Here is a 144,179-nt window from a genome sequence, read left to right as displayed (position 1 = left end):
TGGAGCCTCTGAAAATAATCTACCCAACCAGCCTGCTGAAAATCTGATATACCTCTGGGTGTAATTCTAATAAGGCTATCGAGCCGAGCTCATGTCGAATAGCAGGTCCTCCCATAGTTACCAACTTCAGTAAAATGCACAGTGACAAACCGAGTTACCGCACCCGAGACAGAGTAAATTTTGCAAATGAGATCATGGAATAATAAGACAGAGATGGGGTGATGAGACGTAATCGTGGGTAAAAAAACGATGGTGATTGGCATGTTGTGAAATGATGGCGTGATGATTTTGATATTCCCCCCAACTACGGCTGGAATAATGAGTTTTAAATGTACGGAGATCGTGGTAATAATATCATAATCTTCTCATTTGACTATAGTTTAATAATATTTACACATACAAATACATACCTCATGTTTACCTTTGATTGGTATTCGGAAAGTATAGTATATGTTGCTAAATAGATCATTAATGGTTATGGAAAAGGGTTTTTGAAATATGAGGGTAGTTGTATGAAAGGCCTGTATAATGATAGGAGAAGGCAGTGAAAGAACAAAGCTATAAGAATGATGCAATAGATGGTCCTCACAATGGAAAGTAATATATATTCATTCTTTGAGAAGAATTGTTGTTTCAGCCACGGGGAAAATGGGTAAAAGTTGGTGTTTCAGTAACGGGAAAATGGATGGAAATTGGTGTTTTAGCAACGGGGAAATAGATATAAATTGGTGTTTCAGCAACGGGGATAGTGAAGAAAAATGTTGCTGTAAATGGGAAAATAGGGAAGATGTTGCTGGAAAATACTTATGATAAAAATGGGAAAGATGTTGCTGAAAGATAATGGGGGACATAGAAAGGGAAAATGATCGAAATGGGGAATAAATTGTGAACTGGAGTGAGATGAGAATGCTTCACAAAATGAAGCTTAATTCTGCTTGCAGTAAGATTGTTCTTTTTGACCAGCCTTGTTATACCTGAGATCTGCAAAATAATCAATTGTAACATGCCAACCCTTGACAGGGATTATTAGTTAAGAAATATAATCTAATACTAAAAAGAATATAATGCAGAAATTAAATGCAATGAGGGGCAGCAGGCTCCCCCAAAAAGATATAATGTGAATCTGCCATGCAGGTGGCCTTAAAATCCTCTTTAGAAATGGGTTGCTGGTAGAGACGAAGCCGATACCCATTTACTAATAATGGTGTTCTAGAATCATCAATTGTTAGGAGCCTTACTATTCCATTGGGAAAAAAAATATCTATTTCGTAAGGTCCCAACCATCTTGTTCGTAATTTCCCTTGAAAATTTTCAAATCAAGAGTCATACAATAAAGCCCAATTACCTTTTTGGAACTGCTTATGCTTAATAGTTTTATCATGCCACCTAGTTCTTTGCTGTTGAATCATAGTTGTTTGGTGGATGGCATCTATCCTCTTTTCATCCAATTCCTAAAGCTGCTGCAACTTGGCTGTCTGTGCATCAGTCAAATCAAGGTTAATAGCTAAAGCAGTTCTTAAGGTTTTAATCTCAAATTCCACAGGAAAAACAACACTTTTACCATAAACCAATTCATAAGGAGAAAATCTTGTAGTGTTCCTCCAAGTAGTTCTGTAAGCCCATAATGCCTCAGGCAGCCTTTGAGACCAGTCCTTCCTATTTTCCTTCATTGTTTTTGTTAAAATGGCTTCTATGACTTTGTTTGTACTTTCCACCTGACCATTGGCTTGGGGGTGGTAAGGTGTAGTCATTTTATGATGAATATGATATTTTTGAAGCGTGGCTTTAAAACCATGAGAATTGAAAGGAGGTCCTCCATCTGTAACTAGCTCTCTAGGCACTCCAAATCTAACAAAGATTTCTTCAAATAGAAAGGTTAAAACAGATTCTTCATTAGCTCTAATAAGTGCCTTAGCTTCCACCCATTTAGTCATATAATCTGTACAAACCAATATGTAAACTCTTTGACTGGATGGAGGATTGATGGGTCCTATAAAGTCTAGAGCCCATCTTTCAAAGGGTTCAAGTATTACCTAGGGATTCAATGGCATTTCATCTCTATGATTAGGTTGACCCATTCTCTGACAGCTATCACAGGCCCTAACATATTTCTTCGCATCCTTGAAAAGTGAGGGCCAATAATAACCCATTCTGAGAATTTTATGTGTTGTTCTCTTATCAGCAAAATGCCCTCCACAAGGGCCATCATGACAAGCCTTCAGTATATCATAAACCTCATCTTCTCTAATGCATCTTCGAATTTCATGATCAAGTCCTGTATGGAAAAGACACCCACTTATCCAGCTATACCAAGCACTTTGTTGAATGATCTTTCTTTTCTCCTGATGTGATAGGTGTGATGGTAGCTTCCCTGCAACCAGATAATTGGCAATGTTTGCATACCAAGGTGAGTGAGCAGATACTGCAAATAAATACTCATTAGGAAAGGAATCATCTACTGGAGTATTATCATCATTTTTTATCCGAGAAAGGAAATCAGCAACTACATTTTCTTTACCTGGTCGATCTACAATTGTAATATCAAATTCTTGTAATAATAATAACCACCTGGTAACTCGAGCATTTGTGACAGATTTGTTCATTAAATACTTAATAGCTGAGTGGTCAGTATGAACAAAAGTAGGGTAACCAGTAATGTAATGTCGAAATTTATTAATAGCATAAATGACTGCTAAAAATTCTTTCTCAGTAACTGTGTAATTAAGCTCAGTAGGGGTCATATTCTTACTAATGAAATAGATAGCATAAGGAAGATGATTTTCCTCTTGTCCCAAGACAGCTCCAATTGCAGTATCCGAAGCATCAGAGGATATATGAAAGGGAAGTGCCCAATCAGGTCCCCTTAGAATAGGAGCTATAGACAACTGATGCTTAAGTTCATCAAATTCTTTCTGGCAAAGATCAGTCCACTTAAATTCAGCATTTTTCATAAGTAACACAAACAAAGGAGAAGCTATTTTAGAAAAAAAATTGATAAATCTTCTGTAATATCTAACATGTCCTAAAAAACTTCTTACATCAGTTTGTGTTTTAGGGATAGGAAGGGTCTGAATTACCTGTACTTTGGATGGATCTACCTGAATCCCTAGGAATGAAATGAAGTTCCCAAGTACAATTCCTTCATTCATCATCATATGACATTTTTCAGTACTCAAGGAAAGGTGAGCTTGTATACAACGTTTAAGTACTTTTTCAAGGTTTTGTAATGCATCTTCAAAAGTCACACCATAAGGAGTAAAGTCATCCATAAATATCTCCATAGAGTCATTAAGAATATCAGAAAAAATTCCTATCACTGCTCTTTGAAATGTTGTTGGAGCATTACATAGTCCAAATGGGAGAACTCTATAGGCAAAAGTTCCCCAAGGACTAGTAAAAGTGGTCTTGTCTTGGTCTTGGGGTGCAATTTTGATTTGGTTATATCCACTAAAACCATCTAAAAAGGAAAAGAATCTCTTCCTAGACAAACTGTCTAGCACCTGATCAATGAATGGCAAGGGGAAATGATCTTTTTGAGTGGCTTTGTTTAAGGCTCTATAATCTACACACACTCTCCATTTCCCGTTTTTCTTAGGTACTATCACCAATGGAGAAACCCATTCACTGTCAGATATGGGGTATATAAACCCTGCATTAAGCAATTTTTGAAGTTCTTCTTTAACAATTTCCCTCAAATTGGGATTCATTCGTCGCTGGGGTTGACAGACTGATCGGCATCCTTCCTTAATATAGATACAATGAGTACATAATTCAGGAGAGATCCCCTTCATATCTATGTAGTCCCATGCGAATGCTTCCTTATTTTCATGAAGTAACTTCATTAGTTGTTGTGTTTCAGCATCTGATAAGTTAGGGTTTATGTTCAATGTTTTGCCAGGTTCAATTTCTACTGTTATGCTTTTAGAGGAGATAGCAGTTGATGTTTGAGGTAGATTTTCAGATTTAATCTTTTCCTGGGTTTCAAGTTCCTAAATTGCAGTCAATTGGTTATATGTTTCAGAAGTGACCGAGGAGGGTTTGGAAATAAAATTACTAATTACTTCATCCTCCGTGGTATCTTTAAAAGTTAAGGCTTGTCCGATAGTCAAAATGGGTTGAGTAGCATTATCATCATAATCCAACCATACAGAATCATCATTATTAATCATAGGTGTGGCATGAGGATAAAGAGTAAGCTGCTTAGTTTCACATCCATTAGAAATTGTCATTGAACCTGATCTACAGCTGATAAAGGCATCTGCTGTAGCCAACCAGGGTCTCCCCAAAATTAGAGGATGTCCCCCCAACTTTGTTTTAGTCTGTAATATAACAAAATCAGCTGGGTAACTCCAGGATTCAACTGAAATGATCAGGTCTTCAATAACTCCTTCTAGTTTGTTTGTGGAACGGTCAGCTAACTCCAGGATGATTGGTGTTTCTCTGATTACATTCTTCAGCTGTAATAGTTGTGTGGTTTCTGTTAACACCCAAGTTGTTCCCTTTGACTCCTGAGGGAATACGGCCGGGGTAACCACTAACCAAGCTTTGGATTACAGGTTCTAGCCAATCTGTAATCAGAGAGGGCTCTCTCTTTTAACTTTTTAACTTTGTTCTTGAGGATTTTAGGCTAGCTATGAGGTGAAGTTTTAGTTTGAAATTTTTGGTTGAGTGATGTCTTTCAGTACCTAAGATGAGATATTCAGACAGTTTTAGTCCATTGGGCAATGGAGTCGGTGGTTATAGGTTGTTTGAAATGTTGAGTGGGATTATTTAAATTGCAGGGCCATTTAGATATTCCATGAAACAAACTTGAAATTGTGATGATGAAATATGATTAGCCAGTGGAAGGAAATTAAGAGTTTTCCACTAAACAGGTGGTGTGAGAAAGAGATATATTGCTCAGGAGCAGGCTTGAATTCCTGAACAACAATCACTGTGAAAAATTACAGTCTGAAGGTGCAGCAATTAAGAGTTACACTATCATAACTATAACTGAGGAAAACATTCATAACAGCATAGATTGAGTTCAGGGTATTCCATGAATAAATCCTTAAACTACTCTTTTTCTTTGCTATCAAACTGTGAAACATAGAACATGAGTGGATTATGAAAGAATGAAATACATAACGAAGAGGTTAAAGAAAATTATTGTTTCATGAAATATACAGGAATCCTGCAGCATTCAGCAAACACGCCACAACGCATCAAACAACACAGAACTTTCGAAATTCCATCCGCTCTTTGTATTAAACTCTGAACATTTACAGCATAGGATGTCTTGAAGAGAAAATCAACCACCCCTGCAAGCTTATGCAAGGGGGAATATATACAATCGGTTTTACGAAAATATCTGAACCGCTGAGTCATTTGATAAATAAATACGTTCACCAACTTTCAGAATAGCAAATAAGGAAGTTATTGCTGCTCTAAATACAAAATGAATACTCTTTAATTCTGTCAGAAGTCTTTTTGACCTTTGGAGGCCACTGAGTCGGTTAAGCGTTTTGCATTAATGCTGAATGATGTGTCTTTATGGCTCTGTCATGCTGTAGCATTCTTGGTCCTGTCACCTGTAGCTGTCAGTGTTGCTTTGGTGGCCGAATCTGCTTTGCTGAGTTGGCTCAACCCAGTCTTTTCCAGTCATACTGAATGCATCAAATTTTCTGAACATGATGACTTATATTTTGATGAAAAACTTTGATGAAAGCCTATTATTTACAGTAATAACTGTATCATGCTGGTCCACCATTCCTGTGTAGGCAATTGATGTCTCAAAATTGCATCTAAGGTTTCATCTGCCTCTGTATATTTGTAGAAGTTTGGAGGCACTTCAAAAAAATGCCTAATTTCATTCATAATAAAAAACAAATTTTCCACTTTTTCATAAAGGTTCTGCCCAGATGCAGGCCCTGTTTGCTCTGGGGTACTTGATCCTACAGTGATCTGATTGGTGGCAAATGCATTTACCCTTTTTTCATAGTTCTCATGTGATAGTAGCCTTCCTGCGCTGTTCAGTAAGCTAGGAAGGCCTCTGCTGTGTAATGCTGTGAATTTAACAGTGAATTTGTTTACTTCTGTCTGCATCTCCTGGCATCTTCTATCTAATGTCTGCACCAGATTTCTTAATGTGAGGACCCTCTTTATCAGCAAGATGGTTTCAGTTCTATTGGAGATTCCTATTGCTGCTAGCTGAGGACCTGTGCGGTTGTTGAGAACATTAATCATTCTGTTGGCTATCTCAGGCATATTACCTAGAGATGCCCTTGCTCTTTGGACTTCCTTGTGCGCCCTGCCTATGAGCTCCATGTGCTCATGAATAGTCTCTATATACTGCCATTGATCTGTTATTGATTGGCCAATGTTGGCCCATAAAACTTTCCTGACCTCAGCCACCACCTTGTCAAGGGTGAGCTCTTTCTCTAGCTCCTTTATCTTCTCCTTAACAGCCTTTATTTCTCTTCCTTTTTCAGCTACACTTTGCTTAGACTTGTCATATTTTTCATTCAGAGTAGCTAATTTCTCCTTGGCTTCATTCAGCTCTGCCATCTGGGCTTCTAGGACTTGAATCTCATTCATCAATTTCTGCATGTCAAGGCTTGGAGCCTGCTCTGATGTTGGTGCTGGTGCTGATGTTGATGGAGCTGTCTCAACTGTCTGCCCTGTGGGAGGAGTGACACTTTGAGGGGGTTCCTCAAGGTTGATTACTTGTTGAGGGGGCTGGGATGTCTGGCCTCCTTCTTTCTACTGTAGGGCTGCCTGTAATGCAGCCTCTGTCTCTACCAATTTTCCCTCTGTCTGTACCAGTTGCTTATGTAGTGTTAGCAGCATGGCTGCTACATCCTGGTCCTTTCTTTGCTGGGCAATGTCTTCTGTTTGAGGGTGAAGGGTTGCTGGGAGCTTCACCATCTTTCTTAAGGCTGCAATATCTGCATCTCTCTCCTTAATCAGCGCTTGTATAGCTTTGGGATCCTTTGGGTCATGCCCAAGCTCTATAATAATATCCTCCAAAGACCTGATTCTGTTGTCTTTGGCCTGAGAGGATGCCTTCTCCAACTCAAGTTGGGCAGTTGTATTGTTCAGGCTATTTTCCAACTTATGTGCCAAGAAGGTCTTGTCTGCAAGTGTCAAATAGACCATCTCACCTGTTTGCTTGTGCAGTTCTATCTGGTCCATAGGGTGGATGTCTTTTGCAAGAACCTCAAGGTTGGTTCTTATATAGTCTGCAGCTGACTGTGGCTGCAGCATGGTGGGCATGAAATGACTCATGGTCATTTTCCCCTCTGTTATGTCATAAGCTGACATAAGCCTCTATTGGTTTGTAGGGGCCATCTTAAGCAAGTGATTATAGAGCTAGATCCTGACCGGCTCATTTCTCTTCTTGATGTCAATGAATTGTTGCTTAATGCCTGATTCCGCTCTCTTTTGCTGACTTGAGGAGCTGACCTCTCCTCCAAGGGTTCTTTCTTGTTCCTGCTGAAAGGAACTGGCAGATGCCTCCATGCTTGGTGGGCCCATGCCCAAGGATTGCCCAATAGGCATTTCCTCTTCAGAAAGGGGATTTATCCTCTGCCTTTTCTCCCCTTGATCTGTGGATGTGGTGAGGGGAGTCTCCTGTTCTCTATCCCTCTTCCTGCTTTTTTCCTCATTTTGTGGAGTTTGGAGCACCGAGGCCTCCACTGTCGTTTCTTGCCTAGGACGCACAGTCTCTTGAGCCTGCTGCTCCTTGGATGTTGGGGCTTCAGCTGTTTCTTCTTGCTCTTTTCTCTATTCTGCTATAGGGGGTGGTTGTTCCTGCTCCATCTCCTTTTCTTTACCCCTGCTGGAAGCCTGATGAACAGTTCTAGCTGCTTGCTGGTGTACTGTAGAGGATGAGGCAGCTGCTCCAAGTTGCTTTTGATGAGAAGAGGAAACCTGTCCACAAGTTTCCAAGTCAGCATCTTTCTCAAGATTCTTAGCCTGTCTTTGTAGTATTTCCTCTCTAGTAATTGCCTCTTCTAGAGTGCCCTCTTTCCAACTTATCATATTGGCATATTGCTCAATATGAGGCAATCTGACGTGATCATAGCTAGCCATTTTATATCTGACCCTTCTAAGACTAATGAAATGATTAGGGTCATAGGGTGACCAGAGGAAACTGGTCTGCAACCGGAGGGCCTCCAGGATCCTATCTGCTTCCTTCCATCCCTCCTCCCTTTTGTTGTAAAGAAATGGGCCTAGCTGGTTTCTGATTTTTAGTTGCACCTTCTTGTTTTTGTTGTGGAAATGGACTTGGTCTGCATTTCCAAACTGCCTGAAATACTCTAAGGCAAAGAGTCTCATAGGGACATATCTTGGCAACCTATATGGGTTTAACTCACAGCCATAGATTCTGATTACTGTGTGGTGTTGGTAAAAGCACCAATCCCCAATGCTGTAGGCCTTTGAGAGCTGGGGTATCCTTTGCATCTCATATGTCAATCTTGGAGGAGGGGTACCCAATAACAAGGTCATAGCTGGATGGATGAAGAGATCTATGAACTCACAGTAGCTGTATGGTGAAAAAACTGTATGATGAAAGACTGAAGACCAAAATACCACAGACCTTGGGTTTCCCTGGGCATCTAACTTCTTGAGAGGAACAGAGAAGCCATCGGGTTGATAAAATAAGAACAAGTGATAGATGTATGAAGTGTATCTAAACACCTTTTCCCTTTCTAGATTCATCAATTGTTCATGAATCTTATTGGCAATGTATGCAGCATAATCATAGTGCACAACAGGAGGCATTCCAGGGGAGAATATGGACAGCATGGCCAGAATGGTTTCATCAACATCCTCATATGACCTGTAACCCAGGATATAACTGATCAAATCCACAAGCATTTTGCCCAACTCATTGAGATATTGATTTCCTATAGGAGGGGTTCTCACAGCTTCAGAGCTTGGTTGAACGAACAGCTGATTAATCTTGATGATCTGGGCACTGGATAGCTTGCCCCCTTTCTTTAGCAAGTCCATCATGGAGAGAAGAGTTAGTGGCTTTGCAGTGTGAAAGTGTAGCATCTCATTTATGGCCTCAGGGGTGATATGGAACAAAACTGAACCTGAGGGGCTGAGAACAGCTCTTTGACATGGATCATAGTTGGAACAGCATCGATGGATCAAGTCTGGGAGGACATTGACTTGAGGAAGATTGAAAATGGGCAAATTGGAGTCCCAAATCCCTAGAATGTCAGTTCCACTGAGGTGCTTGGCCTTCAGCTCATTGAGCATATGAATGTTAAATTTGGCATTCATTGAGAATGATTCTGTCATCTGGTAATCTTTATCACCCAGGGCCTTCCACTCTAGCTCTCTGTGTGGGGCATTCAAAGGTGGAATATTCAATTCTATAGGTGTTTCCATGGTTAAATAGTACTCTGAATTGTACTAGGACTTGTTTTACTGGACAGAGCAACACAGAAGGGTATTTTTGCAAGAGTAAGGCAAATTGCAGGGGAAAACGGGGTAAATTGTGGTGAGAACAATTGAAATGCTCCAAAGAGAGTTGAATGAGCAAATGCTGGGACTAGTAACGCTGTTTTCCCGGTGAATTAGTGCAGCTTAGGTTTTAAGTCCACGAATGCGCGAACTGACTGTAAGTTTATGAAAACTTGGCTAAATGTGGACTTTGCAGGTGAATTTCGACCCTACAACTGAAATGAATGCTGGTCACCGGGGATTTGCTGGTAAATACACTGTTTTTCACTCTTTTTAAGCTAGCTTTGGTGAATTATGCACGAAACCAGGTGCGGATGGGAAACTCGGATAAATACCTGGTAAAACTTTAGCAATGGTGACCAATGCAGGTGAATTTGCAGGCGCCCACGGTCTTTAAGTCAAATTTTGCAGGCTGGCGTCGAAATGGTCGTAATATGCATGCAGAGCGGAGCAATAGTCCTTTTGCCAAAAGTGACAAAAAACACGATTTTTGGCGAAAATATGGACTTTTTGGGTTATTGGCGCTTTTTTGGATGACGTCAGCATGACGTCATCAGGTGGGGTCGGGTACGGAAGGGTGACGTGGCGGCCTGTGAGTGGTCCACGGGGACTGGTGAGGTGGCGGACAGGTCGGAGCAGTGGCGGGCCGGGCGCTGACGCGGCGCTGAGTGGCATGACGTGGGCGTGACGTAGCGGTGACGTGGGCAGGCGGTATATGAAGGGTGGTAAGCGGTTCCATCGGACCGCTTATGGTACGGTGGTGGTATTGGCAGGCGGCCTCCCGATAAGATTTGGGAGCGACGCGTGGCAGAGGCCTGAAGTCACCCTCTGACACTTTTCGGGAGGTAACGTCTGGTCATCAGGGGCCGCCCGATATGGATGTGGGCCGTCGGATGGGAAAGCCCAGATCCGACGGTCGACGGGACGATAACATAGAAGGACGATACGGCAGCGGGACGCGAATATTTTATTGTTTTTCTGGAAATGTGCGCCCAAGCGGAACTTTTTAGACTTTGGCGGATTTGCGGGTTTTTTCAATGTTTTTTGTAAAAATGCGCATTGTAAATAAACTTTGGACAAAGTGGAAAAATGGGTTTTTAGTGCTTATTGCAAGTAGCGCGGGTTAGGGGCAATAGTGGGTTTTTACAAGGCTTTTTTGCAAGTAGAGTGGGTAAATGATTTCAAAGGGTTGTAAAGGGAAAAGGGGTAGAGCTTAGGTTATCAAACCAACGTGGGGTTAGTTTAATCCCTGATTTTTGCACAAAGCATCTTGATCCAGACTTGAATTCTGCATGATTTTCCAATATTTGGACATATGGCTATAATGCCAAGGGGGCGGGAATATACATATTGTTGGGGTTTTATACACCATGGTGTTATAGTAATAGGGAACGAACAACATAGGGAATTAAGTGTAGATAGAGTTAGTAGTTAGTATTGGAGGGGAATAGGAATGGGAAGTGATAGATACTAAGTTTTAAGGAAACAAACTTAGTTAGGAAGTAGATCAAAATGAAAAGAATTTTACACAAGAAATGTGGCTCTTAATGAAACAACAATCAACAAAAGACTTTGATTTCTTTCATGAACATAGGTGGTATTGCGATGTCAGCAAGGAATGAGATGGGGAATAATCAGGAAGTTAGACATGCTTCATTGTATTGCTGTAAAACTGCTGAATAAGAGATCTGCACTGGCACCATGTATTTCCTTTGCTTAGGCCAGGGATATGAAAGAAATCATGCTTCTGCAACCCCATCTACCTACCCACTCTATTGCCTAGCATTCTTTGTTACTTCAAAGAGGGTGCACTTAGACTTGCAAACCCTTATGTGCCTTTTCTTTTCCTTTGGCTTTTCTTTTGATTTTCTATCTAAGGCTAACCTTATTGCTTCCAAGGCCCTAGATTAAACAGTTGGGAACCTTCATTCTCTACCTAACTACTTTATCTGCCAAGATTGAACAGTTTGGACAGATTTCTTCTCTAATCTATAACAAAAAATTGATATATGGCATGACCTAGCTTGGACTGTTGGATCACCCATTCAGAAGTAGGACAACATCAACCAACTGTAAATATGTGTCTTCCACAAGAATATGAGATCTTTGCATCACCAAAGTAGATCATATTGGCACTTCCCCTGCCAATCATGAAAAATGAAACCTATTGGTATAGGTAGCTAACAGTGGCTCCACTTGGGGATGGTTTTTCTTCTTGAAAGACCAAGAACAGCAGGTCAGACTGCCTTGGCTTTTGACTTCTTCTCAAAACTTGAAAACTTCCTCTTTGGACTTCAAAACTGGAATCTGCCACCATTGTGGAACTTGCTGAAATAAAGGCCTTTTCCTGCTTATATACAACACTTCTTAAACTGAGCTATTTGCATGCCGAAAGGAAATAGTATATACAACTGATTATGTACAGGGGAGAAGCCATGCTATACATATGGAAAGTAATCAAAATAATGCTTTAGCATCCGACCATTCACAGGGCCCTCTTCAGCTTTAGTGCCATCCAAATTTTCCAAGAAATAAGTGTTATTTCCTTGTAGTGCTTGAATAACAAAAGGCCCTCTCCAAAGGGAGTCAAATTTGCCATGCTTACCCTTGTCTTCTCTTCTTGAATCCCATTTAAGCACTTTGTCCCCAATGAAGAAATCTTCAGCCTTGGTTCTTCTATCAAAGGCTTTCTTCAGCTTCTCTTGTAGGATTTGAACTCTGTCATACACTTGATCTCTGGTTTGCTGCAGACATATAATTTGGTTTACTCTTCTTTGCATGTCATTTGGTTCAGCTTGGCTTTCTTGAAGTAGCTTCATGACAGGGACCCCTAGGGATGAAGGGAATTTGGCTTCCATTCCATAAACCAATTCATATGGGCTGACCCCTATAGATCTCTTGGTTGTTAGCCTGTCTGCCCATAAGGCATTTACTAGCTTCTTGTGCCAATTTTTCTTATTCTCCTCTAGTACCTTCTTGATGATGTTGATAAGACTTTTGTTAGATGATTCAGCTAACCCATTGCCTTGAGGATAGTATGCAGTAGAATGGCCCAAAGTAATGTGGAATTTGTGGCAAAAGTTCACCATTTTCTTGGATCTAAAAGCAGCAGCATTGTCTGTTATAATCTTGTCCGGACAACCAAATCTAGAGAGGATATTGGTCTCAAGGAACTGAATAATGGTAGAGTCATTTGCTTGTCTACATGGAACAGCCTCAATCCATTTAGTAAAGTAATCTGTGGCTGTTAGTATCCATCTATGTTGGCCTGAGGATGAAGGATGAATTTCCCCAATGAAGTCCAAGCCCCATTGCTGAAAGGGTTTTTCTGTTGCAATAGGCTTTAAAGGAAGTGGTAGTAACTTTCTTTTTCCCTCAAACACTTGACATTTGTGACATGAAGTGGTAAATTTTTTAACATCAGAGAACAGAGTAGGCCAATAGTAACCAGCTCTTAATATCTTATCCACAGTGGACTTCCAGTACAAATGTCCACCACAATCACCTGCATGAAATTCCTTCATAACAGTGTCAGTTTCATCCATATTCAAACAGTTCAGCAGTATACCTTCATGATTTTTCCATAGTAAATTACCATTTATAACACAAAATCTTGAAGCTTTCATTTTTAGAAATCTAGATTTGGTTCTGGACAATCCTGGGGGAGCACACAGGTTTTGCAATATATAACAGATATCAGAATACCACGGGGATTGTTCAAAGGCTACACTGATCTTTGGAGTCGCCAGCTCCGGTTCATTGTCCAGTTGGTTAATGTCCAAGGCTTGAAAATTTGCTTCAGACATTAATTTAGCCAAACCTTGCCCTTTTATTAGCTTTGTAGGTCTTATCTCAATGTCAAATTCTAAAATGTTGGCAATCCATTTTCCTCTTCTGCCCTCTAAGTTTTCTTGAGTGAGTATATCTTTCACAATGGGACTTGGTACATAAGCTATAACATGGGAGTATAAGATGTAGATCCTAAAGTCTTTGATAGCTTTGACCAAAGCATAAGCTTGCTTCTCCATGATCTGATATTTCAGAGGTGCATCTCTAAGAGCTCTACTAAAGAAAGCAATAGGTTTTTCATTTCCTTGGTCATCTTTCTGTAATAAGACAGCAGCAATAGTATGCTGGGAGGCAAAAGAGAAAATGATAAATTCTCTGTCAAATTGAGGATTTGTTAAGACTGGGGTTTGGGTAAGGGCCAATTTTATACCTTCAAAATCTTGATTTGCTTCTACTGTCCATTTTACTTTTGAATCCTTCTTTAGCATGTTGTTTAATAATCTGATCAATTCTGCTAAGTTTGGGATAAACCTCCTTAAGAAGTTGATCTTTCCCAAGAAGGCTTGTAATTCTTTGATGTTTCTTGGATGGGGCATTTGCAAGATGGCCTGTATTCTGTCTGGGTCAATTCTAATGCCATCCTTTGAAATGATGTGACCTAACAACTTACCTACTTCCAAACCAAATAGAGACTTCTTAGGATTTAAGGAGATCCAATACTTCCTACATGTTATGAATATTTGTCTTAAGTGTTTCAGATGTTCTTGGTCAGATTTTGAGAAAGGTGTGAGGTCATCTAAGTAAATGACAAGAAAGTCATGAATCTCTTTAGCAAACGCAATATCCATTGCTCTTTGAAACGTAGCTCCTGCATTTTTCAACCCAAAAGGCATTTTGACATATTTGAAAGTTCCCCATGGGGTTGTGAATGCTGTTTTGTCTTGATCATCAGGGTGGACTAGGATCTGATTGAACCCTGAGAATCCATCAAGTAATGAGATTCTTGAAGCCCCTACCACTCTTTGGAGAATGTGATCCATTTTTGGTAAGGGATAGTTGTCTTTAAGGGATACTTGGTTCAAATTCCTTAGATCAACACAAAGCCTAATCTCACCAGTTTTCTTTCTTGTGGGCACCAAATTTGAAATCCAGTCTGAGAACCTGATTGGTGCTATGATACCAGCTTTAAACATTTTTTGTACCTCTTTCTCAATTGAAGGGAGAAGCATAGGATTGATCCTTCTCAATTTTTGCTTGAATGGCTTTTGATTAGGCTTGAGAGGGATGGTGTGTTGGATAACAGAGGTGTCATAGGATTTTAAATCCTCATAACTCCATGCAAAGATATCTTGGAACTCTTTAAAGAGGTCAATGTACTTAGGCTTCTGGTCAGGTGGTAAAGATGCAGACAATTTAATTATCTTGGGTTTTTCAATAGTTCCAATGTTGCATTCTTCAATGGCAGCATTAAGGGGTTGCATTTTTGGTTTTCTAGGAACATCATTTGAGTCAAAGATGTCCTCCAATGGAGTTAGGCCTGTTGGTAGTAAGTTGTCTTTTAGCTCTATAATTTCAGCCTCTGTACCAGTTACTTCGTCAGAATTCAATTGTTCGAGTTCTTGTATGCTTTCCTTGTCAAAGTTTGTCGGACAAAGTATTTGATTTGCTGTTTTGAGTGATACTGGTGTTAGGTCCTATTCACTTAGTGTTTGTGTGTCTTTTGCAGAATCAACATCAATGTTCAAACCTGAAAATTCATGCTGCAAGGTCAAGAAACTATTTATCTGTGTGTCATTCTCAAACACTTGCCAATCTTTGACATTGTTTGGGACAGATGGTCTGTGTTTTATCTCAGCTGTAAAGCAGTGGTTGGGTTCAAAAGGTAATTTGCATGTACTTGCAAATGTAGCTAAGCTATGAGCATGGAGGTTGTGGGTTCTGGGTATTTTGGTTATTTGAAATTCGGTGAAAGTTTTGAGTATTTCAATAGTGGCAGACCTGTATGATCTAAGCCTTTTATCATTGGTGACAAAATTGCCTTTCACTTGTTGGATAATAAGGTCTGAATCCCCCATGATTGAAACTTTTGTGGCCTGAAATGATTTCACCAGTTTGAGGCCTAGCAGAAGAGCCTCATATTCTGCCATATTATTAGTGCATCTGAAATTAAGCCTATAGGCTCTACCTTCTGCATGATTGCTTTGTTTGTTATGAATCCACACTCCAGCTCTTGCCCCTAATTTGTTTGCTGATCCATCAAACTCAAGAAACCATAGGATCTCTTGATTTAGGGGATTTTCAACATTTTCTCTATGCACACTTTCACTATGCCTTGGGATTATAAGTTGGAGTTCTTGTCTTTTACCTGGTTCGCCTTCTAGGACAGTTTCATCACTTGATTGCACAACCTTGATTTCCTGGGAACTTGATTGCTCACTCATGTGTAGATCTTGTTCAAGTATGATAGATTTGTTACCACTCATTGGACTTACATCATCATTGAACAGAATAAAGGAATCCATATCTGAATGGACTGCATAAATAGGAAAATTTTGAGGTTTTTCTTCACTGCTCACCATGTATTTCATAAGTGATTCCCTGTATAGCCTCTTTGGCTGCCCAAAAACAGAAATAGTGGCATATGACATATCCAATTGCAGGGAACCTTGGAGTTTAGCCCCCCATGATCTTGATAACAGCATTCCATACTTGGGTGGGATATCAGCAACTACAACGTCCATTAAGATTGTTTTATTTGGGTACTGGACTAGGGACACACATAGATCTTTTATCAAGCCTAAACACTTAACTTGGCTGGAGTCAAATGAAAATAGGTCCTTATATGGTCTTGTAATGTCTAGATTCAACCTCTCCATCACTGATTTAGGCATAAGGTTATGAGATGCGCCTGAGTCAAACATTGCATTGTGTAATATCTTATCATGAACATGCAAGCTGACATAGAAAGGGAGGATTCCAGTAACTGTTGTCTTTCCATCAACCTCTGGACCGAAAAGTAGTTCTGGGGTATCATCCAACAGATTGACATCATCTTTATTATGAGTAATTGAAGGGACTTCTTGATTTGTTGTTTATAAATGTCATGCTTGGCTAGCTCTGAAAGAGGAATGGCTATCTTTAATTTGCCAATTTCAGCTTCTAAGTCAAAAGGTTTTTCAGATTGGATCTTGGTATTGTGGTTAACAACCCTTTCTCTTTCAATTGAATTCTTAGAGCTTTCTTCCTGATTCTTATCTTGATCTTGAGGCTTGTCCTTTTTACTCATCTTTTGAGAAGTATTTCTTGGATTAGGCTGCAAGGGTGATGTAGCCATTGGCTGTTGATTTGAGGGAGATGGTTCAGTTATTTCTTCAACTGTTACTTCATTTGTAACTGAATCAGTTTTGTCAATTGGCTCTGTGACAATGGCCTTTTTGGGCTGCAGGCTATCCTTTGTTTTCTCAGGCTGTGTCACATTTACAGTTCTGCTCCTTAGCTTGTATTGCTTATGAACTTCATAAACAGTTGTGTCATAGCCTTGTTTAAAGTCAAATGACTCACCTGACTTGGTTTGGAACTGCTTAATGTCATCATCCTTATGATCTTCTTGACTCAGAAAAACTTGCTGCTCATCATTCAGGCCCATCAGGTTAATGTGGGTGTCATCTATCTGCTCATTTGAAGTGGATGCTTCAGTATAGTTTTCCTGGAACGGAGGTCTTATCTCTGGTTCAGAACTGGCCTTGCCAACGTTAGGGTTTTGATTTCTCCTAAAATTGGGATTCCTGATAGGGTTATTTTGTGGTGCTTCCCATGATGACTTCCTCTCAACTGATTCTACTCTGTCACCTAATCTCTGCATACCAGTGATTATTGCATCCAGTTTCTGATCCCAGCCTGAAGGCTCTTCTTTAAAGGTAGTCTTTCTTTCAGTTCTTGTCCTATTTCTTTTAGCTATCAGGTTGGCTTCCACACTCACTGCTATGTCTTGCATTTCAGCTAAAGTTCGGGGAGCCCTTTCTCTTAATTGGTATGCCATATCTGAATCAAATCCATCAGGAAAGGTATATAGGGCCAGATCCGGTGGGGGTCTAAGATTTTGGGGAATATCATTGTAGACATTGTTAAACCGAGCATAGTAGTCCAAGACAGTTTCTTGTGGACCTCTTTTGATTGTATTGTATTCGGATAAAATATGAACTGGGTCCTTTTTCTTCTCCCATCTGTTGATAAATGTTTGATACAGGGCTTCAGGGTCAGCTATAGAGTTTACTGGAAGTGACCTAAACCATGTTCTTACATCTCCTGTTAGAATTTGCACAAAAATTTTCATTCTAACCCCATCATCATCTATCTCGTAATTTTCAAAGTAGTCCTGCATTTTCTTAGTATGTTGAAGGGCTGGATAAGAGCCAGTACCATCAAAATATGAAATCTTGCTTTGGTACTCTTGAGGCATAGGAGCTGGATTGGCCAGTAACTGCAGTGGAGCATATCTATTAGCCATATTTGGAGGGACAATAGGGATAACAGGGATGAATGGGACAAGTGGGGAAAAGGGGATGACAGGGGTATGTGTAGTTGATGGAGGGGTTGGAAGAATGCCTTGTGAAGTGGATGAAGAACTAGTAGATTGTGGACCAGTGGTATGAGGATGTAGAGAAGCCTTAGCAGGAGTTGGAATGTCAGTTTGAAGACCTGCTTCTGAACTAGAATCTGATAAAGTCCCTTCTGATTTGTGTCTCTTAAGGATTCTTGAAATCAAGTTTGGGTTCTGAAACTCAGGTGATGGGTCAGGATCTGGGTTAGATCTTGTATAGTGAGTTTTCTTCTTAGGAGCCAGTTTTTGTGATTTCCTTGGGAGAAATCTCAAGGAAGCTAATGATATGTGATAAGGACTGATCAGCTAGAGCGCATTTGTATCGAACTTAAGACTGGACAAAGATTGACTGAGGTAGCTTTATGTATTTCTGCAAATGCCAAGCAAAGGTTTTTCTAAGGTTGAGTAGCTGTCATTCAAGCTTCATGCACAGTGTTAAGATCAGACAGGGGATTTTACAGTTTATTCAGGTCCCCAGTGGAGTCGCCTTTTATGTTAACACCCAGGTTGTTCCCTTTGACTCCTGAGGGAATACGGCCGGGGTAACCACTAACCAAGCTTTGGATTACAGGTTCTAGCCAATCTGTAATCAGAGAGGGCTCTCTCTTTTAACTTTTTAACTTTGTTCTTGAGGATTTTAGGCTAGCTATGAGGTGAAATTTTAGTTTGAAATTTTTGGTTGAGTGATGTCTTTCAGTACCTAAGATGAGATATTCAGACAGTTTTAGTCCATTGGGAAATGGAGTCGGTGGTTATAGGTTGTTTGAAATGTTGAGTGGGATTATTTAAACTGCAGGGCCATTTAGATATTCCATGAAACAAACTTGAAATTGTGATGATGAAATATGATTAGCCAGTGGAAGGCAATTAAGAGTTTTCCACTAAACAGGTGGTGTGAGAAAGAGATATATTGCTCAGGAGCAGGCTTGAATTCTTGAACAACAATCACTGTGAAAAATTACAGTCTGAAGGTGCAGCAATTAAGAGTTACACTATCATAACTATAACTGAGGAAAACATTCATAACAGCATAGATTGAGTTCAGGGTATTCCATGAATAAATCCTGAAACTACTCTTTTTCTTTGCTATCAAACTGTGAAACATAGAACATGAGTGGATTATGGAAGAATGAAATACATAACGAAGAGGTTAAAGAAACTTATTGTGTCTATGAAATATACAGGAATCCTGCAGCATTCAGCAAACACACCACAACGCATCAAACAACACAGAACTTTCGAAATTCCATCCGCTCTTTGTATTAAACTCTGAACATTTACAGCATAGGATGTCTTGAAGAGAAAATCAACAACCCCTGCAAGCTTATGCAAGGGGGAATATATACAATCAGTTTTACGAAAATATCTGAACTGCTGAGTCATTTGATAAATAAATACGTTCACCAACTTTCAGAATAGCAGATAAGGAAGTTATTGCTGCTCTAAATACAAAATGAATACTCTTTAATTCTGTCAGAAGTCTTTTTGACCTTTGGAGGCCACTGAGTCGGTTAAGCGTTCTGCATTAATGCTGAATGATGTGTCTTTATGGCTCTGTCATGCTGTAGCTGTCAGTGTTGCTTTGGTGGCCGAATCTTCTTTGCTGAGTTGGCTCAACCCAGTCTTTTCCAGTCATACTGAATGCATCAAATTTTCTGAACATGATGACTTATATTTTGATGAAAAACTTTGATGAAAGCCTGCTGTTTACAGTAATAACTGTATCATGCTGGTCCACCATTCCTGTGTAGGCAATTGATGTCTCAAAATTGCATCTAAGGTTTCATCTGCCTCTGTATATTTGTAGAAGTTTGGAGGCACTTCAAACAAATGCCTAATTTCATTCATAATAAAAAACAAATTTTCCACTTTTTCATAAAGGCTCTGGCCAGATGCAGGCCCTGTTTGCTCTGGGGTACTTGATCCTGCAGTGATCTGATTGGTGGCAAATGCATTTACCCTTTTTGCATAGTTCTCATGTGATAGTAGCCTTCCTGCGCTGTTCAGTAAGCTAGGAAGGCCTCTGCTGTGTAATGCTGTGAATTTAACAGTGAATTTGTTTACTTCTGTCTGCATCTCCTGGCATCTTCTATCTAATGTCTGCACCAGATTTCTTAATGTGAGGACCCTCTTTATCAGCAAGATGGTTTCAGTTCTATTGGGGATTCCTATTGCTGCTAGCTGAGGACCTGTGCGGTTGTTGAGAACATTAATCATTCTGTTGGCTATCTCAGGCATATTGCCTAGAGATGCCCTTGCTCTTTGGACTTCCTTGTGCGCCCTGCCTATGAACTCCATGTGCTCATGAATAGTCTCTATATACTGCCATTGATCTGTTATTGATTGGCCAATGTTGGCCCATAAAACTTTCTTGACCTCAGCCACCACCTTGTCAAGGGTGAGCTCTTTCTCTAGCTCCTTTATCTTCTCCTTAACAGCCTTTATTTCTCTTCCTTTTTCAGCTACACTTTGCTTAGATTTGTCATATTTTTCGTTCAGAGTAGCTAATTTCTCCTTGGCTTCATTCAGCTCTGCCATCTGGGCTTCTAGGACTTGAATCTCATTCATCAATTTCTGCATGTCAAGGCTTGGAGCCTGCTCTGATGTTGGTGCTGGTGCTGATGTTGATGGAGCTGTCTCAACTGTCTGCCCTGTGGGAGGAGTGACACTTTGAGGGGGTTCCTCAAGGTTGATTACTTGTTGAGGGGGCTGGGATGTCTGGCCTCCTTCTTTCTACTGTAGGGCTGCCTGTAATGCAGCCTCTGTCTCTACCAATTTTCCCTCTGTCTGTACCAGTTGCTTATGTAGTGTTAGCAGCATGGCTGCTACATCCTGGTCCTTTCTTTGCTGGGCAATGTCTTCTGTTTGAGGGTGAAGGGTTGCTGGGAGCTTCACCATCTTTCTTAAGGCTGCAATATCTGCATCTCTCTCCTTAATCAGCGCTTGTATAGCTTTGGGATCCTTTGGGTCATGCCCAAGCTCTATAATAATATCCTCCAAAGACCTGATTCTGTTGTCTTTGGCCTGAGAGGATGCCTTCTCCAACTCAAGTTGGGCAGTTGTATTGTTCAGGCTATTTTCCAACTTATGTGCCAAGAAGGTCTTGTCTGCAAGTGTCGAATAGACCATCTCACCTGTTTGCTTGTGCAGTTCTATCTGGTCCATAGGGTGGATGTCTTTTGCAAGAACCTCAAGGTTGGTTCTTATATAGTCTGCAGCTGACTGTGGCTGCAGCATGGTGCGCATGAAATGACTCATGGTCATTTTCCCCTCCGTTATGTCATAAGCTGACATAAGCCTCTGTTGGTTTGTAGGGGCCATCTTAAGCAAGTGATTATAGAGCTAGAGCCTGACCGGCTCATTTCTCTTCTTGATGTCAATGAATTGTTGCTTAATGCCTGATTCCGCTCTCTTTTGCTGACTTGAGGAGCTGACCTCTCCTCCAAGGGTTCTTTCTTGTTCCTGCTGAAAGGAACTGGCAGATGCCTCCATGCTTGGTGGGCCCATGCCCAAGGATTGCCCAATAGGCATTTCCTCTTCAGAAAGGGGATTTATTCTCTGCCTTTTCTCCCCTTGATCTGTGGATGTGGTGAGGGGAGTCTCCTGTTCTCTATCCCTCTTCCTGCTTTTTTCCTCATTTTGTGGAGTTTGGAGCACCGAGGCCTCCACTATCGTTTCTTGCCTAGGAGGCACAGTCTCTCGAGCCTGCTGCTCCTTGGATGTTGGGGCTTCAGCTGTTTCTTCTTGCTCTTTTTGCTATTCTGCTATAGGGGGTGGTTGTTCCTGCTCCATCTCCTTTTCTTTACCCCTGCTGGAAGCCTGATGAACAGTTCTAGCTGCTTGCTGGTGGACTGTAGAGGATGAGGCAGCTCCTCCAAGTTGCTTTTGATGAGAAGAGGAAACCTGTCCACAAGTTTCCAAGCCAGCATCTTTCTCAAGATTCTTAGCCTGTCTTTGTAGTATTTCCTCTCTAGTATTTGCCTCTTCTAGAGTGCCCTCTTTCCAACTTATCATATTAGCATATTGCTCAATATGAGGCAATCTGACGTGATCATAACTAGCCATTTTATATCTGACCCTTCTAAGACTAATGAAATGATTAGGGTCATAGGGTGACCAGAGGAAACTGGTCTGCAACCGGAGGGCCTCCAGGATCCTATCTGCTTCCTTCCATCCCTCCTCCCTTTTGTTGTAAAGAAATGGGCCTAGCTGGTTTCTGATTTTTAGTTGCACCTTCTTGTTTTTTCTGTGGAAATGGACTTGGTCTGCATTTCCAAACTGCCTGAAATACTCTAAGGCAAAGAGTCTCATAGGGACATATCTTGGCAGCCTATATGGGTTTAACTCACAGCCATAGATTCTGATTACTGTGTGGTGTTGGTAAAAGTACCAATCCCCAATGCTGTAGGCCTTTGAGAGCTGGAGTATCATTTGCATCTCATCTGTCAATCTTGGAGGAGGGGTACCCAATAACAAGGTCATAGCTGGATGGATGAAGAGATCTATGAACTCACAGTAGCTGTATGGTGAAAAAACTGTATGATGAAAGACTGAAGACCAAAATACCACAGACCTTGGGTTTCCCTGGGCATCTAACTTCTTGAGAGGAACAGGGAAGCCATCGGGTTGATAAAATAAGAACAAGTGATAGATGTATGAAGTGTATCTAAACACCTTTTCCCTTTCTAGATTCATCAATTGTTCATGAATCTTATTGGCAATGTATGCAGCATAATCATAGTGCACAGCAGGAGGCATTCCAGGGGAGAATATGGACAGCATGGCCAGAATGGTTTCATCAACATCCTCATATGACCTGTAACCCAGGATATAACTGATCAAATCCACAAGCATTTTGCCCAACTCATTGAGATATTGATTTCCTATAGGAGGGGTTCTCACAGCTTCAGAGCTTGGTTGAACGAACAACTGATTAATCTTGATGATCTGGGCACTGGACAGCTTGCCCCCTTTCTTTAGCAAGTCCATGATGGAGAGAGGAGTTAGTGGCTTTGCAGTGTGAAAGTGTAGCATCTCATTTATGGCCTCAGGGGTGATATGGAACAAAACTGAACCTGAGGGGCTGAGAACAGCTCTTTGACATGGATCATAGTTGGAACAACATCGATGGATCAAGTCTGGGAGGACATTGACTTGAGGAAGATTGAAAATGGGCAAATTGGAGTCCCAAATCCCTAGAATGTCAGTTCCACTGAGGTGCTTGGCCTTCATCTCATTGAGCATACGAATGTTAAATTTGGCATTCATTGAGAATGATTCTGTCATCTGGTAATCTTTATCACCCAGGGCCTTCCACTCTAGCTCTCTGTGTGGGGCATTCAAAGGTGGAATATTCAATGCTACAGGTGTTTCCATGGTTAAATAGTACTCTGAATTGTACTAGGACTTGTTTTACTGGACAAAGCAACACAGAAGGGTATTTTTGCAAGAGTAAGGCAAATTGCAGGGGAAAACAGGGTAAATTGTGGTGAGAACAATTGAAATGCTCCAAAGAGAGTTTGAATGAGCAAATGCTGGGACTAGTAACGTTGTTTTCCCGGTGAATTAGTGCAACTCAGGTTTTAAGTCCACGAATGCGCGAACTGACTATAAGTTTATGAAAACTTGGCTAAATGTGGACTTTGCAGGTGAATTTCGACCCTACAACTGAAATGAATGCTGGTCACCGGGGATTTGCTGGTAAATACACTGTTTTTCACTCTTTTTAAGCTAGCTTTGGTGAATTATGCATGAAACCAGGTGCGGATGGGAAACTCGGATAAATACCTGGTAAAACTTTGGCAATGGTGACCAATGCAGGTGAATTTGCAGGCGCCCACGGTCTTTAAGTCGAATTTTGCAGGCTGGCGGCGAAATGGTCGTAATATGCATGCAGAGAGGAGCAATAGTCCTTTTGCCAAAAGTGACAAAAAACGCGATTTTTGGCGAAAATATGGACTTTTTGGGTTATTGGCGCTTTTTTGGATGACGTCAGCATGACGTCATCAGGTGGGGTCGGGTACGGAAGGGTGACGTGGCGGCCTGTGAGTGGTCCACGAGGACTGGTGAGGTGGCGGACAGGTCGGAGCAGTGGCGGGCCGAGCGCTGACGCGGCGCTGAGTGGCATGACGTGGGCGTGCCGTAGCGGTGACGTGGGCAGGCGGTATATGAAGGGTGGTAAGCGGTTCCATCGAACCGCTTATCGTACGGCGGTGGTATTGGCAGGCGGCCTCCCAATAAGAATTGGGAGCGACGCGTGGCAGAGGCCTGACGTCACCCTCTAACACCTTTCGGGAGGTAACGTCCGGTCATCGGGGGCCGCCTGATATGGATGTGGGCCGTCGGATGGGAAAGCCCAGATCCGACGGTCGACGGGTCAATAACATAGAAGGACGATACGGTAGCGGGGCGCCAATATTTTATTGTTTTTCTGGAAATGTGCGCCCAGGCGGAACTTTTTAGACTTTGGCGGATTTGCGGGTTTTTTCAATGTTTTTTGTAAAAATGCGCATTGCAAATAAACTTTGGACAAAGTGGAAAAATGGGTTTTTAGTGCTTATTGCAAGTAGCGTGGGTTAGGGGCAATAGTGGGTTTTTACAAGGCTTTTTTGCAAGTAGAGTGGGTAAATGATTTCAAAGGGTTGTAAAGGGAAAAGGGGTAGAGCTTAGGTTATCAAACCAACGTGGGGTTAGTTTAATCCCTGATTTTTGCACAAAGCATCTTGATCCAGACTTGAATTCTGCATGATTTTCCAATATTTGGACATATGGCTATAATGCCAAGGGGGGGGGAATATACATATTGTTGGGGTTTTATACACCATGGTGTTATAGTAATAGGGAACGAACAACATAGGGAATTAAGTGTAGATAGAGTTAGTAGTTAGTATTGGAGGGGAATAGGAATGGGAAGTGATAGATACTAAGTTTTAAGGAAACAAACTTAGTTAGGAAGTAGATCAAAATGAAAAGAATTTTACACAAGAAATGTGGCTCTTAATGAAACAACAATCAACAAAAGACTTTGATTTCTTTCATGAACATAGGTGGTATTGGGATGTTAGCAAGGAATGAGATGGGGGATAATCAGGAAGTTAGACATGCTTCATTGTATTGCTGTAAAACTGCTGAATAAGAGATCTGCACTGGCACCATGTATTTCCTTTGCTTAGGCCAGGGATATGAAAGAAATCATGCTTCTGCAACCCCATCTACCTACCCACTCTATTGCCTAGCATTCTTTGTTACTTCAAAGAGGGTGCACTTAGACTTGCAAACCCTTATGTGCCTTTTCTTTTCCTTTGGCTTTTCTTTTGATTTTCTATCTAAGGCTAACCTTATTGCTTCCAAGGCCCCAGATTAAACAGTTGGGAACCTTCATTCTCTACCTAACTACTTTATCTGCCAAGATAGAACAGTTTGGACAGATTTCTTCTCTAATCTATAACAAAAAATTGATATATGGCATGACCCAGCTTGGACTGTTGGATCACCCATTCAGAAGTAGGACAACATCAACCAACTGTAAATATGTGTCTTCCACAAGAATATGAGATCTTTGCATCACCAAAGTAGATCATATTGGCACTTCCCCTGCCAATCATGAAAAATGAAACCTATTGGTATAGGTAGCTAACAGTGGCACCACTTGGGGATGGTTTTTCGTCTTGAAAGACCAAGAACAGCAGGTCAGACTGCCTTGGCTTTTGACTTCTTCTCAAAACTTGAAAACTTCCTCTTTGGACTTCAAAACTGGAATCTGCCACCATTGTGGAACTTGCTGAAATAAAGGCCTTTTCCTGCTTATATACAACATTTCTTAAACTGAGCTATTTGCATGTCGAAAGGAAATAGTATATACAACTGATTATGTACAGGGGAGAAGCCATGCTATACATATGGAAAGTAATCAAAATAATGCTTTAGCATCCGGCCATTCACAGGGCCCTCTTCAACTTTAGTGCCATCCAAATTTTCCAAGAAATAAGTGTTATTTCCTTGTAGTGCTTGAATAACAAAAGGCCCTCTCCAAAGGGAGTCAAATTTTCCATGCTTACCCTTGTCTTCTCTTCTTGAATCCCATTTAAGCACTTTGTCCCCAATGACGAAATCTTCAGCCTTGGTTCTTCTATCAAAGGCTTTCTTCAGCTTCTCTTGTAGGATTTGAGCTCTGTCATACACTTGATCTCTGGTTTGCTGCAGACATATAATTTGGTTTACTCTTCTTTGCATGTCATTTGGTTCAGCTTGGCTTTCTTGAAGTAGCTTCATGACAGGGACCCCTAGGGATAAAGGGAATTTGGTTTCCATTCCATAAACCAATTCATATGGGCTGACCCCTATAGATCTCTTGGTTGTTAGCCTGTCTGCCCATAAGGCATTTACTAGCTTCTTGTGCCAATTTTTCTTATTCTCCTCTAGTACCTTCTTGATGATGTTGATAAGACTTTTGTTAGATGATTCAGCTAACCCATTGCCTTGAGGATAGTATGCGGTAGAATGGCCCAAAGTAATGTGGAATTTGTGGCAAAAGTTCACCATTTTCTTGGATCTAAAAGCAGCAGCATTGTCTGTTATAATCTTGTCCGGACAACCAAATCTAGAGAGGATATTGGTCTCAAGGAACTGAATAATGATAGAGTCATTTGCTTGTCTACATGGAACAGCCTCAATCCATTTAGTAAAGTAATCTGTGGCTGTTAGTATCCATCTATGTTGGCCTGAGGATGAAGGATGAATTTCCCCAATGAAGTCCAAGCCCCATTGCTGAAAGGGTTTTTCTGTTGCAATAGGCTTTAAAGGAAGTGGTAGTAACTTTTTTTTTCCCTCAAACACTTGACATTTGTGACATGAAGTGGTAAATTTTTTAACATCAGAGAACAGAGTAGGCCAATAGTAACCAGCTCTTAATATCTTATCCACAGTGGACTTCCAGTACAAATGTCCACCACAATCACCTGCATGAAATTCCTTCATAACAGTGTCAGTTTCATCCATATTCAAACAGTTCAGCAGTATACCTTCATGATTTTTCCATAGTAAATTACCATTTATAACACAAAATCTTGAAGCTTTCATTTTTAGAAATCTAGATTTGGTTCTGGACAATCCTGGGGGAGCACACAGGTTTTGTAATATATAACAGATATCAGAATACCACGGGGATTGTTCAAAGGCTACACTGATCTTTGGAGTCGCCAGCTCCGGTTCATTGTCCAGTTGGTTAATGTCCAAGGCTTGAAAATTTGCTTCAGACATTAATTTAGCCAAACCTTGCCCTTTTATTAGCTTTGTAGGTCTTATCTCAATGTCAAATTCTAAAATGTTGGCAATCCATTTTCCTCTTCTGCCCTCTAAGTTTTCTTGAGTGAGTATATCTTTCACAATGGGACTTGGTACATAAGCTATAACATGGGAGTATAAGATGTAGATCCTAAAGTCTTTGATAGCTTTGACCAAAGCATAAGCTTGCTTCTCCATGATCTGATATTTCAGAGGTGCATCTCTAAGAGCTCTACTAAAGAAAGCAATAGGTTTTTCATTTCCTTGGTCATCTTTCTGTAATAAGACAGCAGCAATGGTATGCTGGGAGGCAAAAGAGAAAATGATAAATTCTCTGTCAAATTGAGGATTTGTTAAGACTGGGGTTTGGGTAAGGGCCAATTTTATACCTTCAAAAGCTTGATTTGCTTCTACTGTCCATTTTACTTTTGAATCCTTCTTTAGCATGTTGTTTAGTAATCTGATCAGTTCTGCTAAGTTTGGGATAAACCTCCTTAAGAAGTTGATCTTTCCCAAGAAGGCTTGTAATTCTTTGATGTTTCTTGGATGGGGCATTTGCAAGATGGCCTGTATTCTGTCTGGGTCAATTCTAATGCCATCCTTTGAAATGATGTGACCTAACAGCTTACCTTCTTCCAAACCAAATAGAGACTTCTTAGGATTTAAGGAGATCCCATACTTCCTACATGTTATGAATATTTGTCTTAAGTGTTTCAGATGTTCTTGGTCAGATTTTGAGAAAGGTGTGAGGTCATCTAAGTAAATGACAAGAAAGTCATGAATCTCTTTAGCAAACGCAATATCCATTGCTCTTTGAAACGTAGCTCCTGCATTTTTCAACCCAAAAGGCATTTTGACATATTTGAAAGTTCCCCATGGGGTTGTGAATGCTATTTTTTTATGAGCCCCAAAAATGGACAATTATTTGGGCTCATTCAACCTCCTAATTTGACTTAATCCACCATTCTCATTAGTTTGTTGCATGTTTTTGATTATTTTTATGTTAATAGAGTGAATTTGGCTAGTCATTATGCCAACAAGTCTAATGGGTGCTTTGTGTAGCCTTTTTGGTCCACTTGGAGACAAAATTGAAGGTCTTAATGAGCACTTGGCAGCCAAATTCGTGGGAGAACAAGCTAGAGGACTTGTAGGAAGGTGTCCCCCTCATTTATGGGCCCTTACCTCGAATTCTCCACCATCAGCTCGGAGTTCAAAGGCCACCAAATCAATGAGCACAAGGGCAGCCAAGCAAGTCAAGTTGGACTGTTGTTAACTACAAGTCTTGGGCAGCCAAGTCCCTAAATTTTAGGAGGATTGTTGGGTCCTCAAATTGTATAAATAAGAAGGCTTAGGGCCTCATTTTGGTTAGCTAGTGGTTAGTCATTTTGTATCTGGTAGTTAGTCATTTCATAGTCTTGTTGTAGTCATTTTGTAGTTCGATTTTTAGGCAATAGATTAGCTTTTCTTTCAGCTCATTCTCAAGCTCTCCTTGTGGACAGTTTTGATGTAACTCTTCATTTCTTGATCAATAAAGATGAATCCAGCTTTACACCAGCTCTAAATCTCTCTTAGGAGGCTGTAGCTCTTGGGGTTGGGCCCATCTCAAGCGCCCAGTACCTCCTTTGATTATCTTTATGTGTTTTTGCTGCATTCTTAGAATAAAATCTGCTATTTAGATCTAAATCTCGTTTTGTTATTTAGTTTGTTTTTTGATGAGTAAAATAGTTTTTCATGCTCAGATTTAGTTGATAAGTTGTTCACAGGAAAAGCTTCAAGAAAAGGGCCAACAAACATCTGTGGTTTCACCTCTCCCTTAGTGGGATCAGGAGCTGTGACTAGGATGACTTTGCTGCCCACAAAAACACTGATTTTGCTTTGCCATGCAATCACTAGTGTTTGATTTTCATGTGTAGAAGTTGGTTACAAGTTCAAACTTTCATTTGCTTATTTGCATGAGTTAAAATACATGGTTTCATTGCAGGTCACACTTCTGTTCATTCTCTTTACTAACAGCTAGCAAATTAGGTCAACGTAACTAGGTCTTTGAATTCATAAGTCTTTGTTGGTTCAGATTGGAAAAACGACTTGCAGAGCACCTGTACCACTCCTTCATCTGCTTATTCTCCATCAACACCATCCACTCCACCCTCTACTTAGAACCCTTGCTTCACGTTTGCCATTCGCTCCCAAAACCCTAATTTTTGTGCAACATTGCTTCACTCTCCCTTGAACAAATCTCACCATCTGCACCACTCCTCGACTCCATCCTCCAAGTCTTGAACTCCCATACACTCCTATTTCACCTCCATACTCGTTCCTCCACTTGTTTCCCTCCATCCATCCTCCAAAATCCTCGTTTCATAACTTCCTGTAGAAATCCCAGAACTTCCTGTAGAAACCCCTGCAGACTTCCTGTAGAAGCTCATAAACACGGTTGCATGGAATCCTGACTTTGTGAGACTCTTTGGAAGGGTGTTAGGGACCCCTTAGACCCTATCTGAACCTTCCCAACATTCCCCAAGCATTTCTCCTCCTCGATCCACCTCTGCACAGTCAAAAATAGTTAAAAGCACATGCATGATAATTCCAACAACTTAAGCAAAAATACAAAAAGATGTTTTCTTCAGATAGTGATAACTTAGACACATGCATTTTACCTTCCTAGAAGTAATGGCATCTCTTTCAGTAGTTTGCATGCTCTCCTTTGCGTTAGTAGGACTAGCTGGTAGAATTAGGGTTTGCTAGGGTTTGTGTTTCTTTTTGGCTTTCAGTTTCTTTTCGCAAGTAGATTAGCTTCCTTTGAGTTAGCTTTCGTCTATCAGTTAAAAAGCTTCTTCTAAGAGCTCATAGAAGTTGGCTTGAGCCCCTAGCGGACTTGTGCCAGCTGACCAAGTGACAGCTGCGGCAAGAGCTAGTACTTGTGCATACAGCACCGTCGCTTCCAAGTTTTTTACGAACTACCGGGTTGATAAAATTAAAGAAGGGAGTTCCAGGAGTTATAGCATTATTGCTACAATACTGGAGCCCACCATTTTTTCTTGATCATCAGGGTGGACTAGAATCTGATTGAACCCTGAGAATCCATCAAGTAATGAGATTCTTGAAGCCCCTACCACTCTTTGGGTTTTGGTAAGGGATAGTTGTCTTTAAGGGATACTTGGTTCAAATTCCTTAGATCAACACAAAGCCTAATCTCACCAGTTTTCTTTCTTGTGGGCACCAAATTTGAAATCCAGTCTGAGAACCTGATTGGTGCTATGATACCAGCTTTAAACATTTTTTGTACCTCTTTCTCAATTGAAGGGAGAAGCATAGGATTGATCCTTCTCAATTTTTGCTTGAATGGCTTTTGATTAGGCTTGAGAGGGATGGTGTGTTGGATAACAGAGGTGTCATAGGATTTTAAATCCTCATAAATCCATGCAAAGACATCTTGGAACTCTTTAAAGAGGTCAATGTACTTAGGCTTCTGGTCAGGTGGTAAAGATGCAGACAATTTAATTATCTTGGGTTTTTCAATAGTTCCAATGTTGCATTCTTCAATGGCAGCATTAAGGGGTTGCATTTTTGGTTTTCTAGGAACATCATTTGAGTCAAAGATGTCCTCCAATGGAGTTAGGCCTGTTGGTAGAAAGTTGTCTTTTAGCTCTATAATTTCAGCCTCTGTACCAGCTACTTCGTCAGAATGCAATTGTTCGAGTTCTTGTATGCTTTCCTTGTCAAAGTTTGTCGGACAAAGTATTTGATTTGCTGTTTTGAGTGATACTAGTGTTAGGTCCTATTCACTTAGTGTTTGTGTGTCTTTTGCAGAATCAACATCAATGTTCAAACCTGAAAATTCATGCTGCAAGGTCAAGAAACTATTTATCTGTGTGTCATTCTCAAACACTTGCCAATCTTTGACATTGTTTGGGACAGATGGTCTGTGTTTTATCTCAGCTGTAAAGCAGTGGTTGGGTTCAAAAGGTAATTTGCATGTACTTGCAAATGTAGCTAAGCTATGAGCATGGAGGTTGTGAGTCCTAGGTATTTTGGTTATTTGAAATTCGGTGAAAGTTTTGAGTATTTCAATAGTGGCAGACCTGTATGATCTAAGCCTTTTAACATTGGTGACAAAATTGCCTTTCACTTGTTGGATAATAAGGTATGAATCCCCCATGATTGAAACTTTTGTGGCCTTAAATGATTTCACCAGTTTGAGGCCTAGCAGAAGAGCCTCATATTCTGCCATATTATTAGTACATCTAAAATTAAGCCTATAGGCTCTACCTTCTGCATGATTGCTCTGTTTGTTGTGAATCCACACTCCAGCTCCTGCCCCTAATTTGTTTGCTGATCCATCAAACTCAAGAAACCATAGGATCTCTTGATTTAGGGGATTTTCAACATTTTCTCTATGCACACTTTCACTATGCCTTGGGATTATAAGTTGGAGTTCTTGTCTTTTACCTGGTTCGCCTTCTAGAACAGTTTCATCACTTGATTTCACGACCTTGATTTCCTGGGAACTTGATTGCTCACTCGTGTGTAGATCTTGTTCAAGTATGATAGATTTGTTACCATTCATTGGACTTACATCATCATTGAACAGAATAAAGGAATCCATATCTGAATGGACTGCATAAATAGGAAAATTTTTGGGTTTCTCTTCACTGCTCACCATGTATTTCATAAGTGATTCCCTGTATAGCCTCTTTGGCTGCCCAAAAACAGAAATAGTGGCATATGACATATCCAATTGCAGGGAACCTTGGAGTTTAGCCCCCCATGATCTTGATAACAGCGTTCCATACTTGGGTGGGATATCAGCAACTACAACGTCCATTAAGATTGTTTTATTTGGGTACTGGACTAGGGACACACATAGATCTTTTATTAAGCCTAAACACTTAACTTGGCTGGAGTCAAATGAAAATAGGTCCTTATATGGTCTTGTAATGTCTAGATTCAACCTCTCCATCACTGATTTAGGCATAAGGTTATGATATGCGCCTGAGTCAAACATTGCATTGTGTAATATCTTATCATGAACATGCAAGCTGACATAGAAAGGGAGGATTCCAGTAACTGCTGTCTTTCCATCAACCTCTGGACCGAAAAGTAGTTCTGGGGTATCATCCAACACATTGACATCATCTTTATTATGAGTAAGTTGAAGGGACTTCTTGATTTGTTGTTTATAAATGTCATGCTTGGCTAGCTCTGAAAGAGGAATGGCTATCTTTAATTTGCCAATTTCAGCTTCTAAGTCAAAAGGTTTTTCAGATTGGATCTTGGTATTGTGGTTAACAACCCTTTCTCTTTCAATTGAATTCTTAGAGCTTTCTTCCTAATTCTTATCTTGATCTTGAGGCTTGTCCTTTTTACTCATCTTTTGAGAAGTATTGCTTGGATTAGGCTGCAAGGGTGATGTAGCCATTGGCTGTTGATTTGAGGGAGATGGTTCAGTTATTTCTTCAACTGTTACTTCATTTGTAACTGAATCAGTTTTGTCAATTGGCTCTGTGACAATGGCCTTTTTGGGCTGCAGGCTATCCTTTGTTTTCTCAGGTTGTGTCACATTTACAGTTCTGCTCCTTAGCTTGTATTGCTTATGAACTTCATAAACAGCTGTGTCATAGCCTTGTTTAAAGTCAAATGACTCACCTAACTTGGTTTGGAACTGCTTAATGTCATCATCCTTATGATCTTCTTGACTCAGAAAAACTTGCTGCTCATCATTCAGGCCCATCAGGTTAATGTGGGTGTCATCTATCTGCTCATTTGAAGTGGATGCTTCAGTATAGTTTTCCTGGAACGGAGGTCTTATCTCTGGTTCAGAACTCGCCTTGCCAACGTTAGGGTTTTGATTTCTCCTAAAATTGGGATTCCTGATAGGGTTATTTTGTGGTGCTTCCCATGATGACTTCCTCTCAACTGACTCTACTCTGTCACCTAATCTCTGCATACCAGTGATTATTGCATCCAGTTTCTGATCCCAGCCTGAAGGTTCTTCTTTAAAGGTAGTCTTTCTTTCAGTTCTTGTCCTATTTCTTTTAGCTATCAGGTTGGCTTCCACACTCACTGCTATGTCTTGCATTTCAGCTAAAGTTAGGGGAGCCCTTTCTCTTAATTGGTATGCCATATCTGAATCAAATCCATCAGGAAAGGTATATAGGGCCAGATCCGGTGGGGGTCTAAGATTTTGGGGAATAGCATTGTAGACATTGTTAAACCGAGCACAGTAGTCCAAGACAGTTTCTTGTGGACCTCTTTTGATTGTATTGTATTCGGATAAAATATGAAGTGGGTCTTTTTTTTTCTCCCATCTGTTGATAAATGTTTGATACAGGGCTTCAGGGTCAGCTATAGAGTTTACTGGAAGTGACCTAAACCATGTTCTTACATCTCCTGTTAGACTTTGCACAGAAATTTTCATTCTAACCCCATCATCATCTATCCCGTAATTTTCAAAGTAGTCCTGCATTTTCTTAGTATGTTGAAGGGCTGGATAAGAGCCAGTACCATCAAAATATGAAATCTTGCTTTGGTACTCTTGAGGCATAGGAGCTGGATTGGCCGGTAACTGCAGTGGAGCATATCTATTAGCCATGTTTGGACGGACAATAGGGATAACAGGGATGAATGGGACAAGTGGGGGAAAGGGGATGACAGGGGTATGTGTAGTTGATGGAGGGGTTGGAAGAATGCCTTGTGAAGTGGATGAAGAACTAGTAGATTGTGGACCAGTGGTATGAGGATGTAGAGAAGCCTTAGCAGGAGTTGGAATGTCAGTTTGAAGACCTGCTTCTGAACTAGAATCTGATAAAGTCCCTTCTGATTTGTGTCTCTTAAGGATTCTTGAAATCAAGTTTGGGTTCTGAAACTCAGGTGATGGGTCAGGATCTAGGTTAGATCTTGTATAGTGAGTTTTCTTCTTAGGAGCCAATTTTTGTGATTTCCTTGGGAGAAATCTCAAGGAAGCTAATGATATGTGATAAGGACTGATCAGGTAGAGCGCATTTGTATCGAACTTAAGACTGGACAAAGATTGACTGAGGCAGCTTTATGTATTTCTGCAAATGCCAAGCAAAGGTTTTTCTAAGGTTGAGTAGCTGTCATTCAAGCTTCATGCACAGTGTTAAGATCAGACAGGGGATTTTACAGTTTATTCAGGTCCCCAGTGGAGTCGCCATTTATGTTAACACCCAGGTTGTTCCCTTTGACTCCTGAGGGAATACGGCCGGGGTAACCACTAACCAAGCTTTGGATTACAGGTTCTAGCCAATCTGTAATCAGAGAGGGCTCTCTCTTTTAACTTTTTAACTTTGTTCTTGAGGATTTTAGGCTAGCTATGAGGTGAAGTTTTAGTTTGAAATTTTTGGTTGAGTGATGTCTTTCAGTAGCTAAGATGAGATATTCAGACAGTTTTAGTCCATTGGGCAATGGAGTCGGTGGTTATAGGTTGTTTGAAATGTTGAGTGGGATTATTTAAACTGCAGGGCCATTTAGATATTCCATGAAACAAACTTGAAATTGTGATGATGAAATATGATTAGCCAGTGGAAGGCAATTAAGAGTTTTCCACTAAACAGGTGGTGTGAGAAAGAGATATATTGCTCAGGAGCAGGCTTGAATTCCTGAACAACAATCACTGTGAAAAATTACAGTCTGAAGGTGCAGCAATTAAGAGTTACACTATCATAACTATAACTGAGGAAAACATTCATAACAGCATAGATTGAGTTCAGGGTATTCCATGAATAAATCCTGAAACTACTCTTTTTCTTTGATATCAAACTGTGAAACATAGAACATGAGTGGATTATGAAAGAATGAAATACATAACGAAGAGGTTAAAGAAACTTATTGTGTCTATGAAATATACAGGAATCCTGCAGCATTCAGCAAACACACCACAACGCATCAAACAACACAGAACTTTCGAAATTCCATCCGCTCTTTGTATTAAACTCTGAACATTTACAACATAGGATGTCTTGAAGAGAAAATCAACAACCCCTGCAAGCTTATGCAAGGGGGAATATATACAATCGGTTTTACGAAAATATCTGAACCGCTGAGTCATTTGATTAATAAATACGTTCACCAACTTTCAAAATAGCAGATAAGGAAGTTATTGCTGCTCTAAATACAAAATGAATACTCTTTAATTCTGTCAGAAGTCTTTTTGACCTTTGGAGGCCACTGAGTCGGTTAAGCGTTCTGCATTAATGCTGAATGATGTGTCTTTATGGCTCTGTCATGCTGTAGCATTCTCGGTCCTGTCACCTGTAGCTGTCAGTGTTGCTTTGGTGGCCGAATCTGCTTTGCTGAGTTGGCTCAACCCAGTCTTTTCCAGTCATACTGAATGCATCAAATTTTCTGAACATGATGACTTATATTTTGATGAAAAACTTTGATGAAAGCCTGTTGTTTATAGTAATAACTGTATCATGCTGGTCCACCATTCCTGTGTAGGCAATTGATGTCTCAAAATTGCATCTAAGGTTTCATCTGCCTCTGTATATTTGTAGAAGTTTGGAGGCACTTCAAACAAATGCCTAATTTCATTAATAATAAAAAACAAATTTTCCACTTTTTCATAAAGGCTCTGCCCAGATGCAGGCCCTGTTTGCTCTGGGGTACTTGATCCTGCAGTGATCTGATTGGTGGCAAATGCATTTACCCTTTTTGCATAGTTCTCATGTGATAGTAGCCTTCCTGCGCTGTTCAGTAAGCTAGGAAGGCCTCTGCTGTGTAATGCTGTGAATTTAACAGTGAATTTGTTTACTTCTGTCTGCATCTCCTGGCATCTTCTATCTAATGTCTGCACCAGATTTCTTAATGTGAGGACCCTCTTTATCAGCAAGATGGTTTCAGTTCTATTGGGGATTCCTATTGCTGCTAGCTGAGGACCTGTGCGGTTGTTGAGAACATTAATCATTCTGTTGGCTATCTCAAGCATATTGCCTAGAGATGCCGTTGCTCTTTGGACTTCCTTGTGCGCCCTGCCTATGAGCTCCATGTGCTCGTGAATAGTCTCTATATACTGCCATTGATCTGTTATTGATTGGCCAATGTTGGCCCATAAAACTTTCTTGACCTCAGCCACCACCTTGTCAAGGGTGAGCTCTTTCTCTAGCTCCTTTATCTTCTCCTTAAGAGCCTTTATTTCTCTTCCTTTTTCAGCTACACTTTGCTTAGACTTGTCATATTTTTCATTCAGAGTAGCTAATTTCTCCTTGGCTTCATTCAGCTCTGCCATCTGGGCTTCTAGGACTTGAATCTCATTCATCAATTTCTGCATGTCAAGGCTTGGAGCCTGCTCTGATGTTGGTGCTGGTGCTGATGTTGATGGAGCTGTCTCAACTGTCTGCCCTGTGGGAGGAGTGACACTTTGAGGGGGTTCCTCAAGGTTGATTACTTGTTGAGGGGGGTGGGATGTCTGGCCTCCTTCTTTCTGCTGTAGGGCTACCTGTAATGCAGACTCTGTCTCTACCAATTTTCCCTCTGTCTGTACCAGTTGCTTATGTAGTGTTAGCAGCATGGCTGCTACATCCTGGTCCTTTCTTTGCTGGGCAATGTCTTCTGTTTGAGGGTGAAGGGTTGCTGGGAGCTTCACCATCTTTCTTAAGGCTGCAATATCTGCATCTCTTTCCTTTAGCAGCGCTTGTATAGCTTTGGGATCCTTTGGGTCATGCCCAAGCTCTATAATAATATCCTCCAAAGACCTGATTCTGTTGTCTTTGGCCTGAGAGGATGCCTTCTCCAACTCAAGTTGGGCAGTTGTATTGTTCAGGCTATTTTCCAACTTATGTGCCAAGAAGGTCTTGTCTGCAAGTGTCGAATAGACCATCTCACCTGTTTGCTTGTGCAGTTCTATCTGGTCCATAGGGTGGATGTCTTTTGCAAGAACCTCAAGGTTGGTTCTTATATAGTCTGCAGCTGACTGTGGCTGCAGCATGGTGGAAATGAAATGACTCATGGTCATTTTCCCCTCTGTTATGTCATAAGCTGACATAAGCCTCTGTTGGTTTGTAGGGGCCATCTTAAGCAAGTGATTATAGAGCTGGAGCCTGACCGGCTCATTTCTCTTCTTGATGTCAATGAATTGTTGCTTAATGCCTGATTCCGCTCTCTTTTGCTGACTTGAGGAGCTGACCTCTCCTCCAAGGGTTCTTTCTTGTTCCTGCTGAAAGGAACTGGCAGATGCCTCCATGCTTGGTGGGCCCATGCCCAAGGATTGCCCAATAGGCATTTCCTCTTCAGAAAGGGGATTTATTCTCTGCCTTTTCTCCCCTTGATCTGTGGATGTGGTGAGGGGAGTCTCCTGTTCTCTATCCCTCTTCCTGCTTTTTTCCTCATTTTGTGGAGTTTGGAGCACCGAGGCCTCCACTGTCATTTCTTGCCTAGGAGGCATAGTCTCTCGAGCCTGCTGCTCCTTGGATGTTGGGGCTTCAGCTGTTTCTTCTTGCTGCTTTGGCTGCTCTTTTTGCTGTTCTGCTATAGGGGGTGGTTGTTCCTGCTCCATCTCCTTTTCTTTACCCCTGCTGGAAGCCTGATGAACAGTTCTAGCTGCTTGCTGGTGGACTGTAGAGGATGAGGCAGCTGCTCCAAGTTGCTTTTGATGAGAAGAGGAAACCTGTCCACAAGTTTCCAAGTCAGCATCTTTCTCAAGATTCTTAGCCTGTCTTTGTAGTATTTCCTCTCTAGTATTTGCCTCTTCTAGAGTGCCCTCTTTCCAACTTATCATATTGGCATATTGCTCAATATGAGGCAATCTGACGTGATCATAGCTAGCCATTTTATATCTGACCCTTCTAAGACTAATGAAATGATTAGGGTCATAGGGTGACCAGAGGAAACTGGTCTGCAACCGGAGGGCCTCCAGGATCCTATCTTCTTCCTTCCATCCCTCCTCCCTTTTGTTGTAAAGAAATGGACCTAGCTGGTTTCTGATTTTTAGTTGCACCTTCTTGTTTTTGCTGTGGAAATGGACTTGGTCTGCATTTCCAAACTGCCTGAAATACTCTAAGGCAAAGAGTCTCATAGGGACATATCTTGGCAGCCTATATGGGTTTAACTCACAGCCATAGATTCTGATTACTGTGTGGTGTTGGTAAAAGTACCAATCCCCAATGCTGTAGGCCTTTGAGAGCTAGAGTATCCTTTGCATCTCATCTGTCAATCTTGGAGGAGGGGACCCAATAACAAGGTCATAGCTGGATGGATGAAGAGATCTATGAACTCACAGTAGCTGTATGGTGAAAAAACTGTATGATGAAAGACTGAAGACCAAAATACCACAGACCTTGGGTTTCCCTGGGCATCTAACTTCTTGAGAGGAACAGGGAAGCCATCGGGTTGATAAAATAAGAACAAGTGATAGATGTATGAAGTGTATCTAAACACCTTTTCCCTTTCTAGATTCATCAATTGTTCATGAATCTTATTAGCAATGTATGCAGCATAATCATAGTGCACAACAGGAGGCATTCCAGGGGAGAATATGGACAGCATGGCCAGAATGGTTTCATCAACATCCTCATATGACCTGTAACCCAGGATATAACTGATCAAATACACAAGCATTTTGCCCAACTCATTGAGATATTGATTTCCTATAGGAGGGGTTCTCACAGCTTCAGAGCTTGGTTGAACGAACAGCTGATTAATCTTGATGATCTGGGCACTGGACGGCTTGCCCCCTTTCTTTAGCAAGTCCATCATGGAGAGAGGAGTTAGTGGCTTTGCAGTGTGAAAGTGTAGCATCTCATTTATGGCCTCAGGGGTGATATGGAACAAAATTGAACCTAAGGGGCTGAGAACAGCTCTTTGACATGGATCATAGTTGGAACAGCATCGATGGATCAAGTCTGGGAGGACATTGACTTGAGGAAGATTGAAAATGGGCAAATTGGAGTCCCAAATCCCTAGAATGTCAGTTCCACTGAGGTGCTTGGCCTTCAGCTCATTGAGCATATGAATGTTAAATTTGGCATTCATTGAGAATGATTCTGTCATCTGGTAATCTTTATCACCCAGGGCCTTCCACTCTAGCTCTCTGTGTGGGGCATTCAAAGGTGGAATATTCAATGCTACAGGTGTTTCCATGGTTAAATAGTACTCTGAATTGTTCTAGGACTTGTTTTACTGGACAGAGCAACACAGAAGGGTATTTTTGCAAGAGTAAGGCAAATTACAAGGGAAAACAGGGTAAATTGTGGTGAGAACAATTGAAATGCTCCAAAGAGAGTTTGAATGAGCAAATGCTGGGACTAGTAACGTTGTTTTCCCGGTGAATTAGTGCAGCTCAGGTTTTAAGTCCACGAATGCGCGAACTGACTGTAAGTTTATGAAAACTTGGCTAAATGTGGACTTTGCAGGTGAATTTCGACCCTACAACTGAAATGAATGCTGGTCACCGGGGATTTGCTGGTAAATACACTGTTTTTCACTCTTTTTAAGCTAACTTTGGTGAATTATGCACGAAACCAGGTGCGGAGGGGAAACTCGGATAAATACCTGGTAAAACTTTGGCAATGGTGACCAATGCAGGTGAATTTGCAGGCGCCCACGGTCTTTAAGTCGAATTTTGCAGGCTGGCGGCGAAATGGTCGTAATATGCATGCAGAGCGGAGCAATAGTCCTTTTGCCAAAAGTGACAAAAAACGCGATTTTTGGCGAAAATATGGACTTTTTGGGTTATTGGCGCTTTTTTGGATGATGTCAGCATGACGTCATCAGGTGGGGTCGGGTACGGAAGGGTGACGTGGCGGCCTGTGAGTGGTCCACGGGGACTGGTGAGGTGGCGGACAGGTCGGAGCAGTGGCGGGCCGGGCGCTGATGCGGCGCTAAGTGGCATGACATGGGCGTGCCGTAGCGGTGACGTGGGCAGGCGGTATATGAAGGGTGGTAAGCGGTTCCATCGGACCGCTTATGGTACGGCGATGGTATTGGCAGGCGGCCTCCCGATAAGATTTGGGAGCGACGCGTGGCAGAGGCCTGACGTCACCCTCTGACACTTTTCGGGAGGTAACGTCCGGTCATCGGGGGCCGCCCGATATGGATGTGGGCCGTCGGATGGGAAAGCCCAGATCCGACGGTCGACGGGTCGATAACATAGAAGGACGATACGGCAGCGGGGCGCGAATATTTTATTGTTTTTCTGGAAATGTGCGCCCAGGCGGAACTTTTAGACTTTGGCGGATTTGCGGGTTTTTTCAATGTTTTTTGTAAAAATGCGCATTGCAAATAAACTTTGGACAAAGTGGAAAAATGGGTTTTTAGTGCTTATTGCAAGTAGCGCGGGTTACGGGCAATAGTGGGTTTTTACAAGGCTTTTTTGCAAGTAGAGTGGGTAAATGATTTCAAAGGGTTGTAAAGGGAAAAGGAGTAGAGCTTAGGTTATCAAACCAACGTGGGGTTAGTTTAATCCCTGATTTTTGCACAAAGCATCTTGATCCAGACTTGAATTCTGCATGATTTTCCAATATTTGGACATATGGCTATAATGCCAAGGGGGAGGGAATATAAATATTGTTGGGGTTTTATACACCATGGTGTTATAGTAATAGGGAACGGACAACATAGGGAATTAAGTGTAGATAGAGTTAGTAGTTAGTATTGGAGGGGAATAGGAATGGGAAGTGATAGATACTAAGTTTTAAGGAAACAAACTTAGTTAGGAAGTAGATCAAAATGAAAAGAATTTTACACAAGAAATGTGGCTCTTAATGAAACAACAATCAACAAAAGACTTTGATTTCTTTCATGAACATAGGTGGTATTGGGATGTTAGCAAGGAATGAGATGGGGAATAATCAGGAAGTTAGACATGCTTCATTGTATTGCTGTAAAACTGCTGAATAAGAGATCTGCACTGGCACCATGTATTTCCTTTGCTTAGGCCAGGGATATGAAAGAAATCATGCTTCTGCAACCCCATCTACCTACCCACTCTATTGCCTAGCATTCTTTGTTACTTCAAAGAGGGTGCACTTAGACTTGCAAACCCTTATGTGCCTTTTCTTTTCCTTTGGCTTTTCTTTTGATTTTCTATCTAAGGCTAACCTTATTGCTTCCAAGGCCCCAGATTAAACAGTTGGGAACCTTCATTCTCTACCTAACTACTTTATCTGCCAAGATTGAACAGTTTGGACAAATTTCTTCTCTAATCTATAACAAAAAATTGATATATGGCATGACCCAGCTTGGACTGTTGGATCACCCATTCAGAAGTAGGACAACATCAACCAACTGTAAATATGTGTCTTCCACAAGAATATGAGATCTTTGCATCACCAAAGTAGATCATATTGGCACTTCCCCTGCCAATCATGAAAAATGAAACCTATTGGTATAGGTAGCTAACAGTTTCAAGGGTCCTAATATGTATAGTAGCACCTAAGTCTACCAGAACTCGTGAAACAATAGTTTTTCCAATATGTACTGTAACCATAGGATGGCCGGGATCACCATATTTAACAGGAGGAATTTTTCCGGACATTAAAGTAGCTAGATCACCCATCACATGAACTGTAAGGGGATCTTTAGCTTTCCTACCAGGTTTCTTAATACAAATATCTCTGACAATTCTGGCATAAATTGGTACATCTCTGAGTGCTTGTAAGAGTGGAATTTTAACATAAAGATTCTGCAATTCTCCTAAAAGATTTAAAGCAGGCGACTCTGGTGTCTTAGTGAGAGCTAGGCGCTCAGGGAATGGTGGCTCTGTTGTTTCAACACTTTTATTAGAGGGTGGCTCCACTGTTTCAGCACCCTTATTAGGTAAATTATTCTTTTCTGTCTCTTTTTTGTCAGAGTCAGAAGAGGTAATATCATCAATAATAGGCTCAACTATTCTCCTACATCGTAAATGAATATCATTACATTGCGCAGGGAGAACAGGAGATATCGGCTGGTTCTGGATATCAATGACTTGCATAGCTTTATTATTAGGGTTGGGATTTGGTTGTACAGGCAGCTAGGGTCTTACTGTCTGATTATTTGGTGGAGCACCTGCTGGTAGAGAGAGTGGTTGCTGAAACTGAGGAAATTAGTTTGGGAGTGGGATTTGTTGAGCTCTCCAGTTTGGGTTCCATTGATTGAAATAAGATTGCTGTGGAGGCCAAGGAGTCCACATTGCAGGGTCTACCAAGGGAGGGTTTGTTTGTTGCATGGGTGGGAAATTGATTTGATTAAAGGGTGGGTATTGCATTTGATTGAAGGGCGGGTAGTTTGCTTGATTGAAAGAAGGATAATTATTCCAACGATTAAATGGCATATTAGAGTTCATACCTTGTCCTCGTGGTTGCCATTGCCTCCTCTGTGTCAGCAAATAAACTTCTTCAGCTTCCTCCTCAGTTGGTTGCAAGGCTACTTTTATCCCAGGTAAGGAAGGGCATTGTTGAGTTTCATGGTCCTTCTCACAAATGGTGCAAATTGGTACCTTGTCCAATGGGCATTCCCTTAGTGGATGTTTTTCTCTGCATTTAGGACATAAGATGGCCAAAGAAACTTCTGCCTCTGCTTGTTTCTTCTTAACCTGCAAGGTATCAATTTGTGAAGCAAAAGAACTTAACATTTCAGTTTTGAATTCCTCAAGTAGATTACCTATTTTAGCTCTTGTTGCTCCTCCACTGGCTGATTTTTGGACTCTTGAATATGTATTATCCCTGCTTTTTGATCTATTTGCAGCTCCTCTTGAACATCTCTTGTAGAGGTTGACAATTTCATCATACGATTCTTTAGATATGTCCCCTTTACCAAGCATATTTAGCATGTATAAACAATCATACCTTACCCTTTTAATAATATTGTTTTAAGAATTTCTTTACTTACATCGGGATGATTGGATCTCTGTAGATTATATTGTAGCCTTTCCACGAAGTCCTCCAAACTTTCGTCCTCTTGTACCATCTTAAATAGTTCCTCCCTTTTTTCTCTTGTCCGGCAGTGGTCTTGATATTTGGTCAAGAACTTCTCCTTCATTTGTTCCCATGTTGTGATTACATGACCTCCCAGACTCATAAACCATCTTAGTGCATTTCCTTTTAGTGTTACTGGAAATAGCTTCAATTTCTGAGCATTAGTAACATAGTCATAACTTCTACACAATATATCAAACTCAAAAAGAAACTCATCAGGATATTCAGAAGATAAACCATGGAAGTTGGGTAAGGCTGAGAGTGGGATATTCTTCATGGGAGTTGCTCCTCTAGGAAGATCCCCAATAGGAAATCCCAGAGTGGAGAGAGAATTCTCACCTCTTCCCTCTCCTCCTACCTGTCCTCCACCAAAGATTCCTTCGTTGTTTCCTTCCATTAGTTGTTCTCTTGTTGCACTTGCCTGGTCTTCAATGCTTTCTATTGATCCCTCAATGTCTTGAACTGGTTCCTCAACGTCTTCTATTGGTTCTTCAATGTCTTCTACTGGTTCCTCAGTATTTTCTACTATCTCTTCAACCCTTTCAGGGCCCACAACTTCCTCCGTTTCGTAGTTTGTTTGGAGAGAATGCTGAGTCTTTGGCTTCTGAGAGCTTAGCCTCTGAGAAGTTTCAGCTTTTGAGATAATCTCATCAATAAAGGTTTTTCTTCCTCCTCTTCCTTTTCCCTTGCCACCTGTAGGATTAGTTTTCTTGCGTCCTCTCATGCATTCTACACATCTAAAAGAAAATCATTAATGCTTTTAAAATCTATGATTGCCTTCCCCGGCAACGGCGCCAAAATGTTGGTCACTTTAATTGTTTATTAATTCAAACAACTAAGTGCTACATAAATTGTCAACCCAGGGAAGTCTGTTTATTTCAAATGCAACTACACACTGTATGTGCTCAATCTTAAAAGCAAAAATAAACTAATCACACCTGGCTCTAAGCAAACTGAAGCTCCACTCTGAGTTACAGCAAAAACAATCTATTGCAGAAAATTACCAAGGAATGCTTAATTTCATTAAAAGAGTAATCTAATGAAAAGGAATCAATCTGCAAAGGAAAGTACTAGCTATGCTATAACAGAGAACAAGACCCTATTCCCAAAGCAGGAATCTTCAGCACCTGTTTCTGATTACCATGCTTGCCATCTCACTCTATAAACTTAATTGCCAATGAAACACTCATGAATTAACTATAAATAAACTAAATAATGCAGCAATCAATTGAAAAAACAGAGTTTAGTAATAATGCATAAGCAACATCCAGTAAACAGAACTTTTAACAAGGTATGAATAAGAAACACACTTAACACACTGCAGAAATATAATGGGTGAATCTTGTGATGAAGGTGGGCCCTGTCCTTCTCACAAGATTCCCCAGGAAACGAGAACTAGAAAGAAATGTTCAGTACAGTATTTTATTCATCCATCAATATGTCATGTTACAAAAGGATTCCACTTCTTTTCCTTCAACTAGACCTTCCCGCAGTCTATTCGTTCCCTCCTAATGTAGATGTATCCTCTTTTTAAAGAGAAGACATCTATTACAATTGATTACATTGTAAGTCCTATCTTTAATCCAATATACCAAAATAGGGAAATTAGTTTTACCATTAACAAAATGTTGTTACAATGGTTATGGTAATGCTGACTTTAGAATGTGATCGTTACAGCCAATGTAGCAGTTCCTTCAATGATCTTCTTTTGTTGCTATCGAATTTAGAATGCAAATCACAGCTGTTTCAGCAACAGGATTTGCTCCTTGTTCTAACTGTTACAGCAACATAACCTGTAATGATAACCCTGCAATCTTCCAGGCAGTTTTAGCAACGTAGACTGCAATGATAACTGTTTCAGTAACTATCCGTTTCAATCAATAAATTATGAAGGTAACGTAATTATATGTAAAATAAATCAAACATATAGTAATGAGAAGAATTATTGTATACCTTTGGAAAAGTGGGTTAAAGCAATAACAAGGACTTTAAATATTGGTTGAAAAAGGATGACATAATAGCAAAATATATGGTCAAAAAGGGACAATGTGAGGTCCTAACATTTGTAATATGTGTTCCTCCTCAAGGGAGATCATTCTAGGAATTATTGATCCTAAAACTCATAGAGGGAAGATAGGTGGAGTTAAGAGGAATATTTTAGCTCTTTGTGCTAAATATATTATCATATATACAAAGACCAAAGTGGTTGAGAAGATCCTCCTATGAAATTGTGTAATCCCAATAACACCATATAGCAAAAGGTTTCAGAGAGGCCTTAGTTTTTTGTAAGAGATACTTGCATCAACATAAATTGAAGTTTGGACAATGGAATCATTTGTAGTGCAGAACATTTATAAATATTGAGTTTTCAAGGAAAACATAAGTTGGGAGGGTGATTAATTCATTACATGGTTCTATTTCATTGAGCACACACTTTGGTGGTCATTGATGCTTGGAGGAAATGTTGAATTTTTTTGCAAGCATCCTTTAGTTCTCACCACTCATCCAGTCAAAACGAGGATTAAGATAGTCAAGGATTTATATACTCCTTGCAAAAAAGAGAATAGGATAGAGGTGTCTTGGAAAGAACTTAAAGGCCAATTCAAGCAAGCAATGTGGATAAAATTATTTTGATGGAAGGATTAGAAGTGGAATCATTCCAATCCCTTCTAGAAATATAAGCTTGCTAATGCTTACCAATGGTTGATGGGCACTTTGTAGATTGATGTCAAGCTCACAAAGCCTATAGCCTTAAATCTATGCTCTTGACTTGGCACTACAAACTTAAGGTTTTCTAGATCCCCCCATTAAAATAAAATAAAAACTTGTTTACATGATCTTTAGTTTATTGGTTTGGACTTAGTTGTTTATCCCATATTTGTGTCCCCACACTTACTTAATTTATTTGTGGTTCCATGGAAGAAATTAAGCATATTATCTAGTATTATAAAATTCTAAAGCTAGCTTGATGTGAATCCAAATCTCTGTATGACCACTTATGTTGGACCAAAGTCACGAGGTTCATTTAAATTGAACCTTGAAGTTGAAAGTTGTTGAACCTCAAGAAAAAGTTCAAATTTGTCTAGGTTTGACCCTATTACCTACCATTTCATTGGGTATTATAAAGGGGTAATCATGGTATCCATGTTTAAGGATCTGATTATTATCAAGTTCGAGGTTCATCATTGGTATCCTCTATGAATTATGCATTCTTGCATTCATTGACTGCACATAATTGCAAGTATTTGTTATGAAAATACACCAAAAGCCATAGTGTGACTCCTTGGAAAAGGATATTATCTACACATTATTGACTGATAATGGAAGGCCTCATAATTTTTACTATATATGAATATTTTCATGGATGGAGGAGAAGTGTACTATTCTAAGATCCAATCATGGCATGGTTCGACACTACCTTATATCATTGTCATTGAAACAATTGATTCAATTTGTGTTGAATGCACAAATTCAACCAAAGACATGTGATAAACTTGGAGTAAACTTTTTTAAACCATCTCTTTTCTTAAAAACAATCTTGAAAACTTATGGTCATTTTTCATCCAACATGCCCTAATTACTGTAGTACTTTGGCCTATGGCATGCAACCTTCTTATTCATTTTCCATCCAGATAATGGAAGACACAATTATGCCATGCACCTGGTTCAATATCACACTTTCAACACGATTCAAATCAAAATCTGGCTCCACAAATAGCAACAAAATCATTGTCTTCAAGAAGTAGTTTTAGGACCACTCAAATTTACCGCTCAAGATTGTGGGTAACATTTTCCTCCAACTTGGAGACAAGTGTTCTTTTTGGGAGCGCTTGAGAATCTTAGAATTTCATCCTTACCACAATATTTCTAAAGTGAAATTTGTGATCCAGTGTACTCCCCTCATGCTCTCAAGGAAGAAGTATCATTTTCTTGTGTTAGATTATTATACGAAATAGGGAAATGTTAAAGTTTGCATGCTTGTAGGCTATAACATTGTTTTATATTGTCTTAAAAAGAAAATTGAAGCACCTTTTCACCAAAGTTATTTTCAAGTTTGTATTTACCTGAGCTGCGACATATCTTTTCTCTAACAAGCCTTACATACCCTTCTGATAGTAAGGATTTTGCATTATAGGTATACTTGTGGCTGCTTTCTTTTGATGAATCAAAGAAAAGAAGACCTACATCTTCACACAAAATATTGCATATTTTTCTAACTAAACAAGGATTATGTGTACAGTAGTATCTATCTTTCTTCATGTTTGGTTCATTTATATGAACACACATTGATGTATAGTATGTTCCTCTTTTCTTTGGAGTAGACTCACTAACCTTGATAGTTATTCTTGAGACTGTGCAAATAGGAACCCTGTTTACACTTCCCCCATTTTTATTGATGGCATGTTTTCTTAGGATGGTAGAAAATCCTTCAACAACTAGTTGTCCTAACAGTTGTGCTGCATAGGGCAAAAAAGAACATTAAAAAAAGTATTCTAACAGTCTACAACTTTTCAATGTCTTTAACAACTAAGGGGTTTGCTTTAGCCCTTGATGCTCATTCCCCTTGTCATTTCAATTTTGATTCTACTAGAGAATTATGAGTTGGGCATCACCACATAATTGAACAATGAAACATTTATCCTCTCAAAGAATTCAGAGACACATCTTTGTTGTGTACCTTCATCACCCTTGTGGCATGGGTTGCCTCATTTTCATTTCCTTTCTTCTTGAAAGGGTTGTCCCATTTTTATCTTTACATCATTTTGAATCTTAGGGGAAACAGAGAAGGCACATCTATTTGGATGTTTAAAAATGGTTCATATTCATATTCCAAGAAACCAGAGATGTTATTATCAAACCTGTCATTGATTTCAACATAACCATTTTACTTTTTGGTCTTGAAATAATCACCAAGATCTTTGGAATTGCAAGCATGTTCCTCATCCTTGTTGCTTTTTATTTCTGGGTGTTCTCCTGCCATAACAACCACTTTTGTTATTGATATATGTTGTTGAAATTACCAAGGCCAGTATCTATTTTCATTGTAGCAGTACTTTTATGCTCAAATTTCAAATAACAAACAACTATCTCTATATGTTTCTGATTATGAAAAAACATATTTCAAGCCACCAATATTTTTAACCTCTTGGTCAATGGACTGCTTACTTATGAAACAATCTCCGTGTGCATCTTATGTTTCATCTAGGATAAGGGATCACCATGACTCTCATCATCTATAGCATAACAAGGGTCTTCATCAATTTCTTTGTCAAATTTTCTTCAATTCTTAATTCACAGAATTTTCCCTCAATGGTATTAATTTTGAAGCCATTGGGGAAATCATCATTTGTCTATTTGTTTGTTGGTTGCTCCTCTCTCTCTGTGTCACCTTTCTTTCCCATTATACGGCATGGAGATATGTTATTGGAGCTCTTGTTTCCAATGGGAAGGGGGAGGATAGATTTGTTACCATGGAGCGAACAACATGGCTCAATCCAAATTCTTGGTAAAATTTTTCCTTCAAAGCAATAAATTCATTATTAGAACCTAAAGTATAAATTTGGAAAGTCTCATGTTTCTCTTCCTAACTTGAAGCATCAATGTTATAATTTGTGGGGCGAGCAACATTACCTTCTTTAAATTTTTTATCATCTTCATAGTGGAACTCTTGAACACCTACAATTCCATCATGCCCATTTTTTGTCCATAAAAAATTGGTAGAATATGGATTCCTTCTTTGTTAAGAATACTCTCGAGTTGCATCAAGCTAGTTCTACATCTGTCAATAATTTATTGCCGCTTATTGTCAGTCCCAGTATAACGATCATAGTGTGTAACATTAACCTCCAAAATTTCATCAGCTTCACTGAAAGAAATTCTATTTTCATTCATATGATGATCAACTTCAATATTAGTCTAACACAAATTTTGGATTTACTTCTCATCAAGGCCTCCTTTTACATCCATACAATGTATTTAACCTTCTATGCCTGTTAATTCATTATCCTTGGATCCTTAGCTTTCAGGTGCATCATTCTCCTTTATAGAAATTGTGTTTGTAATTTTAGGATTCTCTATTATTATTTCTCCTTTGTTACCTTCAATTAGACCAAGAATATTTCACTTCTATAGCACTACTAGTAGCTCATAATATGTGTCTTCAGAACATTTACTTGTAATTTGATCAATCTTGGGCTTAAAAATGAGTGATTCATTTCTATATTACTCTTCTTCTGCATTGCAATCCTCATTCCTTGCATTTTTCTCTTTGAAACACATGTCAACAACACTATCATCACCATATTCATCCTATCCTTCAGTGTCATACACTGGAGGGTATTCAAAATTCATAAAATAATGTCTATGCTTCTCCTATTCCAATGATAGACTAAGGGTTTCATCACTTGCAAATTTAAAGGAATACATTTTTCTTCCATCGATGCACAACAATTTCTCATTCAGGTCATTCTGATCTTTATCACAATGATGATCAAAATTCGAACTGTCACATTCATGAGCTCTAGTGAATGTGAATTCTATAATATGGTTGGAAACAAACATAGGTTACTACAGGATGGGAATACAGGTTGAAAAATGCTTTCACATAATTTCTTCCCCAACTTATCCTAACCTATTGACTTGTATAATCTCATAGTTTTCTCTTGGAAATGAATTATCAAATCTATCGCTATTTTCAAATAACCGCTCTTTACCCTTCTCTTGAAAAATGTGCATGTTATCAATATTTGGAATAGCCTTGATGCTTCATTACCCTCAATACCCTCTCTTTAAAACTTGAAGCTCCATTACCTTCAAGGAAGTAATTTAGAATGAAATTTTAAGAAATTCAGGCCCTAAATTATTTTGATGTAAGTGGGTGTTCTTTATTAATATATGATTTTTACAGAGGAATAAGATTCGACTTTGATGAAAAACATTTCTATTCCTAATGCATACAATCATTCCCTGTCTTTGGATGTGAGCTCATCTCCTTCCTCTCTAGTAGCTTAAACTTCACCAGCTTTACCTTGTGCATGTATGTATTGTACATTATTTATTAATTCTTGAATGAAACAACCAAGGCAATTTCTCCAAGTTAAACCCAAGATATTTTTGTTAAGGATTGGGTATGCAGCGAGTAGCCCATATCCATGAGCTAAAGATAACATTTAGTGAATTTTTTTTCATCTGGGTAACGAGAGTTCCATGGGAGCCATTGGACCCCAGAAATTTGCCAAAGTATGACTGTTTATAACAGGTTTTCATACATGCCCTGGCTCTCTTAGTAAAATTCTTGAATATAAGAAATCCCACAACTTGGAATAATTTGTAGAATAGGGGAACAAAATGGGTAGGCTATACACTCACATTTGTATGGGCCATAAATGAAGGCTTTACATTCAGGAGACATGGTCAAAAATGCGTTGACAAATGAACTCTTAATCGGTCATTTGAATTTCAAACATGTACACATTGGCCAGTAGATATTGTGTGTTATTGCATTCATCAGTGCTTTTTTAGGACTTTGGTACATTGGGAAATGAATATTGGGTTATCACTTTCATCACTGCTCTAGATCTTCAGTCTTAAGACCTAGATAGAATTGGGATGGGAGTTGCAGGTCTATCTATTATGCTTCTACAGATGTGGTAATTTCAAGATTCATAGTGGAGGTTTGTTGGGCTAGTTGTGTAATTCTACTTTCAGAATGGACAACAATGGGTCTGAATCTAGAAGGACAAGTAATCTTCTCATGGATGCAGACATTGAATGGAAATAGAGGATCATCACTAAGTACATGGAATCCTGAATCCTAGAGACCAAAATCCCCGTAAATGGAGTGGCATATCATGCTTTTCCCAAGATTTGTCTATTGGTATATTTATGGATTCCATAGAACTCTTAGGTAAAGTTCCTCCACAGTTTGCAACTCTTAAATATCTTCAATCACTTGTAATGTCTACAACCAATCTCACTGGTACACTTCCAAGAGAGATTGGAGATTACAACAACTCAGTGTTGTTATATCTCTATGGAAACAAACTAAAAGGAAGTATACCCTCTGAGATTAGTAAGCTCAAGAATCTCCAGACCCTTATTCTCAACCCCAATGAACTTGAAGGAACCCTCCCTCCAAATATTGGCAATTTCTCCATTCTGCTCGATTTACTTATATTTGATAACCGAGTGGCAAGATAATACCAAATCTTGGCAAGCTATCGAACTTGAAAGTTATTCATGGAGGTGGGAATCCAAACATTGAAGGTGAACTGCCTCCTGAACTTGGAAACTGTAAGAATCTTACTATTTTGTAGCTTGCAGAAACAAGGATTTCTAGAACAATTCTTCCATCATTTGGATCATTGAGAAAACTGCAATCACTTGCACTTTACACAACTTTGTTATCAGGATCAATCCCAGCTGGGCTGAGCAATTGTTCTGAACTTGTATATCTATATCTCTATGGAAATAGTCTATCGGGTTCTCTACCCAAGGAGCTTGGTAGGCTGCAAAAGTTGGAAAATATTCTTCTATGGAAAAAAATTTGGTAGGAAGTATACCATCAGAGCTTGGAAACTGCAAAAGCATGGAGGTGATAGACCTATCACTGAACACTTTTTCTAGAAGCATTCCTAACACAATAGGCTACTTGAATAATCTGGCTGAGCTTCAACTCAGTGTTAATAATGTTTCTGGTTCAATACCTTCTTCCCTTGTTAATAGTCTTTCTCACCTCCAACTTGATAGAAACCAGATATCTAGAGAAATATCTGATACAATAGGACAACTAAAGAATCTGATGTTTTTGTTTACTTAGAAGAATAGATTGAAAGGAATAATTCCTACCAAGATAGGTAACTGCAAAGAACTTTAGGCTTTAGATATTACTGACGATAGACTAATTGGAAGTGTTCCTTCAAGCATATTCCAATTGCAAAACATCACAAGGTTGATTGTTCTGTCAAATGATATCACTGGATATATTTCTCCAAATATTCATAGTTGCAAAGATTTGATTAGGCTTCGGCTGGGTGACAATAATCTTAGTGGGGAACCCCAAAGGAGGTTGGGATACTAGAAAAATCCTTGAAATTGCAGATAATTAGTTTACAGGAACCCTTTTTCTAGAGATAGGAAGATGCACTGCACTTTAGATGTTGGATCTCCATGGAAACATACTTACAGGTAATCTGCCAAGGATGCTTAGTTTTATGAAAAATATTCATGTATTGGATTTATGAGTGAATATGTTTGTGGGTTCCATACCCTCTAGATTGAGAAATATCATTTCACTGGAAACACTGGCAGTGAATGGAAATGATTTGTCTGGAGTGATACCAAGAGAGATTTTGTTGTGCATTAAATTATAGTTCTATATTTGAGCAACAACAAATTTACTGGTGGCATTCTTTTCTGAGATTGGAAGTTGTTGATGGTGTTAGACCTGCCAACATGTCAGGAGATCTCCCCGGTAAGAAGTCCAAATTAGACCTCAGATCATTTGGTGTAGGAGTCCTAGCAGTGGGTCGTATGGTAATGCCTTGACTGCGATTTCGCATAGAGGCAAGTAAGATAAATCTATTGGTAGCAAGGGTATGAAAGTTGTAGTGAACCAAGGAAGGTGCATGAGAGGTTCTAAAACATGGGGGTTGAGATGAGTGCGCCCCTTGGAAACTTGTAATAGTACTCAGCTTGGAAGGGAACACAAGAGCGAAGATGCATCACAAGCTGGAGAGAAAGTTAGCGAGAAATCCAAAGTGATGGTTAAACCAACAAAACATTTCAGAAAGATTCATACATACTTATACAGAATAGTCCATACATGCATACGTAAGCAAACAATACATATATCATTTAGAGTAAACTAGGGAGCATAGAATACAATACAATGTATGCATGAAACGTGTTGGCTCTCTTATATTAAGAAGTGTAAGTTCCAGGCATAAAATACCTAATTCCAATAGTGGAACGTTACAACCACAACCACCTGCTCCTCCAAAGAGATGTACTAGCTCTGCATAGTGGAGAAGCCAAGGCTCATTACAATACTTTCCAAGCTTTCTCTAAGATACTCCTATCGAAGCTTGACTGACCAAAAGCCTTTACAATGAGTTATGAGGTTCTATTTATAGCAAAGGGTGGGGTGACCCTTGACATCCCCCTTTGTGACAGTTCATCTACCCTCATGACTCTTCATCTACTCTATGACTGTTACATCCAACTATTGACACTTGAAATTCCACTTGACATGACATTACATTACAATGCACATGTGCTCATGTGATACAAAATGGCTTGAGCAAGCCATGCAAGACATCATCGAAACTTATTCCGTTATGGTGAGACCAACCCTTTGACATGCTTGTGATGGTGAAGGTGGTGAGATGATGCCAAGCTTGGTCGTCCGTGATGGTGTGCATGCACCCCATGGTGACATCTTGTTGAAACAAACTCTTGCCTCCATTGCATCCAGGTGCATTGGTGTGGCTCCTTCATCCAAATCGTCTGCTAGCATGCGCATGGTCTTCTTGGTGCAACTGAACCAGCAACACACTGATGCATAGTGTCTGTGTTGATCTTCCAGTGTGTGTTGGTGGTCATGTGCATCAACTGTCAACTACATGCTCAACTCCAGTCGGACTTGCTTCTTGTCTTCGCCTTGGTGAGTGTGCTGAATGGGTTGGATCGCATGCATGTGCACAATGACATGCATGTTGCTGAATCCATTGCATGCAATCAACAACATTGCTCACGATGTCTACTTTGTGCTAGCTGCTAGGATGGATCTATAACTTGTATGGGTGCAATTTCATCCATGAGTGTATGTTGTGCCCCCTGTTATTCATGTTCCTGCTGCAACTCATTCGCTTGTTTGTGCAGCTCATGTTCTTCCTTGAGTTGCTGCTTCAACACATGCAACTCCTTCTTTTTTCCATTCTCTGTCTTCACGCGATCATGCCGTCACCTCATAGCCTGAGTCTCCAAAGTTTCTTTCATAATGAGTGGATCTACTTGAGCTTGCAACTTTGTTCGGCCTCCGTGTTGTCAACAACCTTCCCCTTGCATTCATTGCATTCGGTATGCTGCCTTCAGCTGATGTTCATGATGCTGCTCATTTTGATGTTGTTGTCATCATATCTTGATGTCCTTGTCTATGAAGAACTTGATATCTTCGTGAGTAAGCAAGCTCATAGACAGTTGATCAACTGCATCCCCAAGTGTGCTCTGAACAGTGTCTTCGACTCTGCTCTCCTAGACACTATTTTACCTATGCTTCTGAGAGGCAGATGAACACCTGTGATACCTGGAGACATGGCAACACTCATGGAAATAAATCTGTCAGTCAAAAATCAAAATGAACTTGAGAACTGACTTGCAACATACCTGTGTGACTGATCATGAAGGTCGCGCAATTTCCGCCAGGAGGTCGAGAGATTGACTGCCAAGACTATGCAAGGCACAGTATGGGCTACCAGGAGGTTGACTAATTGTTGGAACTGTGCATTGCACAGTCCAGTCTGGTTGCTGACTATTGGTATTGCGCAATCTCAGCTGGAAATGGTTGCAGGCTCAGTGACTGCATTGCGCAATTTTCTGGGCCAGCAGTCACTGTCCCTCAGAATTGCACAATGCAAGACTGGAGGATAGTCACTGGGCAGAAATGTGCATTTCCTGAGAGGAAGACAGAGCCTTCCCTCTCAAGATTGCGCAATGTTTTCTTGATGAGGTGGAGTCCATGCCAAGGTTACCCAAACTCGCCCATGAGCAACTGAAAGTGAAAGTGAAAGCGGATGCATGGCGATGCTGAGTGTAAGCATAAGTGAATGATCGTGCATTAAAACGTTGAATGAAAGATTCAGAAAATAGAGTAACATGCATGTGAGTGAGGCGAGTCGCCGAATCAGCGACCGTTCGTGAAAAACAGTTTCATGCATGCGATAATAGTGAGATGTTAATGAAAACTAAAACAGTTCTTGTACAAGCTAGTATGTATTAAAACGACAGCAAGTGCTCACTAAAATCAAGCAGACATCGTTCATACAAAGCGAAACACAAAAAGCGCCAGAAATGCAACACAAGACATGGAAAGTAGGCTTACCCCAAAACAACTAAGTTGAATGTGCCGACAGCTCCTAGATGTGATGTGGGATGTCAGAGCTACAAGGTTGATGTGAGGAATGAGCTCTGCAGCGTCTGGTTGATGAGTTTTGATCAAATCGAGGTTGTGACACGCATGCTACAAATCTAGGGAAAGCGACACTTGGTGGGAGGTTTGTGAAATGATCCTTGCATGTAACCTCAAACTGCCGAAAATATATCCCTGAAACAAGGGATGCCTTTGCATGTTGCCTTGGGAGAAGTAGTCCATGCATGCAAGTTTGTTTTCCTCAGTCTCGGAGGGAACCAGTCAACTCAGTTGTACATGGAAGAGGCTGCTCAATTGCTGGGAGAAAATATGCATTTCTGGCTGGGAGCTAGGATGGCTTCTCAGAATATTTGTGCAATTTCTGGGTAGAGCAGTTAGATGCTACCCAAATTTGTGCAAATTCTGGGATGAGCAGCCCAGCTAGGAAGGATTGTGCAATTTTCTGGGTGAAGCTTTCTCAGCAAAATTTTGCAATTATGGGGCCCAATTGGCTGCCAGTCAGGATTGCGCAATTTTTGGAGGGAAGGTTGGTTTCCCTCCAGATTTGGGAAAATTCTTAAAGGAGATGCTCAGCCTGCTGATGGACCAGGTCTAGATGGACAACCTATGAGAGGAATGCATCAAGGTTTGATCGACATGTTATCTTTCTGCAAGAAAATCACTAGAGTTTGTGTACCTGACGAAGCAAGACATGCTGCTATGAAGGTTGGTAGGAAGGCTCCAAAACGAAGCTAAGGAAAAATTTTGGAGGGTGGTTGTAGCTGCTACAACAGAAGCATAGAAGGGTTAGACATTGCAATGAATCTCATTTGGAATTATCTGTTGGGGACCATTCCATTAAATTTTTCTAGACTCACAAAACAGGTAGCCTTGGATATATCTCATAATATGCTCGTTAGGAATTTGAGTATTCTTTTCCAACAACCAAAATCAAGTGTCTTTGAATGTTTCATACAATAATTTCTTCATCTATCAGAGAATTTCCTACAAGCAGTTTATATGGAAATGCAGGTCTTTGTACTTCGTGGACTGATAATTGTTTTGAATAACTAGGGGCTAAGTCCCCTAAAGGGCATTCTATATTTTTTAATGTTAAGATAATCATAAGCATTTTGTTTAGTGTTATAGGAATGATTTTGTTTCTGGAGATATGTGTGTTGATAAAAGCTAAGAAAATGCCTCAGCAAGAGTTTGAAGATTCAGAAATGGGTGGCCATGGCAGATGACACTGTTCCAGAAACTAAATTTCTCTTTAGAAGATGTTGTTGATTATCTGGTTGACAACAATATCATAGGAAAAGGTTGTTCAAGTGTTATTTATAGGGATGAAATTTCTAACAGAGATGTCTTTACAGTCAAGAAGCTTCAGCCTTCAAATAAGGAAGGACAACAGATCAAACACTCATTTGGTGCAGAAGTGAAGACACTAGGCTCTATCAGGCATAAAAACATTGTGAGACTTCTTGGTTTTTATTCCAACAACACAACCAAGATTCTCATGTATAATTACATGCCCAACGGAAGCTTGGGTTGTTTGTTGCACGAGATGAGAGGATCACTGGACTAGGAACACAGATACAACATCATTTTGGGAGAAGCACAAGGGATTGAGTATCTACATCACCACTTCGTCCCAGTGATCATTCACTATGACATCAAAGCTAACAATATATCGTTGGGTTGTCATTTCAAGCATGACCTTGCATATTTCAGCCTTTCCAATCTTGTCAATTCCTCTAACAATTACACCAAATCTTCAACAAATGTGGTTGGATCCTATGGGTATATTGCTCCAAATATGTATTGTTAAATCCTCTGTTGTGTTCATGTGCTATTAAGAATTGTTTATAGGATTTGTTTCAGTAAAGGATAGGGAACTTAAAGATATTTTTAGGCCAAAACAAAGCATGACATCTATATGCACATAATTTTCCAAGCATTTCATGTTGTAGCATATTGTACATTCATAATTCACCTTTAAGGTCTTTAATCAATAATCTCACGTAGTTATGTTTGTATGTAATTTACCGAGCATTTCATGTTGTAGCATCTTGTACATTCATAATCCGCCTTTTAATGTTTCATTTTTAATATTATATTTATACATGCTTCTTATAATTCTCCTATCATTTATTGACCTTTGAATTCTCCCAACATAAAACAAGCACTCCATGTATAATGGAGAGATAAAGCAGGGCATCGAGTGCTCCAATTTGTGAACCATTCTAAGAAAATAATTTTGGTTGTAAATCCCACAGATATAGTTTGTCTTAGATATTCATGTTGTATTTACACCTTAATGCCTACCAATTAGTGCCTTAACCGTGGTGGATTTCAACCCCACTAGTGAAATGAGGCCCCATTGCAGTCTGGTCTGGTTGACAAAGACCATCTACAGTCTAAAAAATCTCAGTTGTGGCATGCATATAGTTCTAGATTTGAAGGTAATTAGTTCTTCGGTGTTAGAAACAATTATACAAAGCAGAATATGCAGGAAGATTCCATTGTACCTGATACCACTTAGTGTTGTTTCTGAATGAGAACAACATTTCTTGCTCCTATATGGGATCTTAAACTCCCACTTGTATGTTTTTTTATGGAGCTATCAATGTTGAATAAAATGTGTGATATAAAACATGAAAAATGCATAAAGCACATTACCATCTAGTTTATCCTTTACCATGAAATCTTATATTGCAAATTAAGCTAGTTATAAAACCCTGCATTCTATTATATATCTGATACCAACTTTCTGATTGTTATGCTTTTGGGCTAGTATTCCAGAGTTGCATATTTTTTCTTATTATTTTTATATTAGCCTCTAATTGTGTGAATGTGATACCATGTCGAATGGTTGATTTTCAATGTTTAATATGGTTACTTAACCTTCTCATACAAATTTAAATTATATGCAGTAGGGTCTATATTCCTTTTACATATTCCTTTGTTTAGGAGCAACAATGACCTTCTGTCTATGCTCATGCTCTGGAGTCTAACCTAGTATAGATCTATTGTACGTAGTGTTTTGGAGAATTTAGCATCTACGGATAAATATTAATTCACTAGACAAGTAGTTGTGCCTAGAACAATAGTTTAAAGTGTTTTAGACTTTTCCTATAAACAATAGATAAGATGAGAAGATAGAAGGCCTACCTATAGTTCCGCTTTCCTCTCGTCTCCCTTGTATCGATTCCGTCGCTCCTTCCCGTACTTAATCCACTTGAGAAGTACCCTGTAAACACAACAGAAGACGAAAACCGATCAAAGCATACGATCCATTGAATATAAATGAAAGGAATCAGAAGCAATTCATACATATAAGCATTATGAAAGAACACATCATATGGAAAAAGGTTCAAACACTTTATTAGATAGAAGAAGGAATTACAACCATCTGTGTCTGATTCAAAGTCATTCCTTTAGCTTGGATCCCATCCACATCACATCAAAAGAAAGACAAGCTTGTGGCATCACATCATTTTCTCCAAAGTCAAGTCTCATAGCAGCATTATCTCCTTACAATTCAACATAATCCAACCAGCCAGCCAGCCCCTGATCACTTAGATGAGTGGTCAATTTATAGGAGGATGAAGGAGGTTTTGTCATTAATGGTGGCATTGAATGGCCTTCCATACTTAGAATTAGTTCCATGGAGGAAGGGATGAGAGGATAGGATGCACCTTAACTCATTCCTCATCCATTTTCGAGCTCATAGGAGTAGATAACTGAGGGAAGCTTCTAGATGACTCCAAGAGATAAGAATATTCCCCAAACCCCAATTGAATTTCACTCAAATTCGCCTAGCGCAGCCTAAAGAGGGCTTAGGTGCTCTGCACCCTAGCAGTGTATCTACCTGCACTGGTCCCTTTAGAGACCATTTCTGGATGTCTTAGGTCATGAAACTTTCTGGGAAGGAGGCATTCAAAGGGGTAACTTGTTTAGGGCATGAAACAACTGAATTTAGGGTTTGATGAGCCCTAAAACACTGATCTAAATGTTGGGATTTGATGTGCCCAAATGGATCTGTAACAGCTGCCCCCTAAAGCATGAAGTTGGAAAAATGCCAATGTCGAATGAAATGCTTTACGATGTGATGAGGAGGTATCGAAGTGGAAGGTGACCTGCATCAATTACAATACATATATCATGATATTTGATTTTACATGAATTGTTGAGGGAAGGCATACCCATGCTCAGCTTATAAACTTTCATTACATGTACATAAACAGTTGACTAAAGATATAGACCCATAATCGGAATGACTATCAATGTAAAGCCATTATACATATGATTTAGTACTCCTGAAATCGCAGCCCGGATGGATGAAACTAGATCTGGGGTCTTCAATTTCGTTCAACCATTTGCTCAAGTACGAGTCTAACCATGTGAATATGTGATCTGAAATCGAACATGGGAAGACACCATCTGATTACCAGCTGATGATGTAAGTTGTTAACAGATGCGAGAGAAATCACCGATAATAATAATGATCCTCAAAGTACTGCAGTACATTCTGCATAGTGTGAATGGATGATTTGATGTCGAACAACATACAAAGTCTTTTGGTCAAAGGCCATTGATGTATGCTTAATGCCGAAAGCAAGAAAACTAACATTGATGCATGCATGCCTCAAGGTACTGAATGGGTGTTTCTAAGTCAACTTCTTGGATAATGAGTTGATGTCAACAAGAAGCGACTTGCCGCAGGAGGTCCTTGATGTATCCCACATCAATGACACGAAATGAGTGTAGTGATTTTTGAGATGGAATTTGACTGACGACACAAGGTTCAGGAATGGCGGTCATGAAAATGAAGGTTTATGGTATTGCAAAAGATGGATTTTGATTGGATGACTTCTCTTGAACATGTCGGCGACACTAAAGTGAATTGGTAGCATTGACCCAAAACAAAGTGATGGATGGTATGATAGACCAACGGTGTGATAACCATCAAGCTAATAACCCAACCCAAATAGTCACGGTGATGGAGTGAAAGTGTCATGTTCAAGAGTGACCTGCTACCATAAAGTGGTTTTCCCTTTTTCCCATTTTCCCCAGTCATTGCTGACTAGTACCTCTTTATTTTTATCAAGCTTGAGGAGGATAAAATATGCTTGTTGTATAATTTCACCCTTCGGGTGAATCCATCACTATTTGATGTTTTAATGAGTCTAGCGAAGGTGAAACTCGGTCTTGTCTAGATGGACAAGTTTGTCGCTATTTGATGTTTTAATGAGTTTAATGACAAAGATAACTCGATCTTTTTCATGTTTAGAGAGTTTGAAAAGGGACAAAAAGAAAACTCCACAAATTCTTTTTCATAAATTAATCTCTCAAGTCCGAAAAAGTGTAAAATAATACAAGAGAGATATCAATTCCAATCCATTAATGAGTTGGAAAGAACAAGTGCTCGGCAATCTTTTCATGTTTAGAGAGTCTGAAAAGAGCTTAAAGAGAACTCCACTTTGAGGAATGAGTGGTGTCTAGGATAGAATTTGGTTCCGGTGATGTTGGAACTTCTCAAAACATGTTGATTTATGTGAATAGGCTGGCTAATAAGACCACTCATTGCAACTGTTCCTCAAAAAAGGGTAAAACAACTAAGTGAAAGTGTATGATCGACCCAAATGGATGGTGGCGATGGGATGAAAACAACCAAGGTTCATCTGATGAAAGAGGTTGATAGAATGGAAATCACGAGGGCTAAAAATGGAAATGGGTTCTTTTTTACACAAGCTTGAACCATAGAGAACTATGCTTGAATTCAGTTTCATGTTTACACAAGCTTGAAATGAAAAACTATGCTTGGATTCAGTTTCATTTTTACACAAGCTTAAAATGAAAAACTATGCTTGAGGTTGGTTTACGTGCCCCCAGCATGATGAAAGAGAGAGTCTCCTGAAACCAGATGGAAGTTGCTGCGATGAAGCAGGACAGTTATCCAACACCTTTTTGGCTTCGTCCAGATAGGGACAAAGGTGAATGGGGTGATTCCCTTCACATAACCTACAGGGAAACTTAACTTTACCACTAGGTGCATGCCCCCCAAGCTTCATTACATTCACCTAAGTGGACTACTCGGGGCTATTAGCTGGATGGAATGAAGGTTCCTTTATGAGATCAAGTGAAAGACTCGACTTGGATTTTATGAGATCTAATCAAAGACTCGAATTGGAACTTTTCTCCAAGGGACCTTGTTTCATTTTTTAACGACATTGACACAAGACAAGGAACTCTCCTCGTGGAATCTATTTCATTTTTTACTGAGGTTGACATAGTAAAAGAACTATCCTCATACCCTTTGTTTCATTTTTTAACGAGGTTGACATAAGACCAGGAACTATCCTCGTATCCTTAGTTTCATTTTCTAACGAGGTTGACACAAGACTAGGAACTATCCTCGTATCCTTGGTTTCATTTTTTAACGAGGTTGACACAAGACAAGGAAATATCCTCGTGGGCCTGTTTCATTTTTTAACGAGGTTGACAAAGTAAAAGAACTATCCTCATACTCCTTGGTTTCATTTTTTAACGAGGTTGACACAAGACAAGGAACTATCCTCATAGGATCTGTTTCGTTTTTTAATGAGTTTGACACAGTAAAAGAACTATCCTCATATCCTTTGTTTCATTTTTTAAGGAGATTGACACAAGACAAGGAACTATCCTCATGGACCTATCACAACTCATAAGAGGTTATGAAGGAAAGATCTAGTTCTAATGCCCCTAGTACATGATGTACAACATCACTGAATTGATCGTCAATTAATGTAGGTATGGAACGGGTTGCCACATAGTTGACCCGTGTCGGGAAAGATACCATCAGTACAAATGGACCACTTAGGGAAGATGGTTGACTGGAAGCCATATTTGGACCGGGAAATGAAATCTGGTCAATGGTGACAATTATGCCTTCATATGGGAAACACATCACTCGAAAGAGTGTGGAAACAATAGATCCCATATCATAAACATAGTCGCACCCTAGAAGTAAATTGTAATCTAAAGGGCCTAGGACTACCATCACATTCAAATAAACAAATTTTCCTCCTAATGTAATAGGCAACTGAGGAAGGATCCCTAATGGTTGACTGGTTCCTCTATTAAAAGACAACAGATTCTGGGTAACTGGCACAAGTGGCGGTGACCCAAGTGCTTGCCAAGCAGTTGAGGAAAGGATACTCACGAATGCACCTTCATCTATAATAGTGCCCGATACAGTCATATTACAAACTTGTACTATGATCTGGAAAGGCACGTAAGAAGGAAGTGTTACACAGTAATTTGTCACCATCCCTGTTACTCCTCTTGTCGTACCTTGGAGGACCCATCCCGGGAGTTATAAGAAGTGACAAAGTCTAAAAACACTTGCATTATGTTCCCCTGAGTATGTACTCCATGTTCCCTGAAGACATCTTCTGCAGATTATCCCTGAAAAGTGATCTTTTTCCATTGGCGCAAGTTCACAGTATTCTACCCGCGCCAATGGTGGAGATCCTCAAAAGAGGGCGCGACCATTGGCGCCCTGTCTTAGAGCAACAGACGCGCCAACCAAATTTAGTCGTGCTTTTTGCCTTAATGCACGTCCGACTGTTGTTTCCTTCATTACATGGAGCTTTTCTGAGGATGAAAAATCAATCTTTTGTCAAGCTTTATCCATCTTTATGGCTTTTGAGGATAATGCTAATCCGCAAAAGGTGTCCCGGTTCATCGTATCCTACTCCCTTCTTCATCTATATAAGCTTGTCATTATGCATTGGACAAGCTAGAGTGTTAGTACTAGTGATTTAGTGATTGAGTGATAGTAGTGATGATTATTGGTCATGGAGTGTTAGATGTTGAGTTTTTGAGTTCTTGGAGGAATGCTAGTGAGTGCTAGAGAGGTTATGCTGCCGGAGAGGAGATGCATTGCAAGACACATATAGTTACTCGCCCAGCCAGGAGAAGGGTCAACGTCAGAACAATGGTTGTAACTTTTCCTGTTTATTATTAATTGATGAGCGACTGCTATTATAGTTCCAATCTCATTATCTATCATGGTGATGTGTTGATTTATTTCCTTTCTGACTGAAATATAGTTGTGCCTTGGTAGTTTTTATGTTGGTATCTGTCTCCTCCTTTGCATGTGCAGGTGTTCGTTTATGATCTGTTGGAGCGAGGGAGTGGGGATATCAACTCTGCTTCAATCATAGCGTTGGACACCAGGTTGGTCTTCTTGATTCACCTTTGATGCACAACTAGGAACTTGCGTAGCAGCGTGGTTTGATTTTGGCTAGTTCTGTTATAGGCTAGTGGGATCGCCTCTGTCCGCAGAGGGGATTTACCTGACCAACAAATTGGCGACTCCGCTGGGGAGGAACTATTTGATTTCTGTCTTGCATGTTAATTTTCTTCTGCTTGCTTGAGTGAATGAGCTTCCTGAGTCAGTTTTGAGTTTATTCTTTACTGTTTGACCCATCTGAGCATTGTCAACCCGACCTGAGGTTGTGTCATTTATTTTTCTAGTTGGCAAGCTTAATTGGCGCGGTTATTTCTCTGACAGTCGTGCCAGTTGACGCAAGTTGCTCAGAAGCAACTCACGCCAATCCTGTGGTAGCGCAAGTTGCAGGCTGACAGTCGCGCCAGCTCTGTCAATTTTGCCTGTGTGTGTGTGGAAAGCTCTTTCAGTCTCTTTATATATCTCTCTCAGCCTCTGGAACTGTGTTGAACCTCTGCTTGACTGGTCTTAGCCTGTATCCCTCAGCTGTTTGCTCATTTCTATTGATTTTCGTCTCAGCCCTAGGATATCTAGTGACTTTGCATGTCTAGCCTTCTGTGGGAAGTTTCGATCTCTTGATTATCCAGTCAGCTTGTTGGTTGTGTTCTGCACCTATCCAGTGCTTTGTTAAAGCTTGATCTTCTATACTCTGAATACTTCACTTCTAGCCTCTTTGAAGTTCACTAGTCTTTGTGTTTTTCCTTGCTTGCATGGTTCATTTTAGTGTTTCAGAATTGGTTCTATTTCATTAACTGAACTTGGATTGTGCATATCTCTTAGAATTTGTTTACATGCATCATGCCATCTTAAAGGAAAGAAAAATGAAAAATCTCTTGCATCATAGTAGTTAGCATTTATTGTTATTTGTTGCTATTAAAAAGAAAAAGACAAAATTTCATTTCTTGTTATTAGCTGCATTAGGGTCTTTGTTGTTTGTTGAAGTGATCGTTTCGTTTGTGAAAAGATCTCAACCCTTCTGTAGATAGAATTCATCGAATCAAATGATTTAATTTTGGCATATAGTTTGCATGTAAAAAGTTTTTGAGATATCACATACGGTAGGACCAAAAAACTGAAACATAATCAAAGATAAACTTTAAAATGAACTCAATGAACATAACAACGCATTGGAACATAACGCAAACACTCTAGAGGTCTAGGTTAGAGACGTGTTCCGGCGTCTTTAAACCTGGTAGTTTATCGTCGAGTGGTTGGGTGATTCCTCCACGGTGAAACGATAGGTGCCAATACGGACTGTGCTCCCACGTACCGTCGAGTATATATTGGGAGACCCCTATAGGAATAAAGCCTTTATCCATAGGAAGCCGTGTCAGCCGCCCTACGATTCGCAATGCAGTGAACACAGCATTCACGAAGATCGACCACCCGTACCCTAAAAAGTATTCTGTGGTTTTGCGAAAAGTTTGGCACACCCTCTACCTAGAATTCCAGAGCAGTCACTTTTGATCCTTTTCGGACTCCCTAAACGAAAAGGTGCCTGTGAGCGTCTTGTCACTTCGTGCTCATTAAATATTCGAAGGAGACTAGAGTCATCTTTTATCCTTTTCTCGACTCTTAAAAAATGAAAAGGTCAAGTTCAGTGTCTTAAAATTTATTGACCACGATAACATTACCCAATTAGATTTTGTTTGCGCTAGCTTGAGTAGGGTTATTTCTCGTTCAATGGCAGCTTTTCCGGTGCCCACCGGCCAAGGTGTTCCTCCTGATGGGAACCCTCGCCCATTTCCTTCTATTGGAAATGTTGGTGTTCAGTATATCGCAACATTGTCTTTGCCTGGGTTGACCATTGGTTTACCCGTATGGTTGTTTTCAAACTTGGTGGTCTCAAGTGTGATGACTCCTGTCCCACCACCACCTCCTCCACCCGAACAACACCATGTTGATCCTAAGGTGGAACCCTTCCCTTCTTCGCCTATTGCTGCGTCCTCATCTTCTACTTCGCCTGGTGAAACCTTGGATTTCACTAACCAGGTGGCTAAGAAGAAGAAGAAGAAGACCAAAAAGAAGAAGTCTCCTAAGGGAAAGGTCGTATCTACCACGAAGCTATCAGAAGTGGAACCACCTTCTGCTCCTCCGCGGAAGCTTCGGTCTCCTTGTCGATTATGCAAAGGGGACCATTTTCTTTCTGATTGTCCTGGCATTCCCAGGATCCTAGATATATGGTCCCGTGACCCGACTCGCCCCTTACTGTCGCAAATTGACGATACCTTACTAGTTGGTAACAGAAAATGGAAGGTTCGTTTTCCTTATCGACTTTGTGAAGGTAATCATCTCCTTCGCCTTTGTCCACTTATGGATGAAGCTTCCCGTCTTTTGGCAAGTCTGTCGGCTCCCTTACCCCAACTACCCGCTGGCTATCAACGTCTTTTTACAACTGCAGAGCCTCTCTCCACTAACCAAGTGATCAAACATGATTCCTCTTTGGTCCAGCTTTCTCTTCCTGAACCTATCTGTGCTCCGCCTGCTCCAGACCAGTCCCTGGTCGGAACGAGTGATTTATATTCATCATCTACGCACCACTTGATCATCAAAGATGAACCACCTGAGTCCAAACCAAACGAAAGTCCACAGTTCCGGATTACAAGTGACCCGGTCTTTCGAAAGGTCCAGCTTACAAGTGACCCGGTTTTGCCTACAGAAGTTCCATCCTTAGATGCTCTTACACCTGAATCCAAACCAGACGAAAGTCAAAAGGTTCGGCTTACAAGTGACCCGGTTTTGCTTTCAGAATTTCCAACCCTAGATGATCCTACATCTGAATCCAAACCAGACAACAGTCAAACGGTCTGGATTACAAGTGACCCGGTTTCGCCTTCAGAAGTTACCTCCTTAGATGATGTTATCACTGCCACGAATGAAGAACCCACCGTCCAAATTCTATTCATTGACATAGACGTTAATGATCAAGTGAGCATCCCTCTCATTTCTTCACACCAGGAAGAAAGTCCATTAGAATCATACCCGACTGTCTATCCAGTCCCACCTCCAAGCAACCTAGTTGTTTCCTTTAATTGGGATCAACTAGTCAATCCTCGGTTACCAGCCTCCATACCATTTCGAATTATAGTCCAAGTCTATCGCATGGTTATGGCTGGTACACTTATTGATGAGGGATCTCCTGTGAGTATCCTTTCTTCAATAGCTTGGGAAGCACTTGGTTCCCCACTGCTTCTGCCTGAGATGAGAAACCTTATAGGTTTCCATCGAGAAATCACTCGACCCTTAGGAATTCTTCCCAATGTACCTATCACGTTAGAAGGGAAGACTATCCAAATGGGTCTTATGGTAGTCCAAGGTCCGTTAGATTACAATTTACTCCTTGGACGAGACTATATTTATCGCATACGTGCTATTGTGTCCTCACTCTTCAGAGTGATGTGTTTTCCGCATGAAGGAAGAACGATCAAAGTCGTAGACCAACTTTCATTCCCCGGTTCACACTTCACATATAGTCATCTGCCATTCCTAAATGGTCTTATTTCCACAGGAAATGCCCCAGCACCCACTCCGTCATTCTAATGACGGCAGCTCACCCGGGCGCGTGACTGAAGCCCAGGGGGCATGCATCCTCCTTCAAAATCGAGTCTTTCCAAGTAAACCTTCATTCCATCCACTCCGTGAATGCCATGAAGCTTGGGGGGCATGTACCTCGATTTGTATGATCATGCTGGGGGCATTATGCTGGATGATCATGCTGGGGGCATTATGCTGGGGGCATGCAACAAAAAAAAAAATTTAACAAGCAAAGTTCTCCATGGTTCAAGCTTGTGTAAAAATGAACCCATTTACATCCCGTGATTGCCTTTTATCTGCTAAATCCTGCTAGATGAGCCTTGGTTGTTTCATTCCATCGCCACCATCTTTTTGGCCGATCATATGCTTTCACTTGGTTGTTTCTCCTTTCCTGAGGAACCGCAGCGATGAGTGGTTTTATTAGCCAGCCTCTTAACCTTTACGTGTTTCAAGTGAGTTCCACCATTACCGGAACCAGTTGCTATCCCTTATACCACTCGTTCCTTCAGGACGAGTCGCCTTTACGCTCTTTTCTGACTCGTAAAATATGAAAAGATTGCCGAGTATTTTTCCCTTCTTGACTCGTTAAAGAAAATAAAAATGGAGGTCCGCTTTCAGCTCTTTTCTGACCATTTAAAGAAGAAAAGATTGCCGAGTCGCTCCTCTTGACTCGTTAAATGTTAATAAGGGGCGGTCGTTTTAAGTTCTTTTTGTCGACCGTTAAAACATAAAAAGATTACCGGGTTTTTGTCGTTTCAAACTCGTTAGTGGTTACGAAACGACGTGGTTTTGACCGCTTTTTTACTTTTTCAGGTCGAAGTCACTAATCATGAAAAGTACTCCTCGATCGTAATGATCGGGCGGTTCTTTCGGGTATTATTTTATACTTTTTCGGGCCCGAGAGACACAACTTTACGAAAAAGGACATCCCTGGAGTTTCCTTTTCTGCTGTCTTTTCAAACTCTCTAAACATGAAAAGACGCCGAGTTCTTCCTTTGTCAGACTCGTTAAAACTTAATGACATCGGATTTTGTCACAACACAAGCATATGCTATCCCCATCAAGCTTGTTAAAAATAACTGGGGTACTCGCCAGAAATGGCGGGGGGAAAAGAAATTTTTTTGAACCATAATTATTACCGTAACGGCAGTATGTCGCTCTTGAACATGGCACTTTTTGTTTTTGTGTCCGGGGTGGGGATATTTCATCTCATATCTTTCACTTGCTTCCATGGACTTGGGTACCCTATTTGACCTCTCATTCACTCATTGCCTCGTCATCATGACCTTTGATACATTGATGTCAAATACTACCAATTCCGTTAATGTGCCGCCGATATGTTCAAGAGAAGTTGACCTCTGAAAAAACAACCTCCCTCTGATAGTTCGCACAATCGTGATTCACAACTTCATCTCTCTGTCTCATGTCGATGATGTGGGAAACATTATGGCCCACCTTCGATCAAGGTCACTCCCTGTCGACTTCAACTCATTATCCAGGGAATTGATCTAGAGACTCCTTTCCGGTGCCTTGGAGCCTGCATGCCTCAATGGCAGGTTCTTCGTGTTCGACGTGAGGTTTTCATCATTGGCCTCCGATCGAATGATTCTATGGGTGTTCAACTTCAGACCATTGATTCACATGCCGTAGATTGTACCTATAGTACCTTGAGGGCCATTGTCATTATTGGTGGTACCTCTCGCGTCTGTTAACAGTTTCCACTATTGACTGGTAATCAGACGATGTTCATGCATGTTCGACTTCAGCTCATATATTCACATGCTTGGACTTGTACTCTTGTTCGGGTCGAGATGGAGCGCAAGACCCTGGATTGTGTCTGTTGTAATCCAGGCGTGATTCTTGATACTTGACTCATTCACTGGATGGCTGCGACCATACCTGAGTCAATTCATTGATCCTAACCAGATGGCTGCGTCCATACTATGGATCCAGATTATTTATGTACTCTCTTATGGATGGCTGCGACCATACCACATACATCATGTAATTGAACTATCAGTCATGTCTATTAATACAGCTCCTCGGTGACAGTAACTATATGTGCTCTTATGTGTTCTTATGTGTGTTCTTGTAAAGCATTTCACCCCTCTCCACCTCTCGGGCTTCATGCTTTAGGGGGCATCTGTTACACAGTAATTTGTCACCATCCCTGTTACTCCTCTTGTCGTACCTTGGAGGACCCATCCCGGGAGTTATAAGAAGTGACAAAGTCTAAAAACACTTGCATTATGTTCCCCTGAGTATGTACTCCATGTTCCCTGAAGACATCTTCTGCAGATTATCCCTGAAAAGTGATCTTTTTCCATTGGCGCAAGTTCACAGTATTCTACCCGCGCCAATGGTGGAGATCCTCAAAAGAGGGCGCGACCATTGGCGCCCTGTCTTAGAGCAACAGTCGCGCCAACCAAATTTAGTCGTGCTTTTTGCCTTAATGCACGTCCGACTGTTGTTTCCTTCATTACATGGAGCTTTTCTGAGGATAAAAAATCAGTCTTTTGTCGAGCTTTATCCATCTTTATGGCTTTTGAGGATAATGCTAATCCGCAAAAGGTGTCCCGGTTCATCGTATCCTCCTCCCTTCTTCATCTATATAAGCTTGTCATTATGCATTGGACAAGCTAGAGTGTTAGTACTAGTGATTTAGTGATTGAGTGATAGTAGTGATGATTATTGGTCATGGAGTGTTAGATGTTGAGTTTTTGAGTTCTTGGAGGAATGCTAGTGAGTGCTAGAGAGGTTATGCTGCCGGAGAGGAGATGCATTGCAAGACACATATAGTTACTCGCCCAGCCAGGAGAAGGGTCAACGTCAGAACAATGGTTGTAACTTTTCCTGTTTATTATTAATTGATGAGCGACTGCTATTATAGTTCCAATCTCATTATCTATCATGGTGATGTGTTGATTTATTTCCTTTCTGACTGAAATATAGTTGTGCCTTGGTAGTTTTTATGTTGGTATCTGTCTCCTCCTTTGCATGTGCAGGTGTTCGTTTATGATCTGTTGGAGCGAGGGAGCGGGGATATCAACTCTGCTTCAATCATAGCGTTGGAATCCAGGTTGGTCTTCTTGATTCACCTTTGATGCACAACTAGGAACTTGCGTAGCAGCGTGGTTTGATTGTGGCTAGTTATGTTATAGGCTAGTGGGATCGCCTCTGTCCGCAGAGGGGATTTACCTGACCAACAGGAAGACAGAAACCTGCCAGTCGATTCCAATCAAAGGAAGTGACCAGACTACTTGTAGGGGGTCCTGTAAAAATGGGAGAATTAACCCCTTGAGTTACAAGAGCGGGAGGATTTTCCTCCTGTCTTGATGGAACAGGAGGACTGCCCCCAAGCTCATTTGAATCTGAAGAAACAAAAAGAACCTGAGTGGTATCATATTCTCTCTCTTAGAGAAAGGTACGATTAGCTGAAGGTGAAATTGGGTCAACTGTTACCTCAACTTGTTGATTTGGGTCGGGTATAGACTCATAGGATTCACTTTCAGAGAGAGTGGGTTTGAATGACGGTTGATTTTTGTCAGTTAATTCATCAACTAGTGAAGGATTTAGGAAGAGTTTCCTGTAATGAGATGGAAGTCGTTGCAGTGAAGCAAGACAGTTATCCAACACTTTTCTAGCTTCGTCCAGATAGGGACAAAGGTGAATGGGGTGATTCCCTTCACATAACCTACAGGGAAACTTAACTTTACCCTTTTTTCCATGAACTTTATTACTGCTAGTTGATAGTGTGTCACCAGCATGATCTCCAAAAGTTGATGGCACAGGATGATGTGAACGGGAAGACCATTCTTCTAAGATCTAAGGAATATTAGGACAATTTCGAAGAGGATAGTCTCCTGCACAAAGTTTGCATGGATACTGAACTTTGTGAGGCTTGATAGACTATTTCTCATCAGATGTTGCATTCAAAGCAATGGTTGCCTGGTTGCCCCTCTGCTGAATTTGTTTCTTCTTCTTCTTCCCTTTCTTCTTCTTCTTAGCCACCCGGTTACTAGTACCAATACTTTTACCAGGTGAAGAGGAAGAAGGTGAGGAAGAAACAACTGAGGAAGAAGGCAAAGGGTCAACTTTAGGATCAACTAGAGGTTGATTTTGTCCAGTTGGAGGAGTACTCGATTGCGGAGAAATCATGACATTTTGAACCAAGGACATTGAAAACAACCATACTGGAAAGCCAATGGTAAATCCCGGAAGGGACAATGTAGCCATAGATGGAGCACCAATATTTCCAAAAGAAGGAAAAGGACTAGAATTCCCATCAAAAGGAATTCCTTGATCGGTGGACTCCAGATTTGTTGCCATATGTTTCAACCTAAGATCAACTAAGGAGTGAGCGTGGAGGATGTTATCCGTGGTCAATTAATTTTATTTTAATCAAAGTAACATAACAAAACAAAAGAGGGATAATCTAGGCAAAAGGTTTACCAAGCAACTGTGAACTGTAGAATACCTCCCGGTGAACCGAGAAGTATGGGCAGGCAATCTCCCTGAATGTTGTGTTCGTTGCATCACAGTGTACAAGGTGGCCAACTCGGTTACCTAAGGATGGATAGCAACCTAGTGTTTTCCTCCCATATATACCCGAAAGTACATGGAGGCCCAATCCGTATAAGCGTTGTCTAATGCAAAACCGCACAGTGAAAGCATTCCCATATACTTTACGTATTGTAACACTGCCCTATATACCCGAAGGTACGTGGACGAGCTACGATATACTCAAGCACATGGAATGAGGTATCATACTCGGGATGTATTGCAGACAAGTTAGCGACAGCTGATTTGTTTTACGACGCGGGAACACGTCTCTAGCCTAGACCTCTAAATGTTTTTCGTTAGGTGACAATGCTCCATTAGGTAAATTCAGATAAATGTTAAGTTGATCTTCTTTAGAATTTGCCTTTCAAGTTCACCACGTGATGTATATTTGCAATTCCTAAAATGCAAATAATATGATAAGCATTATTTTCATTCAATTGAACAATGAAAACCTTAGCTAGTAGGGAAAGAGCAATTAGATCTTTGACAAAGAGCAAAGAGCACAACTAAAGCAATATCCCTAGCTATTCCTTTCAAGCATTCACAAACTACAATATGAATGATGCAAGTTTTTCTTTTCGAATCCCTTAATGTTATGATGAACAAAAACAAAAAATGCACATACAATCAATCAATCTTTAATAAGAACAAAGACTTTAACGACAATTCTGTTTCGAAGGAAAAGAAGAATTTACGACACTTTCTTTAGAACAAAGATTAATAAACTATATTCTAACTTTGACTATATACTGATAATGACAAAGAAAACATTAAAGAAACATTAATCAATCAAATCAAAGTAGGGTTGGCAAAGGAGATAAAAATTTGTTCTCTAAGACATGACATTCATTGATCAATCAGCAAGCAAACAAACAGAGAAAAGTTGGCAAAAACACTTTCCAAAGGTGGGAATTTGACCTAAGGTTGATCAGTGCAGGTCAAAGAGGGCCTAACTACGCTACAGAGCACTGTCTCTCACTCAAGGGTGCTCTGCAGAGCACTGTCCCCTGACCAAGCCTGCGCTGATTTCTAAGAGGCCACTCAAGAGTCATCTAACCTCAATTTTTGACCAAAATTCAATGCAAAAAAGCTGAAATACAATCAATGAGCACAAGTAAGGTCGACAAGAATGTCTTAGGAGGTGAATAAGCTACTAGGAGAGGTGATAGTTTCCCCAGCGGAGTCACCAATTTGTTTTGGAGAATTTAGCATCTATGGATAAACACTAATTCACTAGACAAGTAGTTGTGCCTAGAAAAACAGTATAAAGTGTTTTAGACTTTTCCTATAAACAATAGATAAGATGAGAAGATAAAAGGCCTACCTATAGTTCCTCTTTCCTCTCATCTCCCTTGTATCGATTCCGTTGCTCCTTCCCGTACTTAATCTGCTTGAGAAGTACCCTGTAAACACAACAGAAGACGAAAACCTATCAAAGCATACGATCCATTGAATATAAATGAAAGGAATCAGAAGCAATTCATACATATAAGAATTATGAAGAACACATCATATGGGAAAAGGTTCAAACACTTTATTAGATAGAAGAAGGAATTACAGTCATCTGTGTCTGATTCAAAGTCATTCCTTCAGCTTGGATCCCATCCACATCACATCAAAAGCAAGACAAGCTTATGGCATAACATCTTTTGCTCCAAAGTCAAGTCTCATAGCAGCGTTATCTCCTTACAATTCAACATAATCCAGCCAGCCCCTGATCACTTAAATGAGTGGTCAATTTATAGGAGGATGAAGGAGGTTTTGTCATTAATGTGGCATTGAATGGCCTTCCATACTTAGAATTAGTTCCATGGAGGAAGGGATGAGAGGATAGGATGCGCCTTAACTCATTCCTCATCCATTTTCGAGCTCATAGCAGTAGATAAATGAGGGAAGCTTCCAGATGACTCCAGGCGATAAGAATATTCCCCAAACCCCAATTGAATTTCGCTCAAATTCGCCCAGCGCAGCCTAAAGATGGCATAGGTGCTCTGCAGAGCACCCTGACAGTGTATCTACCTGCGTTGTAGAGCACCCTGGCAGTGTATCTACCTGCGATGGTCCCTTTAGAGACCATTTATGGATGTCTTAGGTCATGAAACTTTCTGGGAAGGAGGCATTCAAAGGGGTGACTTGTTTAGGGAATGAAACAACTGAATTTAGGGTTTGATGAGCCCTAGAACACTGATCTGAATGTTGGGATTTGATGTGCCCAAATGGATCTGTAACACGTAGGCTCAAATTTTGTTGAGTATAGAGTTATAATTGAATGCGAGGAAAGTTGTTGAGCTTCTTAGAGTTGGTTTTGTTACCTAAAACTTGTGTGTAATTAGATTTCAGATTTTTGAATATTTAGAAAATTCTATAGACATGAGCGAAGTCAATGGTTTGGCTTCACTTATGTCCGTGAAATTTCCAAAATGTTTTAAAATCTACAACAAGATAAAAATGGTCCTTATCCAAAAAAAATCATTACACTTGCAAGTTTAAAATTCCTTTATACCAATATAACATATATCATGTAGAATACCTCATTCCTAAGGGCTAGAAGGTCATGCTACTTTTCATAAACATTCATCATAATCCATAATTCTTTCCAAATCCTCATACATTCAATCCTTCAATATTTGAGGTTAGTGAACGTGATGATTCCAGAATGTTTGGATTTTAAAGAGGATCAACAGTGTGTGTGTGTGTATATATATATATATATATATATATATAGATTCTAGGGTTTACAATGGACATTAATGATTTTTTATTTATTTTTAACTATCCAGGGTTTGCAATGGACATTAATGAAATTTTTTGATTTTCACTGTATTCTTTTCAAGGTCTATGGATATATATTATTTAATTCAAATGTATTAAGGTTACGTCTTTGTTACTACAGATACCTCCAAAAATGAACACATTTTTTCCCCTTGGCAGTGGATTCCATTCATGCCCTAGGAATGAACTCGCAAAGTAAGACATGCTTATCCTAATCCACAATCCCACAACCAAATATAGGTACCATTTCTACTAGTATCTGATTCTGTAAATCTATTGAAAAACATAAAAGCTATGAAATCAGACTTCTAGATCATTTCAATCATGAAGCTTTCAAGATGCAGAATAGATATGAGCTTTGGCTAACAAACATGCATAAAATTTCTAACTTTTTGTTGCACCCATACCCATCAGTTCACTACGCACATACCTCGCTACATCATGGATATAAAGGTGGCTAAAGTAGCATGGAATATGTTGACAATATTTTGGGCATTATATTTTGTAAATATTTGCCTAGATTTGGGAGGCCTTTCACAAATATAATGGAAATTTTCCTAGAAGTACAAGGTTATCAGTAGATGAATTTATATTGATGAAAATACTTGACTGTAAGGAGAAGTATATAAGAAAATATTGTCAGACGGAGCCATGGTGGTGGATTTCTTGTTTGTTTATCGTTAATGGTGATTTATAAGGACTTTGTTTTTTGACTTCATGCAGGTGGGACGTTGTGGGAACCAAGAGTAGAATTCAATATGGCCCCATCCCTGTTCCCAAACAAGGACTTCCAGTAAAAGTTAGGCCCAAGGCTGAAAAATCTCTAGGCACATGATCATCCTCACCACGTACTTAGTAGTTCCAATTGTAATGGTAGTAGTAGCAGGAGACACAAATATGTAAGATTTACGCGCTACTACATAGGGGGTTGTTCAAGAAAATTAATTAAGATGAAATTCATATTTTGTCTAAAGCATTTAATTAAATTAATTTTGATCTAAGATCATCTACGGGACTTTTCACTATTTTCATTTTTACGTCGTAAGGCGTTCTCCTTTGAGAACAACGCCCCCAAGTACCACTGTGTACGAGTCTGCACCATTGGATGAAATGTTAGACGATTGAATATTTTTAGACCGTCAGATTAATAGTTAATAGAAAACTAATATTTAGAGTACATAATGGGCACGTTCAATAAGTAATAAAATGACTACTTCTTGATGAAAAATTATGGTTTCTTGGTGGCTTAACATGAAGGTTTTGATTTGTTAAATTCTTCATTTTTCCAACCTCTTTAGGAAGTTTTTTCTTTAAATGCTTCACAAACGAAACTATGCACACTGAATGGTTGCAAACATATCCTCTCCTTTTGCATGGACAGGTATACAGTGTATACATGGAAGGGTTTTCTCCATGTATTTATCCTTCATAGCTATGCAGGGTACCATATCCCCTACCATAGGAAACCTAAATTCTTTACAGAGACTGAATTTGAGAAATATTGCATTGATATGGAAACCACCTTCACAGCTCTAAGGTCTTCGAAAACTAGAATATCTAGACTCAAGTAGCAATGATCTATATGGTGTGCTGCCCCTTGAGATTGCTAATCTTGTCAGCGTATTTTAAATTTTAATTCATTCTCTAGTAGCCTTCGTACCAAGCTTGGAAATCTTAAAATTTTGAAGTATCTTGATCTCAGTTCCAATATATTTTATGGTAGCATTCCCCCCCCATATGGGGAATTTGTCAAAATTGTTATATCTGGATGCCAGTGAAAATTCCTTCTCTGGAGTTTTCCCTATTGAATTCGGCCATCTTACTAATTTAGTCACTTTGGATCTCAGTTATAATGCACTATCCAAATTGTTGCCAAAGGAAAGTGGGGGCATGGCAAATTTGGTCTGTCTATGGATAGGATCAAACTCATTCAGTGATGAAATACCAGCTAAAATTGGAAAACTTATTAAGCTTAATATATTATATTTTAGGGGTTGTAAGTTCAGTGGGAACATTCCCTTAGAAATTGGAAACCTTAAATCTCTGACAAAACTTGACCTCTCAAAGGATAACCTTGAAGGATCATTACCAGACAGCATTGGCAGCTTGCACAACCTTCTGTATATAATGACTACGATTAATGGACTAATGGGTGGATTCCAAACACAATTTCAAATTGTAGGAATTGCAGATACTAGATTTGTCATTCAATGCGCTGAATGGGCTACACCCCGATGATTTCCCAAATCTGGAGTCAATTCAGATTTTTATTGTTCAGGAAAATCTTCTGACAGGACCCCTTCCACCCTGGCTTGGTGGATGGAGAAGAGCAACTTCTATAAGGTTATCCAAAAACCAGTTTGTAGGTCACTTACCTCAGGAACTGGGAAATTGTTCATTTCTCATAACATTTGGAATTGATGCTAACAAGCTTTATGGATCAATAAAATCATAGCTTTTCCATGCCAAGATCCTAGATTCTCTCTCTTTGTCACTAAATCAGTTTACAGGTAGCATAGAGGACACTTTCCGAGAGTGCATGAATTTGACAAACTTGTTATTGGATATGAACAATTTGTCTAGTGGAATCCCTAGCTATCTTTCAAGTCTCCCTTTGGTCACCTTAGACATGGCACACAATAACTTTTCTGGAAAATTACCATATGATCTTTGGAGTTCACATAATTTGCTTGGAATATCACTCAGCAATAACTTCCTTGTGGGTGGGTTTTCTCCATCCATGTCTACTGCCAGCAACCTCTAGAGGTTGCACCTTGATAATAATTATTTACAAGGATTTATTCTTGAAGAGGTTGGAAAAATGAAGAATTTAACAAATTTATCACTTCATGGAAACAAGCTCAAAGGAAAAAATCCTCCTCAACGTTTTGACTCTGTCAATCTTGTGGCTATTTATTTAGGAAGTAATGATTTGTCTGGCACAATTCCAATAAATATTGGGCAGCTAGAAATGTTGGATAACCTTGTCCTTTCTCATAACAATCTTTTTGGTTCCATTCCAGGTGAAATTTATGTGGGATACAAGGAAATATTCCCATTACCTGATTCTAAGTTTACATAGCACCATGGACTATTTGACCTTTCATGGAACTATTTGACTGGTAAAATTCCTGAGTAGATTGGGAATTGTAGTGTGATAGTTGAATTAAATTTACAGGGAAACCTACGTACTAGTCATGTTCCTTGACAACTTTCTTGGCTAGAAAATCTGAATTTTTTGGATTTGTCCTTCAATTTTGTTAGTGGGCCCATTTTACCTGATTTCGAGATACTCCAAAACCTTCAAGGTATGATTTTTTCGCATAACCGGTTTTCTGGTAGTATTCCTATGGGGTTAGGAATGATTTCAGGCCTTGTGAAGCTTAATTTAACAAGCAATAAACTGACGAGCACCCTTCCTGCAGCTCTTGGAAATCCAAAAAGGCTCACTCATTTAGATTTGTGCAACAACAATCTCACCGCCAGTATCTTACCATCATCTTTTCCAAATCTGGGAAATCCTTTATTGTTTTTGGATTTGAGCAATAACATATTTACAGGGACCATTCCAGATGTTATAGGAAATCTATCTTCACTAGTGTTTTTTGTCGTTCATAATAATAGTCTTACTGGAAGCATTCCTGCAGAGATGGCTAACCTAGCCTCACTGATCTACTTGGAGTCTTCGACCTGTCCTCCAATATTCTTGAAGGTATAATTCCTCCAAACTTGTGTAAAATATTTGGCCTTGAATTCATAAACTTCTCAGAAAATGCATTAGTGTGAGAGATTCCCGAGGGTTGTGAGAATTTTAATTTGTCATTCCTTGCCAAACCGGGACTATGTGGGTGACCAACTGGTATTATGTGTTTCTTGAGAAAAGGTGTTGTATGGGGCATAGCAATAGGGGGTACATTTTCATTGTTTTTATTGATCTTGGTTGTTATTAGGTGGAGTATGTTGAGATAGGAGGCATTGGTGAAAAATATAGAGAAAATGATCCTCACAGCTCCTCTTAAACCCAATGACTATCAATTCTTGAAAAATATGAAGAAGCCTCTTAGTATCAATGTGGGGATGTTTGAAAGGCCTCTATTGCGCCTTAGCCCAACTAATATTCTAACAACAAATCTAACCTCAACACAACCAATATCATTGGAGTTGGCGGGTTTGGCATTATCTATAAAAAAATTCTTCCAGAAGGCAAGATTGTAGTTGTCAAAAGGCTAAGCCATGGGATTGGACAAGGTAACTGTGAGTTCCTAGCGGAGATGGAAACTATTGGAAAGGTGAAGAATAGGAATCTGGTATCTTTACTTGGTTACTGCATTTTGGGGGGAGGGGAGTTTTTGATTTACGAGTATGTGGAGAATGGAAGTCTTGATCTTTGGCTCCATAATTGTGTAGATGTTATTGAGTTCCTTGACTGGAAAAAGTGTTTCAATATTGCCATGGGTTCTACACAAGGTCTGTCATTTTTGCAGCATGATTTCATTCCCCACATTATTCACAGGGATATGAAATTGAGAAATATCCTTTTAGATGGGTCATTTGAACCCAAGGTTGTTGATTTTGGTTGTTCCCATCTCATAAGTGCATATGACAGTCATGTAAGCACAAATATTGTAGGACCCTTCAGTTATATTCCTCCTGAATATGGGAAAAGCTAGAAGGCAACAACTAGGGGTGATGATTATAGCTATGGAGTGATTTTGTTGGAATTGTTAACCGGTAAGGAGACTACAGGTATGGAATTCAAAGAAGGGGAAGGTGGAAATATCATGGGTTGGGTGAGGCATATGATCAAGATGGACCAAGTAGAAGAGACCCTATATCTCTTCATTTCTCGTGGGCCCAGGAAGTCTCAAATGTTGCAAGTGCTAAATTTAGTAGAATTGTGCACATCAGGAGATCTAAGGAAGCACCCCACAATGGTACATGTGGTCAAGTTCTTAAAGGTAATTGACCCAGTCGAATAGAGAGTTAACCTTGATTCTTGATTATGTTTGTGCTTATCCTTTCATTGTCTTCTAAGAAGAAATAAAGTGCCTTTCAAACACTTGTTTTATTTATTGAAATTGAGTCAAAAAAACATGATAACTAAGTAGTCTTCCTTTTCAGTACCAAATAAGCACTTAAATAGTTTTTAAGTAGTCTTTCTTTTCAGTACCAAAGAAGTATGTAAATATTTTTTCCCTTTTAAATTAGTTTGTCAACAGTGTAATAAAGTATGTCCAAATAATTTTTTTTTATAATTATAAAATTATAAGCTTCTTTTAGGGAAAAAAGATTCAGATCCACCCCATTTATGTTGGAAACAAATGATAATATTGAGAGGGGTGAATCAGTATTAAGGCTAATTTTAACTTCTTTATGTCAATTTACTTCTCTTATTTAAACTTGGAAATCATCCATATACTCAGCATCAATACATAATATGGAAGCAACATGAAATCAACAAGCAAGCGTACACACCATGAGCATCATACACATGAGACACAAGGTTTTTCATGTGGAAACCCTTTCGGGAAAAAACCACCAAGCTTGTTGTTGTCACTGATGTAAAATAAGAGCACCTACTCTATTACATCAATCTGTTTCATGAGCACCCACTCATGGGAAGCACCAACTCCCTTTGAATGTTTAATAGCACTAACTAGTAGGAAGCACCAACTCCCTCTTATTGTAGACATGTGTCCAGCTTACTAGAAGCACCATGTGAGGCACCGACATCGCAGATTTTTTGCAAGAACCAACTTGCATCTCCTTGGATTTATGTAAGCACTAACTTGTAGGAGGCACCAACCCCCAAGCTTTCTCAAGCACCCACTATAGAATGGAAGCACCGACTTACTGTATGCAGGCACCAACCCACATCAAATAGGAAATATATGCTCTCTGTAAATGGAAGCCATTCTTCCTGATCTCAACTTTGTTCTTTTCTCACTCTTCTCACTCTGCAGCACTCTGTAGTAGCCCACTAATCTGCTCAACAATAGTCACTCATCACCATCCATGCAACTCTCTGTTCTCTGCTCTTCATCAGCATGCATCTCTCACCCATTTTTCTCTTCCATAGCACAAATGCTGCTCTTGACCTTCTTTCTCTGTAAAGGCACCTTCGGCCTTACTCACACAGCGCAGGCACCTATGGCCTTTCTCACAGCACACAAGCATTTCAACCTTTCACATAGGACATAGGCAACTTCACCTTTCACACATCAGTGCAACTCTTCCACCTTACACACACAGCACATGAAACTATCGGCCTTTACTTAAAAAGCGCAACTCTCAGTGTCTCTACCTCTGCATAGGCACTCTCAGCCTTTTTTTGGATAACTGGCTCACTTAGCCTCACACAGTAGTGTACACACAGATATTTTTCCACTTAGCTCTTACTGGAAACTATGTTGATTGCCCCCCATTGCTCATTTGAGCTCTTGGCTTTTGTTCCTCTGTTGTCCCCCCAATAGATACTTCCACATTATCATGTGTCCATATTACGAACTGTACCTCATCATGGCTCTTCCATGTTGTTGTTGTGTCTGTCTTGGTCTCTGCCTCTGCATTAACCATGAGAATGGGCACTTTGACTGTTTCTCCATACTGAGAATGAATTTTCAGTCCACCTGCACACTCCAACCAGGCACAGTCCTCTCTGTTTGCAACTCTCCCATCACTGAGGCTCTCCATGCTTATTCATGGTTTCATAGTACTTCGGCATGGCTTCTTAGTGGACCATTGTCCTTGTTGCTTTGTCTCAGAGATCTTTGACATTCGTCATCTATTCCAGTAACCAACTCCTCTACCTCATTTACTCTTCAGTTGTCGACCCATACGCCTTTAATTCTCCTCTTTGCTGCTATATTGGAGCTCTACCTTATCGGAACTTTATTCTTAAAAGACATTACAAAAAAAACAAGTTCCAATGTCCTTGGCCCTTTTTTGTGTTTAGATCCTTATCGCATATTTCACCATAGGACCAGGTGTGGTGACCGGAGGCTTAGCCTTAAGGCGCTAAGTCCTTTAGCATTCTGTCGGGGGCCTTTATTCCTTTGTTATTGCTATGTGCCCTTGTTTCTATTAGTTTCCTCTTGACCATGTGCTAACACATCGGAAGCCCCCTTATCGGCCTTTTTCAATTGCAAACTGTTATAAAGTGTCGACATCTTCAATCCTCTGATCATCAACTTATAAATGATGTCATCACTGCCACATATCGACTCCTGAGTGGTGACACATGTCACCCAGATATGGCCCATTAGGCCCCCTCAAAATGCCAAAACAACTTGTCACATGTCTTGACGTACCGCCACGTTATGTTGACATCAGCTGCCATTGTACCTTATCAGATTCAATCAGATGATGCCGCATGTCCTGCTAGAGGAGAGAGAAAAGGACTCACCCACCTTTGGTTTTGCAATGAAATCCTTATTAATTATCTTTTGGCATTCCCGGCGGGTTCTAACGTTATCGACATTTTAGCCCATATTGCAACTTTTAAAAGGTTCTCACTTGGAAAGTTTTGATATCCTCTGATTGTCGATGTTTTGATCTCCTTCGATTGTCGATATTATTGATATGATGACCTTTGATATGCGACCACATGTCCTGCTAGAGGAGAGAGCAAAAGGGTCTGCACACCTTTGGTTTTACACTGAAATCCTTTGTTAATTTTTCTTTAGCATTCCTCGGCGCTTTTAACACTATCGGCACTTATCGATATCGCAACATTTTAAAGGTTCACCACTGAAGAAGTTTCGATGTTGTAATTGTCAATGTTCCAATCTCCTCTGACCTCCCATGTTGCTTTCTCTAATGTATTGGACCTCTGACATTGCGACCACCGATAATGCGATGCGCTAGTATGCCCGACCTTCGATATGTGATCGTCAATAATGCAATGTGCCAATACACCACTGTGCCGATCTTCTTTGATTGTCGATGTTCCAATCTCCTCCGATCGTCGATATTCCTGATATTATGACCTCAAATATGCGATCTCTGATAAATCAGACCTTTGATATTCCTTCCTAAGTCTTCAATCCTTGAACTTCAACAGACCATAACTTTTGAACCAGGAATCCATTTCTATACTTCCGCATATCGTTGGAAATATCTTCCAAAGAAATTTCAAATGGAGAGGGTTTGATGTAGTCTTTGTGCCCATATACTACCTCTAATATGTCTCCAAAATCTCTGACATTATTCTACTCCTTGACTCCCTAGATAACTGGAATCACAACCACCAAGGTGATCCTTTGCATGAAGCCTGCAGCTACGATGGAATTCCTCCTGGTCCATCACTGTAATCATCATTTTATGGATTTTCCACTAAGCCTGTTGCTATGATTATTCTCTACTTAAAGCTTACAGCTATCATAGGAATCCTTCAGAGCCATCACTTCCAACATCTGCTGCAATAAGCATCCAAGCTAGTCTGGTTGACATCAATGCCAACACTCCTGCCAACAGTTAGGCATTGTTCCTTCCAATTGCTAGGAAATTCCAGCTGCCCAGCACATCTTCCTAGCATGACTATTGACATCAATTCCAACACGCTTTCATATGCCTTCAATAGGCCACTAGCCATCCAGACAATGCCAATTGTCTAACAATCTCCCCCTTTGGCATTGATGGAAACACTCCATCCTTCTCTTCATGTGATGGCTAAACATCATGCTGCTTCCACACATCTCATTTCAAGAGACACCAATGGCCTTCTTTCTTCTACACAGGCCACCATAACTTCACCATGATTCTCTCTCCCTTTAACATCAATGGCAAGGGGCTACAAGTTGTCTTTCTCTCCCCTTGCAATCATCAACTGTGTAGACCAGATTCTAGCTACTAAGATGTTCATTCTGCCTCACAGGAATCTCTTCTGAGACTATCACTGTTGTTGCTCCAAAAATTGGGCATATTTGATATGATCCCCTTGAACATATATTGCCTCTTCTTTTTCCTTCCAGTTTTGGACACCTTATGGCTGCTTGTTGAGCACTCTCTCCAGTAATGCATCTTTTGTATCAAAAAGATTGATACCCATTAAACTGCCCATGGTATTGCTGCTCCTACAAATACCAATTAACGATGATGCATTTCTTCTTGGACTTCACTGTTGTTGCTGCTTCCGATATTGTTCTTACTTTATTTCAACATCTCCACTTCTCCCCTTGAGATCATATCTTTACAATAGGGACTGCTTCACAGCTAGTATCAATTGCATCAAACAAAATGATGCAAATGGAACAATGTACTAGACAAACTCTAATATTTCGTTTCTCAAAAACAAATGTCCATTTTCACACAAGGTTACTCAAAATGAGCCCAACACAACCAATTGACATAGAAATACCAATTGAGGGTTAAGGGACATGAAAAATCTTGCACCAATTGTGTTTCATGAACACAAGACTGTTATGCATAATCAAACTTACAAATTATATGAAATAAGGGTATTTCACCAAAGATGCAAACCTTTCATCTGCTCAGTAATCTCCCTTTCTGAGGCTACCCATTGTTGCCTGCTACTGCTTATCAAATCATCTCCCCCTCAGCCAAAGCTCCTTGATCTCCTGCAACAACTTTCTTGTCTTTTCGTGGGGACTGATCCTGTGGACCCTACTTGACTGTGAGCTTCCTATCATTCCACACTTCCACTACAACCCATCTTCTTCCCACAACATGAGATATTGTTGTGTATTCCTCATTTTTGTTGCACTCCTCCTTTTCAATGTTGATATATGTAAAATAAACCAATTCATTCTTGTAATTAGCAAGAAAACACATCCATACCTTCATCAATCAGATGCACCTTTCTGTTCATTCTTTTTGTCTTCTTGTATCTAACTTATTCGGCCTCCCTTGAGGCCATTCTCTTCCTTCACTGAAGAGAAACAGAGGATCTACTCCCCTTGAGCAGATCATCCTCCTTCTTCCTCCAAACCTTCAATGGTCGAGTCCTGACAGAAACATTGCTCTCCAACTTCTTCTTTGCCCCTATTTGGGCTTCTTCTCGACTGCACATGGGTAGAGGAACCTTTTCTTTTACCTCCTCTTTCTTCACCCAAATCGTTTTGATGCCTTTCTGCCTTACAGAGAGATCCATCACATGGGTAAGAGGATCATTTTCCTTATTTCTTCCTCCTATTTTCATCTTGCTCTTTTGACACAGAGCACTGAAGACAAGTCTGTATTTTTTAACTCCATTGTTTGTGCTTGTCTTCAAAACCTGAGTTGTTGCATATGCTGAGAAGAATTCCATTTCTTCTCATTTCTACAACCATCTCTCTTGTGCCTGAGATTGCCACAGTTGTAGCATTTAACATGGATTAAGAATGGGGCATAGAAGTTACTCTTTTTGACAATGTTTTTGTCAAAACTCTTATAGTGGCCAACATGCCTTCTTCTAGACTTTTTGTTCATTCTTAGGTTGCCTCTACCCAGCACATTTTGTTTCCTTGCTTGTCATCTACAGTCGATGGCTTTATTTCCAAAATTATTGCAAGAAAAACAATATCCATGAAAAGGATTTTGATGACAGAGGTTACCTTTTCTTTGTAAGCTTTGTCCTTGAGTAGGAAAGGACCTTTGTTGGCTCTTCATGTGCTTCAATGACAATTTGCATTACTGCCTTTCACTTTTTCTTTTAGCTGCCTAGCTCTCTTTTGCTTCTTTGGCTGTTGTTGCATCTTATTCTTCTACTACTACCTTTTCTTCTCTTGTTGCTATTGCTTTCCATGTTGTTGTTACTTTCCAACAACCTTTATTTGTTTGTTTTTGTTGGAACCTTGTACTCCCTTTACATGGGAATTTGACCCTTCAGCCTTTGCCTTATTGGAGCTAGGTTTTAGGCTTGAAACCCAAACCAGTCTTGATGAGAGGGGATATTTTCTTGCCAAGCATCTCATCCAAGACTTTCTTGCTCCCCTCAAGCTTCTAATAATGAGACGACTCTTTATTTGACTTTTCTAAGTCATGTCTTAATGAGACTACCTCATTTTGTAGTCTACCACAACAAGCTTCCTTTTCACTCAACTAATTGGTTAACATCCTAGTCAGTCTACTAGCCTCTTATTGTTGAGAATTTAGATCGACTAATGTTATGCTCAACCTTTCATTCTCAAGCTCATAAATTTTCAGTTTCTCCTCTTGCTTGAGATTTGCCTGTGATAGGTCCTTGATCTCCTTTTGAGCTGAGATCAACTTATTTCTAAAAAATATCCTTTCATCTAGATCTTTTTCCTCACTATTAGAGGTGTTATCTGAGTTATCACAAAGATCAAAGACTATCTCTGTGTCCATGGAGTCTTCCACAGGTCTAAGCATTATCCCTTCTTCATCACTTTTAGTGATACTCCTATTCTCTCCACAGGATGCACTCTCTTCTTCTTCAGAGGATCCCTTATATTCTATTGCTACTAAATGGGTCTATCTTCATTAAATCTACTAGATGCATGCCTCTATCTATCTTCAAGTGAATCACGTGAACATCTAGATAATGAATGACCTATTTCTTTACATTTATCACAAAGCAATAATGTACCTTTTGAGCAACATGGTCTCTCCTTTGAGACATCTTCATCATCAAAAGGAGTGTGTCTCTCCTTTGAGACATCTTCATCATCAAAAGGAGTGTGACGAGCAGAAACTTCTCCAGGTTCTGGTTCATTGCTAGGGAAGCAAGGCTCCCCAGCCTCTTCTTTGAGCCACATGGCTATCTCCACCATGCAGAGATTGTAGTCTATCTAGAAATTCTGTTGCTGACTCACAATGCCTCGCTTTATCAGCATCTATCTTAGACTGCCCTTTCATGATGACCTCCTTGGATTTTTCATTTTGTTCATTCTTTTCTCCATTCAACATGGAGTGCCACATATCAATATCCAAGGCTATTAAATATTCCACCATTATGACCACCCAGAATTCATAGTCGAGCTCATGGTAGTGACCAGGTTTATGTCAAAATCAGGGAAGGAGCACTGGACAGCAGTGAAGCGGGTTTTCAGGTATTTGCGTGGCACTAGTTATTATGGTTTATGCTACCAAGGAAGACCGAGATTGGACAGAGTGTTGGATATTCGTGGCTTTGTTGATGCAGACTGGGCTGGAGATCTGGATAAAAGAAGATCTACAAGTGGGTATGTGTTTAACCTATTTGGAGGTGTAGTCAGTTGGATGAGTAAGAAACAATCTGTAGTGGCACTATCAACTACAGAGGCATAATACATGGCAGCCACTCATGCAAGCAAGGAAGCAATTTGGTTGGTAGCCACTCATCCAAGCAAGGAAGCAGTTTGGTTGTAGAGATTGTGTTCAAGTATGGGGTTAGTACAGGGAGCTATAAGGATAGACTGTGACAGCCAAAGTGCAATTTTCTTGGAAAAGAACCCTGCATATCATTCAAAGACAAAGCACATTGATGTTCAATATCACTTTGTGAGGGATATGATAGAAGACAAGAAGGTGTTGCTGGAAAAGGTGGACACTTTGAAGAATATTGCAGATGCATTGACAAAATCTGTGAGCTCTGAGAAGTTCTCTTGGTGTAGAGAAACAATGGGCATTGCAGGGCTGGATAAATGAATAATCTCTCTTGTGGCTCCCTGTAGAAAGAAAACAACAAGTGGGAGAATGTTGGGTTGTGTTATATTCTTTCCACGACTAGCCCACGTAGTTAACCGGGGGGTAGAAGGGGGGCGTAGCTCCCCCTTCATTGCGCCGATTCCGTAGTGGAGGGGGGTCACAGGGGGTTTGGGGGGTGAAGGTAACCCCACTCTATGGGGTCCGGGGCAGTGCCCTAGAATTTTTTTTTTTGGACCCTATATTAGGTTGGGCGGACCTACCTATGGTTTTGTGCATGATTTTTCGCACATGGTTTTGGACGTGATGGTTTTCGGTCCATGGTTTTGGACGTGATGGTTTTCAGTCCATGGTATTGGATGCTTTGACATGTATAAATATGTATTGTAACATTGAAAGGAACATAATGAAAAATCAAGTTGATAGTCCCGGTTTTGGGATCCAGGGGAAAATCTCTGTGTATATGTGTTTTATGTGTTATGCTATCGCATTATTTATTTTCTGTGTTTTAGAATTTGTATGTAGGTAATTTATGTACGGGGTTAAAACCTACATTTGGTATCGGAGCCATTTTGGCTTCAAGGGGACGCCTTAGTTGTTGAGGGGTTTTGCTCGGGCCTATGGTAGACCCTGTTCAGTGGGAGATCTGCGGGATCAATTCTGGTGGTACAAGACGATGGCGAGCAGTGGAAAGATAGAGATCGAGAAATTTAATGGTCAGAGTTTTGAGTTATGGAAACTCAATATGGAGGATCTGTTGGTGGATGAAGATCAGTGGGTCGCGGTAGATCCAGGTACTAAACCAATGGGAGTGTCCGATGAAGAATGGAAGAAGTTGGATCAGAAGGCTAAGAGCACAATACGATTGTGTGTCTCAGATTCAGTATTGTTGAATGTATCAGGGGAAGCTACGGTGAAGGCTTTGTGGGACAAGTTAGGGACTTTGTACCAATCTAAGTCTCTGGTGAATAAAATGTTCCTATGGAAAAAGTTGTATAACCTGAGGATGAAAGATGGAGACTCGGTGACAGAACATCTGAACGCATTTAATACTATGGTAAGTCAGTTATTATCTATTGATATTAAAATTTCAGATGAAGATAAGTGCATCAGTTTGTTGTGTTCTCTACCAGATTCGTGGGATAGTCTGGTTATTGCAATAGGTAGCAATGCAACTGCCTTACAGTTTGATGAAATAGTCTCATCCTTGCTGACGGAGGAGATGAGAAGGAAAAATATGGAGAGCCAGAGTGGTGATGCCTTGTCTGTATGAGGATGGTCTTATAATAGAAACAAAAATAAGTCATCGATTGAGAGATATAAATCTAGAGGGAGATCTAAATCTCCAGGAAAACCTGTAAAGGTGGTGTGCTGGAAATGCGGAAAGGAAGGGCACTACAAAAGGGATTGTAAATCTAAAGCTCCTGACAAAGGAAAGGGATCTAATGATGCTCCTTCTGCAGAGGAAAAAACCACCTCAAATGAAGGTGGGCATGTGTACTTGGCTTCTTCAAGTGCACATGCAGATCATGATGCATGGTTGATTGACTCAGGTGCATCCTTTCACTTCACTCCCCATTAAGAGTGGTTCTGTGAGTATGAGAAATATTATGGTGGTGATGTCTTCTTTGGGGATGAAAAGAAGGCTAGAATCGTTGGTCATGGAAAAGTAAAGTTGAAGTTGCAAGGTGGAAGGGTTAGAACACTTCCGGGTGTTCTGCATATTCCTACATTGGCCAGAAATTTGATTTCCGTAAGCAAGCTGGATGATGCAGGTGTAAAAACATTGTTCAAGAAGAATACCTGCAAAATGGTTCGGGGAGCACTGGTATTAATGCGGGGAGTTCGGATTGGAACTCTGTACAAGCTACAAGGTAGCACTGTTATTGATGGGTGCAACAGTTCTGTGGTTCCTAAAAGTGGAGCAGAAAATCTAGTGGTCTCTAGAGAGAAGACCATGATGTGGCATCAAAGGCTTGGACATATTGGAGAGAAGGGCCTTCGAATACTTCATGGTAAAGGTATGGTAGAAGGTATGAGTAATAGCTCTCTGGATTTTGATTTCTGTGAAAATTGTGTATATGGGAAGCAGAATCAGGTGAGTTTCCCCTCTGGTGGTAAGAGGGTGAAACATATATTAGAGCTTGTGCACAGTGATGTGTTTGGACCTGTGAAGGTTCCATCATTGGGTAAGTCTGTGTACTATGTATCATTTATAGATGACTTCTCAAGGAATACATGGATATATTTCCTTAAGAAGAAATTTGAAGTCTTTGACAGGTTTAAAGAATTTAAGGCTATGGTGGAAAACCAGACAGAGAAGAAGATAAAGGTGTTGAGGACAGATAATGGTGGAGAGTTTTGCAGTAAGGAATTTGAAGAATTCTGTAAGAAGTGTGGTATAGAACGGTAGAAGACTACTCCATATACACCTCAGAAAAATGGAGTTGTAGAAAGAATGAACAAGACGTTGATGGAGAGGGAAAGAAGCATGCCTAGTGGTGTCGGGTTAGGACAAGAATTCTGGGCAGAGGCGGTGGAGACTGCATGTTACCTGGTCAACAGATCGCCTTCATCAGCATTGGAAGATAAGACTCCACAAGAGGTATGGACTGGTAATAAACCTTCTCTTTCACATCTGAGGGTATTTGGATGTGATGCATATGTACATGTTCCAAAGGAGAAAAGAACCAAGTTGGATAGTAAATCTGAAAAGTGCATCCTTATTGGGTATAAGGATGGTTTAAAGGGTTATAAGCCTTGGAACCCAGTAACAAGGAAGGTTGTGTATAGCCGAGATGTGGTGTTCAGAGAGGTGAAAGATGTTATTAAACATGAAGTCCAACCAAAGGAACCTGAGAAGATAGAGTTTGAGCTAAAGGAGGAAGAATCAGACTCTACAACAAAGGAGGAATCGGAAGATGAAGAGCCACAAACTCCAGGTGTGAGAAGATCAGTTCGAGAAAGAAGGCAGCCAAAAAGGTATAGTCCATCTGCTTTTTGTTCCAATTTTGCTTTATCTATTACTGATGATGATCCCAGAAATGTGAAGGAATCAGTAGATTCAGAGGATGGAAAACTCTGGAAAGAGGCCATGGTTGATCAAAATGGCATCTTTGCACAAAAATGAGACTTGGGATCTGGTGGAGTTGCTGGCTGGAAGGAAACCCATTTGCAGAAAATGGGTATTCAAGAAGAAGGCAAATGCAAAAGGAAAGGTGGAGAAATACAAAGCTCGGTTGGTAGCAAAAGGTTATTCCCAAGTGCTGGGAATTGATTTTGGTGATATTTTTTCTCCTATTGCCAAGGTAACTTCTATTAGATTACATTATCTGTTGCTACTACTTTTGATTTTGAGGTAGAACAGATGGATGTGAAGACAACATTTCTTCACGGGGATCTGGAAGAGAAGATTGACATGAAGCAACCTGAAGGTTTTGCGGTGAAGGGTAAGAAAGAACTGATATGCAAGTTAAAGAAGTCTCTGTATTGGTTAAAATAGTCACCAAGGATGTGGTATCAGAAATTTGACACATTTATACAGGGACTTGGCTTCACCAGAAGCAAAGCAGATCACTGTGTGTATTTTAAATTAATTGGTGACCGTGCTATTTATCTGGTCTTGTATGTGGATGATATGTTGCTGGTTGGAAATGACAAAGAAATTATCTAGGATTTGAAGACCCATTTGTCCTCCAAATTCGACATGAAAGATCTTGGTGCTGCAAACTATATTTTGGGCATGGAAATTAAAAGAGATCAGACAAAGAGGAAGCTCTGGTTAAACCAGAGGAAGTATGTCGAGACAATATTGCAGAGGTTTAATATGCAGGATAGTAAACCGGTGAAGGTTCCTATTCCTGTAGGTGTAAAGTTATCTGTTGAACAGTGTCCCAAGACACAAGAAGAGGAAGAGGACATGTCCCGTGTTCCATATGCAAGTGCAGTCGGTAGCCTGATGTATGCGACGGTCTGTACTAGACCAGACATTGCACATGTAGTGGGAGTATTGAGTAGGTTTATGTCAAAACCAGGGAAGGAGCACTGGACAGAAGTGAAGCAGGTTTTCGAGTATTTGTGTGGCCCTAGTTGATCCAGGTGGATATTGGTGGCCACCCACCAAGTCTACTTGGACCCCCACCATTGTTTCTTTTAGCTTTTCAATTTCCTTAATTGTAGCACAATTTACTATTTTTAGCAGTTTTTCAAGTCCTGAATTTCCGGAGCCGTTTTGAGGCCCTAAACGAAGTTTTTTGGGAAACTTGGGATTAGGGTTGATCTCGATAAGGTAAAGGAAATTACTTAATTGCCCGAACCACAATCCATCCTACAACTCCAACATTTTCAAGGGAAAGCAAACTTTTTACGACAGTTCATCATAAACTATGCTGAGTTGACGAAAGGCTTTATGCGCCTACTTAAGAAGGGAGTGTCGTATCTGTGGGATGATCAAGCTCAAAGATCATTTAATGCCTTGAAAAAGGCGTTGATATCAGCCCCACTCCTTAGCGCGCCCGACTATGGTCGCGACTGATCCAGGTGGATATTGGTGGCCACCTACCAAGTCCACTTGGACCCCCACCATTGTTTCTTTCAGCTTTTCAATTCCCTTCATTGTAGCACAGTTTACTATTTTTAGCAATTTTTCGGGTCCTGAACTTCCGGAGCCGTTTTAAAGCCCTAAACGACGTTTTTTGGGGAAACTGGGAGCAACAAGGGTCCATAGATTGATGTTGCTCTTCCCAAAGTTGTAGTTCTTGGATAGATCTTTCTAGCGAGATATTGTGCATGTCAAACGGAGATCGTATGCCAAAGTTATGGCCCCGGGAAGTTGATGTACCAATTTACCCAAACGGGGCCCACAGTTTGGCGTTTCATCTTCTAGGGTTAGGTTTTTGGATGTATAGGGTTTTCCATTGTTTCTCAACAATAAATAGGCCTTCGAGCCTCATTGTAAGACAGTTGAGAGGCATGTAGCCACCACATCTCTTCTCAGGGATAAGCTACCATCGCCCTAGCTTGTTTATTTCCATTTCTGTTTGTAAGCATGTTTCAGTATTTTACATTAATGAAATTAAGTATTATTTCTGCTGCATCTTTGTGTTTATGGTTATCTCTCTAATTTGTTGCATTCCTATTTAAATTCAGATCAATGGTATCAGAGCGGTCTATTTTTTCTCTGTTTTTATTTGCATGTCCCCAACGAGGTCGTGATATAAGGAGTTAGGGCTTGAATTGGTCGAAGCTTTGCAAGACCAGCCACGCAAATCCCAACAGCCTCCCATGGCGAATGAAAAGAAAGACGAGGCGGCAGGAGATCCTATCAAAATCTTGCTCGAAGAAGCCCTCGAGCGACAAAGGAACACAATGATGGACAACTTTGCCAAGATCCTTCAACGGCTATCCAGGGGCGATGCATTGGCTTCCAACAGCTACTCTGGAAATGCCACACCATTTAAGGTACAAGTTAATTTTGAAATCCCCATATTCGAGGGTCAGATAGACGTAGATGTCATCGATAAATGGTTAAACCTGCTAGAGGGTTATTTTTCTGTTCATGATTTTTCTAGTCGGGAAAAGATTATTTTCGCTCTTCTCAAAGTAGCCCCCCACGTCAAGGACTGGTGGGAAACCCACTACAAGTAGAAGGATGAAAGTACAGGCTCACTATTTTCAACCGCACCCACTTGGAATTCATTCCGAGATGCCATCAAGGAGCAGTACTACCCCGTCGGAAGCTATGAGGATCAATACATAAAGTGGACCACGCTGTGGCAGGGAAGGGACCAAGACATGCCAAACTTTACCAATATTTTCCATACCCTTCGCACAAAGTTGGGTATCAAGGATTCAGAGCAACATTTGGTACTCAAATACGCGGTTGCCTGCACAAGTACATCTAGGAAGAAATAGAATTCCTGGACATCTCCTTGCTTGGCACGACGTACCGATATGCCATCAAGGTCGAGCAAAAGTTTAAACAAAAGAAGCGAGACTTTGGATCTGTGAATCCAAAGCAAGGGAAAGGTGCCCCCAAACCACAGAACAAAGGACAAAGCCAAGGTGGGGTGGCCCAAGACAACCCGCCAAAGCTGCAAGCAAAGAACAGCACCTCGAAGCTGAAAAAGGACACGAGAAAGTGGTGTGAGTTCCATAAGAGCTCCACTCACAACATAAGTGAGTGTCGGGCCAAGCAGTCACTGGTGGCTGAGCTAAAGGTTTCAGAATCAGATGCATGTTCCGACTCTGAGTCAGAACCTGATAAGGGGAATGACAAAGGGAAGCAGATTATCGATGCGGAGCCCAATGCCACCGTTGCCACCACGAAGATCCAAAAGGAGGAACCCGAATATCCAGAGGAGGACGAGCGTCTCTTCCACTCCTAGATGTGGGTAAAGGGTTCCCTGCTACAGTCATTGTCAACAGCGAGAGCCAAAAGAACCTCATTTCGGCAGAGGTCATGAAGCAGCTGGGCTTACCGACTACAGCACATCCACAACCATACACCATCAGGGGGCTTCACCAAGGACGGGATCTTCCCGTGAGCCAGCAGTGTCACCTTCCATACAACATCAAGCCCTTCACGGATGAGGTATTGTGTGACATTGCTCCCCTTGAAGTTTGTGATGTATTATTAGGACAACCATACTTGTGGAAGCAACATGTTGTGTATGAATCAAGGCCCCGTGTTATTATTGTTACTTTGGGAAATAAGTTGTACAGGATACCGGAGGTAGCACCACCTACCATCATCTCTTTGGTTACTACAAAACAATGCAGTAAGCTCATTTCCAAAACCAGGAAATTTGTTTTCCTGATGATACGCCCTCAAGGAAAGAAGAAGACAATGGCCATGACCTCTAGATAGGGCCCCTCCGCATGACAACTACAGATGGACAAGGTCATGGAGGAGTACGAGGACATCTTCACCTCCCCCGCAGGGGTTCCTCTGCACTGTTAAGTCAATCACTCCATCGATCTGACCCCAAGTGCGCCATTGCCCAATGGACCAATCTATCGGTGCTCCGTTCCGGAGAACAATGAAATCAAGAGGCAAATTCAGGAGCTATTGCAGAAAGGTCACATCCATCCGAGTTCATCGCCCTGTGGGAGCCCAATTGTGTTGGTACAGAAGAAGGATGGGACTTGGAGACTCTGTATTAACTATCGGGCGCTGAACAAGATCACTGTCTGTAATAGTTACCCGATCCCATGGATTAATGACCTCCTGGACCAACTTAAGGGGGGGAATATTTCAGCAAGATCAATTTGAAGTCAGGATATCACCAGGTACCAATCGAACCCTCCAATGTGTGGAAGACTGCCTTCAAAGCCAAGGAGGGCCTTTTCGAATGGTTGGTTATGCCTTTCGGATTGACGAATGCTCCTACAACCTTCATGAGGCTAATGGATGACATCTTGCAACCATTCACCAAATCATTTCTAGTGGTATACTTGGATGACATCCTGATCTTTAGCCAGACTTGGGAAGAGCACCTCCACCACATCCGACAGGTTCTCCAAACACTGCGACAACAAAAGTTATGTGCCAATTTGGAGAAATGCACTTTTGGCATGACCCAGGTTGAGTATCTGGGATACATTATCGATGAACAGGGGGTGCATGTGGATCCAGCCAAGATCTAAGTCATTCGGGATTGGCCATCCCCAACCACTCTGACAGAGCTCCATAGCTTTCTAGGTCTTGCCAACTTCTACCGCAGGTTCGTGTTGGGATTTTCTCATATCACTTGGCCCTTGAGCCATGTCACCAAGGGAGCAACGAAAGCAAAATTATTTTGGTCTAAATCTCGACAGAAGGGATTCAAGATCGCCTCTGCTCGGCACTAGTGCTCGCATTACCAGACTTGCAACAACCATTTGAGGTAGAGACAGATGCCTCTGACTATGCTATTGGGGCAATCCTTACTCAACACGGGCATCCAGTGGCATGTCATAGTGAGACACTTTCAGACACAGTCCGGAAGTATCCCACTTATGACAAAGAGATGTATTCCATTGTGCAGGCCTGCCGACAATGGAAGCATTACATTTTGGGGAAGGAAACGGTCATCCACATAGACCACTAACCCCTGCAGTTCATACAGACCCAAGGGAAATTGCAGAATGATCGCCATCAAAAGTGGTCCACATACCTGCAACATTTCCATTTGAATATCAAGTATAATAAGGGCAGCACCAATAATGTTGTAGATTGCCTCAGTCGACCACCGATCATGGTATTAACCACCATGCTCGACTCTTGTGGGCACGAGACTTCTGATTGGCAACTTCACTACAAAAGCGACCCAAAATTTGGCCACACATACCAGACACTCATGGAGGGTCAACATGTTCCAGATTTTCACCTCCAGGATGCCCTGTTATGCCACCTGGGTCACCTTTGTGTTCCTTCAAGTAATTGTGCCAAGATTATTAGGGAAGCACACTACAGTCGGGCTATTGGGCATTTCGAGGTCGAGAAAACGGTGGCAGTACTGCAGAAGTATTTCTATTGGTCAAATCTTCGGCAGGATGTTGGGAAGTACATCATATCATGCACTGCTTGCACCATTGCCAAACTGACCATCAAGAAGCAAGGCCTCTATACCCCACTGCCTACCCCGAGTCGACCTTAGGAATCCATATCCATGGATTACATGTCAGGCCTTCCTTCCACTAAGCATGGAAATGACCGTGCTTTTGTGGTCGTCGACAGGTTCTCAAAGATGGCCATTATGGCAGCCTGCAAGAAGAATATCACAGAAGAAGCCACTACTAAACTCTTCTTTGAATGAGTGTGGGTACACTTTGGGATCCCACAGTCTATCATCTCAAATCGGGGCATCAAGTTCCTCAGTACATTTTGGTCCAATCTCTAGTCGATGCTGGACACCAAACTCACTAAGTCCACAGCCTTCCATCCTCAAACTGATGGCCAGACAGAGGTTGTCAACAGGATGATCGTACACATTCTACGCATGTAAAACTCAAAGCATCCACGCACATGGGACGAGAGCCTACCCTATGTTTAGCACAGCTACAATCAGGCTCTCCATAGCTTGATTGGCCACAACCCTTTTCAGGTGGACTTAGGATTCCAGGCACTATGTCCCATTGATGTGGCCATGCCATTTGCAGCTATTCACGTAGATTCGGCTCATGTCCAGCCTAAAACAGATAAGGAAAATGGCTTCATTGAGCACATCCAACATATTCGCCAGTAGGTCCATGACATTCTGGAGAAATCAAATGCCAAGTACAAGTAGCGACATGATCAACATCGAGTGCCACACAAGTTTCAGGTGGGCGACAAAGTCTGGTTGCATTTGCAAAAGGAATGCCTTACCGGAGCCTATCAGAAACTCAGACCACTCTGATATGGTCCTTACACCATTAACAAGGCTATGGGAGACAATGCATTTGAGCTCAGCATTTCCCCATTCCTTGGCCTGCACCTAGTGTTCAATGTGGACCGCCTTCGGCCATACTTTCCACCATTACTAGACACATCCGACATTGCAGAACAGCTCACACCCATAGAGTTAAATCCATATTGCATGGAACAAGCTGCAACTGATCGAATCATGGGCACACAAATCAAGCACACTCGCCAGCAGAATATCCAACTGTATTAAGTTGTCAAAGTAGGCCAACTCCTTCACCAGGGCAAGTGGCTCACCAGGGACCAAGTTTAGTAGAAGTTTCCTCATCTCATGGAGGAACTCAATGCAATGGGGACCATTGCTTCCTAAGGGGGGAGGAATGATCCAGGTGGATATTGGTGGCCACCCACCAAGTCCACTTGGACCCCCACCATTGTTTCTTTCAGCTTTTCAGTTTCCTTAATTGTAGCACAGTTTACTATTTTTAGCAGTTTTTCGGGTCCTGAACTTCTAGAGCCATTTTGAGGCCTTAAACGACGTTTTTTGGGGCCCAAAGTTGTATTTCTCGGATAGATCTTTCTAACAAGATATTGTGCGCGTCAAATGGAGATCGTATGCCAAAGTTACGACCCCAGGAAGTTGATGTACCAATTTACCCAAACGGGGCCCACAGTTTGGTGTTTCATCTTCTAGGGTTAGGTTTTTGGATGTTTAGGGTTTTCCATTGTTTCTCAACAATAAATAGGCCTTCGAGCCTCATTGTAACATAGTTGAGAGGCATGTAGCCACCACATCTCTTCTCAGGGATAAGCTACCATCACCCTAGCTTGTTTATTTCCATTTCTGTTTGTAAGCATGTTTCAGTATTTTACATTAATGAAATGAAGTATTATTTCCATTGCATATTTGTGTTTATGGTTATCTCTGTAATTTGTTGCATTCCTATTTAAATCTGGATCACTAGTGATTATGGTTTGTGCTACCAAGGACGACTAGGATTGGACAGAGTGTTCGATATTCGTGGCTTTATTGATGCTGACTGGGTTGGAGATCTGGATAAAAGAAGATCTACAAGTGGGTATGTGTTTAACCTATTTGGAGGTGTATTATGTTGGATGAGTAAGAAACAATCTGTAGTGGCACTATCAACTACAGAGGCAGAATACATGGCAGCCACTCATGCAAGCAAGGAAGCAGTTTGGTTGCAAAGATTGTGTTCAAGTATGGGGTTAGTACAGGGGGCTATAAGGATAGACTGTGACAGCCAAAGTGCAATTTTCTTGGCAAAGAACCCTGCATATTATTCAAAGACAAAGCACATTGATGTTCAGTATCACTTTGTGAGGGATATGATAGAAGACAAGAAGGTGTTGCTGGTAAAGGTGGACATTTTAAAGAATACCGCAAATGCATTGACAAAATATATGAGCTCTGAGAAGTCCTCTCGGGGTAGAGAAACAATGGGCATTGTAGGGTTGGATAAATGACTAAGCTCTCTTGTGGCCCCCTGTGGAAAGAAAACAACAAGTGGGAGAATGTTGGGTTGTGTTATATTATATCCACGACTAGCCCATGTAGTTAATCGGGGGGTTAGAAGGGGGGTGGAGCCCCCCCTTCATTGCGCCAATTGCGTAGTGGTGGGGTCACATGGAGTTTGAGGGGTGCAGGTAACCCCACTCTATGGGGTTTGGGGCAGCGCCCCAGAAAAATTTTTTTGGACCCCATATTAGGTTGGGTGGACCTATCTATGGTTTTGTGCATGATTTTTCGCACATGGTTTTCGACGCAATGGTTTTTGGTCCATGGTTTTGGACATGATGGTTTTCGGTCCATGGTATTGGATGCTTTGGCATGTATAAATATGTATTGTAACATTGAAAGGAACATAATGAAAAATCAAGCTGGTAGTCCCGGTTTTGGGATCCAGGGGAAAATCTCTGTGTATATGTGTTTTATGTGTTATGCTCTCGCATTGTTTATTTTCTGTGTTTAAGAATTCATATGCAGGTAATTTTTGTACGGGGTTAAAGCCTACATGCTTGAGATTTGCCTCTCATAGGTCCTTGATCTCCTTTCGAGCAGAGATCAACTTCTTTCTAAAAATATCCTTTCATCTAGATCTTTTTCCTCAGTATCAGAGGTGTTACATGAGTTATCACAAAGATCAAAGACTATCTTTGTGTCCATGGAGTCTTCCACGGGTCTAAGGGTTATCCCTTCTTCATCACTTTTAGTGATACTCCTATTCTCTCCACAGGATGCAGTCTCTTCTTCTTCAGAGGATCCCTTATTTTCTATTGCTACTAAAATGGGTATATCTTCATTAAATCTACTAGATGCATGCCTCTATCTATCTTCAAGTGAATCACATGAACATCTAGATAATGAATGACCTATTTCTTTACATTTATCACAAAGTAATAGTGTACCTTTTCAGCAACATGGTCTCTCCTTTGACACATATTCATCATCAACAGGAGTGTGATGATCAGAAACTTCTCCAGGTTCTGGTTCATTGCTAGGGAAGCAAGGCTCCCCAGCCTCTTCTTTGAGCCACATGGCTATCTCGACCATGTAGACATTGTAGTTTGTCTAGCACTTCCGTTGTTGATTCACAATGCCTCGCTTTATCAACATCTAGCTTAGACTACCCTTTCATGATGACCTCCTTGGATTTTTCATTTTGTTCATTCTTTTCTCCATTCAACATGAAGTGCCACATATCAATATCCAAGGCTATTAAATATTCCACCATTATGACCACCCAAACTTCATAGTCGAGCTCCTGGTCTAATCCATTTAAAAATGGAACTCCTTCTGCTATTAGCCAAGCTAGATTAGCCACTGTTTCCCTTTTTATCTACCTTCTAACAGTGAAGCTATTCCTGAAGGAACGTGACTCTGATACCAATTGTTGCAAACAAATGATAATATTGAGAGAGGGGGTGAATCAGTATTAAGGCTAATTTTAACTTCTTTATGCCAATTTACTTTTCTTATTTAAACTTGGAAATCATCCATATACTCAGCAGCAATATGTAATATGGAAGAAACATGAAATCAACAAGCAAGCATACACACCATGAGCATCATACACATGAGACACAAGGTTTTTCACGTGGAAACTATTTGGGGAAAAACTACCAAGCTTGTTGTTGTTATTGATGTAAAATAAGAGCTCCTACTCTATTACATCAATATTTTTTGTGAGCACTTACTCACAGGAAGCACTAACTCCCTTTGATTGTTTGCTAGCACCGATTAGCAGGAAGCACCAACTCCCTCTTGTTGTAGACACATGTCTAACTTACCAAAAGCACCATGTGAGGCACCTACCTCACAGATTTGTTGCAAGAACCAACTTACAACTCCTTGTATTTATGCAAGCACTAACTTATAGGAGGCACCAACCCCCAAGCTTTCTCAAACACCCACTAAAGAATGGAAGCACCAACTTCCTGTATGCAGGCACCAACCCACATTCAAATAGGAACAGTATGTTCTCTGTAAATGGTATCCATTCTACCTGATCTCAGCTTTGTTCTTTGTTGACTCTGCTCACTCTGCAGCACTCTTCAATAGCCCACTGATCTACTCAACAGCAGTCACTCATCACCATCCATGCATCTCTTTGTTCTCTGCTCTTCATCGACATGTAGCTCTCGCCCCTTTTGCTCTTCCACAGCAGAGACTCAACTCTCGGCCTTCTTTCTCTGTAAAGTCACCTTCGGCCTTACTCACACAATGAAGGAACCTTTGGCCTTTCTCACAGTGCACAGGCACTTCAACCTTTCACACAACATACAGGAAACTTCGCCTTTCACACAACAGCACATCTCTTCTACCTTACACACACAACACAGGAAACTACTGTCCTTTACTTACAAAGCACAAATCTCAGGGTCTCTACCTCTGCATATGCACTCTCATCCTTTTTCTACATAACAGGCTCACTTAGCCTCACAAAACATTACACACACAGAGATTTTTCCACTTTTCTCTCACTGGCAACTATGTTGCTTCCCCCCCCATTGCTCATATGTGCTCATGGGTTTTGTTCCTCTGTTGTCCCCCCATTCGATGTTGCCACACTATCTTGTGTCCATAATGTGCATTGTACCTTGGCGTGGCTCTTCCATGTTGTTGCGTCTATGTTGGTCTCTACCTATGCATTAACCATGAGAATGGTCACTTTGAATGTTTCTCCATACTAAGAATGAATTCTCAGTTCACCTGCACACTCCAACCAGGCATAGTACTCTCTATTAGCAACTCTTCCATCACTGAGGCTCTCCATGCTTATTCATGGTTTCACAGTACTTCGACATGGCTTCTTTGTGGAGCATTTTCCTTATTCCTTATCTCAGAGATATTTGACAGTCGCCATTTATTCCAGCAACCAACTCCTCTGCCTCATTTACTCTTCAGATATCAACCCATATGCCTTTAATTATCCTCTTTGCTGCTATATCAGAGATCTACCTTATTGGAACTTTATTCTTAAAAGACATTACAAAAACAGTGGGTTCTAATGTCCTTGGCCCTTTTTGTATTTAGCTCCTTATCACATCTTTCACCATAGGATCGGGTGTGGTGAATAGAGGCTTATCCTTAAAGCGCTAAGTTATTTAGCATTATGTCAGGGGCCTTTTTTCCTTTGTTATTTCTCTACACCCTTGTTTCTATTAGTTTCCTCTTGACCATGCACTAACACATTGGAAGCCCCCTTATCGGCCTTTTTCAATTTCCAACTATTATAAAGTGCCGACATCCTCAATCCTCTTATCGACGACTTTCGATATGATGTCATCACTGCCATGTCTTGACTCTTGAGTGGTGACATGTGTCACCTATATATGGCCCATTAGGCCCCCTCAAAACGCCAAAATAACATGCCACGTGTCCTATCGTACTGCCACATCATGATGATGTCAACTGCCACTGTACCTTATCGGAGCCAATCATGTGTTGCCATGTGTCTTGCTAGAGGAGAGAGAAAAGGACTCACCCACCTTTGGTTTTGCAATGAAATCATTTGTTAATTCTATTTTGGCATTCCCAGCGGGTTTTAATGCTATCGACGTTTTAACCCATATCGCAACTTTTAAAGGTTCTCACTTGGAAAGTTTTGATATCCTTCGATTGTCGATGTTATGATCTCCTCCGATCATCGATATGCCTGATATTATGACCTCCAATATGCGACCACGTGTCCTGCTAGAGGAGAGAGAAAATGGGTCTGCACACCTTTGGTTTTACATTGAAATCCTTTTTTAATTTTTCTTTGGCATTCCTCGGCGCTTTTAACGCTATCGTCGCTTATCGATATCACAGCATTTTAAAGGTTCACCACTAAAGAAGTTCCAATGTTTTGATCGTCGATGTTTCGATCTCCTCCAAGCTCCGACACTACCTACTCTGATGTATTGGACCTTCAACTTTGCGGTCGCCGATAATGTGATGCATTGGTATGTCTGACCTCCGATATGAAATCACTAATATGGGTGATCTTCAGGGTTACAATCACCGATAATGTGATGCGTTGATACACCAATGTGTTGATCTCCTCCAATTGTCAATGTTCCGATATCCTCCGATCACCGATATGCTTGATATGTTGACCTTAGATATGTGATCTCCGATAAATTTGACCTCTGATATTCCTTCCTAAGGCTTCAACCCTTGAACTTTAGAAGGCCATAAATTTTGAACTAGGAATCCATTTCTTGACTTCCACATATCGTTGGAAATCTCTTCCAAAGCAATTTCTAATGGAGAGGGTCTGATGTAGTCTTTGTGCCCATCTTATACCTCTATGATGGCTCCAACTTATCTGACATTATTCTACTCCTTGACTCTCTAGACAACTAGAATCACAACCACCAAGGTGATCCTCTGCATGAAGCCTGCAGCTACAATGGACTTCCTCCTGCTCCATCACTATAATCATCATTTTCTGGATTTTCCACTAAGCCTTCTGCTATGGTGATTCTCTACTTAAATCTTGCAGCTATCATAGGAATCCTTCTGAGCCATCACTGCCAACATCTGCTACAACAAGCATCAAAGTTAGTATGGTTGATATCAATGCCAAAAATCCTGCCAATAGTTAGGCACTTCTTCTGCCAATAGTTAGGCAATGACAACTGCCCAACACGTCTTCCCAGTGTGACTGTTGAAATCAACGTGAACACACCTATAGATGCCTTCACTAGGCCACTGGCCATCCATACAATGCCAACTATCCAACACTTTATACTTTTTCACCCTTATAGGTGTTCGTTCTTCTTTGCTTATTACCGTAGGTAAGAAACAAGAAAATGAATCTTTGTGGATCAATAATTTAAGTTGCAAGAAACTCTTTATGTTCTTAACAATGGCAATGGTTCTCAATCCTCTTAACAGAAGTAGTAGTCGAGTTGTCAGCAATGGCATGAAATGCTTGTTGTTTAAGAATAAAATCGTTTTTAAATGAATCAATAGTGTTTATAAGAATTGATGGACTAAATCAAATTCTCAAAGACATTTACAACAACAAATATGAGACAAATACATATAAAACTAAGGTAATGACATCCCGTTACAGGCTAATGCAAAACTAATGTCAAGAGGGATGGTCCTTCAATGAATGAATCCATATAAGAGTATATTGAATTTGTTTGGACATTTTTCCGAACATTTGGGCTCTTATGAAAGTCTAATTTCACTTCCTAGTAGTCTGGAAAATCTTACATAATTGCAAGAATGCCATTTGGGCAGGTGTACAAGTCTAGAAGCACTTCCTAACATGATGGAGAAACTTTCATCATTAAGGTTATTGGACTTATCCAGCTGTGAAATCTTAAAAGATCTCCCTTATGGCTTGGGAAAGTTAACATCTCTTATTAAACTTTGTTTAGTTTGTTGTGCTAAATTATGTAGTATTCCTGAAAGCATTACACAGTTGAATTTGTTGGGCTCCTCAATGTCCTTTAGTCTTATAGGTTTAAAAGAACTACCTGATGGTTTTTGTAACCTCTCCTTTATAGAAAATCTTAATATGTAAGCCTTCCATAATCTAGAGAAGCTTCCAGATATATTTAGAGAAGTAACAAGTTTAAGACTATCAAACAGTGTAAAGTTGTTCTGTCAGTGACTAGCTTTATTGATATATCTATTTCGTAACTTTGCTTTAAACTAGTTAATCCAATGGTAAATTTTGAATTTGTCATTTTGGAAAAAAGCTTTGAATAAACCTCTTATGTCACAAACTAGTCCAAATTCCCAAAAGAAGCCATGCAAGGACAAGCAAAGGTAAATCCAATTACCTTAAGAGCAAGTGGTAAAAGATCGTAAGCTTTTTATCAAGTGAGATAGTTCAATATTGAAAAAGAGCATCTTCTTGATCAAATATTTTCTATTGGAACTTGAAAGAGCATCTTTGAAGATTGAAAGACAATCTATGTTGGAAAGGTTATAGAATCTGTAAATTTGGCAATGTAAGTGATTTCTCTTTATCTTTTAGCTTTGAATGGCATTTTGTTTATTAATTTTTATATTAAGTGATCTTCTATATGTCATGATTCTTCTCGAATTTATGCCTTACGATGTTTCCTTTACAACATCTAGTGCAATTACTAGTTATATTAAAATTGGTTGAAAGATACACATAATCGAGGTTTTCATACAGACATGGCAGGGAGGAGCATAGGTCGGGCTAAAGGAGTTATTCAACTTGCTAAATGAGATTTTCACACATACTTGAATGAGTTAAAATGGGCTAAAAGAGATAAAGTGGTAATGGTGTCAATGAAACCATGTGAAGCATTTTTGGGATCTTTTTATGTATTTCTTTATTGACAAATTTTGATGCAGAAAGAAATGTGAAAGTTAACAGTTGTGGCAAGATATTAACAATTTGTGCTAATTCTAATTACTTTTCTTTGTAGGATTAGATTAAATTGTTTGTAGATTATTGTGTATTATTAGCTTTTTATGTGGGTCATGCTATAGGGGTGTGACATTGAACTAACTCCATTGAGTTATTTTTTATTAAGTTAAAAATAGGGGTTGCATGATTATAGATTTTATAAAGATTATGTCATTATGTATCGAGCATTTTTTTCAAAATCAATGCCTATGTATGCAATTTCAAGGATTTCCATAACTCCTCACATAATTCTTTAAATGGTGATAGCTCAATGGAAGAGAACATTCCTTATAAGCAGGAGGTTGGTGGTTCGATTCCACTGTGCCCTAATATGCATTAATGAATGATATTTTATTTTAATTTTAAATTAAATACTTTTTATATTGATTTATTTTAATGATGAAACAGTTTTCTAGATTCACTGTTTTATATTGTCTCTAAAGAGACAAAAGTCATATTGTATTATTTTTAAATATATATTTTTTATTGTCTTTAGAGAGACCATAGCTAGGATTAAAGGTGTATTGTGTCTATAAAGACAATATGTCTTTAATCCCAACAATTGTCTCTAGAGAGACAAAAATGAAATTATCTCTTAAGAGACAATAATGCTTGTGTTATATATTGCCTTTATAGAAACAATTTTTTAAGACAATAATTTTAGACACTCGCTTAAAGACAATATTTATGACAACACACAAGTTTTTTTTGTCTCAAGTTAAGACGATTTACCCAAAAATTGTCTCAAATGTTGTCTTAAACACGCCTCATGTGTAGTAGTGATTGTGAAAAAGATAACGTAAATAAAATGAACTACAACTGTTGTAGAATTTTTTCAAACATTTAGTGTGCAACATTTTATATACATCTAAGTTTCAGCTAACAACCCAATTCACAGTAAGCAAAAACCATGCTATCAAACATAGAATATTGAATTTGGATAATAGATATGACCTGCTATGGACAAAGATTCATTATAAACTGAACTTGAAAACTTTGGCAACACATTCTTGTTTTAATCCCTTGCATGTACATTCTCAACTATAGTTTCCATTCATTATTGGTTAGCTCATAACATAAACATTCACAAGTAGCAATTTCCCATAAATTGAAATTTCTATAACACTTTAAACTAATAATGAACTAAAATTTCAAGAATGTTTATGAATATACCTGACAATGTATATATATAACTCCAAAGATGAGAGTATTCTCCAGCTCCAATGTCCTAGATGAGAGTATGCTCCAGGTCCAATCTACTTACCACCTCATTGTGAACCGTCCATTTTTTCACCCAACCATATCCAGGAAGAACTTCTCCCCCTAGAACACCCGAGCTGTAAAAGATCGCAAGAAGTACCTAAAATACAACAGTAGAGAGATATACGAGGAAACTAAGGAAGATAAATTTCACTTCCTCACAATACCACTCATGTTCAACTCCACTAGCTAGAGCTACTTAGTAGTTTAGTAAGAATTTCAAATTCATTTCGACAACATTTGGCTACTCTCCAGATCTCTCCCTCTCACAATATTTCTCAAGTCTCTCCCACTCTTGGCATCACAATGCACACTCCCCTCCAAGTCATAAGACATGAGACACATATATAGGAGGAGCAACCATTTTTTTGTCAAAAATGAGGAGTAATTTTCATGCCTTGTATTCTATTTAGAGGAGTGTAACCCATGCCATTAAGGAGAGATATGCATGTCTTAGTTAAGGAGAGTGTAACATATGCATTAAAGAGAGCGTAAGAGGAATATTTTATGACATATCTTTAATGAGTGTAAGAGGAATATGTCATTCTTTGATGAGTGCATAAAAGAGAGTGTAATGTATAATTAAAGGAGAGAGAGAGTTACATAGAGCCATGAGAACCATCAAGGAGAGGGGTGTGAATTAATTGAGGAGATGAAGGTGACTTATAATTCCCTTTTAATAATAATATCATAGTTTCATAAAAGATAGTAATAATACTAATAATATTGAGTATTAAGTCGAGATTGAACTATTAGGATTGATTAATGATAAGTTAAGTGAGTTTCCTTCAACTACGCTTAATTACCAATCTATGCAAGGTGATTTACTATTTTTGGAAATTCATACTTGAGATGTTAGACATGACTTTCTATTTTTAGGAAGTCACTTCGGAATTGTCAAAAATGATATTTTATTAAGGAAATTTATCCCTGAGTTGCCCATGAGTGGTATTTTTCTTCCGTAGAATAGGGATTTTGCATCGCTATTACATGCATCTTCGTGCCTTAGTAGATTGAGGACTTCACACCCTGATCTACTCCAAGGATCCAAGATTCCACACCTTGATATTTTAAATATTTTGGACTCTGCATCCCAATCCTTTTATTATAGATCCAAGAATCCACGTCTTTATCTTTCATGGATTTAAGACTCCATGCCCTAATCCTTTTATTATAGATCCAAGACTCTATGTCTTTATCTTTCATCGATTTAGGACTCCACGCCCTAATTTCCATGGCTTCTCATCTACTCTGCTTTGAAACTTCGTGCTTCACTTAAGGTACTGATTGTGAGCTCATACTCATCGGATGGTTCGTTGGTAAGGTCTTGTTCCAAGACCTGAACTCATCAAAATCTCATAGATCAAAGGAATCAATTGAATTTCATAATTAACTTATTCAATTTTACCAAGGATAGTGCATGACTTCCACAATAATTTTGGTTTTGGAGAAATGACTTTTGTAGTCATTTATAACTCAAGCATCCTTGTTGACAATGACCAAGTCCCCTGATAAGATCAAGAATATATAATCATACAAATCATGTATCATCCATAAATCATAATTAACCATATGTTGCACATAACCATGATCACCCATGGATCTATGTGTCTTAATCCTGAATCACCATCCATGTCATACACCTATTTCAAAAGTGGGACACCAAAAGAGAAAACATTGATAATATGTACTTAACCAAAATCAGTGTTATACACACAACCTTAAATATTATCATAAGCACATAGCAACTAGGTGACCCAAACTAGGTCTATAGCATACAAGCATATACATAAGTGTGACATGCATAATATTATATCATTTCATAAAAATGACCCTCTCCAAGTGTAACACAATTAACCTTGCCAAGGTGGGACACTGCATACTCCCCCTCTTGGATTAAACTTGGCCTGAAGTTTTCTTATAGTTGTTAGATATATATATATATATATATATATATATATATATATATATATATATATATATATATATATATATATATATATATATATACACACACACAAAATCCAATCAAGGTTTCCATGAAGACAAATGTTCCATTATTAATCAAGTACCATGTATAGTATTGCCATACTAGATAGATTTCAACATACACCACAATACATACTATATAAAAACAATCATCTAATCAATGATATAACATTTAAAACATATATTCATATAAATGACAATGATCTCACATTACACATGATTTACTTTTCCCTATCTAATGCATTAAGAATTCAATATTTTTTCCTGTGTCATTCTCTTAGGTTTCTATAGAAAAATTGATCTAGCCAACTCACAAACAACTCCCATATTAGTTGTATAAACAACAATGATGGTCCATCCCATCTCACATTCAAGTTTTCATACAAGAAGCATCAAATCATCCACATACAATTTCCATTGCAACTATGTAATAAAACATGTCATATATATAACCCATTCTTACATCCCACTTGATTTATGTCTTCTCAATCCAAGCTTCCCCCTTTTAATTTCATAATACATCCCTATAATCAAAATATTTAGGATCTACCTACAGTTTTTATTAAATGTTTACTCTTTAGGAAAAATCACTATTTGAGGTTCAAGACACCATTTTTTTTTAAACTAACAAGCTAAGGTTCCATACAGTCCTCATTGACCCACTTTTGTATTATAGATCATTCCTTTAGTTCCTATAATCTTCATTATTATTCACATCTCTTACTTGAGAATCAATTATGCATGACTCTGTTAGAAAATCTTCATTCTGAAAACAAATTAATGATATTTTTTCAAAAGCAGCTTGTAATCAAGAGCAACTCTCATAATTATGAAAATATGATATCTATAGTATTGAATCTACCTTGATAGTTGTAAGTCAATTTGTTTTCCAACTATAAAAATCTTTCATGATTTCGATTCAGTAATTAATCAATTCATTTGGTTTCAGGTCTTATTCCTTACTATTAATACATATGCAAAAACAAGATATGAAAACCATACATTTGTCAAAATATGAAGAATCTTGTTGAATTTAAATAATATTTAAACTATCACAAGAGAATTTATAGCCTAAAGCTAAGCCCCCCTTTTTTTAAGAGAATTACCACCCTCTCAAAAGATTACAACCTTTTGTAGGACTAATAACTACTCATACAACTATACATCCAAGCACAAATTACTAAATCCAACAATCTCTTCCATTCCACATACAATACAATCATCTTAGGTTTCTAAATCATGCAACAATTCCAATGCATCAAAATGTGATCTCACTCTTCTTCAATTTCTCCCTCAAAAAATGCACAAGCACATATTCTTGTAAAACAAGAACTCAAATAAGTTTTTCATTAATCACATTCCCTTTTCCTTTACGTTCAAATAAAATAAAATTCTCACCAAAAAACATGTTTATCTGTTAAACATGTTATTCTCTTAACAATTTACAAGTTAATCAAATTTCAAGAAAGCAATTCATCAAGTTCATAAACAATATGAATTTTGACTTGATCGCCTAACTAAAAATAGTTTAGAGTAGTTCATGAGTTCAATCCTCATAATTTCTCTAATTAATTTAGTTTAATAGAATTCAACCATATGCAATTGATAAAATTATTAAGGAGACTATTATGGATTTCCTAGACCTAATTTGTCTTAAGCCAATAGAAAAGATATTTCGTCAACTTATCATAATAATTTTTTTCTACATTTCAAAATTTTGAAAATCAATTTAATTCTACTTAAATCCATCACATACAAGAGAGTTCCAATACTAAAGGATAGATACCTAGTTCACACTTGACTCCATATATCAAAATGAGTTATTTCGAACATTCTAAACCACCTAATGGTGTTGATCATACCAATCTTAGTATCTTCATTTGTAATAAAAAGAAAATAATTGATTTAAATATCAAGCAAATTCATGTTACGAACCTCTATCCATTTAACTTTAATTACACATAATCAATCCTCCTTAATCATGTGTATGAGATTTCATCAAAATAATTTGTCCATTCTAACAAGAAGAATTACTTAGCTCATAGATATATGTTAGTATGGATTCCACACCCTTACCTTACCTCATAGATATATGCTAGTATGGATTCCACACCCATACAATAGCTCATAGATATATGCTAGTATGGATTCCACACCCATACATAACTTAAGGAAATATAACCTTCAAGTGTTCCTTAAAATGGATTCCACAACCATTCATGCACAAGTCATTTAAGCCTCTTGTTTATTAGGAAGGTCATACCACAACCTAGTATTTGAGTAATTTCAAGTTATTTGATGCATAATGTCAATCCAAACTACACAAAATCATGTCAAGGAAATCATAGAAATTTTATTCTTAATCATTAATAATGTATTCCCAAATCATATTTTAACACATCAAATTAATGCACATACATTACTTGTGAATCTACATTCACAGTTAAAAGTAACATCCTTCAAGGTAAATTTTGTTAAGTTTCCATTAGTGTAGATACGAAAAGAGTCAAAATTTAACATGATGAACTCAATCATCACATTAATTGAATCTCAGCCTTACACATTTTACACATTCCCAAAGAATACACACCAAGATCATCATACTATAGTCCAGATTAGGCCAATATTTTTCTTGGTAGATACGATTTCAGCTAGTAAAGATGGCTAGTAAGCCCATATCACATTGATAATGATGCATTAAACATATATGCAACCATGCATGCACTCCATATATCTCACTTACCCATTGACAATCAATCCATTCACACACTTAGGTTTAACCCCAACTTCTCAAGCACATCCTTTCCCAGCATGTCTTTAAGTCCTTTAACATATTTCCAATAATTTGTCTTAACAAAAATATTAAGGAATATAAGAAAGCATTATTTTTCTTTCATGAGTTTCTAAATGACATAATAATAATATCCCCTATGCAACCAATATGCTCCCAAGTCAACATACACAACAATTCAACATGCATGCAAAATCAACATTCATACATCATCAACCTATAAGAAAGCATGTTGGCCCATTAGGCCTTAGTGTTGTAGTTGGCTCTGATATCATATGTAAGGTCCTATCTTACCAACCATTAATAATATAGACAAATATAGGTCGCATTGAACACTAATACTCGATTATTATTTTTTGTTCTATAAATAATATGACTAACTTAGTTATCATGTAATCATTTTCCTTCATTTATTTCAATATAAGAATATAACATAATAATTCAGAGATAACTTTCCCTTAAAACCAATTCCAAAACACATTTCCTCTCAAGTTTAAGAGATGATAGCATGTTCTCTTTTCATACTTACACATGAGCTCTGCATAAGACTGGAAATAAATTCCACCATAATTCCATGTGCGAACATTAAGCCATATCAACCTATTTAATTTATTAGATTATCCTAAATAAGCTCCACTTATTGACTCTTGATATCATAACCACAAAAGTATCATGCTTCTTTTACAAAAATCACATATAAATGTATGAGTATTAACCTACCTATGGGAAGGTAGCTGAGGAAAGGAAACCTATAACAAGGTAACTGAGGAAAGGATATGCCTCTCTTCATCAATAAATCTAATAAATATGATATGTTTATGAAATGGAATCACAAAATATATTGACCCAACAACATTTCCAAATTCATCAATTAGAAATTCTCAATCCCAATTATTAAGGCAATGCTTCAATCATGAAATTGTGTAATAAATGTTGCAGTAAGAGCAACTACTATTACCAATTCATAAGCATGTTATTCTTCAAAAAGTGTCAAGTAAGATAATGGATCTACATAAATTGATAGTTGTTTTCTACAGTCATTGAAGCATAAGATTACACCCATGAATACATGAAACTCGGCCAAACTTATTATGCTCACTTCAATCCTACAGAATTGGTCACTGTAAAATTGTTTCCAACAACAATCCCCCTTTTTTTGTCATGATATCTTTAGATGATAAAAGCAACAATTGTCCTACTGAAATTTTATGTATTTACACTTCAAAAACATTATTAAATTCATTTTCACATTCATACAAAAATTTGCAGACGTAGGAAGTTATATCTATTGAAATTTCTAGTACATAAAATCTACAATCATTAAGACATTTAATCTAACAATTTATGCGCATAAAAACTACAGCCTTTGAGGCCTTTTGACAAACACACTGCAAACATGAAATCTACAACCATTGAGGCATTTTGACAAACAATTTTCAAGCATGCAATCTATAACCATTGGGGTGTCATTTTGTCAAACACTTTGCAAGCATGTAATCTACAACCATTGAGGCATTTTGTCAAACACTTGGAAAAAATGAATTTGAGATTCTTCTTCAACCTATTTAACTCATAAAATTCAGAAATTAAAACTTCAAATGTTGACATATTAAAACAATGACTAAATAATCTTAGTCTTTAATCAAAAAATTGACAACAGGCACACATAATTGACAACATCAATTTGCAAAATTGCCCAGGTTTATGATCTAGGTTTTGAAAAGTGTTTTTTTTTTAATCAAGTTAGGGGTTACATGTCCATATGGTACATATACCCCCTGATGTTGAGATGAATTGCAATAAAAACGCTCAGGGATGTGATTATTTAAAACAACAACAAAAAATGAATTCCTACTATCTCATTTGCAACTTTTGTCAAACACTAAGTATGAAAACTTCATCTACCATTATACATGGAGAAAGAAAACTCAAATTTATGCTAATATGATATTTTCATCAAACTCATGGCAGTCTAAATGCTTCATCCATTAAGACCTTCTATCAATTAGTTTGCAACAACATTGTACAAAAAATAACTTACATAAAATGAACTACAACTATTGCAAAATTTCTTCAAACATTTAGTGTGTAACATTTTATATACATCTAAGTTTCAGCTAACAACGCAATTCACAGTTAGCAAAAACCATGCTATCAAACATAGAATATTGAATTTGGATAATAGATATGACCTGCTATGGACAAAGATTCATTATAAACTGAACATGAAAACTTTGTCAACACATTCATGTTTTATTCCCCTGCATGTAAATTCACAACTATAGCTACCATTCATTATTGGTTAGCTCATAACATAAACATTCACAAGTAGTAATTTCCTATAAATTGAAATTTATATAACACTTTAAACTAATAATGAACTAAAATTTCAAGAATTTTTATGAATATACCTGACAGTGTATATATACAACTCCAAAGATGAGAGTATGCTCCAACTCCAATTTACTTACCAACTCATTGTGAACCAACCAGTTTTTCACCCAACCATATACAGGAAGAACTTCTTCGCCTGGAACCCCCAAGCTATAAAATCTCACAAGCAATCCCCAAAATACAACAATAGAGAGATATACATGGCAACTAAGGAAGATAATTTTCACTTCCTCACAATATCACTCATGTTCAACTCCACTAGCTAGAGCTACTTAGTAGTTTAGTAAAAATTCCATATTCATTTCGAAAACATTTGGCTACTCTCTAGATCTCTCCCTCTCATAATATTCCTCAAGTCTCTCCCACTCTTGGCATCACAATGCACACTCCCCTCCAAGTGAAAAGACATGAGACATATATAGAGGAGGAGCAACCAATTTTTGTCATAAAGGAGGAGTAATTTGCATGCCTTATATTCCATTTAGAGGAGTGTAATTCATGCCATTAAGGAGAGGTATGCATGCCTTAGTTAAGAAGAGTGTAACATATGCATTAAAGAGAGCGTAAAAGGAATCCTTTATGGCATTTCTTTAATGAGTGTAAGAGGAATATGCCATTCTTTGATGAGTGTATAAAAGAGAGTGTAATGTATTATTAAAATAGAGAGATAGTTACATAGATCCATGAGAACCATCAAGGAGAGAGGTTTGAAGTGGTTAAGGAGATTTAGGTGACTTATAATTCCCTTCTAATAATAATATCATAGTCTCATAAAAGATATAATAATATTAATATTTTATTTTTTTTTGTAAGCTTGGTAGGACTACATCTTCATCATGTCCAACTTCTCACCCCGATCAGGGGGGGGGGGGTAGCACAAGATTTGAACCCAATACTTCTGGTTCAGTGAGACTTCATTTCCATGACCATTGTCAATTGAGCTTGGGGTAGCTCAATTGGAAATGATCGTGGAAATTAAGTCTCACCAAAGCGAAAGTCTTGGGTTCAAATATTAATAATATTGAGGATGAAGTCGAGATTTAACTATTAGAATTGATTAATGATAAGTTAAGTGATTTTCCTTGAACTAAGCTTGATTACCAATTTATGCAAGGTGATTTATTATTTTTGGAAATTCATACTTGAGATGTTAGACATGACTTTCTATTTCTATAAAGTCACTCCAGAATTGTCAAAAATGATATTTTATTAAAGAAATTTATCCCTGAGTTACCCATGAGTGATATGTTTCTTCCATAGAATAGGGATTTTGCATGCATCTTCATGCCTTATTAGATTGAGGACTTTACGCCATGATCTACTCCAAGGATCCAAGATTCCACACCTTGATCTTTTAAATATTTAGGACTTTGCACCCAAATCCTTTTATTATAGATCCAAGACTCCATATCTCTATCTTTCATGGATTTAGGACTCTGCACCTTAATCCTTTTATTATAGATCCAAGGCTCTATGTATTTATATTTCATGGATTTAGAACTTCACACCCTAATTTCCATGGCTTCTCATTTACTCTGCTTTGAAACTTCGTGTTTCACCTTAAGATACTTGTGAGCTCATATCCATCTGATGGTTTGTTCGTAAGGTCATGTTCCAAGACCTGCACACATAAAAATCTCATAAACCAAAGGAATCAATTGAATTTCATAATTAACTTATTCACATTTTACCAAGGATAGTGCATGACTTCCATAGTCATTTTGGTTTTGGAGAAATGACTTATGTAGTCATTTATAACTCGAGCATCCTTGTTGGAAATGACCAAGTCCCCTAAAACATCCTGGCTTAGTACAAGATTAAGCATATATAATCATACAAATCATGCATCATCCATAAATCATAATTAATCATATGCTCCACATAACGATTATCATCCATGGATCTATGTGTCTTAATCCTAGATCACCATCCATGGCATACACCTATTTCAAAGTTGGGACACCAAAAGAGAAAATATTGATAATATGTACTTGACCAAAATCATTCTTATACACATAACCATAAATATTATCATAATCACATAGAAACCAGGTGACCCAAACTAAGTCTATTACATACTAGCATATACATAAGTCTTACATGCATAATCTTATATAATTGCATCAAAATGACCCTCTCTAATTGTCACAAAATTATCCTTGCCAAGTTAGGACACTACATTGGACATTGTGGGTGGAATTCAATGAAATACACTTGATGATGCTAGCATAACCTAGTTATGGTGCACTATTTGGATTTTATGCCCTCAAACCAAATTCACAAAGTGTCCCTAAATGGCCTTACCAAGTCAGTTACAACTATCCATAAAAAAATGAATCTATCAACCATCGATTGCATTGGACTCAAGACATTGGGTTTTAACTAGGGAAACCATCACCTGTGATTTTATTTCCTAGATACCATTTTATTTGATGATCTTTAGAATTCGAGCTTCACTCAATTAGAAATAGTGCAAATTTTATATAACATAGTCAATATTTCAAAACAATGGCTTGGGCCACTGTGGGTAGCATGATCACATGCACCCTAAACAAACACACTTATTGGAGCTGACATAACCTAGTTGTTTTACATGATTTTGATTTTATGCACTTTAACTTAATTCACAAATTTTCCCGCATTTGCCTCACCAAGCGAGTTGCAAATAGCCATAAAATCTTAACTAGGCCTCAGATCAATGAATTGTTGAATGCATTGGAATTAGGACACCAAATTCGATCTAGTGCACCCCTTACCTATGATTATATTTCTTAAATAGAATTTTATTTGATTGTCTATTAATTAACATTCACATAATCAATCAGAAACATAAAGACTTAACCACTTAACACACACACTTCACCAAGTTACACCATACACTTAGTTACAACCAAAAATAAAAAATGAACCAAGTTGCACCATCAAATATGCTTAGTCAATTATCCATCACAGTAGTGACTCATTTCATTCCCAAACATAAACATGTAACCAATTTACACCATGAAATATAAATTTTTCAATTATGTATCATAATAGTTATTGATTCCATTCCTCAAACATAATAACTAATCATTCTTGCAAAGTATTAATGAAACTTTGAAAATGTACCAAGGACTCTTTTTGTGGCATATTTTACCTTTGAGTGCTGATATGGGGACAAATAGAAGGTTCGAAGAACCAAGGATGACCGATTGGCCCTATAAATGTTGAAGGGAGGAAAATTAGGCCTTATGATTTAAGATGGGCTTCTAGGCATCCAACTCCAAAAACATTAATTTCAACAACCATACATCACCCCTTTAGACTATTATTTACCTTCAATTTGGGATATGGGTAGCATAGGGAGGTTTTGAGCAATGGTATGGGCATTAATGCCTTCAACATGCTTATGGGGGTGGCGGTGAGGGGGATGTAGGCATTTTTCCCTAAAGGGGGCTTTTAAATGTGAAGTGATATAGACGCGGCTTTGAAACACCAAATAAAACCTATTGATTATATATAGCCTATGAGTGGGTATATCGACTCACTTAGAAGGTTTATAAAAATAGGGTTGTATCATGACACCTTGAACATGGTCGAGGGTAGAAATCTAGGCCTTAGGACCTAAATAAGCTTCTAGTCATCTAAAGCCAAAAACATCACCTTAAGCCCTAATCTTATGAGAATTCATTGTTAATATATATGGTTTTATTGGTTAAAAAATATAAAGATTTCTTACCATTGTTCTCCTTTCTTTTTTTATTACTTTTCATCTTTGTTTGTTTAGATAAATTAATTTAGAATGAATTATGAATTTTCCTAGCCAATCAACTTTAGGGCTACATACATTTATTCCAATATTAGGATGGGAATCATATTTTTACGATCAACTATGGTTAATCTAAAAATCAATGTTGCACGGTCCACTATATTATCATCCATGATAACAACATTCACCATTTAAGCAAAGTAACATTCGTAGTATATCATATCATGTCCACATAATTAACACAAAAATTGATAAATACATTTTCATATACACAAATCAAACGTCATATATCTATATTTAAATTGGCCTAATTAAACATGTTCACACAAAATGGAATCACATTCCCTACATACATAATGGTAGCTCATTCCCAATAATGAGATCATGAAAGCTAGTGCCCTAAACACAAAATGGCATCTTGTTCCCAAAATGCTATGTTATGGTTAATGTACATAATGGATTTCTCAGTCACCATTGCCACCCTTAGCACTCTTGATTGCATCTCCAAACTCAATATTCCACTTCTTTTAGATGGAGGAACTTTAGGTTGTCTTTCATCTTGGAGTATTATGTTTCATTAGGCTTTGAATAGGGAAAAAACTGCATATAAACATTTTCCCATGATTGTATCAATTAACACACTTAATAAACACAGTTAGACTTCAAATCTTAAAAACCCATCTTAGACAGGGCTGAAAATTGTTTGGGATTTGTCCTCTTTCATGATCCAATCCTTTCAACAATGTCTCCTTGCAACAATTACCACTGTAATTAATTAAAAAGATTCAAAAATTTTAAATTCGTTTCACTCATGCTTGACAAGATTTTGATCAAATAATTAGTCTAATCATGAATATATGAGGCAATCAGAAATTTTTCCCTTCCTAGGTCAAAGGTGGAGCACTTGGTTGGACAAGCTACCCAGAGGAAATGATGGGGGCTAGGGAGGATATAGTTGCAACAATTTTAAATGAAACCACTATAGATGTAACTACAATAGATACAATATTGTTTTCTACAAAAATGGATGCATTGATAGGAGGAGCGCTTGGCCAAACAACCTGCTCCAAGAAAATGATGGGGGTTGGGGAGGATGTAGTTGCATCAACTATAAATGCAAAAACTATAGATGTAGTTATTGTGGATTCAATACTAGTTGTTGCAACAATGGATGCACTAATATTGGGCTTTGATGATGGAGTTTGATGATCTCATAATGGGCATTTTTTGTAATCAGGCACACATACCGACATAATATTGACATATGTACCAACATATTATCTTCGTATATAAGTTTTTCTAGGTTACACACATGGGGAAGATCGTTGAGTTCTCCCCCTTATTTCGAGGATGGTACCCATGGTAAACCTTAAAATGTTTAGGGCACAAGGTTAATCAACAACTAGGCTTGAAGTCATTACAATAATATACTCATTAAAAGTTTAGCATGTCACTTGTAGGAAATGAACTCGGGTGGGGGAAATAACAATATTCCTCCCAACAACCTCAACCAAACCAAATTAAAAGTAATGTTGGTATATATACCAGTATATAACCAAGGGTAAATGCATGAAGACAGGTTACACTTTTGGGCCAAATGTGGCAATGAAATTTCAAAATTTTACTCTTTTATCAAATTGAATCCCTCTAAATTCATATAAGCATTGTGAATTTTGACAAGGAGTAGAAAGACAATTTGTGGAGAATTATATTGTTTTCCTAATGATATTTTTTTTCAAAAACATTTAGTGTCGTATAATATGTCAATTTTCCATCAAAATGAAATGTTTGTCCTTGTAAATTTTCACAAACCTTAAGAGGTATGTGTGTGTTCACGTAGCATAACTTAGTCTAAAATGTGTAATTTTTAAAAAATATATATATGAGAATGATCTACACGGAGAGAGCTAAGTTTTTCGTATTAAAATTTAATTTTTTTTATGCAAAATTACATTTTTTATTATTTTTCGAATTTGGAAAAGTAATATTTCAATTGCACTTTATAGACACGTGTTCGTGTAAGGTTTTTTTCAACTATTTAAATAAATTGAAAAACCAAGGGTACCCTTTTGAAGAGGACTCATAAACAAATATAGTGGTATTTTTTGAAATTTTTTCATTGTGTATATTTTATGATATTGATTTTTTATTCAAACTCTTTAAAACTATTTAAAAAAATCAAACATTATGTTTAAAAGAAATTATATGAAAAATATCATATGAATTCGAAAAATTGAAACTCATATTCCATTGGATAGAGGATTCCTTCATGAATCCAACATGATCAACTACACCACCTAAGGATAATTTTTCCCTAAGTCTGCTAGGATACAAAATGGTGTTGCTGGAAATTTTGCGGAAGGGGTGTTGAAATTGTGGATTTTAGGACTTCAAAGGCTCGATCTAGCCTCTATAAAAAATTTGTGAATCCCATAATTTAGATTTTAGAGTCAATAATGATCTAAAATTTAATCCAACAATAATTTAACCAAGTTGATATGATATTATTTTACTAAAAATGAAAATTCAACTGGATCTAGGTTATGAACAACATTAGGATTTTTTATGTTATTGTGTCGAGATGCACATTGTACAAACCAATATGGGGGCAATGTGTAAGTATGTTTGTTTGTGCTCAAAATATACCTTATCATATACCTTGAGTTTGAATAGATCATAAATTTACCTTCCACAAAAGTTTTTACCACATTTTAAAATTCCAATTTTATTATAATTTTTGTTATCATGTCATGTAGAAACCTTATTAAATTTAATATTAATATTAAAAAAATGTTATTATTATGAAATTTGACATTAATATTAATATATTTTAATGTTACTATTATTAAATTTATTAATTTTGGATTAATATAATATTAACTTTAATATATATATATATATATATATATATATATATATATATATATATACTAGCACAACCCCATTAATAAATGTGGTTGATATATGTCGTAGGTGTCAGTAAAAGAGTCATTAACACAAAAAGAGTCATACAAGATGACTCAATATGTTAATTTTATTTAACATAATTATTTTATAAATCTAAAATAATAAAATATAGTATTTTTAAAATCATAAATTAATCATAACCTAAAGCTACCTAAAGAAATAAAACCTAAAAAACTTTAATTGGAAGATATGAAGTGTTATATGTATCTCTGATGGAGGTAACTGGAACATTAATATTTTCGAAAATTTTAGATAAGATTGAAAAATTATCATTTTCCCTCAAGTTGAATGTACAACAAACATTTGAAATCTTGCATTTTAAATATATATTATATAAAAATATTAAATTGTTGCACGACATTAATTTTTTTATTTAAACATAATATTTTAATTGTGAAAGTATTTTAAAATTTTCAAAATATCGAGGAGAGAGAGAGGGAAAGAAGGGTTAGAGAGAGAGGGGGCACACAAAGATGGAGAGAGTGAGAGGAGGAGAGAGTGGAGTATAAAGAGGGGGGGCTTGAGAGATGGATTTGGAGGAAAATATAGGGAGGGAAGAAGTTCAAGACATATAGAGATAGAAAGGTGGAGAGAGAGAGAGAGAGAGAGAGGAAGTGACAAGGGAGATGGAGAGAGGGGGGGAGAGGAGAGTAGGAGGGAAGAGAGATGGAAGGGGAGACAAAGGGAGAGAAGTCAAAGAGAGAGGTAGAGGGAGAGGTAGAGAGAGATATATATAGATAGATATGGAGAAACAATGTGTATATTTGTGCAGTGATATAGAGAGACAAAGGAGGAGAAACAAAGGGAGATAAGGATATAGATGGAAGGGGGAGAGAGGGAAAAAGAGAGAGATAGAGGGAGGGAGGGAGAGATAGATAGATATGAAGAGATAGAGTTTTTGTCTGAGGGGGTGAGATAGAGAGACAAAGAAGGAGAGATGGAGGGAGATATCGATACAGATGGAGAGGGGAGAAAAAGGGAATAAAATTGCTTGCACTAGATGCATTGATTTAAGTGTACATATTTTTATTTCTAATCTTATTTTATTTCTTGCATTAGATGCATTAATTTTTGTGTAGATGTTGATTTGTAATTCTATTTCATTTCTTGAATTAGATGCATTGATTTCATTAAAGATGTTAATTTCCAATCTTGTTTGATTGAGATTGCATTAGCTGCATTGATTTTAGTGTAGATGTTGATTCCTAATCCTATTTGATTGCTAGCACTAGATGCATTGATTTCAGTGTAGATGTTGATTTCTAATCATATTTGATTGCTTGCAGCATTAGATGCATTGATTTCAGTGTAGATGTTGATTTATAATCCTATTTGATTGTTTGCATTAGATGCATTGATTTTAGTGTAGATGTTGATTTCTCATCTTATTTGATTACTTGCATTAGATGCATTGATTTCAGTGAAGATGTTGATTTCTTATTTGATGTAACTAGATGTATGGTGTACAATATTTTTAAGGTAATTAGCTTAACATTGTGCATTGATTTCAATGTAAGCACAAAAAAAATATTGACAACATGCATTATGACTAAGCTTTTGTAGATAACCTCAAATGAAATAAAATAAAATAAAAGTTATATTTATAACTTTTACCTCTCCACATATTTTAAAATTGAATAGAAATTATTTCAATCATATTTGAGTTTTTAACAATTGAATAAAACTTATTTAAATCATAAGGAATTGATTGAAATACTTGTATAACTAAGTAAATTTAGGAAAGTTGATAACATTATATAAATTTATAGAAATGTTGTCATATATTGTCTTTTTACCTATATATTAAATTTCAATACAATTGACTTATATCATGTTATGACTAAGGTCTTGTAGAATCTCAAAAGAAATAATAATAAAACGTAATTGTTGTTTACAGGACATCTTTTAAAATTGAATAAAACGTATTTCAATCCTATTTGTGTTTTTTAATTGAACCTTGAGATAAGAAATTGATTAAAATACTTAAAAATTTGTCCATGCAATGGTATATGGGTGGATCACAAAAAATTTTATATGTATACTTTTTATAATAATATGGATGACTTCATAATTCAAATAATTTATTTTTAAAATTGAATTGTAACAACATACATGTTGATTGCACTAAAAGACACTTTCTACGAACCAATATGAAGCATGATTGTAATTATTTCCATGGTCAATATTAAATTGATACATGATATATTTTAGTTCATTTTAAGTATCAAAGTCACTTGTACCATAACTTAAGATTGTACTTATTTTCTTAGTCTATGAAACTAGAAATCAAAATTGTTATATTTTGTAATATATATATATATATATATATATATATATATATATATATATATATATTAGCGAAATAATTTTAATATGTCCATAAACTTCAAAAATTAATGAACATTCATAGACAATATTAATACAAATGCATAAACTAAAATATTAAATGTATCAATAAACTATCCATATGAAAATATATACAAATTACAAATATCACATGAACATCTATAAACTAAAATAATAAGCATCCATAAAAGAAAATATTGTTCATGTACACCTATAAATGGTCCATGTATGAAAATATACAAAGTTTGTATCACATGTGAATGTGCCCTATGAAATGAGCCTAAAAATATACAAACTATCCACTCTAATTACCACCAGAACTCCTATGTGAGTTCTGTTGTGCAAAGTAAGTGTCCATAAGCTGGTACTGTAATATCACACATTCAAATTAAAACTAATTAGATCATTATTTGTACAAAATAAACAATATGGAAATAAATGATTTTGAACCACATTTTTAATTACATATACATGAATCTACTAACCTCAATTGAGTCCAACTGCAAGTCACATAGGGATGGGGTCTGATGAATCTGGGTTTTTGGTGCTTCCCTCCCTATGGCTCAATGATTGGGGCCTAAATCGATGGAACTACATCATCAGTGCCTCTAAACCTAGCATCTCATTCATATATCCACATAACAACAACATCAACAACACTATGCATATGGACATGTGTACACAATGGCAAGGACAAATTATAATTAGTCTACAAATTAATTAGCATATGTGTGTAACTTAAAAAAAGAAAATGTTGAAATCTTAGGAATAAAAACGTTTACCTCAACTGTTGTTTCATGTGGTTGTACATAGTGGCTCTCCTCCACGTGAGTGTTATGAGGTGGAGGTGGAGGTGGAGGTGGAGGAGAATCTGTGGAAACATACTCTAGTGGAGGATGGCCTGGATGATAAACTGCCCCCTCGGATGACCTCATAAGCTCATCCATGTAGTTGGGCTATGTCTACATGTTATCATGAACTTATTAATACAAATGCAATCTAATACGAACTATAAATTAATATAAATAATCATACATAATTTGATAATAAGAGTCAAAAGTTTTGTATATATATGTACCTGGTTTGTGTCACGTGGGTTGTGCACCCTCTAAGTGTCACTAATGACATCACGACACATATGTATATGTCAAAAGTTGGTCAACAGGTAAACTAGAGAGAAATGAATCATCATATAAATGGGTCATGACGCAATGGGGTGGTATCCTAATCTCTCCATCCATTGCAACACACACACTGACCAATGGTGTACACATGTTATCTACAATAGTCTCCTTGGTCTCAGCACTAAGCTGCGATGACTCCTCTAGCTCTGTCGACAATAACATGCTTCGAGATGGTAGTGGCAATAACATCAGAGGTGGTGACGCATGCACAGTGTCCCTGCAAGCCCCCTCACGATCCTATGTATGTCCCAAGCCGAGTCCATAATAATGAGATCTAGTATCAGTGTAATTTAGCCTCATATATAACACGAACTCTGCATATATATGTTTGGAAAAATAAATGGAGACCTGGTCATGGTGGGGGAACTAACCCCAAGCTCCAATGAATCGATCATACAAAAAAGGGGTTGCATCAACATTTTTATGATATTTTAGTGAAATCAAACATTTATGTCTAGCATGGCAACCCAGAGGGATGTCAAACAACTCCCCACAAATATTAATGTCCTTGGTGGCCTATTTTACCACCTCCCAAGTATGTGGGCCTCTAACCCCGTGCCTCCTAATCCTTTGTATGGACAGTAGGAGGTAGATTTGTGAGCCCGACCTCCGGTATGTCTCGATTAACCTATCAATGATATCCAACATCGAAGAAAAATTACGACTATTAGGTGAACTAGAAGGTATATTACACAACTCTTGTATGATCCACGTATGTTGGGCCATAAAATACTCGAATGTGATATCAGTTGTAGCATCATCCCATGAAGGGATCAATGTTGCACTGTGATCCTCAGCTTCGTCCTACTAAGGGTTTGCAAATCATAAACATAATTTAACGTATATAATTAACAAACTAGAATCATAATAACATATACATTAAATTCAAGCACATCAGTTGAAGACAATTTAAAAATTTAAAACAATTTCAAGACATGAGTTTAAAGAGGATTTTAAAATGCAAGAGGTGTACCTAAAATAGTTGAGGAAGGTCCACTAGAGGTAGCATTATCATCAACGGAGACAAAAACACTCCCTCTTACACTCCGACTAGCATTAGAGGTAAGATATATGAGTGGAATGTGCACTCTAGGTGGGCTACGTGATCTATCACAATCCTGACCACGTATAACAGATCCCCTCACATTGTGATGACCTGCAGTTGGGGCATGTATATGGGATGCCTCTACATATTACATATAAGATATATAAACTAATCCAAGAAAAAATGTTGACTTAGAAACAATGTTGACAAAAAACCATTTCTAAACTCAAACAAAATAATGTAGCTTGAAGTCCTAAACTTTAGAGTCCATTTTTTTATAATTTATGAACCAAAGTATTGAGTTCCATGTTAACACAATCGAAGGAAGTGATCAAATTTGCCTTCACACTTTTTTCCGTTTCTAAATAATGCATTTTGTTCATAGGGCATAAATATGTAAATATATATGTAAAATTTTGAAATAAACCTATTTACAAACTAATAAAATTTCATACCAACCAAATACTCCAATAGAGTTTAAGTTCTTATAATGTTTTACTTTGACACATGATATGTATTGGGTGCAAGCACATGAAGACAATGTTTCTTGTACAACACATTACATAATGAAACAATATGGTACAAATTAGCTAAGAGTCAAAATGTTTTTATTCACGGGACTAAAAGCACTTTTCATGATGAATTTAATGTATCGATTAATGATGCAATGTTGAAACATGAACTTATATATATAGCTATATAGTTATATGTTAAAAGTGTAGTCTAAAAACTCCATATAGTTATATATAGTTATATGTTATATGTAGTTATATGTTAAAAGCATAGTCTAAATAATGGAAATTTTGGCAGGATTATCACAAGATTTGGTATAAATTTTTGAAAATTTGCATTATAGCTGTCAAACCTCGGGATTTTTGGTGCCCCAGGGGTTCTTGATAGTGTTGAATCCATTTTCACCATCAAAAAATCGATTCAAACACTCCAACATTCTGATTTTTTGAAGAAAAAAATTACCAGATTCCAGCAAGAAAACCACAGTCCAAGCAAATTTGTGGCATAGGTAGACAACGCCTATGTTAAATGTTATGTGTGTGTGTGTGCGTGTGTGATGTTATATATATATATATGATGTGATAGTTATAATAGTTAAATTGTATATCTAGTTATATAATTATGTTATAAACTATCATTATAGTTATGTTACGTGTTTTATGTGTGTGTGTTAAATAGTTTATGTTAGGTTAAATAAATAATGTTATGTTAAATTAAATAGTTATATGTTAAAAGCGTAGTCTAAATAATGGAAATTTCGGCAGGATTATCACAAGATTTGGTATAAATTTTTGAAATTTTGGGTCATAGCTATCAAACTTCAAGCTTTTTGGTGCCCTAGGAGTTCTTGATAGTGTTGAATCCATTTTCACCATCAAAAAATCAATTCAAACACTCCAATATTCTGATTTTTTGAAGAAAAAAAATTACCAGATTCCAGCAAGAAAACCACAGTCCAAGCAAATTTGTGGCATAGGCAGACAACACCTATGTTAAATGTTATATATGTGTGTGTGTGATGTTATATATATATATATATATATATATATATATATATATATATATACACACACACACACACGATGTTATAGTTATAATAGTTAAATTGTATATCTAGTTATATAATTATGTCATAAACTATCATTATAGTTATGTTACCTGTTTTATGTGTGTGTGTTAAAAAAATTATGTTAGGTTAAATAAAGAATGTTATGTTAAATTAAATAGTTATAGAACTATGTTATGTTATAAACAAAATATATATAGAACTATACTATATAGCTATGTGATGTTATAATTTTATAATAATTAAATATATATAGCTATATTTATAATTATATAGTTATGATATATATATGTGTGTGTGTGTGTGTGTGTGTGTGTGTGTGTGTGTTAAAGAACCAATTATGTTGTGTTAAATAGTTATAGAACCATGTTATGTTATGTTATGTTAAATAATTTTATGTTATGATCTAAATAGTTATAGAATTGTGTTATGTTATAAACAATATGTATATATAACTAAAATATATAACTATGTGATGCTATAACTTTATGATAGTTAAATATATATAATTGTATAGTTATATAGTTACGTTATGAACTATTGTTATGGTTATGGTGTAACATGCTATGCTAATGTTAGTTATATATATGTATATATATAACAAACAAACAAAAAAGATTTCTAACTTCAAAGATTAATATTTTATTTTTAAAACTAATAGTAATATATTTACTATTAAAATAATATTTAAAATATAACATAATTTAAATTTAAAATAATAAAATATAATATAATTTCTTATTTGATAAATAAGGTTCACCATGAAGAACCATATTCATCATGTCAATCTCAAGCTCCTAATTTACTTATTTATTGGTTATAGTTTCAATGTTTTTTGTTTTGGAGTAACAAAAAACTTTAAAACCTAAAATAATTAGAAAATAACATTTTTACCATTCAAAATCAGAAAATATGCATTTAATAAACAAAACATGCTACCATTGCAAGTAAGAAAATAAAAATAAAACTTAAATTAGAGTTTTTTTTATTGGTTTTCTAAGTTGTTTTTTGTGTTTTCTAGGTTGTTTTTTTGTATTGGTTTTCTAAGTTGTTTTTTGTGTTTTCTAGGTTGTTTTTTGTGGTTTTCTAAGTTGTTTTGATGTTTTTTGTGGTTTTCTAGGTTGGTTTTATAGTTTTCTTATCCGCAATTATGCAGGAACGAAACAAAATACATATATAAACATAAACACAGAGATGCAACAAAAATAAATCTTCATTTCATTAATATCAAAGAACTGAAAGATGCTTACATACATAATAGAAATAGACTAGCTTGGGCGATAGTAGCTTATCTCTGAGAAGAGAAGTGGTGGCTAAATGCCTCTAAACTGTGTTACAATGAGGCTCGAAGGCCTATTTATTATTGAGAAAAAATGGAAAGCAATAAACATCCAAAAACCTAACCCTAGGAGATGAAGCATCAAAACTATGGGTCTCATTGGGGTAAATTGGTACATCAATTTCCCAGGGTCGTAACTTTGGCATACGATCTTTGTTTGACGTGCACAATACCTTGTTAGAAAGATCTATCCTAGGACTACAACTTTTAACTACAAACATCAATAAAACTCTTATGTTTTCCTGTTTTCTAAAAAAACATCGTTTAGGGCCTCAAAACAGCTCTGAAAGTTCAGGACCTGAAAAAATGCCAAAAATAGTAAATTGTTCTACAATTACGGAAACTGAAAGAAATAATGGTACAATGGTGGAGGTCCAAGTGGAATAGGCAGGTGGCCACCAATATCCATTTGGATCAATCCTCCCTCCTTAGGAATAAATGGTCTGCATTGCATTGAGTGTCTCCATGAAATGGGGAAACTTCTGCTGAACTTGGTCCCTGGTGAGCCACTTGCCTTGGTGCAGGCGCTAGCTAGCTTTTACAACCCGATACAGTTGGATCTTCTCCTGACGAGTGTTCTTGATATGCATGTCCATGATTTGATCAGTTGTGGCCTATTCCATGCAGTCTGGGTTTAGCTTTGTTGGTGTGAGTTGTTTTCCAATGTCTGATGTGTCCAATAATGGTGGAAAGTATGGACGAAGACGGTCTACATTAAACACTGGATGCAAGCCAAGGAATGGGGAAATTTTGAGCTTAAAAACATTGTCTCCCACAACCTTAGTAATGGTGTAAGGCCCATATCTAAGTGGTATGAGCTTTCGACCAACTCCGGTAAGACGTTATTTCTGTAAATGCAACCAAACTTTGTCGTCCACCTAAAACTTATGTGGCACCCTATGTTGATCATGTCGTTGCTTTTACTTGGCATTGGACTTCTCCAAGATGTCGTGAACCTGTTGGCGAATTTGTTGGATGCGTTCAATAAATATGGTTGCTTTATCAGCCTCGGGTTGTACATATGTGGATTCTATTTGTATAGTTGCATGAGGCATGACAACATCAATCAAACACAATGGTTGAAATCCTAGACTCACTTGAAAGGGACTACGACCAGTCAAGCTATGGAGAGCTCTATTATAACTGTGATGCACATAGGGAAGGCTCTCGTCCCATGTTCGTGGATGCTTGGAATTGTACATGTGGAGTATGTGCACTATGATCTTGTTGACGACCTTTGTTTGGCCATCAGTCTGGGGATGGAATGCAGTCGACTTGGTGAGCTTGGTGTCCAATAGTGTCCAGAGGCTTGACCAGAATGTGCTCAGGAACATTCTTTCTCGATCTGATATAATGGTTTGTGGGATCCAAAAATGTACCAACACTTGTTCAAAGAAGAGTTTGGCAATGTCTTCTATTGTGATACTCTTCTTGCAGACCACCAATATAGCCATCTTATAAAATCTTTCCATGACCACAAATACACAGTGATCACCATGCTTGGTAGAAGGGAGGTTAGACAGATAGTTCATGGAGATGGATTCCCAAGGCTGGATGGGAGTAGGCAGAAGAGTGTATAGGCCTTGTTTTTTGATAGTTGGCTTGGTGATGGCACAGGCAGTGCATGATCTAATATATTTCCCAACATCCTATCGGATTTTTAGCCAGTAAAAGTACTTTTATAGTACAACCATTTTTTCTCCACACTAATATGTCCTGCGACCCGGCTATAGTGCGCCTCCCAAATCAGCTTGACACGCTTGCTTGAAGGAACATAAAGGTGGCCCAGGTAGCATAATAATGTGTCATGAAACTTGCTTTCCATCCACTAGCATATGGTATGTGGAGGCGAAGTCTAGATCATTTTTGTACAGTTGTCGCCATCCATAGGTATCGTGACCACAAGAGTTGAGAACAATAGTCAGTGTTGAAACTAGGGGTCGGCTAAGGAAGTCTGCAACATGATTGTTGTTGCCCTCTTTATATTTAATGTTCAAGTGGAATTATTGCAGATATGTAGACCACTTCTGATGCTGATCATTTTGCAACTTCCCTTGTGTCTGTATAAATAGAAGAGGTCGATGATCGGTGTGGATGATTGTCTCCTTCCCCAGAATGTAATGCTTCCATTGTCAAAAAGCCTGTACGATGGAATACATCTCTTTATCATAGGTGGGGTACTTCTGAATTATATCAGGAAGCGTCTCACTATGATAGGTCATTGGATGCCTGTGCTGGGTGAGGATTGCACCAATAGAATAGTTGGAGGCGTCTGTCTCAATTTCAAGTGGTTGTTGTAGGTATGGTAATGTGAGTATTGGTGTAGAGTAGAGGCAACGCTTCAACTCAACGAACGCCTTCTATTGGGACTCAGACCAGGAAAACTTTTCTTTCACTATGCCCTTAGTAATTTGACTCGAAGGCTAAGTGATATGGCAGAATCCTGTTATACAGCAAAATGACCCCCTCATCAGCTCAGAGGGGAAAGACATGATAGCTGAAGCAAAGACCAAGATCACATGCCTTGTTTCCACACTAACGCTGGCTATACACTGACAACCTGCTTTATAAAGCTTGTCTGTAAGCCTAAGGGTGCGTTAGTGACCCTACTAACTCTAGTTGTTAGTTCGGGAACAACGTTAGTGGATCCTAATGAAGTTCTAAGGGTCAAAGGAGCGAATTGACTCATAAATATCTAGATATTTTCTCCTAAATATACTCAAGAAAAGCAAGGAAACATCTCAAGTTTGACCTATTTGGAGGATTTCTAATCCTAATGAAGGAGGCAAATGGGAAAGAGCTGAAAAGCATGGCAACTTCATTGCTTTTACCCTAAGGAACTCATGGAGGAACTTGGCAACCCTAACTCAATTTCTACATAAGCAAAGCTAGGGATATGGTGATAGAGGTCAGATCATTTGAAAGGATAGCATACTTGATTATCGAGCATTGTCTCAAATCATAAGAAGTTGGTAAGAAGGGAGAGAGAGAGAGAAGCTAGAGGGGTAAGGGAAGGCTGATGCAACAGATGGTTGTAATCACTCTTTCGACATTAATATAGAACTGCAGTTGTACTGTCTACTCTGTGGTGTTGGTACTATCATTCATTTGTTTGTTTGTCCAATACATTTTAGCATGAGTAGCTTAGTTATGTGTAACTAGATGTCTTTTATGTATTCATGTATTAGTTATCAAGGTTGTATGTTGTGATTATGCTTGTCTCTTCTATGTGCAGGACTTGATCTGGAGCCGGCTCGGGGGACTTCCACCTCGCTACACTGTGCTCTCCAGCAAATCTACACGGAGGCTTGTTGTAATCCATCTGTTTTGCTTTGATAGTTAGTTAATGTTTATGGACATGCATGTAACTTTGTGACGGTTGCAGATAATCTTACAGTCTGCCAAGGGTCCCAGGAAGACCCTTGAGGGTATCTCCATTCTCCATACACCGTGCATTTTATCCTATTCCCTTAAAGCTTTCAACGGCTAGACTTTCATCCCAAAAGGTTACCTAGCTAGCTACCCCATCACTTTGTATGGGAAAATGGTAACGGTGGACATAGAAGTCGTAGATAAAAAATTCGACTATAATCTCTTGTTGGGTCGCAGTTGGATGTACGCCATGATGACCATTGTATCTACTGTCTTTCACATCATCCTATTTCCATTTGATGGAAAGGTAGTTACAGTGGACCAGTTGTCCTTCTGCACCCCTGATTACTCCCTGTTACCAAGCAGTTTTGTACCCCTAGTAGGTGGTGTACCTGACTCTTACGTCAGTATCGGTACTGGTCTACTGAAGGCTTCTTCCCTTATGGGTTGTTTCCCTCTTCAGCCGCCCCAGGTTTCACAGACGGTCAATATGCTTTCATCTATTCCTCATGAACAGACCAATCCATGGATCCTACCGGCTCCTTCAGACATTGACACATACGGAGAACAAATGTCGTTGTCACCAGCTGAATTGGCCTACCAAGCCATTCAATCTACATCCACATCTCCAGTCACTTTGGTTACGGCCAATGGTACCACTGCCCCTCCCATAACCGCTCCTTCTTTCGATCCACTCAATCAATTCCTACCTATGGACGAAGCTATTAGAGAAATCATGAGTTTAGAAGAGCGACCTTGGGAGGACTCGCACCATCGTGTTTTGATATCTGATTTGGACACGATGCCTCTTCAAATCCTGTCCCTTGACATACCAGAAATCGTTTCCTCACCCTATACGACCATCCAAACTTTGGAGGCGGAAGGAAACATGGGAAATATTTCAAAGACATTGCTCATTGATATTTCTGTCAAGACAGGCATCGTGGAAAACATCCAAATTGGAGCAGATTGCAATCCTGAGGAAATTGCAAGCTTCACCTGCCTTTTTAAGGAATTTCGCGATGTATTCGCCTGGTCTTATGAGGAAATGCTCGGCATAGATCTGTCTATTGTCGAGCATGAGATCAAGCTTTATGACAATGCTAAACCTGTCCGTCAAAGGCTTCGACTGGTCCATCCCCGCAAAACGGCAGCCATAAAAAACAAAGTGGAAAAGTTGTTACATGTTGGTTTCATCTATCCTGTTCCTTTAACAGAATGGGTTTCCAATCTGGTTCCTATCGATAAAAAACAAGGAACCATCCGCGTATGTGTCGACTATCAAGACTTGAATGCCGTGTGTCCCAAGGATAATTATCCGACACCGTTCATCGACCAAATCATCGACGACTGCGCCGGTTGTGAATCATTTTCATTCATGGATGGATTCTTAGGTTACAACCAGATTGCTATAAAACCCAAAGACCAGCACAAAACCACCTTCGTTTTCCCATGGGGCATCTTTGCCTATCGAAAACTCCCATTCGATTTAAAGAATGTTGGAGCAACTTTTCAAAGAGCCATGGACTACGCATTTCACGATATCAGGCATATCGTTCAAGCTTACTTGGATGACCTTCCAGCCCATTCCAAGCAACGAACGCAACACCTAAACCATTTAAGAGCCATCTTTCTTAGGTGTCGGTTTTACAACATCCGCCTGAATCCGCATAAATGTGTTTTCTTTGTCGAGTCTGGATGCTTACTTGGATTCATTGTCTCCAAGTATGGGATTAGGGTTGATCCCGATAAGGTAAAAGAAATTACTCAATTGCCCAAACCACAATCCATCCTACAACTCCAACACTTGCAAGGGAAAGAAAACTTTTTATGACAGTTCATCATAAACTATGCTAAGTTGATGAAAGGCTTTATGCGCCTACTTAAGAAGGGAGTGCCGTATCTGTGGGATGATCAAGCTCAACGATCATTTGATGCCTTGAAAAAGGCGCTTATATTAGCCCCACTCCTTAGCACTCCCGACTATGGTCGCGACTGATCCAAGTGGATATTGGTGGCCACCTGCCAAGTCCACTTTGACCCCCACCATTGTTTCTTTCAGCTTTTCAGTTACCTTAATTGTAGCACAGTTTACTATTTTTAGCAGTTTTTCGGGTCCTAAACTTTTAGAGCCGTTTTAAGGCCTTAAATGACGTTTTTTGCGGAAACTAGGAGCAACATGGATCCATGGACCAATGTTCCTCTTCCTAATGTTGTAGTTCTGGGATAGATCTTTCTAACGAGATATTGTCCACGTCAAACGGAGATCGCATGCCAAAGTTACGACCCTGGGAAGTTGATGTACCAATTTACCCAAACGGGGCCCACAGTTTGGCGTTTCATCTTCTAGGGTTAGGTTTTTGGATGTTAGGGTTTTCCATTGTTTCTCAACAATAAATAGGCCTTCGAGCCTCATTGTAATGGAGATTTTAGAGGCATGTAGCCGCTACATCTCTTCTCAGAGATAAGCTACCATCGCCCTAGCCGGTTTATTTCCATTGTTGTTTGTAAGCGTATTTCAGTATTATACATTAATGAAATGAAGTATTATTTCCGTTGTATCTCTGTGTTTATGGTTATCTCTATAATTTGTTGCATCCCTGTTTAAATCTGGATCATTGGTATCAGAGTGGTCTGCTTCTTCTCTGTTTTTTCTTTGCATGTCCCTAACAAGGTCGGGATATAAGGAGTTAGGGCTTGAACTGGTCGAATATTTGCAGGACCAGCCTCGCAAATCCCAACGGCCTCCCATGGCAGATGAAAAGAAAGACGAGGGGGCAGGAGATCCTATCAAAATCTTGCTCGAAGAAGCCCTCGAGCGACAAAGGAATGCGATGATGGACAGCTTTGCCCAGATCCTTCAGCGACTACCCAGGGGCGACGCATCGACTTCCAACAGCTACTCTGGAAATGCCACACCATTTAAGGTACAAGTTAATTTTGAAATCCCCATATTCGAGGGTCAGATAGACGCAGATGCCATCGATAAATGGTTAAATCTGCTAGAGGGTTATTTTTCTGTTCATGATTTTTCCAGTCAGGAAAAGATTATTTTCGCTCTTCTCAAAGCAACCCCCCACGTCAAGGACTAGTGGGAAACCTACTGCGAGCAGAAGGATGAAAGTACAGGCTCACTATTTTCAGCTGCACCCACTTGGGATTCATTCTGAGATGCCATTAAGGAGCAGTACTACCCTGTCGGATGCTATGAGGATGAATACATAAAGTGGACCACACTGCAGCAGGGAAGGGACCAAGACGAGCTGAAGTTTACCAATATTTTCCATACTTTTCGCACAAAGTTGGGTATCAAGGATTCGGAGCAGCATTTGGTACTCAAATACTGCGGTTGCTTGCACAAGTACATCCAGGAAGAAACAGAATTCCTGAACATCCCCTCGCTCGGCACGACATACTGATATGAAGTCAAGGTCGAGCAAAATTTTAAACAAAAGAAGCGAGACTTTGGGTCTACGAATCCAAAGTAAGGGAAAGGTGCCCCCAAACCGCAAAACAAAGGACAAAGCCAAGGCTGGGTGGCCCAAGAAAACTTGCCAAAGCTCCAAGCAAAGAAAAGCGTCGTGAAGATGAAAAAGGACACAGGAAAGTGGTGTGAGTTCCATAAGAGCTCCACTCACAACACAAGTGAGTGTCGGGCCAAGCAGTCACTGGTGGCCGAGCTAAAGGTTTCAAAATCAGATGCATGTTCTGACTCTGAGTCAGAACCCGACAAGGGGAATGACAAAGAGAAGCATATTATCGATGCGGAGCCCAATGCCACCGTTGCCACCACGAAGATCCAGAAGGAGGAACCTGAATATCCAGAGGAGGAGGAGCGTCTCTTCCACTCCCAGATGTGGGTAAAGGGCTCCCCGCTACAATTCATTGTCGACAGCGGGAGCCAAATGAACCTCATTTCAGTAGAGGTCGTTAAGCGGCTGGGCTTACCGACCACAGCACATCCACAACCATACCCCATCGGGTGGCTTCACCAAGGACGGGATCTTTGCGTGAGCCAGCAGTGTCGCCTTCCATACAAAATCAAGCCCTTCACGGATGAGGTATTGTGTGACATTGCTCCCCTTGAAGCTTGTGATGTATTATTAGGACAACCATACTTGTGGAAGTGACATGATGTGTATGAATCAAGGCCCCGTGCTGTTATTGTTACTTTGGGAAATAAGTTGTACAGAATACCGGAGGTAGCACTGCCTACCGCCATCTCTTTGATTACTGCAAAACAATGCAGTAAACTCGTTTCCAAAACTGGGAAAAAAATTCCTGATGATACGCCCTCAAGGAAAGAATAAGACGGTGGCCACGACCTCCAGACATGGCCCCTCCGCACGACAACTACAAATGGACAAGGTCATGGAGGAGTACGAGGACATCTTCACCTCCCCTGCAGGGGTTCCTCTGCAGTGTCAGGTCAAGCACTCCATCGATCTGACCCCAAGTGCACCGTTGCCCAATGGACCAATCTATCGGCACTCCGTTTTGGATAATGATGAAATCAAGAGGCAGCTTCAGGAGCTACTGCAGAAAGGTCACATCCGTCCAAGTTCATCACCCTGTGGGAGCCAGATCATGTTGGTATAGAAGAAGGATGGGACTTGGAGACTCTGTATTGACTATCAGGCACTGAACAAGATCACTGTCCGTAATAGGTACCCGATCCCATGGATTGATAACCTCTTGGACCAACTGAAGGGGGGCAAAATATTTCAGCAAGATCGATTTGAAGTCAGGATATCACCAGGTGCCAATCGAACCCTCCGATGTGTGGAAAACTGCCTTCAAAGCCAAGGAGGGCCTTTTCGAATGGTTGGTTATGCCTTTCGAATTGACGAATGCTCCTGCAACCTTCATGAGGCTAATGGATGACATCTTGCGGCCATTCACCAACTCATTTGTAGTGGTATACTTGGATGACATCCTGATCTTCAGCTAGAGTTGGGAAGAGCACCTCCACCACATCCGACAAGTTCTCCAAACACTGCGGCACCACAAGTTATGTGCGAATTTGGAGAAATGCACTTTTGGCATGACCCGGGTTGAGTATCTAGGATACATTATTGATGAACAGGGGTTGCATGTGGATCCATCCAAGATCCAAGTCATTCAAGATTGGCCATCTCCAACCACTCTGACAGAGCTCCGCAGCTTTCTAGGTCTTGCCAACTTCTACTGCAGGTTCGTGTTGGGATTTTCTCATATCACTTGGCTCTTGAGCCAAGTCACCAAGGGAGGAGCGAAAGCAAAATTCTTTTGGTCTAAATCTCAACAAAAGGGATTCACAGAGTTGAAAGATCGCCTCTGCTCGGCACCAGTGCTCACAATACCAGACTTGCAACAACCATTTGAGGTAGAGACAGATGCCTCTAACTATGCTATTGGGGCAGTCCTTACTCAACACGGGCATCCAGTGGCATATCACAGTGAGGAACTTTCAGACACAATCTGGAAGTATCCCACTTATGACAAAGAGATGTATTCCATTGTGCAGGCCTGTCGACAATGGAAGCATTACATTTTGGGGAAGGAAACGGTCATCCACACAGACCACCGACCCCTGCAATTCATACAGACCCAAGGGAAATTGCAGAATGATCACCATCAGAAGTGGTCCACATACCTGCAACAGTTCCATTTGAATATCAAGTATAAGAAGGGTAGCACCAATAATGTTGCAGATTGCCTCAGTCGACCACCAATCATGGCATTAACCACTGTGCTCAACTCTTGTGGGCACGAGACTTCTGATTGGCCACTTCTCTACAAAAGCGACCCAAAATTCGGCCACACATACCAGACACTCTTAGAGGGTTAGCATGTTCCAGATTTTCACCTCCAGGATGCCCTGTTATGCCACTTGGGTCACCTTTGTGTTCCTTCAAGCAAGCGTGCCAAGATGATTTGAGACGTACACTACAGTTGTGCTGTTGGACATTTCGGGGTCGAGAAAATGGTGGCAGTACTGCAAAAGTATTTCTATTGGCCGAATCTTCAACAGGATGTCGGGAAGTACATCAGATCATGCACTGCCTGCGCCATTGCCAAACCGACCATCAAGAAGCAAGGCCTCTATACCCCGCTGCCTACCCCTAGTCGACCTTGGGAATCCATATCCATGGATTACATGTCAGGCCTTCCTTCCACTAAGCATGGAAACGACTGTGTTTTTGTGGTCGTCGACAGGTTCTCGAAGATGGCCATTATGGCTGCCTACAAGAAGAATATCACAGCAGAAGCCACTGCTAAACTCTTCTTTGAACGAGTGTGGGTACACTTTGGGATCCCACAGTCTATCATCTCTAATTGGGACACAGGTTCCTTAGTACATTTTGGTCCAGTCTTTGGTCAATGCTCGACACCAAACTCACTAAGTCCACAACCTTCCATCCTCAAACTGATGGCTAGACAGAGGTGGTCAACAAGATGATCATACACATTCTGTGCATGTACAACTCAAAGCATCCATGCACATGGGACGAGATCCTCCCCTATGTTCAGCATAGCTACAACCGAGCTCTCCACAGCTCGACTAGCCACAGCCCTTTTCAGGTGGGCTTGGGATTCCAGCCACTATGTCCCATTGATGTGGCCATGCCATTTGCAACTACTCACGTAGATTCGGCAAATGTCCAGTCTGAAACAGATAAGGCAAACAGCTTCATTGAGCACATCCAACATATTCGCCAACAGGTCCATGACATTCTAGAGAAATCAAATGCCAAGTACAAGCAGCGACATGATCAACATCAGGTGCCACACAAGTTTCAGGTGGGCGACAAAGTCTGGTTGCATTTGCAAAAGGAACGCCTTACCGAAGCCTATCGGAAACTTAGACCACTCCGATATGGTCCTTACACCATTACCAAGGCTGTGGGAGACAATGCATTTGAGCTCAGCATTCCCCCATTCCTTGGCTTGCACCTAGTGTTCAATGTGGACTGCCTTCGGCCATACTTTCCACCATTACTAGACACATCCGACATTGCACAACAACTCACACCCATAGAGTTAAATCCAAATTGCATGGAACAAGCTGCAACTGATCGGATCATGGATACACAAATCAATCACACTCGCCAGCAGAATATCCAATTGTATAGAGTTTTGAAAGCAGGCCAACTCCTTCACCAGGGCAAGTGGCTCACCAGGGACCAAGTTCAGCAGAAGTTTCCTCATCTCATGGAGGAACTCAATGCAATGGGGACCATTGCTTCCTAAGGTAGGAGGAATGATTCAGGTGGATATTGGTGGCCACCTGCCAAGTCCACTTGGACCCCCACCATTGTTTCTTTCATCTTTTCAGTTTCCTCAATTGTAGCATAGTTTACTATTTTTAGTGGTTTTTCGGGTCTTGAACTTCCGGAGTCGTTTTGAGGCCCTAAACGACATTTTTTGGGGAAACTGGGAGCAACATGGGTCCATGGACTGATGCTACTCTTCCCAAAGTTGTATTTCTCGAATAAATCTTTCTAACGAGATACTGTGCGCGTCAAACGAAGATCGTATGCCAAAGTTACGATCCCGAGAAGTTGATGTACCAATTTACCCAAACGGGGCCCACAGTTTGGCGTTTCATCTTCTAGGGTTAGGTTATTGGATGTTTAGGGTTTTCCATTATTTCTCAACAATAAATAGGCCTTTGAGCCTCATTGTAATGGATAGTTCAGAGGGATGTAGCCACCACATCTCTTCTCAAAGATAAGATACCATCACCCTAGCTGGTTTATTTCCATTGTTGTTTGTAAGCATATTTCAGTATTTTACTTTAATGAAATGAAGTATTATTTCCATTGTATCTCTGTGTTTATGGTTATCTCTGTAATTTGTTGCATTCCTGTTTAAATCCGGATCAGCGACTTTCTTCTATACCTAGCAACCTCGCCATCCTCTCTCGGAATGGTCTTGGTTCAGACTCATGACGACGAGAGTGAACATGTGATCTATTATCTATCAAAAGGTCTGGTTGGTCCCAAACTCAGATATTCACATGTGGAAAAACTGTCATTGGCAGTTGTCTTTGGTGTCAGCCAATTCTGACACTACATCCTGCTGCGACAGACTACTGTCATTGCCTTGGAGAATCCCATGAGACATATTTTGTCTCGTCAAGTAATTGGAGGAAAATATTCAAAATGGATTGTGATCCTCCAACAATTTGATCTAGTTTTCACAGCTGCCAAGGCAAAGAACTCCTTAGTCTTCGTCGAACTTTTATCGGACCTTCCCATCGTCGATCCTAATGAGATAGCCCACGATCCTCTTCCAGATGAGGCTGTCTATCTTATCAACACCACTGACCCTTGGTACAGTGACATTCTTGTCTACCTCCAAGCACAACGGTTCCACCCCGAACTATCGACAGGTGACCGTCGTTGCATCCGCCACCAAGCGTGACACTATCTAGTGATTAACGATACGTTATATTGTCGTGGTGCAGATACAGTTCTTCGACGTTGCCTCACTCATGAAGAGGCAGAACATGTTTTAAATGACTGCCATGCTGGGGCATGTGGCGGTCATCTTTCTGGCATATCTACTACACAGAAAATCTTGCACGCAGGCTATTACTGGCTGACCTTGTTCAAAGATTGTGTCAAGGCCATCCGGCAATGCCATCCTTGTCAAGTGTTCACAAAGAAAATGTGCGCTCCTCCGGCCCTACTACACCCAGTGATCTCCGTTGGCCCCTTTTCCAAATGGGGGATAGACTTCGTAACCTGCAATCTTGTTTCCTCTGCTAGACACAACTATATCATAGTAGCTGTGGACTATTTCACGAAATGGGCCAAAGCCCTTCCCACCTATAGAGCCGATGGAGAAACCGCGGCGCTATTCCTGTTCAATCAGGTTATCTGTCATTTTGGTGTACCCCACACGATCATTACAGACCATGGATCTCATTTCCAGAACCATATGATGTCTGATTTAACATCGCTGCTTGGTTTTCGTCAGGATCAATCATCCTCCTACTACCCCCAAGCTAATGGTCAAGTAGAAGCCGTCAATGGCGTCTTAAAAACCATGATCCGTAGGTTGGTAGGAAATCATAAAACCAATTGGCACTGAATGTTATATTCGGCACTATGGGCATACCGAACTTCAGTAAAAACTGCCACGGGCTTTACACCTTTCCAACTCGCTTACGGCCTGGAAGCAGTTTTACCCATCGAGTGTCAGATCCCTTCCCTGCAAATAGTCGTTGAACTCCTGCCCGGCACTACTGCCGAAGAAGAACGCTTACTATACCTCAATCAACTGGACGAAACCCATCGAGATGTTGAATTGGCACTCGAGGCTCACAAGCATCGGGTAAAAACCCAATATGACAAAAAGGTCAAGCCTTGTTCTTACCAAGAGGGAGACCTTGTTTTGCTCTATGATAAAAAACATGACCTCTTGGGGGCAGGAACACTTCAACCCTTATGGCTAGGTCCCTATGTCGTCAAGAAAGTCCTCTCAAAAGGGGCATATGAATTGCAGGACTGGGAAGGAGTCCCACTCGCCGAGCCCATAAATGGGCTCTATCTAAAAAAGTATTATGCCTAGTATTACACTAGGCATGTGCTTTGTAATTTTATGTATTCATAAGTTTTGCTTCCCTTTTTGGTGTGATTGGATTGTTTTGATATTTATTGGAGTACTTGTCTCATACATTCTTCTCGCAATGCAGATGTCTTCATTACCCTTAGCATACGTAGGATATGCGGATGGTGCCAGTCGTCACACACGGCACATTGCATCAGCTGCTTGGGTCATCTACACACCTGAGTCGGAACTATTTTGTTCCAGAGGAGTCTTTCTTGGTACCGCCACCAACAATATTGCCGAGTACATGTCCGTAATTTCACTTCTCACAGAAGTGTCATCAAGGGACATCTCCAATCTGGTGGTCAGGTTAGACTCCCAACTAGTTGTTATGCAATTGACAAATCGTTATCACATTCATAATCCAACCTTGTTACGTCATTATTTAAGGGTACGACTCTTGGAATGTCAATTTGAAATAATCACATATGAACACATTCCTCGAGAATTTAATACGGTTGCTGATTCATTAGCTAACTATGTGTTAGATTGGCATCTGTCTCATTCACTATAGAAGCATGCATGAAAAGTAAAAATTTACTGAGTTAAAAATTTTACAAAAACATTTAAAAAACATTTACACCATCAAAATACCAAAATGTTTGTATATATATATAGATCAAAATCCAGTCTTTTACATCGAAATATTCCAAAACTTGGATGTTTTAAGTACAAAATGGCTACTAAGCCCAGCTACAAACACCCATTGGTTATTCCAAAACACCTGCTAAAAAGAGCCTACTGCTCCTGAAATGTTAAAACTGCTCTAGCTATCCTCTGAAGAGGAACCAGAAACCACTCAGGTACACCGACTGTGTGCCACTGCATATGAGCGGGAATCTCCCTCATAGGAAGGGGGGGACACCCATGCTCAAGCCCTCCAAGTTCCTCAGAACCTCGCGAAGACTGTCAGCATCACCCCCCCAGTAGGTAGTTGGCCTCCTCGTCGCATATGGCAGGGTTCACCTGCAGGTCGTAATGGCGCCACATCTGTGTTAAGCATAAAGCTTCATGTCAGTACTTATTTCACCTATAAAAACATTACATAAACATTCAAAAGCTAAAAAATACTTGAAGTACTTTCAAAAATCATTCTCACCTTGAGGACCCCAGTTGGTCCCGGGCGGTAACATCAAGTCAGGGTCACCGGTAAAGTCCATGCCCTCATAAGCATAGTCATCAATCATCACAATTTGGCCACGAAGCCATTGGAAGAAATCTTCCTCGAAGAAATGCTGGATCGGTCCTCCTCTTATGTGAGGATCGAGTGATGACCATCACCCTTGCCTCGGCTCCCTCAGATCAAAGGGACCTAAGCTCATCCTTGGGCACATAACAGGTACCCTCTCAAGAATAAATGAAACTATGAGAGTACCATACCCAAAACTGTGTTGGGTACGAGTCTTGCATGTCGTTAACTCTGCCTTCAACTGGCGAAGCACTGCTTCACACCAATTGAACATCTGTGGCTAGACACAGTCAACTGCAAGCAACAGTTGGGCCTTTTTTGCAACGTGGGGACTCTTTGACCCTGCCAACCGCACAATCAACCATAAAATTTCCCTCATAGACTTGGACCTTATCCTCTCTATGGGGACTCTGTTGCTGACTAGTCCACTCTCAGGGATGCAGTAGGATTGCACCAGCTCTAGGGTAGATCATGGATCTGGCCTACCCCCGGTGAGGTTTTCCTGTGCCCCACGACACGACAGACCAATTAAAAAGTATATGTCATCACGGTCAATAGCCAGCTCATGATCTGCAATCCTGAACACTTGCTCGTGTTCATCCCAGCACTGGATAATCCATCTCAATAAATCCTCCTGCCCTTTCATCAACTCCAACTTTGCATACTTCAGTAAACCACAGCGGCGCAATGCAAGTATGCATGTTGGATTGTTTCACATCAGCAATTCCTAGCTATCATGGGCCCGTTCTCTCCATAGACTAGTCATTATGGCCTGAAACCTACGCAAAATAACCCTAAAAACAGTCAAAATGGGGCAAAATAGCTTCAGGAATCCTTGCATGAGGTTTTAAACTACGCCCTTAAGCTTTAACGCTCCCCCTAGTAGTACACAAGGAGGATTAACGCCCTCCAGTAGGTCGTACATGGCGTTTAACGCTCCCTACAGGCCATCTGGAGGGCGTTAGTGCGCAAACACTACTTTAGGGCACCTCATATTTGCAAAAATCCACCCCTAAAACTGTCAAGAAAGGTTAAGAAATGCATAGAGCAAGGTTTTAGCCTCTACCTGGGACTGACGGAAAGTCGAATGGTCGCTCGGATCTCCTAGAATGGTCCGCCAAAAATCTGCTCCTCTTTAGCTCCAAAATGCTCTCACAATTCTCAAATAGTGAAAATGGTGAATGTGAAAGCTCAAAACATTTCCTTATATTTATTTTTGGAGACATGATTTTTTGAAATCATTAAAGAGGAAGTAGTCCATTCCCCATGATTTTTTATCATGCATGAACCCATATGGATAGGAATTGCTACTTTTTATACTTTTTCTGCTTTTGATGAAAGTACCTTCAGGAATGAAAAGCAATAAAAGCTGCATGCAATTCTCAAGGAGCGCTTTTCTTTTATAGGATATTTTCTCGCTCTAAAAAACTGAAAAATCCTCTAGTTTTTCATCGTTGGGCTCGTTAAACACATACGACGATGGTCTGAGCAACTCTTTTTCTAGCTCATTAAACTGAGAAAGACCATTAGAGCATTCTTTTTAGGCGCTTTTTTCTCGCTCATTAAACTGAAAAAATCCCAAGTTTTTTCTTTAGGCTTGTTAAACATTTATAAAAATAAACCAAACATTCTTTTAGGTACTTTTCTCACTCTTTAAACTAAAAAATCCCGAGTTTTTGTCACCGGGCTCATTAAAACTCAACAGCAGCAACAAGAGCACTTGCTTTTTTGGGACCATTTCTTGCTCTAAAATAAAAAAACCCCGAGTTTTTCCCCTTCTTTGGGCTCATTAAATCTACGAAGAAGGAATGAGCAGTTCTTTTACCTCTTTTTCCTTGCTCAATAAACTGAAAAAGATACCTTGAGTTTTCTTCATTTGACTCGTTAAAATTTGATGAAGGTATTGAGTTTGTCGTCGCGTGACTCATTAAAAATTCACGATGAAAAACGAGTTTAGTTCGTCTCCTCGTACTCATAACAAAATGAGGTCAACATCTATTGAACATAGGTTTCTCTTTATCCGAATTCAATAGATTAACTCACGAAAAAGTAACCGATCTGGGTATACTATTAACCTTTTGTCGCACCCAGTTAACAACTATGACAAAGGGACCACCATGGAGTCGTTCTTTACGATCTTTTCAGACTCTCTAAATATGAAAATACCACCAAGTTGTCTCGTCTGGACTCATTAAATTAAATAGACAAGATATAGAGTCGCTCTTTTTATGATCCTTTTCAGACTCTCAAAACATGAAAAGATCGACGAGTTTGCCTGTCTGGACTCATTAAACTAATCAGATAGGGTATATAGTCACTCTTTTTGCGGTCCTTTTCAGACTCTTAAAATATGAAAAGATCGATGAGTTTACCTGTTTGGACTCACTAAACTAATTAGACGGGGAAAGTAGACAATACAACTACATTCAGTATTAGAAAGCGTGGTTTGGCAGCAGTCGTTCCCTTGAACATGGCACTCCCTCAGATAAACCTTCCTTGTGATGGCCTCTCAATATGAATCCTACCATCCTATGAGTTTAGCCTAAATACCTTGGTGTTCTTGCATCTCTGTACCCTGGTGTTCATGAGTCTAGTGCTGCATGGTTAAAACCGTTGTCGTGCCTTCTATTGTTCAAGGGTTAACCTTTTGTTTCCTCCATCAACCCATCAAACATATACTTTCATCATGCCCTCTGTCGTTTAGACCCAATGCTCAAAGATTCCTCAAAAAACAAATCATTCTTGTCCCGTTTCATGTCAATTTATGTAGGACACATTATTGCCTACCTTTCGACAGGTATCTTCCTATCGACTTCAACACTCTATCTAAGGAGACAACCCAGAAACACATTCAGTGCCTTGGTACTTGTAGACATTAGTGGCAGGTCGCCTTGTGTTTGATCAGGGGTTCTCATTATTGGCTCTTGGTTAAGCAATTCTACGGGTGTTCGACGACAAAAACATCTTTCACACTCGTTATATTGTACTGTGCATCTTGGAGACCATCACCATTATTGGTGGCCTTCCTCGCGTCTGTTAACGGTCTCCATTATTGGCTGGTAATCAGATGATTTTGTGCATGTTCGACATCAACGCATATATTCACATGCATCGATCTATGATGTTCGGTGAAGCGGAAATCAAGACCTTGGGTAGAGGCTTGCATCATTTAGCCTTGTTT

General features: G+C 39.3%; 2 pseudogenes; both read left to right on the top strand.

Moving 5' to 3' along the window:
- The first annotated feature begins 23,973 nt into the window (after nucleotides 1-23,973).
- Nucleotides 23,974-75,150, top strand: LOC149144664 (uncharacterized; annotated as a pseudogene).
- Nucleotides 75,151-75,659: 509 nt separating this feature from the next.
- On the top strand, nucleotides 75,660-79,294 carry LOC149144663 (uncharacterized; annotated as a pseudogene).
- The last annotated feature ends 64,885 nt before the right edge of the window (nucleotides 79,295-144,179 follow it).

This window comes from Pinus tabuliformis, chromosome X (genome assembly GCF_031772625.1).
Source record: "Pinus tabuliformis cultivar Carrire ecotype Pingquan chromosome X, CPIR1, whole genome shotgun sequence".
Lineage (NCBI taxonomy): Eukaryota > Viridiplantae > Streptophyta > Pinopsida > Pinales > Pinaceae > Pinus > Pinus tabuliformis.
The sequence above is the reverse complement of the archived record's forward strand: the minus strand, read 5'-3'. Positions and strand labels throughout refer to the sequence as shown.